The 141,439-nt window shown below is 56.4% G+C and overlaps 2 protein-coding genes across 6 annotated transcripts; both read right to left on the bottom strand.

Annotated features, from left to right (window-relative positions):
- Positions 1-24,552: 24,552 nt before the first annotated feature.
- On the bottom strand, positions 24,553-70,042 carry HTRA1 (HtrA serine peptidase 1). The gene is made up of 9 exons (XM_036265220.1): positions 69,529-70,042; positions 48,003-48,102; positions 47,188-47,392; positions 31,377-31,571; positions 30,464-30,496; positions 29,151-29,265; positions 28,021-28,078; positions 26,678-26,773; positions 24,553-25,187 (listed from the first exon to the last, which is right to left on the bottom strand). Exons 1-9 carry the CDS (start codon positions 69,983-69,985, stop codon positions 25,019-25,021), a joined length of 1,428 nt encoding a protein of 475 aa, XP_036121113.1. The 5' UTR covers positions 69,986-70,042; the 3' UTR covers positions 24,553-25,018.
- Positions 70,043-88,338: 18,296 nt separating this feature from the next.
- Positions 88,339-141,142, bottom strand: PLEKHA1 (pleckstrin homology domain containing A1). Of its 5 annotated transcripts, none has more exons than XM_036265681.1 (13): positions 141,092-141,142; positions 128,625-128,785; positions 122,640-122,696; positions 120,074-120,119; positions 113,121-113,218; positions 108,288-108,413; positions 103,615-103,758; positions 102,476-102,544; positions 96,040-96,104; positions 94,350-94,413; positions 92,778-92,867; positions 91,608-91,678; positions 90,306-90,589 (listed from the first exon to the last, which is right to left on the bottom strand). In XM_036265681.1, the coding sequence occupies exons 2-13, from the start codon at positions 128,763-128,765 to the stop codon at positions 90,394-90,396; spliced, it is 1,167 nt and encodes a 388-aa protein (XP_036121574.1). In that variant the 5' UTR covers positions 128,766-128,785; positions 141,092-141,142; the 3' UTR covers positions 90,306-90,393. The 5 variants fall into 5 exon arrangements, with proteins under 5 accessions (XP_036121571.1, XP_036121572.1, XP_036121576.1 ...); XM_036265682.1 differs by having other exon boundaries at positions 91,638-91,678; XM_036265678.1 differs by lacking the exon at positions 91,608-91,678 and having other exon boundaries at positions 88,339-90,589.
- Positions 141,143-141,439: the final 297 nt, after the last annotated feature.

The raw sequence follows: 141,439 nt of genomic DNA, 5'->3' as shown, positions 1-141,439 counted from the left end.
CCCCTCCTCCTGCTGCTCCCCTTCCTCCTGCTGCTCCCCTTCCTCCTGCTGCTCCCCTTCCTCCTGCTGCTCCCCTTCCTCCCGCTGGTCCCCCTTCCTCCTGCTGCTCCCCCTTCCTCCTGCTGCTCCCCCTCCTCCTGCTGCTCCCCCTCCTCCTGCTGATCCCCCTCCTCCTGCTGGTCCCCCTCCTCCTGCTGCTCCCCCTCCTCCTGCTGGTCCCCCTCCTCCTGCTGCTCCCCTTCCTCCTGCTGGTCCCCTTCCTCCTGCTGCTCCCCCTCCTCCTGCTGGTCCCCCTCCTCCTGCTGGTCCCCTTCCTCCTGCTGCTCCCCTTCCTCCCGCTGCTCCCCTTCCTCCCGCTGGTCCCCTTCCTCCCGCTGCTCCCCTTCCTCCCGCTGGTCCCCCTTCCTCCTGCTGCTCCCCTTCCTCCTGCTGGTCCCCTTCCTCCTGCTGCTCCCCCTCCTCCTGCTGCTCCCCCTCCTCCTGCTGCTCCCCTTCCTCCTGCTGCTCCCCTTCCTCCTGCTGCTCCCCCTCCTCCTGCTGCTCCCCTTCCTCCTGCTGCTCCCCCTCCTCCTGCTGCTCCCCCTCCTCCTGCTGCTCCCCCTCCTCCTGCTGCTCCCCCTCCTCCTGCTGCTCCCCCTCCTCCTGCTGCTCCCCTTCCTCCTGCTGCTCCCCTTCCTCCTGCTGCTCCCCCTCCTCCTGCTGATCCCCCTCCTCCTGCTGGTCCCCCTCCTCCTGCTGGTCCCCTTCCTCCTGCTGCTCCCTTTCCTCCTGCTGCTCCCCTTCCTCCCGCTGGCCCCCCTTCCTCCTGCTGCTCCCCTTCCTCCTGCTGGTCCCCCTCCTCCGGCTGGCAGCCCTGGTGACATTTTTAAGCCTCATCTGAGCTAAAATTTTTATTTTCTTCAGTTCTCCTGTAGAGCTTCTGTCTCTTCTCTCCTCAGGAAACAGGTGGAAGGAGGGGAGCGGCCAGCTCGGCAGAGACATCTGCGTCCCCATGTACACCCTGCAGTGTGTCCTGGGTTGTAGGGTGTCGGGGATGGTGCATTAGCCCCCCCCACTGGGTTAGTAACCATTTGGGGAGAGGAAGAGGGAAGAAACAGCCCATTCAAAGTGCTCCTCAGTTTTGAGACGATTCCCATTTAAAAATGGAGCAAACACATTGTTGGAACCCATGACGCAGGTTGTTAGAAGCCTGTGTCCTACCTCAGCTTCCCACTGGAGACGGGATTCCTTCAGCAGTCTCCTCATCCATGCCCCTCACTTCCCTAGGAGGAAACTTGAGCCCCCAAAGTTACGACTCTTCCCCTAGCTGCCCGGATCTGGGCCCCAGCCCCCTGACTTCCCCAAGCTCCCCGGATCTGGGCCCCAGCCCCCTGACTTCCCCAAGCTCCCCGGATCTGGGCCCCAGCCCCCTGACTTCCCCTAGCTCCCCGGATCTGGGCCTCAGCCCCCTGACTTCCCCTAGCTCCCCGGATCTGGGCCTCAGCCCCCTGACTTCCCCAAGCTCCCCGGATCTGGGCCCCAGCCACCTGACTTCCCCTAGCTCCCCGGATCTGGGCCTCAGCCCCCTGACTTCCCCAAGCTCCCCGGATCTGGGCCCCAGCCCCTTGACTTCCCAACGGCGTCCCCGCCCCGCCGCCTCCCTGCGGACTCCAGTGGTTCATCACCTGCGGGTCCTCGGCGAGGTGAGCACTGCCCCTCACCAGCCATAGGGAGCACTACCAGGTGCGGGAGAGCAGAGCCCGAGTGTCCAGCGGGCTCCCTGGTCCACCGGAGACCACTGGCTTCTATGCCCCGTGGCCAGAGGGAGGAGGCCCGCTGGGGGAGGCCCCCCGGGAGCCGAGTCTGGAACCACAGACTCACACGGGTGGGCTCATTCGGTTCCCAGCTCTTCAGCTGAGCTGCCTGTAAGGGCAGCCGCTGAGGGCTCTCAGACTGGCGGAGGCCCGAGGCCAGGGGCTGTGCCAGGAGGTGCGGAATCCAGGCTGGGTTTAAACTGCGGGGACCCCCACCAGCTCTGGCACAGTAAGTGGGGTTGGCCCGGTTATCGCTCTGTCTGAACTTCCCAGGTCATTTTGATGCGTGCCCAGGTGGGCACCTGAGAGAGAGCAGCTGTGGGCATGGCCAGCCGGCCGCATGCCCCAAGAAGCTGTGGGTCCCCAGCAGCTTCCCTGGGAAGGGCGCAAGGCGGGTTGGGGTGCGAGCGCCCCTGAAGCTCAGGGAGGACTCGTGTCTTGTTCTGGGGGCATGGGGAGCCCTGGCGGCACTCTGAGGAGGGCACTGGTCAGAGACGAATTTCCTAACGACGGATCACAGAACAAGAAGGGACAGTGTCTGGCGGGCATGCAGGGGGCGCACCCTCCTTTACTGAGCACAGCACCCCAACACAGGCACCAGCGTCTGGAGAGCAGGATTCCCTGCCCGACGGCACTCCCGGCCCGGGGGGCAGAACCCGCAGAACCACGGTGCGAACATGCCCTGGGGACCTCAGAAGACGCCTGATTAAGAAAAAAGACTTAGAAAAGAGTAAATAAATAAAATGTGCTTGTTTCCAAGAAAAGAAAAGAAAAAAGACTTAGGTGGAATCAATGACCTTCATGAGCTTAATTCTGGGGAGCAGATAAGAGTTCGATCGATAATGGCCAGAGATCTGAGCAGCGGGGCCGGCAGCACCTGATGATACAAGTTCCCGCCTTCCCACAACACCCCACCCTCCCGTGGCCAGAGGGTCAGCACCCCACCCTTCCGTGGCCAGAGGGTCAGCACCCCACCCTCCCGTGGCCTGGGGGTCAGTACCCCACCCTTCCGTGGCCAGAGGGTCAGCACCCCACCCTCCCGTGGCCAGAGGGTCAGCACCCCACCCTCCCGTGGCCAGAGGGTCAGCACCCCACCCTTCCGTGGCCTGAGGGTCAGCACCCCACCCTCCCGTGGCCAGAGGGTCAGCACCCCACCCTCCCGTGGCCAGAGGGTCGCTGACTATCTTGAGCTTTGTTCGGGGAAGTGCTTCTATTTAACGTGGAGGTGAAATCGCTGGCGGGGCCCAGGCTGTTTGTGCCCGGTGGGTGGTGGGCACTGGGGGCCTCATTCCCTGGATCCCAGACTTCGAGCGGTCAGGGCTCCGCTGGGCCTGGCCCAGGCTGCCAGCGAGACTCTCGCTATTTCCGGGGGTGACGCCCCCAGATCCAGCAAGTGTCTGCTCATACCCTCTTTAGAAAAGTCTGGGTGTGGCGCCGGCCACCGGGGTGCGTCGAGACAAAGGTGCGACCCGAGCTTCTGGCTGTCATTTCCGTTTGGGTTCAAAACAGTCCTTTCGACAAGTCACTGCAACAAATGTAACTTCCCGGCCAGTCCATGTTACAATGGAAACATCTTACTAAAAAGAGCGACACACAACAGGATACACTGCCTTTTACTCTTCGGATTTTGTAGAACACAACTTCCAAGTGAACGTTTTCAAGGGTGATGTTTGTGTCTTCATTGCAAGCATTCGTGCCAACCTGCCCCGCGGTACCCAGAGGGAGAAAGTCCCCATTAACTGTCTTCGTCCCACCAAACCCTGCCCTCCGCCTCTCGTCCACCAGTGTTGATGAGGTCAGTGGCCATCATTCAAAGAGGACTCTCCCTGGGTGGCTTCACAACCCCCCACCCCTACCCCGTGGTTGCCTGATACTGTGTCCATCCTGGTCCCCCCCCCCCACCCATCACTGTCGCTTTGTAGACGGTCTTGCTTGGCCTGCCTCCTGCCCAGGCCAGCAGCAGTGGGGGTGACCCTAGAGTCCGAGCCCCGGGCTTGGTGCCCAGGCCCCCTTGGCCCCCGGCAGCCCAGAGCTCTGGCTGGTGACTCGAAGGGGCCACAGCACTCTTCCTGGCTCGGGGGAGGTTTTCCCGTGGCTGCATTTTTAAGGGACAAAGACAAAAAAATCAATTCGTGTTTTGATGACACCGGGGACTATGTTTATTCAATGTATCAATTATACAAGCAACATTTTAAGGGACAAATACAACCTTCAAGGTACAAAGTAATGGAGTGAATGGTCTCCTGTCATTCTCGGGCCGCCTCTTCCCAAGGAGCCCGCCCAGCAAGGGTCTTCTACCCTCTTCCCCTTGCACAGGGAGCTGCTCTGGGAGCTGAGGGGACGGAGAGGGACGGAGAGGGACGCTGTGTGCCTGGAACCCTCCTGGAGCGAAACCGGGGAACCCGCTGTTCAGGGGGACCCATCGGGACCCCCCTTGCACTTTGCAGCCACTTCCTAGTGACTCAGGGTAAAGCAGGCTTCTTCAGCACTGGGTCACTCAAAGGTTTCGTTTACTTTTCTCTAATTTTCCAGTTCAGTTCACCTTTTCTTCCCGTTCTGGCCAAGAAGTGAAACTGACGACGCAGATTGTCGCGGAGGCGGGACAGCAGGGCGGCCAGCGTTCACCCAGAGGGCACGGGCCCCTTCTCCAGAGCCCCAGCCCTGCACCCCGCCTGGGCAGTGCGGCACCCTAACGATGCGGGACCCCAGAGCGAGCAGGGGCCTCGGGGAACAGTCACGCCCTCGTCTTTGCTCTCCTTCTCCCCACTTCACAGATGAGGGAAGAGCTTTGGAAGACCAACCGCCCGCCCACACTCAAAGGAGCGGCCCTGTGCCTCGGACTTCCCGGGCCGGGCCGGGCCTCCGGGCAGGGCCAGAGAGGCGGGTTCTCCGGCCGCTGTCCCCCGCGGCCCCCTTCAGGACACAGGTGGGACGGTGAGGACACAGGCCACCGCAGGGCAGGGGAGCACCTCAGGGGGTGCTCCGGTGGGATTGTGCAACTCTATTAATGAGTATCCACCGCGCCCCACCTGCTGTCGCCCCGGCGAGGGGGGGGGCAAGGGGCCCATGATCTTAGCGCTTTGTGTGGGGAGGGTGCTGAGGAATCGAAGGGCAGCTTCCTGCTCTTGCTGCCAACACAGATTGCCTAAGTCTGCCAGCCCCACTGCCTCGGTTGCCACCTTGGTGCCAGGCCAGCGCCACAGCCTGCTTTCCGCCCTGGGTCTTGTTCTCTTTCTTCCTTTCCTTTTCTTCCAAAAAAAATATAGGGTTTTTTTGCCTGGCCGGTATGGCTCAGTGGATGGAGCGTCATCCCCTGGACTGAGAGGGGGTTCGATTCCCGGTGAGGGCACATGCCTGGGTTGTGGGCTCGATTCCCAGCAGGGGGCGTGCAGGAGGCAGCCGATCAATGTTTCTCACATCCATGTTTCTATCTCTCTCTCTAAACAAAATTAATAAAGACATATTAAAATATATACGTTTTTATTTATTTATTTTTTTAGAGAGAGAGAAAGGAAGGGAGAGGGAGAGAGAGAGAAACACTGATGAGAGAGAACATCGATTGGCTGCCTCCTGCACGCCCCCCACTGGGGATCGAGCCTGCAATCTGGGTATGTGCCCTGACCGGGAATCGAACCGATGACCTCTTGGTGCAGGGTGGACGCTCAACCACTGAGCCACAGCGGCCGGGCAGCCTCCCTCTTTCTTTCTAGCCTGCTCTCCAGAGGCAAATCGGCAGGCCTCCCTGCTCACCCTCAGGGCCTTCTTTCCCCCCCACCAGCTTGCTCCGTGTCTGGGCCGCCCGCCTCGAAGTCAGATGTGGTCCTGCCAAGAGTCTTGGGCTGCTAGTCCCTGGCCGAGACCTGCCTGCCCCATTGGCACCTGTAGGTCTCCCGCCTGATGACAGCCCTGTTGGCATGTGCCCGGGGCAGGAACCCCTCCCCGGGTGCCTCCTGCACAGACTATTTTCTACGACTGAGTGTCGCCATCGTCTGTCATCTCAAGCTTGTGAACTGACGCTCAGAACTCCAGGGTGCATTCACGTGCCCGCTGTCAGGGCACCTGGCCAGGGCTTGCCGGCCACTCCGTGCCCATCAGACACGGATGTGTCATCTCTGGGGAGCCGGGGACAAGAAGGGACTCGCCATCATCATGTTGGAATATCTCTCTGAACCACTCCCGACGCTGAAACCGACGTGTCTTGAAAGACGGTCACAAAACGAGGTTCCGCTGCTCTTAGTCACCCTTTCTCGCGAGGCACGAGGCACAGAAGTCATGAGAATGGAGGGTGTTAAACTACCCAAAATAAGGAAAGAAGCACCCCGTCACCCTTGGTCCCTGCGCTGCGGGCGCCGCTCCCCGTTTTCCCGAGCCCCGCGGAAATGGGATGGAGCAGGCTGGCCGCGGGCTCCCGGGGACGGGGAGCGCCCTTCTGCTGGGTGTGCTCTGCGTCCTGAGGGCTCCCTGCGCGCCCTCGCCCCCTTCCCCGAAGAACCATGTGCCAGTCAACCATTTGCCTTTCAGAGAGTTTTGTTGCTTCTTCCGTCACGTCCACTGTGACCTGGAGAATGAAGCTGACAGTCCTGCATACGGGCCATCTCGAGTCTGTGCCTAGAGGGGACAAGCCCCCTTTCTCCTGTTCCTGTTCAAAAATATCAGGGAAGGCCTCTGATGGGCTAACTTAGGTCCGACGCTTGCCCCTGCGCCAGTCGGCGAAGGCCACTTGCTGGGGCCTCTCAGGACATGGCAACTCCGGATGAAGCCGTTTCCAGAAGCAAAAAGAAAGCTATTATCAAGGGCACTGAAGACAGAATACTCAAAACAACAGGCACAACAAACCGAGTGTAGCTCTGGGGGTAGGAGTGCCGCCTACGACATGGCTGCCTGAAGACGTGTTTACGTGTAATAAATCCACGTGCAGGAGTTACCGGTGCCCACGGCTGTTACACTGAGAGCAGACTGTGGATGCTGGATAACTATATTTTTCTAGGAAAAGCTGAAGTTGAGTATAAAGCTTAGAAACTGAAGGGTAAGAATTAAAATGCAAACTGTACAGTTTCTAGCTTTCTCACCAGCAAAGGAAGAAAAAAGAAACATAAGGAAAATGTCATTGCCCAGCTGGCGCGGCTCAGTGGTTGAGCGTGTCCCATGGACTGAGAGGTCCGGGTTCCATTCCCGGTCAGGGCACGTGCCCGCGTTGTGGGCTCGATCCCCAGTGGGGGGCGTGCAGGAGGCAGCCGATCCATGTTTCTCTCTCACATGGATGTTTCTCTCTCTCTCTCTTCCTTCCTCTCTCTAAAAAAAATCAATGAGAACTTATTTTTTTTTTAAAAGAGAAGAAAATTTCATCAGGATGGAAAAAATGCAAAACGGAGGGAGAGCACAGAATATAAAAGAAAGTGTTTAAAATAGGTTCACATATATAAGAAATCACAATTGATGCAAATATGTCACACTCACTTTGTAAAAGAAACAGACTACCCATTTGTATTTTTTTTTAATCAAGCTATGTCTTGTCTATAAAAGTCGTGTAAATACTAAATCAAAGTTGTACGGCGATATTCATTTACAGAACAATAGAATGTATACCAGAAACCAGTCACAGGGACGAAGAAGATTGCTTCCTAGTAACCAAAGAAACACCCCACCAAAATTTGGTTACATCGACCAAAATAATCTGGAAACATATTAGGCACGATCTGATGCAGTCGTCAGGAGAAATTAATAAAACCACAGCGTGAGGGACTGAGAGTTTGCTAAGAACATGGAAGCACTGTGTGCAAGGAAGCTATTTATTAGTCACCAAACCCCGATAAAAATCCAACCGCTAATGCAAGTTCGGGGAAATCAGGAAAGGCAGAATTTTTCAGGCTGTGATTATCAACCTCTTTTCTCTTATCAGCCTGCAAATTATTTACCCATGAAGAGCATGACTGGAAATGATCGAATAACCAGGAATAAAAGACACATTGATGGAGCGTGCCAAAGGGTGACAAGCTCCTAAAGACTGGAGCAAAGCAGTCCTTGACTTTTTGTCATGCAAACGGCTTTTTAAAAGTGGCATCAAGTTCCCCGGCCAGTGTGGCTCAGTTGGTTGGAGCATCGTCCGTCCTGTACACCAGAAGTTTGCAGGTTCAATTCCCTATCAGGGTCCATACCTAAGTTTCGGGTTTGATCCCTGGTCAGGGCGCCTACGGGAGGCAACCAATCAATGTTCCTCTCTCACTTGGGTGTTCCCCCCCCCTTCTTCTCTCTAAAATCAATAAAATGTGTCCTCAGGTGGGGTTAAAACAACGGCATCAAGCTTGGGGAACAGGAAGGCCACTGATATTTCCCGTGGTCTCTGCCCCAAAGACCAGCTGCCTGTGGCCTGGTGGCCTGGTGGCCGGTGGCCTGGTCACTGCAGGAGCTCTTTCTAGGACAGGGGTCCCCATCCAGGGCTTTGGCAGGAGCTTGAAGGTGCAGGACCCCGAACAACACTCGAGATCGCGGCAGAACGTCCGCACTGAGAGCAGCCACCGCTGCATGGTGGCCCCTCACTGCCGGGTACCCCACGGCCCTGTTGGGTCAAGGATTTGTGGCCTGACTGTCCGACACTCTCGTCACACCCGTGTCTGACCCGATTTTACGCCAAGTCTCTTACCGCTTCCTGAAGTAAGAGGAGGAAGAAACGTTCAAACCAGTAGAGAATCTTTGTAAGTTTGTGTGAGCCACACTGTCCACAATCGCTGGGAAGCAAAACCTCACGGGACTGAGCTGCTGCCCCGGGGAAGGGCAGTCCGCACCTTCATTTCCACACGACGATAAAAGAGGAGACGTAAGTGGGTTCTAGAGGTCCGTGGTCATGGATGAGGGAGACAGGAGAGCCAGGGGAAACCTCGGGCATTGGATGGAAAGTAAGATGATAGGCACACACAGCCTTCTTTCTCATAGGTGCGTATAGGACAGTTTACAGTCAACAACGAGCCCTGGCCGGTTTGGCTCAGCCGTTAGAGCGTCAGCCCCGGGACCAGAGAGTCCCGGGTTCGGTTTCCGCTAAGGGCACGTACCTTGGTTGCACTTTGTCCCCGGCCCCGGTTGGGGTCGTGTGGGTGGTGCCCACTCAATGCGTCTCTCTCACATGGATGTTTCTCTCTCTCTCCTCCTCCCTCTCTCCCTCCGCTCTGAGGATAACATAAATAAATAAATAAATTTTGTTAAAAAACCATGATAATAGTGACAGTGAGGGGATCTGTGGTCTCCGCCCTGGGCCCTGGTTGTGCCCTGAGGGGTCTGGGAAAGGAAGTCACCCCACAACCCAAAGGTGTGTTATCTTAGGTGCGGAAAGACCTCAGGCTCCTTCTAGATGAAAGTGGAAGATGCCGGCCTCGGGCAGGACTGCCTGCCATCAGCTGCTTTGGCTGAAAAGGTTGCGTTTCCGACCACCCTCGTGGTCACTGTGGGTCTCCCCGAGCTGGGCAGGTCAGCGCGGGTCCTTTTCCTCCACAGTTCAGTGAGCCCGGCCACGCCACCACCAGAACAAAATACTTTCATGTCACAAAACGGTATTTTAAGTGTTCATCCAACTCTACGGACCCTCTTGAGAGGACCTGACCACACATCGAGTTTCCACAGCCCCACACTGAGGGCCACGGTTCTCGGGCCCCACTATCCCACACTCGAGAAGTTCTCCTTCCTAACGTCTGCTTTAGCTCAAGTCCGTTCCTGAGCGGGAAAGAAACTCTTACTCTGCATGACCCACCAACGGGAATTTACCACCTGCTCCGAGCAGGCCCCGGGCCGGCCTGGGGTTCAAATGAGTGAACCGAGGTCCCGCCCCTGAAGGGCTTCGGATGCGGAGACAGGGAAAGGGACAGAACCCTGTGCGTAGGTCCCCACGGAGGCTCTGTGGGCACCTGGGGACGCCCCGGCTGGAGCTGGTGGCACAGAGCAGGGCCCAGTCCCGAAGGTGGTGCTTGAGCCAAGGCGGGCAGGGCGGGCGGGGCTGGGACTGGGTGGGGCTGAGCAGGTGCGGGCGGGGAGGCAGCCACCCGCAGAGCTGCCCCTGGGGCGTGACGCGGAGGGGCGAGCAGATTCTGACCGTGACCCTGTCCAAGGAGAAAGGCGGGGTCGGCCCCCTGGACACTCGGACTCGAAAGGGTAAAGGCCGGTGAGAGGTAGTGACCGTGGCCTTTGGCATCTGCCAAACTTCAAGTGCTCCAAACTCCCTTTCTTACCAATTTCCTCTGAGACAGGGTCCCCGCCCCGTCCCACGGACGTATGGGCTCAAGGGCCCCGGACACCGAAATGCAGGGGGACGCGCATGTTCCTAGATGTAGAGTCCACGCCTTTGTCCAGTTCGCAGAGGGGTCCGAGCTTTGGGATCGATGACCTCACCATCCAGCCATTGTGAGCACAGGCCCAAGGGCAGGGAACAGAGCTGTGGACTTAGGTCCCATGGCCATGGTCACCCCAGGAGGGTGCCACCTCCTCGGGGAGACCGGGCAACGCTAACCTTTCCCAGGCTGCATGTACTGTGCCCAGTCCCTCGGGTAGCCTCCCGTAGCTGAGAAGACAAGCTCTGGTACCATACACCCACTTTACAGGTGAGGACACTGAGGCTTGGGGGAGCTCAGTAATAAACGGGCTATTATCCCAGACGGTGAGTGGGAGCTTGGATGCTACCCCAGACGTAGTGGTCTCGGTCTGTTGGCCCTCCTGTGGTCAGGGCACTTACCAGCCCCTGCAGGGACCAACGAGCACGGGTTATCAAGACTCTCTCGCCACCCAGCCCTTTGCTGTTCACATCGGTTCGGCGCCTCCTACCAGAAACCCAGCGATGTCTGCAGCACAGTCTGATTTTTTTTTAAAAAATGGAAACCCAGACGGATTCCCAAGATCTCACGTGTGGGACCTGGTGCCTGGTGCACACGTCTCCGAACCATCGAGCCTCGTGCTCACAGGCGAGTAGAGGAACCCCGTCTCTGTTCCCGCTGCCCCGCTCCAGCCACTTCATTAGGGCCTGCTCAAGGGTGGACGCCCAGGTCCCCGCCCCTGTCGAGATGGCTTTGCCCAAGCTTGAAATTCAACTTGGTTCAACCACGAGGCCAGTGTACGTACCACCTACAAGGCGGCGGCCCCTAGGCCACAAAGCGAGGGGACATCTCACACACCTTCCCGGGGGGAGACAGGCATACAGGATGCTTTCGAGGTGATCAATACGTTCAGCCACAGATCATTGCTTTCAGTGTTTAGAGGGGTTGGATTAAAGAATGATAACAGCCCAGCCGGTGTGGTTCAGTGCACTGAGCATTGTCCCAGGGACTGAGAGGTCCCGGTTCCACTCCTGGTTGGGGCACATGTCCAGGTTGCTGACTCCATCCCCAGTAGGGGGCGTGCAAGAAGCAGCTGCTTGATGTTTCTCTCTGTTTCTCTCTCTCTCTCTCCCTTCCTCTCTCTAAATAGTCAATGAAGACACATTTTTTTTAAAAAAGAATGATGACAGTGAAGGTCACAGCTGTCACCTCCACGTAATGAGGACCAACATCAGGGCTGGCATGTTATACGCAGTATCCCCGAGCCCAGGACAATCCTAGGAGGTCGCTCTACTGGTCCCTTCTGGAGGCGAAGGAACGTCGAGACAGTGTCGTTGGCACAGGCCGGCAGTGCGGTGGCTGAGAGCTGGGCCATCCTCTCTGTCCCCAGAGCCTGCCTCCCCCCGGCTCCCGCTGTGACCTGTGCTGTGCCGCGAAGTCACTGCCCTGTGTTTCCGTGGCACATACTTGCTCTTCTGAGAAGCACATTCAGAGAAGTCACTTTGAAAGTGCAGGGTCATTCCGGAGGTGGGCACCACGCAGCACGGCTCTGTGATCACGGAAGAGCCACGCTTCCTTCTCCGGGGCAGTTCGAAGCCGCCCACCACCCCGTTTCCCGTTCTCTTCACCACAAGCAGGTCCCGTCTCCAGCCACAGTCCCAGGGCTGGGAGCCCACGGCCCGGGGGTCACCTGACCCTCTGTGTGAAACGAATGTGAGCCACCTCGCCAGCCCCTGGCCTCGGGTGCTGGGCACCGTCCCGTGCCCTCGCCCCGCGGGGAGCCACCCAGGCATTGCCACACAGCTCAGAGTGCCAGCCACCCCAGTGCGGGATGGTCTGAGCTCGTTTCTGTTGCTCCATTAGGTTGTAAAACAACCACATTCCAGACACCCGGGTCATCAAGGGCTTGGATTACGGACAAACAGCTTGTCTTGAGAGCAGCTTTATTGTTATGGAGAACCAATTCCCAGGGCTCCCCAGGCAAAGTCCACCCGCTCTTCCTCCAGGCCTGGGCTCCCGAGAGCCCCCCCCCCCACAGTGCTGTCGGAGGTGCCCTGCTCTGCGTGGCTGTCGGACAGGGGGAATAATAAATTTCTAATTAGCAAAACGGACGTATGCTGATTTGCCATCAAATGCCTCTGCCGCTCCTAATAACTGCTAATCGAGGGCAATCCGAGCTGTCTTATCCAGATCGCTCTGTGCTCCACAGAGACATGAAAGGGAACTCAATCACAAGAATCGGTTGGTCCAACCCAGGTGTTCTCAGGACACAGACTTCCTGCTAGTTAGGTTCATAGAATGGCTAAGATTGTTCACATTGTGAAAAACGTTTGTCCAATAAACAGAAAAGTCACACATGTCCTCAAAGCTTAGGTAGCATCGGAATCGGGGGTCTGGGAGGGGTTCAGGAATCCTAACGGGAGCCCCGGTAATTCTGACGCAGGTGACCTTTGAGGACCGTGCATGAAAGGGATGTACTTGAACTCTGGGTGCAGGGCCAGCCCCTCCCCGGGTAGCTGCCCCTCAGCCATGTCCTGGGCTGCCCAGCACCCCAGGTCCAGTGCCCCTCACCATTCTTTTCAGAGGTGAGGGCTAAACATAAAGGTCATTTTGACCTTGGGAAAGGTGGCTAATCTGTGGAGTTAGCAGTTCAAAGGCAAGGCTAAGCGTTTCAAGTCTTAGAGGCTGGGGCCGCTGCCCGAGCCCCCCCATTCCACCCAGCCCCTCCGCCTCTCTTCCTGTCCTTCCTCATTCAGAGCTAAACTGTTTAAAGAATGTCTCATCTTTCCTGCTGTTCATTTAAACATCGGTTCCATTTCTAGTTTCATTGATAAAAGCTTGCTAAACTTATTTGTGTTTTCCTTCGTCTGATTGTTTTTTCATGGTATAAAAGGGACCTTCGTCACTACCTAATCACTGCTCATCACTTGTGGGTAAGATTTTGAGCTGCGGCCTCTGACACGCCGGGACGTGAGATGCGGTGTCTTCGGCCACAGGCGTGTCTCCTCCACCTCCGCACGGCTTTCCTGGGGACGGTCCCCGCAGAAGCACAGCGAGTTCTCAGACAGGGCTACAGAGCCCGGCCGGTGTGGCTCGGTGGTTGAGCGTCGTCCGGTGCACCAGGAAGTCACCGGTTCGATTCCTGGTCAGGGCACATGCCCGGGTTGCGGGCTTCATCCCCAGTAGGGGGCGTGCAGGAGGCCAATAGATGTTCTCTCATCGATGCTTCTATCTCCCTCTCCCTTCCTCTCTCCAAAAATCAATAAAAACATATTAAAATGTATATGTATGGCAACAGAGTCAAGTGAACCTGGCTGGGGAAATAAGCTCAGAACAGGGAGAAGAGGTCCCAGGAGTTTCTTACCGTCCTGCCCAGTTACCACCCACGGGGCAGTTTAGATACAACAAATGTATTCTCCTCGGTTCCGGTGGGCAGAGTGCGAAATGGATCTTAAAGACTAAGGTCAAGCCCTGGCCAGTTTGGCTCAGCAGTTGGAGCATTGGCCAGTGGACCAAAGAGTTGCGGGTTCGATTCCGGTCAAGGGCACGTACTTCAGTTGCTGTTCCATCCCAGGCCTGGTCGAGGTTGTGTGAGTGGCAACCAGTCGATGTGTCTCTCTCACATCGATGTTTCCCTCTCTCTCTCTCTCTCTCTCTCTCTCTCTCTCTCTCCCTCCTTGCCTCCTATTCTATCTTAAAATCAATGGAAAAAAATTCTTGGGTGAGGATTTAAAAAAAAAGACTAAAATCAAGGTGTGGGCAGGAGCTGTGTTCCTGCCGTGGGATCTGGGGGAGAATCCATTTCTGCGGCTCGTCCAGCAGCTGGCGGCCCCTCCGTCCGTCCCCAGAGCGCACCCATCCAACGGCTGCCTCTATGGCCGCGGCTCCCTCCTCCCTCCTGCCCCTCCCACCTCCCCCTCCCTTGCGACTCCACTGGCCCATCCAGATGGTCCTGAATAACCTCCGCACCCAAGGAGACTCCATCCAATCACACCTGCAACGTCCCTTTTGCCAGGTCAGGGGCCACATTCACAGGTTTGGGGGTTCGGGTGAGGACATGGAGTGGGGGCATATTCAGCCTTCCTCAGACAAGCACGGATCTGGGAACCCGAGACACAGGGCTGGGCCGGGGGGGGCCCTCGGGTGGGGGGGTGGGGGCCGGCTTCCGGCAGCGAAGGCTCTGTCGCCGTGACGGACGGCCTGGTGGGCGAGAGCACACGTGTCTGAGTCACGCAGACCTGAGGCCTCGGCTCCCTGACGTGTAGATCGGTGGGACCCACGCTCGCCCCCCGGCTCTGGGAGGGTCAGGTAAGAGAACACCTGCTGCAGCGCAGAGACAGACGGGACAGGGAAGCAGAGGGGGCGTCCACCTGGACTCGCCACGCAGCATTGCCCTCAGGCTGAAGGGCACAGCCGGGAAAGACCGGTCGCGGGAGACTGTGGCGTCCAAGGGACCAGGACGGTCTCGTCCGGTGCCCTTCTCCTTCCCAGAAGTTACAGGCTCCTCATCCAGGGCTCCAGGTCCCCTGCCAAGTGACTTGGCCACATCCGTCCGGAATAAAAGGAAACAGGCTGTGGTCAAGCCAAGGAAATGCCCTTGGTTCCCATCAGGAAGCCGTTTCCATAGCGACCCTGCAGCTGGCAGCGGCCACGCGGGGCTGTGCCCGAGGTGCTGCCATTGTCCTCACCCACGTCCAGGGAAGCGCCCGCCTCTGGTTTCCTGCAGGGAGTGGGGTCTGTGAGAAAATCAGCTGTGGGGCCCGGTGTTCGGACACCGCCCCTGAGCGTGCAGAGCCCGGGGCTTGGCGACGGGCACCGACCGGGAGGAGGGCGGGAAGCCGGGGCTCTCCCTCTGGGTGCCTCCACCCCGCTCGGGGAGGGGTCAGACCAGAGCAGCGACCAAGGCCGACAGACACCCGTGTCCTGCGGACGCCCGAGGGCGGGTTGGAGGGCAGAGGTGGAGGCTCCGGAAGGGCCGAGACGCCAGTCCGCGACCCGCTCCCGGCGCCCCTGCGCTGCGCTGGTCTCGCCGTGGTCTGGCCACCTCGTGCGTGTGCTCCTCCCGGCCACGCACTGGCCTCAAGTGTCCTCAGCAGATCTCTAGCCCGTCGGGGGGCAGCCAAGGGAGCCTCCGTAAGAGCGAGAACTTCAAGTAGACGCACCTCCCTCGGCTCTTGCCACCCTCAAGGATTTCCCACCGGCTTCCTGTTACCCCCTGCCCCCCGCTTTCCTGGGCCTGCTAGCTCCCCCCGGGGATGCCCCGGAGAAGTTCAGCTCCTCTCACCTCTGATTCCGCAGCTCGGCCATCGCTCCCTTCCTTCTCCCCTAGACCAGGGGTTTCTCCTGAGGCGGAGCCCAGGCAGCCCCCAACAGAGAGCTGCTCGCTAAGTGGAGCCGGCACTGCACGCCCGGGGGGCCGACTTGCACCCTGACCCCTCAGACCCTCGGAGCAAGAGGTCCAGACAGGTGAGTCACCTGCTCCGTGCCCGGGAAGGCGTGAGGGACTCACACGGAGCCTGAGACAGCGGCCGGCGACAGGACAGCGGAGTGGGGGGCCAGCGGGGGGGTCGGATCAGAGGAGGCTGGCCAGCCTGGAGAAGCCCCACTCACCCCCTTGCTTCCCAGAATCCCTTGCTGGGAGGACGAGGGCCCAGCATGAGCTGGAGAGAGGGGACGGCCCGGGCTGGCTCCCCTGAGGTGCCGTCAGCTCTGCTCGGCTGGGTCCGTGGGGTCCGGGATCCCAGGGAAGGGGATCCGCAGACCAGGCGTGTCCCACGAACAAATGCGTGGTGGATCAAACAGATCGCAGCCCGGGCGGCGGGGAGGCGAAACTGGGAGCGTGCTGGGCCAGTGAGGAGAACGATGACCAGTGAAGATAAACACCCAAGTTCAGATCAGAGGGCTGCTCCCGGCCCTCAGGGTGCTCCCTGCTCCTGGCCCTGAACCCTCCCACCTTCCAGAGTGCGGGAGCCCCGAGGGAGCAGGCAGCCCCGTGGACCCGAGGGTGCTACAGACGGCCACTCACTGCTCATTCATTTCTCAATGAATGAACCATGGTCACGGGCGCTGGGCAGTCTGTGCATAAGGTCCCTGCTCAGCAGGGGCTTATATTTCAGCAAAAGAAACAAGCAATGAACAAGCAAACCATAGACGAGGTTGGTGTGTAAGAGAAAGGGCCGCGCCCGGCCAGTGTGGCTCAGTGACTGAGCGTCGACCCTGCACCAAGAGGTCGCCAGTTCGATTACCGGTCAGGACACTTGCCCAGACTGTGGGCCAAATCCTCAGTGGGGGGCGTGCAGGAGGCGGCCAGTCGATGTTCTCTCTCATCGATGTCTCTCTCTCTCCCTCTCCCTTCCTCTCTAAAATCAATAAAGAAAAAAACAATTTTTTTAAAGAGAAGGGGTCACTGTGTCTGGAGCCTCCAAGGGACCCAGGAGAGGTGTGGACTCAGAGTGACCCCCCTCACTTAACAGTCCCGTCCACTCCCGCCCCATCCCTTTCACATCCAAGTCCCCTGACACCTCCCTGGAGTCTCGCGTGGTCAGTTTGCCCCCTAGTGGACACACCCTGTCATTACTGCCACTACGTTGCCTGGGGGGGGCCTCCCTTCTCTGACCCAGCATGAACCGCATGAGCATTCTGGAGCTCAGACGCCCGTGTCTGCTCTGAGATAAAAAGGAGGTTACCCAACAGTCCAGGGGAGGAGAGGGGCCACTAAGCCGGCTTGGGGTGGGGTGGGGGAACCCCTGGAGGGAGGAAGAGACTCGTGAGCCAGGCAGGTGCACCCGGGACGGGAGGACGAGGCCAAGGGGCAAAAGGCACCACCCTGGGCCGGAGGGAGGTGCGGAGATTCCCTGAGTAACAGCTCGGGCCGCCCAAAGCCTCCTCGATCCTGTGTGGACTCTGAGGGGTTCTGCCACGAGCACAGGCCACTGTCACCCTCCCACACGAAGGTGGCCCACCTGGAGCCCCGGCAGAGCCCCAAGGCCCCCCCACAGCACCCCCAGGCCTTGTTAGTCAAGAACACATTTCCTTCCATCAGAACGTGCTTCTACTGCAGAGAAGGGCGGGGTCGGAAAGCATCGCTGGGCAGGTCGTAGGAACTGGGGCTCGGAGCCACGTGGGGGCCACATGGGGGCCACGGGGGCAAGGGGGGGCCAGAAGGAAAGCAGCTGCCACCCTCCCAGCAACTGCAATCGGGTTTTTCATGTTCATTTCAGGGCCAACGCTGCAGGAGTGAACCTGCTGGGACAGTCTCTCCCTTTGGGAAGTTCTCTGAAGGAGAACTGGGCTCCGCAGGCCCGGGGTGCTGGCCCATCCGGCTCCACAGGCCCGGGGTGCTGGCCCGTCCGGCTCCACAGGCCCGGGGTGCTGGCCCGTCCGGCTCCACAGGCCCGGGGTGCTGGCCCGTCCGGGCTCCACAGGCCCGGGGTGCTGGCCCGTCCGGCTCCACAGGCCCGGGGTGCTGGCCCATCCGGGCTCCACAGGCCCGGGGTGCTGGCCCGTCCGGGCTCCACAGGCCCGGGGTGCTGGCCCGTCCGGGCTCTGCAGGCCCGGGGTGCTGGCCCCTCAGAGCTCCGCAGGCCCAGGGTGCTGGCCCGTCCGGGCTCCGCAGGCCCGGGGTGCTGGCCCGTCCGGCTCCACAGGCCCGGGGTGCTGGCCCATCCGGGCTCCACAGGCCCGGGGTGCTGGCCCGTCCGGGCTCCGCAGGCCCGGGGTGCTGGCCCGTCCGGGCTCCACAGGCCCGGGGTGCTGGCCCGTCCGGGCTCCACAGGCCCGGGGTGCTGGCCCGTCCGGGCTCTGCAGGCCCGGGGTGCTGGCCCCTCAGAGCTCCACAGGCCCAGGGTGCTGGCCCGTCCGGGCTCCGCAGGCCCGGGGTGCTGGCCCGTCCGGGCTCCGCAGGCCCGGGGTGCTGGCCCGTCCGGGCTCCGCAGGCCCGGGGTGCTGGCCCGTCCGGCTCCACAGGCCCGGGGTGCTGGCCCCTCAGAGCTCCGCAGGCCCAGGGTGCTGGCCCGTCCGGGCTCCGCAGGCCCAGGGTGCTGGCCCGTCCGGGCTCCGCAGGCCCGGGGTGCTGGCCCGTCCGGGCTCCGCAGGCCTGGGGTGCTGGCCCGTCCGGGCTCCGCACTCCAGGCTGAGGAAGCAGAACAGGCCCTGCTGGAGGCCCCGCTGGGTGAATGGCCTCTGACATCATTTTCTGGGCCAGACAGGTGCTTCCTCAGGCTCTAGGCTTGACTGTGGGTGTGTGTGGAAGTTATTGTTCTTTAATTAACAGACTTTATTTTTTGAGGGCGGTTTTAGGTTCCCAGCAAAACTGAGCAGAAAGCAGAATTCCCACACACACCTTGTCCTCCACACACCCACAGCCCCCCATTATCAACACCCCCACCACCACCAGAGCGGTCCCTCTGGCCCAACTGACAAACCTCCACTGAAGTATGTTTATCATCCTCAGCCCGCAGCCTGCGTCAGCGTCCGTGCTTCCTGCGTACGCCCTGAGGGTCTGGCCAACGTCCATCATGCCAGAATCACAGACAATAGTGCCACTGCCTTAAAAATGCTCTGTGCCCCACCTGTTCATCCTCTCTCCCCCCAGCTCCTGGCGGCCGCTGGTGTTTTATCTCCACACGGTACCTTTCCCAGATCGCTGGACTCGGACCGCATGCGGCCCTTCACGCTGGCTGCTTTCCCTTGGAAACGTGGCTTCGCGTGTCTGCTAGCCCATCTCTGTGATCGCTGGGTCCTGTTCCGTCGAATGGCTGCATCACAGTCGATTTATCACCCACTGAAGGACATCTTGGTTCCGGTCAAGTTTTGGCACCGTTATGAATAACGTCGCTATAGACATCTGTGCATAGGTTTTTTTTGTGTGGACATGAGTTTTCTTTCCAGATGCTTCTAAGTGTTTTTACTCTTTGTGGATTTTCAGCATAAAATAATTGTCACTGAAGCGAAAAGTGCTGCTGACGAATGTGCCCCCTTTCCCACCCAGATCCCGGAGAGGGACCAGCGTGGGCGCCAGACCGCGGAGCCAGCCAGCTCCAGACTTCGCTGACGCATCAGAAAGGTGCACTGTGGACGCGGTTCCCAGACACGGGTTCGCTGGGCAGACAGCCTGGGTGTAACCCCGCACCACGGAACAAGGACAGCGGCTGCTCCGACCTTCGGTTCCTCCCCCGAGGGGGGCTGGCACAGTGACCAAGGCCGTCAGATCCCCGGGGGGGGGCAACCGCACAGCGTGGGCACAGGGGTGAGATTCGAGCAGAACCGGATCTGACCCCAGTGCCGGCTCCGGACAGACGTGCTCCTGAACCCTCATTCACTGTGAGCCACCCGCAGGGACACAGGGCAGCAGCTCAGGCTGTCTCACCCGTCAGGGCAATTCACTGACGAGGGTAAGGACAGGGTAATGACCGGAAAGAGCCGACAAAGCCAGCTGAGGGCTCGTGATCCTCTGACGACGTTGGAGTCCTTGGCGCGTGGCTCACGACCTTCTCCTCCTGGGGGTTTCCCGGGCTCGCTGTCAGGCTCAGGGGCCTTCGAGGGGACGCCCGTGTCACCCCAGGTGCCGTTTCAGTCTTAGTGGTCATTTAGTGACTCAGCAGACTGGAAAAGGCGCAGAGACAGCCGGGCACCTAGCAGTGGGAAATCCGTGAGGAGCCCTCCGGGGACAGGTGTCCCACGGCCTCCCTGCCCTTGATGGCCCTTGGGGGGCAGGCGGGGGAGGCCCATAAACAGAGTGTGAGCTTTCCCGCCTGGCAAAGCCATCCTCACAAACCAGTCACCAAGCCTGAGTTGAGCCAACTTTTCTTTGCTGCTTCAGAGATGAGCCGATGGAAAATCAGCCCAAAGAGGAGATGCAGGTGTTCAGTTACAGATGTCACTGGGCCGCACCCGCCACGGGGGATCACAGCCCCGCAGTTAAGAGAGAGGGCTCTGCAGCCACACACCCGGGTCCAGGGCACCTCCTGGCTGTGTGCCTCCAGGCTGGTCACCTACCTGCTCTGTGCCTCAGTATCCTCACCTGTAAAATGGGGGTTCTACAGTGGCGGGGACCAGGAGGAGGAGCTGGGATGAAACACAACAGCTGACCTGACCCACGGAGCCACGTTTCACGTGTCTATTTCCGTGAAGAATCTGAACCACCTTTTACGTCTTTCAACTAAAAACGTGTTCGTTAGCGTTTCACTCCGTTTGATCTTTGCCGACTCTTGGCTGACACCACACGGAGGCCATGCCTGTTGAAGTTGTGATTAAAAGAAGTGCCTGGCAGCAGGAAGGCCTCTGCTCTGCGCAGCCCTCGCCGGATGGAAGCCCCAGGGGGCCGTGTCCCCCGGGCGGGGAGCCCAGGGATGCGTGAGTCAGCCAGCCGGCCCCATAGGACAGACGGGGTCGGTGGCCCAGCTGGCTCCCACACAGCCAGGCCCAGCGCCCTGCAGAGGCCGAGCCCTTCCGGTGCGTGCTTCCATCACGTGGGTATAGCTGCATTCCCAGAACTGGCCCCCACCTGGCACCCAGGCCCCCTCCTGAGCCGTGGGTGAGCACCTCCCGTAGGCGGAGGTGAGGGGGGCTCAGAAATGTAACCGACACTTGTTTCGAAACGGAAGGGGCTCTCCAAGTGAGCACCCTGATGACCCGCAGGGATCCGAGCGCAGAGGCTCTGTGCGGGGCGGTGGCCCGGCCGTTCCATCAGCAGATGGGCTGAGGCCTTACAACGCGCTCAGCCAGTGCCCAGCCGTCCCTGCCAAGATCAGCCCCGGCGGCCGCTGCCGGAACCCGTCTGCCAGCCTGGCACAGAGCCTGCCCGACGCTGCCACGCTTCTGACCTCACCGGTCACCACCTTCGGGAGAGCAGCTTTCACAGTCACCGTGAACCCGGACTGCCCATCGCCCACACGCCCCTTCCGCACAGCCTCAGCCAGGCTGGCCCCGACGTCAGTGGCGTCTGCTGAAATGGGCCCAGCACCCTGCTGGTCAACCAAACACCACCACCCACAGCTCAGGGCAGAGGGAAGCACGGTACGTGTCTCGTGGACACACGTGTTCACATCACTCCCACCTGTGGGCACCCCGCCCCACTTTTAGGTGGAGAAATGGAGCCTAGAAAGGGTGAGATCCTGTACCCATCTGCCAGGGACCGCACCCCCCAGCCACACCCCTCTGAAGGCCAGCCAGTGCGCTCAGACCAGCACCCCCAGGGCTGTGTGGGGACCCGCACCCCACAGGACAGGGACCCGCACCCCGCAGGATAGGGACCCGCACCCCAGGATGGGAACCCACACCCCGCAGGATGGGAACCCGCACCCCGCAGGATGGGGACCCGCACCCCAGGATGGGAACCCGCACCCCGCAGGATGGGGACCCGCACCCCGCAGGATGGGGACCCGCACCCCGCAGGATGGGAACCCGCACCCCGCAGGATGGGGACCCGCACCCCGCAGGACGGGGACCCGCACCCTGCAGGATGGGGACCCGCACCCCGCAGGATGGGGACCCGCACCCCAGGATGGTGGGAACCTGCACCCCGCAGGACGGGAACCCGCACCCCATAGGACGGGGACCCACACCCCGCAGGATGGGGACCCGCACCCCGCAGGATGGGAACTTGCACCCCGCAGGATGGGGACCAGCATCCTGCATGATGGGAACCTGCACCCCAGGATGGGAACCTGCACCCCACAGGATGGGCCTGCACCCCGCAGGATGGGGACCAGCGTCCTGCAGGATGGGAACCTGCACCCCGGATGGGGACCTGCACCCCAGGATGGGGACCCGCACCCCGCAGGGCTGCGTGGGGATGGTCCAGTGAGGCAGATGGGCTGGCAAAACCCTGCCCCTGTGACTGGTGTTACTTGAAGTTTTGCAAAAACTGGACACAGAGGCCCAGAGCCAAAGGAGCTGAGATTAGCAGAGGCCAGGGTGAGCGGGGGTGGGGGTGGGGGTGGATCGGGCGTGGGGACAGAGAAGTGGCCAGTGCTGAGCCCCCAGCCAGCAGGGCTGCCAAGGGGCCTAGAAGGGCAGAAAGAACCACAAACCGAGCAGGGGGCTGCGTGACCCCCCCTAGAAGAGGAGGTGGACCCAGCTAGGGCAGAGGTGGAGGGACCAGGAGCCCTGGTTCCAAGAAGGTGAAGACGGGCAGGGCGGCACCATGCCCGGGCTCAGACCTCCTGGTGTGAATCACAGCTCCCCCCGCACTAGCTCTGCGACCTGAGCGAGATGCTTCATTTCTGAGCATCAGTTTCTTCACCTGTGAAAGAGGAGGAACATCCTCCTCGGGCCGATCCGAAGAACTGAACCAGCTGATAAAGGCGAAGTGCTCCCCACGTGCCCGTCACAGGGCAGGTACCCAGCAGGCGTTATCGCGGAACAAGGGCCAGGTCCCAACAAAACAGCAGCTGTGCTCGCCCGGTGGCCCTGTGCCACGTAGGGACCCTCACAACCCCAGGGCAAGGGGGACATCATCATCGTTCCGCCACTTACACAAGGGGAAACTGAGGCTCAAAGACAAGAGTTGACATACGTGTTGCTAGTTATGCATCACTTACCAGGTGCCACGTATTCATTCGTTCACGCCCCCCCAGCCTCAGGAAGCAGGCGCTACAATGACCCCATTTCACAGGTGGGAAACCGGAGAGAGGACAGTAGCTGTGAAGGTCACACAGCTAGTGAGATGCAGACAGCAGAGGGGAGCTCAAGTCTCTGCCGCTCCAAAAGCCATGCTCTTAACAAAGCAGGAGGAGGGGGAGGGGGAGGAGGGGAGGGGGAGGGGAGGGAGAGGGGAGGGGGAAGGGAAGAGAGGAAAGGGGAGGGGGAGGGGAGGAGGAGGGGGAGGGGAGAGGGAGTGGGGGAGGAGAGACGTGGGAGGGGAGGGGAGGGGGAGGGAAGGGGTAGGAGGGAAGGAGAGGGAAGGGGAGGGGGAGGGGAGGGGAGGGGAGGAGGAGGGGGGGGGGGAAGTAGGAGAGGGAAGAGGAGGGGGAGGAGGAGGGAAAACATATGACCCAGGAGGTCCTGAGAGAGCCGCAAGGGTGAGTGTGGGTGCTGGGATGAGCAGTCCCCCCAGTACCCACACCCCACAGACCAGGGCCCCCGGGTCAGGGCAGTCATGTAACCAAACACAGAATGTGCCAGCAAGGGTGCAGCTGCTCCTTCTGTGGAGCATGCAGGGAACACTCTGACCCCACCCAGAATCCCGGCCGGAGATGCTGCTGTGTTTACAGAGGACTCGGGCCAGCTGGTCGCCAGGCTGATTCCTGCCAGAGGAGCCAGCTGTAGCCTCCCCAGCCACGACGCGCTGGGGAGACGGCTCGGCCGGGGCTGCTTGCGACCCAACGCCACCCAGCGTGTCCTCCCCACTGGTGGCCTCTCCGCTCCAGGGACCACCCAGAGGAGCAGGCCCACAGGCAGAACAGCTGAGGAGCGAGGCCTGCTGCCGCAGGCCACTCTGAGTCACCCTTCGACGGAGAGGGAGGGAGCGCGGACCCCACGTCAGCAGCAAAAGGACTCACCGCTCCTTCCGGACTCCGCACAGCGGCCGAGCAGACAAAGCGCAGGGCTGCTCCGCTGCCTGAGTCGGTGCTGACCAGGCCTCTGCCTAACGGCTGTTCCCAAGCTTCACTTGGGCCTTGGCCTTTCCCAGCGCCCCCTCCTCTGCTTTGACCTCGGGCCTTAGCCACCTACTGGTCTGGGAGGAGACCTGAACCTCAGTCCAGTCCAAGGCCCCTTGAGACGGTGACCGAAGGGCTGCTTCCCCTCTGCTCTGGGCAAACACCCCCGGTGTGAGCCTCCACGGGCCCTCGGCTGTGCAGCATCCACGCTCGGGTTCTCAACAGGCCCCTCGGGTCCAGCTTCCCCAACTCCTGGAAAGGTGGAGACGGAGGAGCCCAGAGCTGCCTGAGGCTGTGCCTGCTCAAGGACACTTGGAGGGGCCCCTGCTCTACTCCCCGGCTTACAGTCTACTTGTTATACCAGAGCCCAGGACACCTGGAATCAGCATCCGCCTGGGCTTTCTGGGGACTCAGAACAGGACAGTTTGGGGTCGCATCCTGGTCTCCTCAAGGGTCTCCCTTCCAGAAAGAGACCTGGTTTCTCGGCTGAACCCTGGGAGCAGGGCTGCGTCTGGCCTGTTCTGCCTCCACCCTGGACACAGGGCCTGAGCCAGGTGTAGAGCAGGACACAGAGCATCTCTGCTGACCAACCGCTTGGTGTGAGGTCGACAGGTTCCCTGCCGTCTGAAAAGCTCCGGTTGCGAACGCAACCGTCCTCACCGCCAACCGCACAGCCGGCCGCCGAGCACCGCGGCCGACACCAGGAAGGGTGACTCTGAAACCACCGAGCAGCCTCGAGCTCAGCCCTGCGTGGACAGCGCGGCTTCGCGAGGAGCCCACTGACGCTGACACCACAAGCGCCGTCGGGAGAAAGGGAAAGACGCACACCGGAAGGCCGAGTATGAAGACGTACTTTAATAGCTCAGATTCAAAGTCACCTGCTCCCGGTTCTGGGGACATTCCCCAAAGAGGCGACCGGCCCGTGGAAGCCAGCGCTCACCCTCCCGCGGCCTCGGCGTCTCCCCTGGGCGCAAGGCAGACGCGCCAGTGCCCTCCGGCGCCCAGGGGCCTTCCCCGTAGCCATGCGCTATGCTGACTGCTTCCCGGCCTAGGATGCTGAGTCGGCTAAGGGAGGGGACCGAGGTCGCTGTCACAGGAACAGCCCAAGCTGGCGAGGAAAGCGCGGGCACACACACGATACAGGGGCGTGCCTCTACAGAGTACAGCTGTTCTGCCTGCAAACTATCAGGGAGGAGCCTGGCGGCCAGGGCGCGTCTGCTGGACGAGCAGCGTGGCGCTCGGGAGTCGGGTGTCCCAGCTGCCAGCTCAGAGTCACCCGCATCGTCCCCTGAGGAGTCTCTGACGGAAACGTGGAGCCCGGCCCATGCCCCGTCTACGGGTCGATTTCCTCGGGGATCACCGTGATCATGACGTCTTCATTGCCCCTGCGCACGACCATGTTCAGGGCGCTTTCCTTCCTAATGACGTCGCTGACGTCGTTGGCAGAGGCCACCGACTGCCCGTTGATGCTGATTATGACATCGTTTTCCTTGAGCCCGCCGCTGTAACACAAGGGGGGGCAGCTAATGAATGTCCGCCTGTCTCCCTGCCGCAGGGAGGACCCGCCTGGCGCCGACGGAGGCACAGGTTAGGGCGGAGGTGCCCAGAGCTAACGGGGCGGGTGGCGGTGAATGGGTGTGACTTAAAGCACTGATGGGCTGCTTTACTTCCCTTTGGGGTGATTAGGACACATCGTCAGCCGTGTCCCTGGCAGAAGTGCCCGGCAGCACCTGTCCAACCCATGGCGGACGGCCCGCGAGGGGGAGAGGGGGCGCTATAGTCCATCTGCCACAACCAGACCCGCTGCTCTGACAAGGACGGCGAGCGGGTCTATCGTGGGACCTTCTGTCCTGTCCTTGCTGCTGTGACTTGAGCTCTGTCATGTGACAGCATCGGATAAGCCGTCCTGGCCCTGACGGTCTGGCCCAGAGGTCAGCTCCCTCTGTCTGTCAAGGCTCAGAGGGAAACACTCGTCTTTGCAGCCTGGCTTCTCTGTCACAGCCTCTGGCTCTGCTGAGAGGGCCCCGCTGCCGCGCAGACCGTCCTTAATCCGCTGGGAACCGCCGCGCCCCAGAACCCTTCACTCGCGGACACCGGGGTTTGAATTGCACACGGTTTTCATGTGTCATAAAGCACTGCTTTTCTCTAAAATGTTCTCAAACCCTGGCCGGTTTGACTCAGCAGTTAGAGCGTCGGCCTTCGGACCAAAGAGTCTTGGGTTCGATTCTGGTCAAGGGCACGTACCTCAGTTACGGTTCATCTACGGCCCTGGTTGGGGTCTTGCAGGAGGCGGCCAGTCAATGTGTCTCTTTCACATCAGTGTTTCTCTCTCTCTCTCTCTCCCTCCCCACCCCCACTCTACCTGAACATAAATGAAAAAATATCCTCAGGTGAGGATTTTAAAAAAATTAAAACATAAAATGTTTTCAAACATTTAAAAATGCAAAACGTATTCTTAACCGATGGTGATAAAAGCAGCCGCCCCCAGCCCGGCCCCCGGGAAGCTGCTGGCCCTGGTCCACCTGGCCCTCTGGACACTGTCCACGCAGGGAACGGGTCCTGCCTGTCGGCTGAGCTCCTCTGCACCTGACGGCTGTTACCTGGTTGTTTGCCTAGAGGTGTGCACAGGTGTGGCCTGGTGGCCAACAGACACGACCAGAGAAGGCGGGGGTCTGTCCTGAGGCCTAGAACAGGACCACTGCCCGGGTCTCAGGGACCCTGCTCCTTAGACCCTCTCCCCAGCGGGGCTTGTCTGGGACACTCCTAAGGCATCCACACGCTCCCATCTGGACAGCCCAGGTGCAGCAGGGACTTTTGAAGACAGAAACTCCCTGCTGCTGCTGAGTCCTGAGCCAAACCAGGTCGAAGGCCTGGCCGGCAGGCGGACCCCGGACGTCCGATCACTCTGTCCACGATGCTCACAGTCGCCTGCGCTGACAGGACCCCCAGAACCACGAGGATATCAGGAAGAGGGGGCGTCATTCACACTCACGCTTCGGCTGGGGTGTCGGGAATGACTTCGATGATATACGCCCCCGAAAGCACGTCCGGGAAGTCTCGGTGCCGGTCCTTCAGCTCCTTGGCTTTGCTGCCCAGGAGGAAGAGCACCCGTGTGAAGACGGGGCGTCAACGCTGCCGCCGCGGAGACCCGGCTCCCACCCCCCTTCTCCTGCTCCAACGTGAAATCCGCCCTGATTCTGCGCCTCCTGGACTCGGAGCCTTACTGCGTAGCAGCGAGAGAAGCGTCTCGTCATTGTCACTCATTTTACTGGCTGCCTGGCAGCTGCCCCTGCAGGAGTCCGTGGAGAGCGGTGGGCTGGGCTGGGGCCTCAGCTCTGCCGCCTTCTAACTGTGACCTGGTCAGCGGCTTACCCTCTCTGAGCTTAGTTCGCTCAAGTGCAAAACAGGGATGATGACCTGCCTCTATACACGGCCGTGTGGGGATGAGAGATCGTCCAGGGACAGCGCCAGACCCAGCCTGGCGCCGAGACGGTAGGTGATCAACGGGGCCTGCCGTGAGCACCCACTGAATCACCCGGTCCCCACCACACACCCAAATGCCTGCGCCGTTACCTCATCCTGAACAGCAGGAAACGGAGGCGTCCAGAGGCCAAATCGTTCCCCAAATCACAACCAGGGAGAGGCAGAGCTCAGCCGAGAACCCAGGAGGCCGGATTCCAGGGCTTACACCCCTGTCTCCCGCAGTTCGAGACCAGCACTGACCTGCCTGTCAGTCTTAGCGAAGAAGGGAACCAGCGTCCCTCTGTGTCTCTCTCTTGTAACATGGGCTCACAACTAACTGCCAGGTAATCGTAACAATGTATTAATACCTACGTTACTGTGTTTCCCTCTTTGCCCAGTTTACCCACAACAGTTTCAACTACACCCTTAGTCACCAGGATTTGTGCAATTACATCAGATTTTCTCATCAAGGGTGAAGAACACCCTGGCAGCCACATGCCCAGCTCGCTCGGGAAAACAAGCCCATCAGTCAGGCGGGCCTGACCCGGATTCCTGCAGCCACAGCCCAAGGGCAGGCGAGCTAAGGACGGGCAGGGCGCTGGGCAGAGGGCGAGGCCTGGGGCGGGGCCTGGGGCACTCCCGGAATGTGGGTGTCAACACAAGTGCTGCGAGCCAGGCCGGAGGGAGGGTGACCAACGCCCCCTGCTGCGCAGGCCTGCCTTCAGAATGGGACAAGGGCCACTCCTCTCTGAGTGTTACCTAGCTCGAACCCAACACTGAGCTCTGGGGCAGCGGGAAGCTTCTTCTCAATGAACACCTTCCAGAGGTCGGCGTCACTCGGATGGGACACAGACACGGCATCCTGTTACCCACCTGGATGTGAGCGACATCATCCGGATGCCGATGTACTTCTTCTTCGTGATGGCTTTGCCTGGTGGGACATCGAAAGGACAGCAGAGGTCAGCGGCTGGTGACTGTGCTGGGGACGCCCTGCGGCTCAATCCCCATCCGCAAAGTCAGGGCCCGGCGGGCGTACGGAGGCTGTGGTCCAAACTCTTCCGGGGGCTGGGAAGTCCTGTCACTTCAGTTAATGGCTGAAAACCTAGGGGGATCCTCGACTCCCCTTTGTTCCATCCTGGCCTTTGATAAGGGGTCTATCCTTCCTGCAGATCCAGAATGCGGGCCCTTCCCTCCACCCTGGTCTGGACAGCTGGAAGAGTCTCTTAACTGGTCTCCCATTGCCACCCAGCCCTCAGCAGTCACCTCCGCGCCCCGAGAGTGACCTTGCAAAGCAAACAGATGGTGGACTTTTCTGCTCTCCAGTAGCTGAAAGGCAAGCCCAGCCTCACCGTGGCCAGCTGGGACCTGGCTGACGTCTTTCCACACCCGTGTGTGCACTGCATCCAGCCGCTAGACCCACTCTCGGGGCCTGAGCCCGCTCTGCTGCACGGGGCGGAGGCCTGGAGCCCGCTGGTCCTCGGGCAGGACACCCTCCCTGACACCCCTGCCCGCAGGCTCCCTCTCCTGCAGGTCTGTGCGCTCAGGCGGTGTCACGGGCTGCCCCTCCCCCACTCCCTGCCTCATCTCCTGGGAGGCACTTGTCATCTGAAATCATCTTAATTGTTTGTCTGCTGTCAGTCTCCCCCTCCCCTGGGCAGAAGGTAAACGTCACACCTGCAAGGGACCCCCAGCCTGACCCCGAGCAGAGGGCCCATAAACGTCTGAGGAATGAATGATCTCCCTGAATCTCAGCTTTCTCATCATCGAAACGGGCTGCTAGTCCCACCCGACAGGCAAAGGCACTGGCAACACCGTGAGTGGCACAGAGATGATGGGCAGAAATGCCCTGGTCTCGTGTGCCACAGGTCAGAACTGGCAAGCCTGTGACCTAGCCCGGGCACGCAGGCGTCCCCTCCCTCTGAGACACCCCGGGGGGCTCGGTGTCCTGCCCCGGCGCAGGCCCCCGGAGCAGCCAAGCCCAGGCCTGCGGGCTCTCTCTTCACCTTTGGCCTGTCGGTCATGCGACTCCGTCAGGAACTTCTTAATCTTGTCAGATGGGATCGCGAAGGAGATCCCGGCCGTCACTTTCAGAGTGTTGATTCCGATCACTTCGCCATCCTGAAAGGGAGACCGGCATGCCTGGGGCCCAGCAAGGTGCACCCAGGAAAGCGGGAGGCTCGGGTGGAGGGAGTCTGAGCCGGGGTCTGGGGGAGAAAGCACTTGGGCAGCGGCAAGTCCTGCTCAGAAGGGAGACCCGCCCTCGGGGGCCCCTCGGGGGTCCCCACGCTGTGAGCACCGTCTCGAGCAGTTTCAGGGTCACTCTGCTCCTTTCGCAGGGAGCTGCCAAACCTGAGCCCAGAACCCGCTGTCCACACCCTCCTGACCCCCCAAGTCCAGTGATCCCAGGGCTCCTGCTGATACCAGGAGGACTGGGTTACCCACTTCATTTCCAGAAAATGCATTTCGGATGGCAGCCTTCGGGCTGCGGTGGGGCAGGGGGCAGGGACAATGGCCTCGTCCCCTCTGCTTGTCTCAGGCCAGCGTTCAATCAGGGAAGAAGCCCGCTGACGGGGGGACTGTGATTCTAGAGGAGCACGCGGTTCAGTCACCGCCACTCGACGGGACATGGTCGTGGCGCGACAGGCCCGCCACTCGCCATTCGGCCACTGTTCCGAAAGCTACTGTAAATGGATGCTCAGCTCGGCTCGAAAGGGACGCCGGCCAAGAGAGGACATGCACCTCTCTGCACACTTCCCCTGGCGCTGAGAACTCAGCCCCCAACTCCGGGGCACCCTCCGGAGGCACCCCCATCCGGGCCTTGCTAAACATGTCTCCGTTTCGTCACCTACAGGAGGGGTGAGCCCGGTGACCGCTGAGCTGTGCCCCGGCTCTCAGTGTGACTCTGAGGCGCCCCTAAGCGACATCTGTGGAGTGGGGAACCCTCGCTCCCGCCAGGTCCTGAGGGAGGGCTCCTGGCCAAGACAGAGAGGTGGACACGCCAGGCCGGCCGCCCCAGCAGCCTGGAGGGCCCCCTGGAGGACACGCCTTTCTGGGCCAGACCAGAGCGCTGACGCCTCCGAACCAAGGCTCCTGCAGCGGCCGACCTCCACTGACCAGCTCGCGACTTCCAGATACCACGGGTGTGCCCACGGGCATGCCCTCCAGCCCTCCCTCTTCCCCGACAGGAGAGAAGGGTGATTTGCAAGGACACGGGACACTCACAGATTTCACTTCGAAAGGATGAATGTGCTGGGCAAGGTCATGTCCCCCAGAAAAGAAAGAATAGTAAGTAAATAAATAAATGATCAGGCCTTACCAGGTTCACCAGCGGGCCTCCCGAGTTCCCGTACTGAAAGCAAGCACACGGAGAAGGTTACGAGTCCTGTCCCTCCACGCTCCAATCTACATCCCTGCCTGGCAGGTTCCCGAGTGGGTTCTTTCTGTGATTTGTCCCCGTTACCCTATTATTTTGCTGGGGGGTGAAAAGGAAGGACCTTAACCATGTTCGGAAAGTTCTAGAGACGCCATAAATGGGATTTCGTTTTTTGCTCCCGAGCTCAGAGTCCAGCTGTGAACTCCCTGAAACACCCAACACGACCTTCTTTCGGCAGCAGCCCGGCTGCCCACCTGCGGCTGCACCCCAGGGTTTCAGTCTGCACAGCCCCCCATGCACCCCCACTTTGCTGCTGGGGCTGGAAGTCCACGTGGTTTCCATTGCTTTGCGCAGACCACAGGACAGCTTGGGAACGGAGCCTGTTCGAGCAGAGACATGCTGTGCTTCTTATTTATCACACAGATGTCGGGGTGGGGGTGCGCTTTACAAACATGAACCCTGTCGGGAGACAACCGGGAAACATGGTTTACAAAGACGGTGTGGAGCCACCCCCGGCCTCATCAGACACCGAGTGGCATAGGGGTAGCACTCAGGATGCACCCCAAGGCACAGCCAACAGCCGGGTCTGCGGGGCCCGTGCCAGGGTGAGGGTCCCGCCTCCACAGCAGCCCTACTGAGGGCCCCGCGGGGCTCCTCTGGGCTGCAGACCTTGGCAAACCCAAGTCCCTCATGACAGCCCTGCAGTCGCTGCAGGGCTGGGGCCCGGCTGCAGCCTCATCGGCTGGAGGCTTCCCAGGGACCTCCTTGCACAGCACCTGAGGGTTGGACCCGCCCTGGCTCCTAGGCCTGACTTTCCAAAAGCCCGCCCAAGCCCAGGCGGCAGGGCCTGGCTCACGTTGATGATGGCGTCGGTCTGGATGTAGTCCATGTCGGAGTTCCGGAGCCCCAGCTCCTTGCCGCCGCGCTGGGTGGTGCTGACGATCCCGGTGGTGACCGTGTTCTGAAGGGAAAACGGGCTTCCGATGGCGACCACGAACTCCCCCGGCCGCAGCTCCGAGGAGCGGCCGAGCAGCAGCACAGGCAGCTTCCCCTAGAGACACAGGGCTGGCGTCACTGCTCTGGGCCCCGCCACGGACGGCACAGATGCCACGGAAGCCACGCCACAGCGGGCTTGCGGAAACCCGGCAGCCCTCCACCCTCCTGGCCCGGGTCACACTTCCTTCCCACCCCGCTGACCAATGCGCCGCGCAAGCTGCTGCGAGCACGGAAGCCGCCGGCCGAGGAAAACGCAAGAAGGTCCCTGGAGGCCACCTGGGCCGCAGCCCATCTGGGAGCGACCGGCCAGATTCACTCAGAACCTGAGACCAGCAAACAGAGGGAGGCACGTTTCAGACTTGGGGCAAGACTACCTGGGGTGCCCTGAGACTGCAGGGAGGACCCCGAGCTCACGCCCCTGGCTGGAGGGACAGGCTGGAGCTGCCCCCACACCACAGGCACCTCTTCCTGAGTCCGGCACCCCGAGTGCTCAGGCGGGGACGGCGAGCTCAGCTTTGTGGGTCCCGTGCTGAGTCCCTGCCCCTCTGGGTGAGGGTCGGGCAGCAAGGCATCCAGGATTCCCAGACGCCCAGACCCAAGAGACAGGCTCTCCCCTTGTCTGCAAGGGTCCTCCACCGCCACCTCTGCCCCTGGCCGGGGCAGGCCGAGTGAGCCCGACCCAGATGCCCTGTGCAGGCTGGCAGAGTCGAAGGCCCAACAACTCTTCAAACCCAAGCAGAACAAAATGAAGCCAGCTCGCATCACCGGGGCAGAGAGCCGGGCTTCCATTGGGGGGGGGGGGGGGCTGGGCCCTCCCCAGAGCCCAGGAGTCCTTTGTGCCTTTGTTCTGTGAGTCAAATGGGCAACTTCCCCGAGCTCTGTGGGCCAGGCCCAGAAGGCCAGAGCTAGGTCCGCTCCGTGCTCGTCGGAATGTAAGAGTCCTCATGTCCGTCCACCTCACCAGAGAAGAAGGAAGGGGTCCGGGGGGTGGGGGGTTGGGGTCCAGGGGGGTCCAGGGGGGGGTCCAGCAGTGACTTCAGCATGTCCTCTGCCAGGGACAGAGCAGACACCAGCTGATGGACCATTTCACAGATGAAGAAACTGAGGCTCTGAGCCACTGGGTGGCTTGAGTCAGAGAGGGGCCTAAACTTGGGGCTGGCACCCTGGCCCCAGACTCTCTCACCCACACAGCACCTGGCCACAGAGACTCCCTCCCGCTCCCACAAAGGGAACTGCTCAGGAGGTGGCTGGGCCTGCACGGTCAGAGGAAGGAAGGGACAGTGGAGGGGGGATCTAAGGCCTGGAACTGACTAAGACGCGTGAGGAGGAAGGCCCCGCAGACCACAGGTCCTGACAGGCCGGGGAGCACAGGGCCGTGGGGAGCACAGGGCCGTGGGGAGCACAGGGCCGTGGGGAGCACAGAACCCTGGCCGGGCCGCGAGAAGAGCCCGGCCCGAGCTCACCACCACTGCAGGCTCAGCGTTCTCATCTGGAAAATGGGATCATGTCGCCGTCCAGCTCCTCAGCCAGCCGTGAGAACTAAGGGACTTGAGACTGGCACAGAGCCTGGCTCCTTTCAGGCCTCACGTGAGTGGGCCGGGTCGGCATCACGTGAGTACTGACGACTGTTCTTGGTGTTGGGGTCTGTGCAGACGCCATGGAGGAGCCCTCACCAGTTAAACTCCCACAGGCGAGCCCGGGTCACCCGGCCTCCCACCCAGCAGAAGGCTGCCTGAGGCCAGCGTGCAGGGTGCTGCTCCCAGGGCAGGCCTGCACCCCCGACCCCCGCTCATCGTCGCCCGGCACCCAGCAAGCTCAGCACGGCCTGCTGACCCTGCGCCCAGCCAGCGTCCCTGCCATCAGTGACCTCATCCAACAGTTGCAGTACAGCGGGTGGGCGGAAGGAGTCAGGGTCAGTGATGGGGGACCCACCGGGACACTCCTCCTCCTTCAGGGCCAACTTCGGCGCACGTGGTCGAGGTCAAACACAGAAGGGTGGGCTCAGCCCACGACCGCTCTGCCACAGGCTGGGAACATGGGAACGTTACGCGCGCCTCCGCCTCCGCGCGCCTCCGCCCTGCGCGCCTCCGCCTCCGCGCCCGGCTGTCCAGCGCGCAGGCCTCGGGGCGGCCAGGAGGCGGAGGGGCCTACAGGAAGCGCTTTCTCCATGTCCATCTCCCTCCCCGAGTCTGAGCTCAGGCCCAGAGACCGGGGAAGGCCCAGCACGTCGGGGGTGCTGCATGCAGAAGAGGTGAGGGCACGCCCCTCCCTCCCCCCGGCAAGGGCCTGGTGCTGCCCAGCCACACTGGCTGGGTAGGGCCAGCCGTCCAGGGGACGCTTAGAGACCCCGTGGACAAGCGTGGCTCCGGCGCATTGAGGTCATCCACACCCGGGTGACCGCGTGGGCTTGGCCAAGTGACCGTCAGGGGTCCAGCCAGAGACTCCTGAGACCCCTCGCCACTGAACCGAGGAGGAAAGGCAGGTCACGGGGCCACGGGGTCAGCGCCGTGCCAGTGGGCAGCACAGTGCTCACCTCGCGGATTACAGACACTCACGGGGAAACAGCCAGGGGACGCAGGACCAGGGGAGCGGGTGGAACGGGAAGCCTGAACGGAGGAGGAGGAATGAACCTTCCGCCTCCCAGATGACGAAGCGCTTCCATGACCCCGGGGGTTCCAGCGTACCTCCCCCCACTGTACAGATGTGGAAACTGAGGCTCAGAGGAGCGACTTCCCATCTGTCCTGGATCTGAGGAGCAGCTTGGCTGAGCTAGAAACAGGCTTCCCAGCTCGGGAGACCTGCGCCCCCAGGACGTGTTGACCCCGGGTTCTGCTCGCAGGCAGGGATCTCGGCCAGGGAGAGGGGCCCGGCCGGGTTCATGGCTCTCCGTGAAGTCGGGGTGCCTTTCCAAGGCCAGTGTTTGGGAGCCGCTGGCCCACAGTGTCAGGCTCCCGTCTGTCCCGGATCCGAGCAGACTCCCCCCGCCTCCAGCTTCCCCTCGGGCCTCGGCGCCGCCATATGTCCGCCCGCCAAGTTCCTCTCAGTAACCGAGCGTTTTATCCCATCGCTGTCTAGACATACTCTCCACGGAAGGACTTGGGGCGACGAGACGCAGACACGGCTGGAAGCTCGAAGCCACGCCTGGCTGTGACCTGCAGTCGTGAAACACCCGCCACCCATCCTGGTCTAACCCTGTGCCCGTCCACAGGCCGGTACCCACGCCGCCCACGTCAACGCGCCCACGTCAATGTGCCCACGGCTCTGGGCTGCAGACCGTCTGCTCTTCTGAGCGGCCCAGCCACAGGCCCTCTTGGAGCTGCCGGCCTCCTCCCAACAGCACCTCCCATGTCTGCCATCTCGCTGGAGCCTGGTGGCAGCCTAGCAAGGGGCCCTCCACTGGTGGATGACGCGAGGAGGGAGAGGGCACGGATGACGCGAGCGGGGGGGGGGGGGGCTGTGGCTCTCTGAGCCTCACGTCAGCTGCTCCAGCCCCTGGAGGGGTGACATGCGAGGCCGTGTCCGTGCCCCAGAGTGGGGAGCTGGGGAAGCCCCTCCGTGTCAGAGCCAGAGGGAGCCCTCAGGCCCCACCCAGCCAGCCTGCCGCTCAAGACCGGCCCAAGTCCTCAAGGTCACACACACGCTCACAAGGGGGAGCCCGGGCGGCCAGCAGAGACAAGGGTCACGCAGGGCGAAAGGCGCGCCTGGCGCAGTCTGACGGGCGTTCTCACGAGAGCCGCGGGAGTGAGTCTAAGGACACACCGGTGCCAAGTACCCGAGGTGCCAGCGCACTGCCACCCAGGAGGATGCACAGAGCGCCCCGGGAGGACGTCAGAAGTCCGGGGTGTGACGCCAGCCTCACCGTGTCTGTTCTGAAGCAGAACAGTGGCTGCAGGCAGGGTGCTAATCGTGTGGATTCAGTGCCAGGATGCGGAGGAGGCTGGCGCATGTGACTGGAGACAGCTCTCTGCCTGAGACAGTCCCCAGGGACCCCGCCAACAACGGAGAACGTCCTCCACGGGCAGCACCCGGCCCCTCCGAGTGCCCGGCACAGTGAACACAGACGGGCACTCCGCCGGTGACCCAGGCTCACTGTCTGATGGGACGACAGCCACACGAGCCACCAGCCACGCGGCAGTACAGAGACCACGTCCCAATCTCCATCTCCACGGTCGCTCAGCCCGGAATCTCCCAAAGGGCTCACCGTACGTCCACACCAAAACGGACTCGGGTGTACCACTGAGGGTGTTTCAGCTGGAAGGGCAGGGAGGGGCCAGGGCCGGTCACTGCCAAGGCCCAAGGACAACAGGAGAAGAGGCCGGGCCTCGTGGTCACAGGACGGCCGTGCCAGGCGTCACGTGTGGCTGTGGCCGTGCCCAGTGGGAGGAAAGATCTCTGCTTTTGTCCCTTCACGAGGACAGAGAATCCAGAACACCCAGCACGTGCCTCCTCCAGGGTCACTGGCCAGCAGCAGGCGTCGGGGTGCCGTCAGCCACCCAGCGGCGAGGGGATCGTGGCCCCGGGACTGTCGTAGCTGGCTCAGGGCTGCCTGCATTAGGAATGGGGTGGACGGAGGGACCCTAAACCAGCTCGGGGCTCTGGCAGCAGGGAGAGGAACCTTGGGGGAAGTGGCTCGTTTAGAGTGGAGACCCCAAAGGCCCTGGCAGGTATGATTTCATGCGGGTTTTGGGGGGCTGGGGGTGGGAGCAGGAGTCTGCTTCAAAGGAAAGCAGTGGCTCCAGGTTTCCACAGTGTCAGCAGGACACAGGGTCTGAGCAGAGCCCTCGGCAACCCAGCCGCGTGTGGGCGCTCCGCATGCCTGGCTGTCCGTCCCGCGGCCCTCACCGCTGGCTCTCCGTGGGGCCCTCGCCAGGGGACTGAGGGTCCCACAGCTAGGTGGTGGCATTACCCGAGGGTCCTCTGCACCTGAGATTCCAGGTGTTCTTATCACCAGCCCACTCTGCCCACTGCCCCGATGCTCGGAGCAAGCTGGCCAGCAAGAAAGAGCTGCTCTGTGCCCGCACTGGTCCTCAGGGGCAGGTGACGGGAGCAAAGATGTCACACAACAGGGCAATGGGAGGCTTGAAGAAAAATCCGAACAGAGGCCGGGCAGAGGAAGCGGAGTTCCTGCATCTCACGGAGGGGAGCCGGGATCATCCTCAGATAGGCCCGGACCAGGGCTCGAGGCCTACGCGGCACCACCTGCCTTCAGGGCTCCACGTGTGCCTGGGCTCCCACTGATGGGGATCCCAGCCCCGGGCGCCCCAGGGAGGGCTGAGCTGCGTAACGGGGCTGATGGCATGCTCCCGGCTTCCAGGGCAGAACTACGGAGGGCGGTGTGGGACAGAGATGTGGACAAGTGTGCAGGCACACACAGGTACACACGGAGGCACACACACAGAGGCGCACCCTCAGAGGCGCACACTCAGGCGCACACAGAGAGGCGCCCCCTCAGAGGCGCACACTCAGAGGCGCTCACACAGAGGCGCACACTCAGGCGCACACACAGGTGCATACAGAGAGGCGCCCCCACAGAGGCGCTCACACTCAGGCGCACACACAGGCGCACACTCAGGCGCACACAGAGAGACGCCCCCACAGAGGCGCACACTCAGAGGCGCTCACACAGAGGCGCACACTCAGGCGCACACACAGGCGCACACTCAGAGGCGCACACTCAGGCGCACACACAGGTGCACACTCAGAGGTGCACACTCAGAGGCGCACACAGGCGCACACTCAGAGGCGCACACACAGGCGCCCACCCACACCCATGATGATACCCGGCCCTGTGTCCTGGACACACAGTCCTGGCTGCAGGACGTCTCATCTGGTCTCGGCCCTGCATTAACTCACTGCATGACCTTGGGACCTTGGACTTCTGGGTCTTGGTGTCACCACCTTCTAAATAAGGGAGTGGGGCCTGGCAGTGCCCCAGGTCACCCCAGCTCTGACAATGAGGGCTCTTTCCAGAAGACCTGGCTGATTTCCAGAAACACCAGGCAGCAGACAGCAGCTGAACTGGTGAGGATCACAGGCAGCAGCGTCCTCGGAAGGTCTTTCCCATAGCTCCCCTTTGGGGTCACGTGACCCCGAGAACTCCTGCAGCCTCCTGGAAGGCTCCAGATGCTCTCAGCTGGTAGTGTCCGGAGAGGACCAAAGCAGTGTCCTCGACGGGGGCCCCTGGCAGCCCTTGGGCTCACCCCAGACCCACCGTGTCCCTGCAGCTTGGAGGTGAGAGCAATAAACTGAACCAAGGAGACCAAATTAAAAACTGGCCACGTTTCTGCCCTGGCCAGCTGTGCTCCGTGGTTAGCGCGTCGGCCCACGGACCAATGACTCGCAGGTTCAGTTCCAGTCAAGGGCACGCACCTCGGTTGCGGTTCGTCCCCAGCCCTGGTCGGGGTCGTGCGGGAGGCAACTCGTCCATGTGTCCCTTTCACATTGATGTCTCTCTTTCTCTCTCTCCTTCGCTCTCCCTCCCTCTCCTCGCACACAATCTGAAGATAAATAAAAATAATTATCCTCGGGAAAGGATTTGAAAAAAAACTGGGGCAACTCTTTTTTCAGCTTAGCAAGGCAAGTCAACGGCTTCTCTTCTCTTCTCTGTATAAAGTGCTCCTGTTACAAAAATGTTTCTGTTGCTGAATCTGCAGAAACCGCAGCATCCGCCAGCTGCCCGGCGCTCAGGGCCAGCGCTCCAGGCTCGTCCTGTGTGAGGTTTGCTTTGAGGCCAAGGCTGCAGCACGGGCTCTGACGCAGCTGAGTGATTCCATGGGCCTCTGGAAACAGTTACGCTAACCTCTCATTTTCTTGAAAAAATGTGCACTGGGGAAGAGAGCAGGTCTCCCACACCCAGCAGGAGGCAGTGCTGCAGAACTCGGTGCCCAAGGACAAGCAAACCGGCGGCAGAGGCGCCGAGAGGGATGTCAGCACCGAAGGCTTGTCTGAGGGCCCGGGCCCAGCCCACAAGGGCTGGAACGGTGAGCGGAACAGTGGCCTGTGGGCCCAGAGGAAGTGGAGACTTGCAGGAGCTGGGCCACTGGGGGCAGGGCCAGCTACGTCGTTTGTGGGGCTCAGGGCAAAGTAGACACGTGGATCCCTTGTTCATAAAGCACATGCAAAGTGCTGAGAAAGGTACTAAAATACAAAGCTTTTTTTTTTTCCCATGCTTCTCTCACCCAAGCCGTCCTGACTTTTTAAAATTTGCTGTTCAGTGTTGCGTTCCCTGGCGCACACAGACGCTCATGGGGTAAGTGCAGACCCAGGGGCCCCAGGGCTCTGAGCGCTCCACCGTACAGGACGGAGCCACGCCTTGGACCCGACCGGGGCAGCAGAGGCAAGCCAGGCACCGCCCCATGCCAAGGGCCCACTGCCCGGCGCAGAGGAAACACCACCTCAAGGGCACTGCAGCCGCCGTCCTCGCCGGGACGTGCCTAGGCGCCGGCAGAGCTTTGTGACATCACCCCCCCAGCCCTGCACCCCCTGCTGCCCCAGGGGCAATGGGGTGCTCACCCAAACCCAACTCTCCCTGGGGACAGGGGGCTGGGCGGCGGAGAACCCGTCCCGAGGAGAGGGGGGGCCGAGGTTCCTCTCGCCCAGCACACCCTCCACTACCCCATGAGACAGACGCAAGCTCAAAGATAAAGTAGGACTATGACCTCAGAGCATGAAACCACCAAGGAGGGCCCTGAGTACACACGTCACAGGCCCACAAAGCATCCTCTCCAGGGGAGGGAGGGCAGAAGCTTGGGATTCAGATTGGAGAGGGCGGAGTCAGCGGAGCGAGGCGGGCAGGAAGGGTCTGCGTGTGGGCTGAGGTCCCCAACACGTGCAGAGCCCAGAGTGATGGTGGAGCAGGTTCCCAGCTGCCACCCTGCTGTTCCCGAGTAGAGAGGGGGGAGGGGAACAGGCGGGAAGAGCAGGGCAGGTGCAAGGGGTCCAGGGGGAGAGATCAGGGAAGTGGGGGATCTGGAGGGAGAAAGACAAAATCAGAGGGTGGTTACGCAAAAATAAAAAAAGCCTTGGCCTCTTTGGCTCAGCGGTTAGAGCGTCGGCCCGTGGACCAGAGTGTCCCGGGTTCGGATCCGCTAAGGGCACGTACCTCGGTTGAGGTTTGTCCCCGACTCCGGTTGGGGTCGTGTGGGTGGCAACCCGTCGATGTGTGTCTCTCACATCGATGTTTCTCTCTCTCTCTCCCTCCCGCTCTATCTGAAGATAAATGCAAAAATGTCCTCGGGTGAGGATTAAAAAACATCAAAATAAAAATAAAAAAGAAAGAAAGCAAATGAAAAAAAGCACCGACCTCCCCATCGCTTACAGACGCCACCACAATATTTAGTCTTCCTGAGGCTACAGCATGACGGGACGGTGCTTCTCACGCTCCCGTGTCGTGTTGTTCAAACCACAAATGTCAACAGCTGTCAGAGCCCAGTGGGCACTGGGTGTTTACATTCTGCGGCATCCAGAGGAGGAAAGACAGTGTCCCCACCAAGGGTAACCCTTGTCTTCCCCATACGTCAGCCCCTTTGATCCCCGTTTGGATCCACTGATGTCATCTTGGCCACGGCCGCTACACCGTGTTTGGCCAACAAATATTTATAAAAACCAATGAATAGGAAAGAGACTCCATGAAAGAATGAATAAACCAGGTCTTGAAAGGTCCATCAGGATCTTAAAAGTGGGGTTCGCCCAATAATCAGGGTGAGACGAGCCTGGTGGTTCAGTCGGGGTGACAGAGTCGGGAGGGAGCTGGTTCCCAGCCGCAGCGGGGCTGCAGGCTCAGGGCGGAGGGAGGCGGAGGGAGGCGGAGGGAGCCGTTCACACGGACCAGGTCCCCGCGGGGAAGGGCTTGGTCTCCGGGGAAGGGCTTGGTCTCCGCCGGCTCGGCTCAGCGCTCACACGGGCTGCTCCCTGTCTGCTGAGCTCAAGGCGTCCCGGCTCCTCACGACCTGGGACCCCACAGCTGTGTCATACGCAAAGAAGTTGCCCGGGACGTATCACTCCTTTCAAATCTACTTGTAAATTATACATATATATAAACCACCACTAGAGAAAAGTAATTTGAGATGGTCAATGACAAAGGGCATATTAAAAGAAGTTAATATATATTCATGACATAAAATGGGGACAGACAGTCCAGGCCACGGTGGCTCCGTTGGTTGGGCATTGTCCTGTGCACAGAAGGGTCGCTGGTTTGATTCCCGGTCAGGGCACATGCCCTGGTTGCAGGCTCCATCCCGAGCAGGAGGCAGCCAATCAATGTTTTGATATCACATCAGTGTTTCTCTCTCTCTCTCTCTCTCTCCCTTCTTCTCTCTAAAAATCAATTAAAAAACTTTTTTTTTTAAATGGGGACATAGATAATATTCTTACCACAGGCCAGTGGTTTCCATGGGCTGCCTGGTAGCCAAAGCAGAGAGGAAAATACCATGAGTCATCTGTTCTCATTATCAGATTCTGGTGACTTCGTTAACAAAAGTTAACGTTAATCAGCACTTTTATTAGAGGAATCAGTCCTCAGATCACCAGAATGTCTGGATTCTCCCTTGCCGCGGTTTTGGACGCCTGAATCTACCCGGCCAGGAATGACAGGTGACCGGTTCGCTACAAACACTGCACTTGCAGACTCGGGAGGCTGCGTAAGAATTGGAGCTTGTCGCCCTGGCCGGTTTGGCTCAGCGGTTAGAGCGTCGGCCTGCGGTCCTGAGAGACCCGGGTTCGGTTCCCGCTAAGGGCGCGTACCTCGGTTGCAGTTTGTCCCCGGCCCTGGTCGGTTGTGCGGGTGGCAACCACTCGATGTGTCCCTTCACATCGATGTTTCTCTCTCTCTGCTCCTCTCTCTCCCTCCCACTCTACCTGAACAAAAAATGGAAAAATGTCCTCGGGTGAGGATTAAAAAAAAAAAAAAAAAAAAAAAAAAAAAAAAGAACTGGAGCTTGCCAGAGCGTGACGAGGACTCCCAAAGCCCAAGGCCTTGCGAATGCAGACAAGGGAGGCATCTGTAACCCTGTCAACAACAGACTAAAAATATATGCACACAGAGAAACCAGCTCAACAGGAATGCTGGCTTGTGTTCCGGGGGCGCTGACAGACCCCTGGGAAATACGTCTGCACTTGGTCCAAGGTCCAGGTCCTCCAAGCCAGACAGAAAGGCCAACTCCGTAACTCAAGACCCCCCGCATGCCCCCGCCTGGCTCTACCTGTTTTTCCATCTCGGCTCCACGTCACCCCCAGATCGGCTCCCTGTCCACACCGCCTGCAGGGCTCCTCCGGCCCGTGCCTCTGCCTCTCGTTCTGTTTGTCCTTCTTCGTCTCATCAGCGTATTGATTCCATTTCCCTGTCTCCCACACTGGCTTGCAGTCCCGTGGCTTTTGCCTGTCACGAGACACCCTCAGCACCCAACACAGTGCTCGGCCGAGACAGACGCTCAGTTGATGTCGCGAGAACGCGTGGATGAATAAGGGACAAGTGAAAGAACAAACAGACCAGACCTTAGAAGGTCATTAGAATTTAAACCTGGATAGTATTTGCCAAACATCCTGGAATTCACATGGTTACAGAGAAGTGAGCAAACTGAAGGTCTCTCTCCGCTGAACCCAGCAAAGCCAAAGCCACAAAGAAGCACGGCCCCACCCTCCCCAAGAGAAAGAGCGAACAACCCCGACCCCTCTATCCCCGGGGCTTCGCCTCACTTGGGCCTCACAGACGTGTGTACCCCAGCACTCAGCTCCTCTGAGACAGGCGCTATGACTTCACAGTGGGCTGGCAAACTTTTCTAAACTTTGCCGTATGCCTGTGTTTCAATAAAACTTTATTTATAAAAGCAGATGGAGGGCCGGATGCAAATACTCCCTGGACTCTAATACGTTGTTACACTAAGCTGTCAGATGGCCCCATGCACGACCCCTCAGTGAGGACAGGAGACATCTCCAGGGGGCCACCTGCAAACCCAGAGCCAACCAGCGGGCAGCCGCTGTGCCAGGACCGTAGATAACAGTGTTAACCCAGTGCCCGAAGACGGAGTGCCAGAGTGAACAGAGGCATGACCATATTAAGAGAAAAAAACAGCCAAAGAATTTCCTTCAATCAACGACGTTCTTGAACCGGGGCCAGAGAACACAAGGGCCCTGGTTTGGACGGCTTGGAGCTGAGACTCCACATTCCGAAGGGCACAGCCATCAGCTTGAGGAGCAGGTCCTCGTCCACCCCCGGACAGAGGCCCGACAGGAATGAGTGGCCGCCCTTCCTCCGTCTGCGCTGACGCTGCCTAATGAAATATTGATTCCCACTAAAACGGTCGAGATCAATACGGTAATGGAAACCGGGAACACTGACAGGAGCACGGCACCTCCAGCAACCTTGACAGCAGCCCTGCAAGTTCGGGGAGAGAGAAGAAGCCACAGTGGCCAGCGTGGGAGGGGGAGGGACGCAGCAGGACACGGGCAGCTGTGGCCCTGCACACCGGCTCCCGGGCCCTGCGGGGAGGCAGGGGGAGCCCAGCCCAGCAGGCTCTGTGCTGTCTGACTCCCTTCTGGCGGCTGAGTCAGCGCCTTCTGCAGGACTGGCTGCCCGGGGGAGCTGACTGCAGGGCTGGCGTGGGCTCCCCCTCCCTCCCTCGGCCCATCCCCAGGAGACCTCCTCCCTCAGAGAACTCAGGGCAGGCCGTCCGCACACAGGCCTGGACCCCGACACAGGCCTGGAGGGGGCCAGAGCCTGTCTGTGCCCTGGGACCGGCGTGGGAAAGGCGCCGGCCTCCAGCTGGGCCGTGAAGGGCCCAGGCCTCACCCTTCAGCCACTTCAAACAGGTCTGTAGGTGGCAGGGTGGACGCGGGCCTGGGCTGAGGAGAGAAACCACCCACAGCCTCAACCAGGCTGCGTCCGAACACGCCCTTGGCCGCTGGCATCAGGCCAGGTGCCCGCAGGAACCTTCCCGAGGTGTCATCCAAACCCCCGCAGCCGTGGGGGGCAGAAGAGCCCTGGCTGGGAAGTGGGGAGGACGGCGGGGGGCAGGGGCGTCTGCAGCCTGCCAGGTGCACCACCCTCTCATCTGAGATTCAGAGGCATGGGACCCGGTGCCCTCCCGCCCTGCACCCCCGGAGCGGGGTCCCTCGCTCCTTCTGAGAGGAGGGTCTTCACACTCAGACACTGTGGGCTCCAGCCACCTACCACCCAACATGTGTGTCTCTGACTCTAGCAGCAAAGATGAACTTAAATCAGCAAATAAATAAGTCAATTGTAAGTTCGGATAAGAGGAGAAGAGATAAATAAACAGTGAGCTGTGATGGTCTCGGGGTCATGTGCCCCCAGTGACATGGGGTGGGGGGCAGCACAGGAGGCGGTGGCTAAGCAGAGTGGGTGAGGGTGGAGGGAGGGGCACCGGCAGGCCAGCCCTTCGGGGCCCTGCGGGAGTGAAGCTCTGTGAGAACAGCTGAAATGTGTGGGGGTCGCACAGTCTCACAGGACGTGATCTGAAGGTTGCAATCATCGGGGGGGGGGGGCACGCTTTTCTCCTGTGTGTGCTGATCCACAGCTGGAAAACAGCTGTCACACAAGTGACTTTCGCTCTTCTTCAATCCGCCCCCAGTATCTCTGCGTCCTCTTCTGGCCTGAAGCCTCCCTCCCTCCTTCTCTCTCTGCCTCTGGATACAAGTTTTCAATGTTCTGCAACATGGCCGGTGTCATGTTAAACGCATTTGGAAACAGTTTGCATCCGAAGCTGAACTAGTTTGCCCTCAAAGCTGCTTCCTATTAAAATGTTTGCTCGCACACGGTCCTTCCTTCCTGCAGCCCCCCCCCCCCCCGCCGGCCCTGCCCACAGGAAGGGGAATTATAAACCAGGACGGGGGGCGGGGGGACAGCAGGGGACACTCCTCCTCTGGCTTGGCAGGGGCAGCAGACTGGCCAGAGGGGCCTGCTGGCTCCGTGAGCCTTTTTCCGAAAATTCTCCCGGTGCAAAGCTCAGCGGGGAACCAGTGCACATGTGTCTCCTTGGCCGTGAGAAGCCAAGGAGGAGCTTTGGTCGCCAGCCCAGCATGTCTCTGGCAACCTCAGGCCGAGGGGCTTGGCTGCAGATTCGAGGGGAGCTCCAGACAGGGCTCAGAGAGGGCTGGGGCTCGGGCAGTGCCGGGGTCTCGGGCTGCGGGTGGCAGCCGGCTGCCACTCCACGGGCAGGGTCTGCTTGGTCCTGGGTCACGGGCACCAGTGGGGGAGAAGCAGACCCCACAGGACATGGCGGCTGCTGCTCCCAAACGGCGGCTGGTGACAAGCGGCAATGACAATACATGTCCACGGTCATTTCCATGCACGGAAAGTGGCGAGAACACCCTTCAAGTCACGGGGAACCCTGCAAGTGCAATCACCAAGCTGGAGGGGAGAGACGGCCCGATTAGGAGCCGACGACTTAGCCACTGGGCCACGTAGGTGGCGGCTGTCACCCAGTCGCCCAGAGCGCTGGGCCAGGGCCTCGCGTGGCCAGTGCCATCGGGAACTGTGTGCGACGACCCTCAAGCCCAGTTTGGTTGGTTCTGTTCTGCCTCCTGCGAGTTCGCTTGCCCCATTTCTTCTCTTCCGCTGTTCCCACCCGACCCTGCCTGCACACCGTTGAACTGTGGAGCCGCCACCGCGAGGCCTTGGTCCAGCCGGCCTGCTCCTCCGAGATAAGCCCTCGGTCCTCCAGCCACGGCACCAGAAGGAAAGACCTGGAAGAGACCGTTGCTTTCTCCCACTTCCTACGACTGTCAGCAAAAAGCAGCCGTTCGGGCCCTGGCCACTTCGGCTCAGCGGTTAGAGCGTCGGCCTGCGGTCCAGAGAGATCGGAGTTCGGTTCCCGCTGGGGATACGTCCCTCGGTTGCAGTTTGGCCCTGGCCCTGGTTGGGTCGTGTGGGTGGCAACCACTCGATGTGTCCCTTTCACATCGATGTTTCTCTCTCTCTCTCTCCCTCCCACTCTACCTGAACAAAAAATAGAAAAATGTCCTCGGGTGAGGATAGAAAAAAAAGCAGCCGTTCAGTCCATGGAAGCCTCGCGGGTGGGCGTCTGCAATTTCATATCCTTTCGTTTCCGATGCCACTTCGAAAACCCACAGGAGTTCACCTTCCAACCATCCACCCCTTTCTCTCGGGCGAGAAACACATCTCCAGTGGCTGCTGCTGGCAGGAGGAGCCAGGCCAGAACCCCGCAAAGCCGGTCCGTGGGGATCCCCCGTCCCGCTGCACACGCCGGGCACCCCACCTTGGCTCACACTCTGGAGGGATATCCGCGGCCACGCAGGACTGCTCGGTGGGGCCGCTCGCCCAGCGCCCAGCCTGCAGAGAGCCCCGGGCTGTGAAGTCTCGGTGTGGGCCCCAGGGTGTGCTATTCTGGCCGACCTCCTGCCACATCCTGGACACCTTCCGAGCAGTGCTTCTAAACGGGAGCGCCAGCCTGCCCGTGGGCTATTTAAATCCAGCTGTCGCGCCCACAGGACGGGTCCCTCCCTCCCCGAGCAGCCGTGCACTTGGGCGACGGGAGCAGCCGCCTGGCGGACCCGAAGGCGAGCCGGGCTAGGCTACCGCTTCACCAAAGCACAGCGGTGTGGCCGATTCGGTGCAAGTTACAGATGAAGGGAGAGCCTGACCCAGCATCAGAACACGTCAGACAGAGGTTACTGTGATGATGTTGTGACCAAAAACATATTTTGAAAGATTAGTTGTTTCTAGCAAGTCCACAGGAACCTAATAGAAATAACAGGCAATTGCAACCCCGCTAAAGGCCAGTTGACTACGCTGGGCACGGAGCCCGGCTCTGCCCTGGTGAACAGCACAGACCAAACCAGCCTGTGCGCCACCGCCCAGTCTGACCTCACAGCCGTCTCAGGTGGTCTGCAGAGAGCTGGTCTGACCTTTTCCTGGGACAGCATCACGACTGCAAGCGACCCTGCGCCCTCCTTGCGAAGTCTGGAAAATGGCGAGGGCGTGGAGAAGCCGGAGAAGGCGATCTCACTGAGCACGAGAGAACCAAACCCCACCGAAAACCCACCGGCGTGGGGGGTTTGATGTCTAATAAGAACTGGATTTAATGTCGGGCAAAAATGGCAGCAAGGAGGATATTCAAGTAGAAAGCAAACCACTTTTGAACACAGCATTTCCCAAATCCAGTTCACTCTGTTTCAGTCTGGAGAAAGACAGGGAGACAGAAAGGTCCTACACTCAGGTAATGACAGTCTGGAGTCAACACCTCTGGCCGGAGGGCATGCACGACAGTGTACTGACCGCTCTGGGAAGTTCTGCCCGGAAGAGGTCCATTGGCTTGGTTTTAATTCAAGGTTTCCACACCTTGTTCTAACACCTGCAGAAGCCTAATTTGGGAGACCTGGTTTGTCTGCAAACCCAGAATGCAGAGGGACAGACGTTTGCAACCACGGCTGCCTCGGGACGGAAGGGACACCTGATTGTCACAGCTTCCCTGTGACTTCTTTGTAAAAATGTAAAACACTGTTTTTAAAATTCTGGGATCTTAGCGCCTGCTTCTTACAGAAGCCTCCGTGGGCCCCTCCCCCCACCCCACCCTCCCCGCGTCCTTCGGGCCAGGTCCGACTGGTCCTGCCCAGCTTCGGTGCCTCTGGGCCTCCCGGGTTTCACCAGGCCTCAGCCAGGGCACCTGAGCGGCGGCTCTGCAGGTGGAGACACGCACCTCGTGGTCGACTTTGATGAGGGCGATGTCCGCCTTCTCGTCCACATCCTTGATCTTGGCTTCGTAGGTGGCGCCGTTCTTCAGCTCAACTTTGACCCGGTGCTTGTTGGTCACCACGTGGGCATTTGTCACTATCAGCCCATCTTCAGACACGATGAAGCCAGACCCACTGGCCACCGGCACCTCCCTCTTAGAAAAAGGGAGCCTAGAACCCAAAAGAGCGAACAGTGAAGCCCGAGACCCCTGAGCGCCTGCTCTCACCCCCTGATGGGTGGGCTCCCGACTGCATCTGGCAACTGCTGCTGGACTCCTGGGGTTTACTTGGTGCTGGGAGAGGGAGCGTGAGCCCGACGTGCACACGCATCAGGACAATTCCACTTAGAGGGGGTTCTCTGGGAGTCTCTTCAGAGCCAGAGGTTCTCCGAACATCCAGCAGGGTCAGGAATGTAGATTTAAATAGTCAAACAAGAAACATCTTGAGGGAGAAAGTACCCCCCCCCCAACTCCAGAGACTATTTCAGTGGCCAGCAGGTTATGAGGCTCAGAAATAGCCATTTGGCTTTGCTAAGAGCAGCGCAGGGAGCTTCGAAGGGGGAGGGGGGAGGGAAGTTGAGGGGAGGGGAGGAAGGGGAAGGGAGGGGAGAGGGAGGGGAGGGGAGGGGGAGGGGAGGGGAGAGGAGGACAGGGGAGGGGGGAGGACAGTTGAGGGGAGAGGAAGGAGGAGGGGAGGGGAGGGGAGGGGAGGGGAGGGGAGGGGAGGGGAGGGGAGGGGAGGGGAGGGGAGGGGGAGGAGAGGGGGAGGGGTCCGTCTTTACTTGCGGAAGAGTTCGATGTGAACCACGGCCGGGGCGATCTTCTCCACCACGTCGGCGATGAAGTTGTATTTATGGCGCAAACTGTTGGGGTCTTCCTGCCCTGAGAACAGAATAAGGGGAGATGCTGGAAACACCCCTCTCTGAGCTGTGGTGGCCCGGCCCGGGGGGGGGGGTCAGAGGGAGTCAGAGGTGTCTGGACCCCTGAAGGGGGCTGCGGACAAGACCCCAGACCTGGGCTCCGCGCAAAGATGCTCGGGCCCTGGGGGACACCCCGTCCGGGCTGACAGCCACAACCATGGAAGGCGACCCCTGCACTGGGCTTTCTGCCCCCCACCGTTCACCAGGAAAATGTGGAGCTGGAGGCCCCGCAGATACTGGCCCTCCGACCAGCTATCCCAGTGGTCACCAAGGGCATCCCCTCCCCAGCTCCCCGCGCCACGGAGAAGCAGATGCCCATCGGGTGGTCTCGATTTCAAAGGTATGAAAAGCATTAAGGCGAAGGCACAGACCCCACAGCGACCACATGGCCCAGAGGGGCCACGGTCGGTCCCCAGAGCAGTGCCCACCACGCGGAACCATTCATGCCAACCCCAGACACCCCTGGCTGAACGGCACAAGGGGACTGTTGGGGGGAAGGGAGAGAAGTCGGGTGACCACAGTTTTCTATATAAAACACACTCTGTATCAGTGAACCCCCTATAGTGGGCATTTCTGAAGCTTTCGGATGAAGCGACCCCACACCCCCACGTGGGGCTCCCGACAACGCAGCAAGTTCATTTCCAGCCAACAGATGCGAACACCCAGGGCACCCGAGACAGACTCAGGGTCCCAGGACACCGTGGGGCTGGCACAGGCCGTGTGGCCTCGAAGTGCACCCTGAGCCTGTTACTCTGCCCCAAACCCTGCCTCCTGCTGCCCTCCCCCTCCCCGCCAGGCTCTCTGCCCAGGCCACAGGGCTCCGGGCTGGCCTGCACCCTCCTCTCTCCCCGGCTCCGCCTGGCCCTTGGCGGCTGGACGCTGCACAGAGCTGGCTGCGGGGACAGGACACTCTGCGGGCCACTGGCGCTCGGCCGTCTGGCCCTCCGCATAAACTGGCAGGAAGCTCTCAGAACCTGCCCGGCAATCTCACAGAGGGATGCTATGCTCATTGCTCAGAAAACATTAAATTGGGACTTGTACTTCGTCCTTTTTAAGAATTTTTTTATTCGTTTTTTTTTAGAGAGAGAGAAGGGGGGAGAGAGAAACATCGATGTGAGAGAGAAACATCGATCGGCTGCCTCCCGCAGGACCCCACTGGGGATCGATCCTGCAACCCAGGCACGTGCCCTGACCAGGAATCCAACCAGGACCTCTCAGTCCCTGGGACGACGCTCAGCCCACGGAGCCACACCGGCCGAGCCGCACGGTCTTTTTATTGCATTTAGGCAGTAACTCGTTTGCAGCACACCGCACGTGAGTGCTGACCCACGATGCACCGGAGAATAAAGGAAAAGAAACGGAGCCTTCACTGCGGATGGTCGGGCCCTGGCCGGTCTGGCTCAGCGGTGAGAGCATTGGCCCGCGGACCAGTCGTGGTTTCGATTACGGTCAAGGGCACGTATCTCGGTTGGGGTTCGGTCCCCGGCCCCAGGTGGGGTCGCGCAGGAGGCAACCAGTCGATGCGTCTCTCTCACACTGATGTTTCTCTCTCTCCCCCTCCCACTTTATCTGAAGGTCAATGGAAAAAATATCCTCAAGTGAGGATTTTTAAAAAAGGAAGTGGTCTCTCCCCTCACCGTTCACACGTCTGTCACAGCTCACTCAGCAGGTTTCACGACCCGAGCCTGAAGGTCAAAGCACAGCCCCGGCCTGCAACACGGCCCCACTTACCAAAGGGCCTGTGCGCTGACACGCTCACGCACACGCACACGCTCTCGCATAAGCCCATGCCCACACTCACACTCGTACACATGCTCACATCACACTCACAGACTCACACACACTCACGAGCATGCACACATACACACATGCACATGCATACTCACACATACACTCACACACACTTACACTCACACACATGCTCATACACAGATACCTATACTTACACACATACACTCATAAACGCACCTGCACTCGTATACACACACATATACTCACACACATACGCACAGCCTCCCCCCCCTGCAGGGGGAGCCACATGGTCTCCCAGAGCCGCCCACCCACAGGTTCCCAGGGGCACCACAGCATCTGCAGAGATTGTTCCCTCGGTCCCCGCACAGCTCTGCGCCCCCACCAGGGACCTCGGTAACCCGACTCGGTACCCCTGAGCACCGGGCCTTCTCGGGGACCAGCCTGCCTCCCCCGAGCGTCTGTCGTGGGGTGAGAGGCCTGTGAACAGAGGGCCCCTGGTCCCGCCACCGGGCGGAGCCGCCTGTCCTCGGCTTGCACGCGGTGCTCCTTGGCCCAGCGCGATGTGCTCAGGTGCGGGAACGTAGCGGCACCTTCCAGGCGAGACAAACTCCTTCAGCAAATTCATTTCATTGTTTTTGCCTCAGTTTCAACATTTTTGTTTTCCCTTCTCCTGGTGGAATGGGAAATCAGACATTGTTCCCAGACTGTAGTGGGGGAACCACGGCTCACAGACTTTAAATGACTCTCCACAGACACTGAATCTTGTTAACAGACAGTACAAGCCCGGGAAGATCTGAGCAGATCCACCATTTCGTTTCCTTAACACAGGCCCCGAGGTGTCTGCTGCCGCCCAGATTTCCAGGTAGCCGTGGTTAATTGGCGCGTCTCCCCAAGTTCCCCAGCGGAGACATAAATAAGAGAGACATTCCTCCCCCCCAGAACCGGGGAACAGGCCCAGACACGGCGTAAACAAGCCCACTGGGCGTCCCCAGCTCCGCGCGGGGAAAGGCCAAGGCAGGCCTAACTCCAACCAGTCCGGCAGCCCCCGGGAAGCCTGGGTCCGAGACCCTCACGAGCAGGACACGACTGGAGTCTTGCCACGAAGGAACATGAACTCACTTCCCCTTGCTGACTTCCACACAGGCATGGGCGTATCTGTCCACATCAAGGGTGAACATAAACATGGGTTTTCCATCTAACACGAGAACTAGCAGCTGTTTCGCACGAACTAGAGAGGGCGGCGCCAAGGTCGGTCCGTCCTGGGGCAGCAAGTGAGGGAGCAGGGAGGACAGTGGCCTGGACGCGAGGAGGCCCGGGTTCCATCCTCCGTCTGCCAGGAGGCCTCCGTTTCCCCATCTGTGAAATGGGCCACTGCCTTCAGAATGAGCCGCACAGTCTACCCCGGCTCCAACATGCTGCGATCTAATCCCTGGCTCTCCCGCTTCCCCCCACGTGTTGAGCAGGGTAAGAGCCTGCAGAACTTGAGACTGGGCACAGGACTCTCCCAGTTCTGCAGGTGAACAAGCACAGAGCAGCGGCTGTGGGAGCAGAGACCACACTGCAAAGCCCAACGGACGGGCCTTCTCGTGCTCCGAGGAGGAAGCACCCAGTGACCTCCATCCCCATCACCTGCACCACCAGGTCCATGGGCAAGTCAGACAGCAGACACGGCGGAACGCGAGGAGCAGCGACTAAGTGTTCCCCGGTGGACAGACTGTCAAACCGAAGAGGAAGGTCTCGTCTTCTCTAAACCCAAGTTCAGAATGAGGACGAAGTGTCTGGGGCACCTGGCTCAGTGTTGGTCCTACTCCGGGACTCGAAGAGATTGTCCCTCCCGCCACAGGGAGCTGCTGCTGCCTCGTGGTCCTCAGATACCCTGGCTGACCTCACTGCTCTGAGCTCCACTGCCGGTCGACCATCTTCCTTCCAGAGCGCTGACCGAGGGGAAGGGTTCCCGGGGATGGTCCCTGTCTGGCTCTACCGCCACACGCTCTCTGAGTGGTGCAGACAGATGGAGGGCTGGGGCGTCCAGGCCACTCAGCCTGGGAAGGGTGGGCAAGACCACATGCTCTGGTCTCAGAACATAAACTTACCTGCCGTGTGACCCTGGGTATGTCACCTAAGTGCACCACATAAAATGGGATGATAGTAACACCTTCCTCTGTGTTTTGGATGCTGATTCTATGAGCTACTGTGTAAGAAGAGCTTGGCCAGGTCGCGCCGCACGGTTTACCCAGTAGGCAGCTCTGGACAGGTGCGAGCACCACGGACCTCAGTGGTCCAGCAGGGAAGTACGGGGCCAGGTAAAGGTGTCAGAGAAGCACTCCCTCCCTCGTGGCAAATTCATGCAGATCTTGGAGGCTCCTCCTAACAGGATCGTTGTGGCTCCCAATGCAGAGGAGACCAAGGGGAAGCTGTGTGGTCGGCCAATTTTTCTGGTCTGACGTGCACCTCTTTCCCCCGGCTGACAAGGGTACCGCACAGCAGGGCAGAAGGCGGACGGGGAGCTAGGTGAGCAGAACAGTCGGAGCTGAAGTCAGGTGCACTTCCAACCTGCCAGGGATGCACCAGAAGACAGTATCACTCCTTCTAGGGAGTGAGGGCCTTGTTTACTTAGGCCAGAACTGATGTGGCGGAGGTCATGAGCACCCTCCACAGGGTCGAGGCCTGGCCCTTCGCACAGCCCCATGATCATGCAGAAGGCCGGAATCGGCCAGCGTCCCTGGGCCTGCCTCTACAGAAACCTGGCAACTCAGAACTCAAAAAAGTGAAAGTAAGGCACTGTCCACATTCCTGATTCACGAAAAACAGAGATAAGAAAGAAATGACCAATATTGGGAATCAAAGAGGGAGCATCACTACAGAGCCTATAGACACTGAAGGTTTGACAAGGAAATTTCACGAATACATTTATGCACATAAATTCCACAGCTTAGATAAAATGGACAGATCTCTCAAAAGACAGTATTTACCAAGGCTCACTCAGAAAGATCAAGAAATCCTGAATAATCCTGTATCTGTTCAAGAAACTGTATTTGTACAATTTCCCACAAAGAAGATTTCAGGCCCATATGGCTTCATTGAGGAATTCTACCAAACATTTAAAAAGACAAAAAACAATACTAACACTTCACAAACTTTCCCCAGAAACAGAAAAGGGGAAACAGCACCCTACTTATAGGAACTCAGCATTACCTTAATACAAAAGCCAGACAAAAGACGCAGCATCCATCACAAACGCAGAGCAAATATCTTTACATTTTTTAGCAAATAGTATTCAGCAATATAAGAAAAAGAATGATATATAACAGCCAGATGGGGTCTGTCCCAAGAAAGGACAAGAATAAGGTTGGTTTGACATTTAAACACCAACGTAATTCACGCTACCATGCAGGGTGCGGCAAAAGTAGGTTTACAGTTGTGAACGCGCAACACACAGGGTTTGCTCTGGTATCATTATTGATTCATTGTTGTATTGTTTCCCACACAAACAACTGTAAACCGACTCATGCCCTACCCTACACTAAAAAAGAAAATCTAAATGATCATCTCAACAGATGGAAAAAAAAAAAATCCGACCAAATCGAATGCCCATTCGTGATGAAAAGTCGGCAGACTAGAAAAGGAAGACAGTTTTCTCGAGGTGATAAAGGGATCGGTAAACACCTGGAACTACCATCTCCAGTGGGGAGAGACCGAATCCTTCCCCTCTGAAGACGGAACAAGGCAAGCGTGCCCGCTCCTACCGACACTTCCAAGTGCGACAGGAAGATTAGCTGGGAAGAGAGACCAAAGGCAGAGAGATTGGGAAGGAGGAGATGAAACAGGCTGTATTTGCCGGCACCATAAGGGTCCATGTTTAGGAGTCTGTACTACTTAGAATAAATGAGAGTATCAGTGCCAAGGAAAAACAGGCCAACATATACAATCAACTGTATTTCTCCGTATTAGCAATAAGAAACGAAAAACTGAAATTTAAAAAGTGCCAATTATAAGAGCATCCAAAGTTAAATTCTGAGGGAAATATTGATCGAAATAGGTGCACGACTTGTCCAGTCAAAGCTACAAAACGCTGCTGACGTAAATGCAAGACCTACACAGTGGAGAGAGCCTGTGTTCCCGGGTCGGAGGTCTCCCTGTGGCTAAGCTATCGATTCCCCCAGAATCGGTCTACAGAGGCAATACGCCCAGTGAAATCTCTGCAGGAACTTTCACAGAAACGGATAGGCTGTGTGGCCAGCAAAGAGCCTAGGACGTCCAGAATAATTCTCAGGAAAGCAAACTTGAACGACAACCACTTGATCCTATTTGGAACGGAAAACAGTCTGAGTAGGAGCTAGGACGGGCAGAAAAATGACGCACAGCGTTGTAAAGACAGACTTCCACCCCCCCATCAATGTCCCTCATTACTGGGATCAAACACAACAAATGACCATTAACCACGGCCAACATTCCCATGATTTTACGAGCTGCTGAACTGGCAGGCGTCCAGCCAATGATCACGAACGACGCACTCTCCTCTTTATAAACATCTGGTCCCGCACACAGCTCCCCAAGTGGGGGCGGGGGGCCCCTCCGAACCATGGCCCTGGAGTCCTACCACAACACTCCTTAACAACTCCGACCACACCTTAGAGGGGGAAGACAGCCCCACACACAGTGCTGGTCAACTCCCATGACGACCATTGGCATGAGGGTCACAGACACCCCGCTACGGAGTGTGTACTGAGAGGGCTGGGACTCAAAGCTGTAGCAAGAAATGGGACGTGTGCTCTAACACATGGAGATGCGCGTTTCTTACATCCTGAAGGCAAACACGTCAGGTAGAGACTGGCTGTGGGGCCGGAAGAAGAGAGAAGCCGGTTTTGGGGGTCCTGATGCCTTGGTTCCCAAACTCTGTGCCGAGGCACCCCGGGGTACCACAGCCAGCTTACAGGACGCAGAAATACTTGCTGTCTTGGCCCCTTGAGAACCGGCTCTAGCAAGTTCATTCCGTCTCAGCATCAGATCTCATGACAGTCCTGCCAGTGACCCCATACCTTTGTGGATTTGGATTTCAGGGGGTCGCTGTGATAAAAGTGAGCAACACACACACGTCAGTGTTGACGTGGAAACGGGTTCCGGACCTGAGAGGCGGCACGGCTCCGAACAGGTGCACATCCCGTTCTATGGAACTGTGGTTGCTCAACAATGAGATCACAACGTGTGGGGAAATATTTCTCCGGTGCCTGTGGGAGGCGTGTGCTGGGGGCGCGTACACATCCCCCTGCTGGGCCCAGCTGCCTGACACGCGGAGCCTTCGGGTCTGTCCTCGGCCTCTCGGGAATCAGGGGCTCTGACTCCCCGCCTGGCTCTCCCAGGGCTGGCTCACCCCCTCCAGGCCTCCCGGCTCCACCCACCCCGTGCACACACGCCCACTTCCTTCCTGTCTGGAATGACACCAAGAACAACTGCACCCGGGTACTGGGCACCTGCTACCATCAGCATGAGGCCTGGCACTGAGTAAGTGTCCCCTCTCTCGTTCCTTCCCTGGCCGGCCTGCGGGTGGGTCTCACCCGCTGCACAGAGGGAGTGGGGCTCCCCACGCAGAGGCCTGCGGGGCTAACCCGTCCTTCCCGCTGCAAAGCTGGGCTCTTTGCTGTCTCTGTGGCCTCCCTTCGGGGTCCCAGCCCTTTCCCCGGGTCTCCAGCCCCTGCAGCCCACGCGGCCGTGGGAACAGCTTCCCCATTCCCGGCCTGAGAACACAGGGTCAGCACTCAGGATGGACAACCCAGCCTTCGATTCCAGCAACAACAATCGCCAACCCAGTGCCTCACCGAGCGGATAAGCAGGGCTCATTTGGAAATCAGAACACAGTGCATTCGAGGGAGAAGAAGTGAGCCCTTCTTTATTCAGAGGGAACAGCATGTTCCCAAAATTCAAATCAGCTTCGCGAGCAGATCGGTCAGATCGGCGGCATTTCAATGCTCTGCCCTCATTCGCGGAGCCCGGCGCACGCGACAATGGGGGGCCCGTGTCCCACACTTAAGAATTCCAAGAGGTCGCAGCCTAGGGCCCAGCAGGCCTGCACAGGGCCGCATACCCACGCCGCCGGCCCTGCCTGCGCTCCAAACCCGTTGGATCTAAAACCCACAGTGCGGGCGAAGTACGGAGGTCGCACTTGGTCAGCAGCCCAGGGAGATGCGGCCGAGCCCAGAGCCAAGGGCAGCCTCCCGGGACCCACAGAGCAGCACGTGCAGGGACACAGGCGCCCACCTCCCGTGGAGCCAGGCACGCTGCACACTGGGGAGCAAGCTGAGCGAGCTCAGGGAAGCCCCTGCTGGAGACCCCTCAAGTTTAAACAAGGAGGCTTGGCCGGAGGCTCCCAGGGCCCCTCCCGCTCTCACGGAGAAAGGGAAGGAGTCGCCTGAGACCGGTCACTCCATTTCCTCGACTTCCGGTGCCACAGGCACTGGGACTTGCAGCCAGAACGTGACCCAGTCCCAGCAGCCGGGAGGATTCAAGGAAAAGGTGGAACGTCAGGAAGCTCAGCCACCAAGGCCTCTGGGTTCAGCCAGGGACTGTGGCAGGTCCGACCAGGACAGCTCACCGCCCCGCCCTTCCCTTCCGCTCCCTAATGCTTCCCGCCAGCCCTTCTCGTCCCTCTGTGGCCTGGCCTGGGCACACGGGACAGAAGGAAGAAAGTGCTGTCAACGGTACAGGACACAGCCGCCCAGAGCTGGCCATGGAGGCCCGTGGGGAGCATCCTCCTCTTCCACTCGAAGGGACTGGAGACCCCTGACCACGCATGACCCAGACAAGTGCATCCCCCGAAGATCCCACCTGGACCCGCTGCTGAACTCGAAGCCCCGCCCAAAGCCCTGGGGACCCTCTGGCCACCAGCAGACAGGCAGCCGGCCAGGCTCCCACCAGCCCAGAAGCAGTAAATGAAGCAGCAGCCACAGCACAGCCGAGTGAGGGGTCATGAAAAGTTGAGTCTTGGGGAAGGTCCAGTTACTTAAGGGGTCTCCTTCAGCCCCAACACCCCCATAGGAGTTCCCCATAGGAGGTCCGGACTCTGGAGCCGCCTCCTCCAAGAACCAGGCTCCAGCCCCAAGCCCAGGGACACCCCAGCATTTATGGCCATAGGGGTGTATGCTGGGTTCTGTCCTCTTCCTCTTCAGATAGTCCAAGGGTCACTTCTGAACACAGCTAAAGTAACGACAAAGAGGTTACTTGCTGAGTAAATAAATCCAGGGGACCTCAGGAGAAAATGACTCTCCAGGCACATCACCTGCAGGCGCCCAGGGGCCTGGCCTCACCTGTCTGTTCCAGTCACAATTTGACACGGTTCCAGAGAGGCCGGGAGAGGTGGACCCGGCCGGGCTGCACCCAGAGCTCATCCTTCCAGTGCCCCCCATCTTCCCAGCAACTACTACTGCCCTGAGCCCAAGTTCCCACACTTCTGACAGATTGGGGGTGCGGCGCCGAAGACAGACAGGAGACGCCGCAGGCCAGCGGCTGGGATGGGGCGAAGAGAACACCTGGGAGACGGAGCCTCAGGTGGATGACCCGCCACCCACTTGCCACATCAGGGCTTTAGACGTGAGAATCGGCGCCCAGGCTCCGCAGCCCTGGCCGAGCCCGAGGCCCCAGAGGACTGGGTCCCAGGTGCGCAGAGACTGGGCCGGGAGGCAGGCGGTTACCTCGCCTGACACCGCACAGCGGATCAGTGCTGGTCCACTCAGGGGGGCCGGGGGTGACTCTCACTAAGAAAGGCTCTTTGTGAGGCTGCCTGAGGAGTCCAGTGACCGGGACGGGAGGAGGGCAGACCGGCGGAAGGGAGAAGAGAGGCAGACAAGCCGCGTTGCCGGAAGCCAGGAGGGCAGAGAAACACGGCTTCCTCCGCATCCAGAGAACCTGGATTGTTTCCTCCCTGAGCCGCGGGAGAGAGATCCGTTTAAACAAGTTCCTGGTGGGTCCTGAGGCCTGCAGGGCCAAGGAGGCGGGGCCTCCTGCTGGCACAAGCGGCTGCCTGGGGGGGAGTGGGGGGCACAGCCCAGCAGAGATGCCCGCAGGCCTCGCTGTCTGTGTTTTCAGTCCGAGTGACTGCATTCTGTCTGTCCCACCCCATCAAATGCCCAGGAAACTCGTCAGCCGCGGCTCCGACCCAGGGGCTGGCCCAGCGCTGGTCTGGGGCAGAGGCAGCAGAAACAGAAGGGAGACTTGGCACGTTCCAGACAGGCAGACCCCCTTCTAACTGGGGATGCGGCGGCAGATGCCAGGGCCCGGGGCTGGGCACAGGGGGGCTGTGCTTCTCTGAACCCGCAGAGGATACGCCCGGAAGGAGCGAGGCGGCGGCCAAGGCAGCCGACGGGGTCTACCAGCCACCTGAGGACGGTCCGCACATCTAAGGAAGAAGGAGGCAGAAAGACACAGCGCGGGAGCCAAACTTCCCACGGCCAGAGGCTCGGGGACCGATTCTTGTTCAAATAAACTGAATTCGCAGGTACCAACTGTTGTTGTTTTTTTAAGGCTCAAAATTGAATGGGACTACTATACTCTGTCTTTTCTCAGAAATAAAGAAATAACAGTCGGGAGCGTTACGTGTGACCTATTTCTCTCCTCCGCATGGACACAGGAGGAGGAGGCGGAGCCTGGCGCCGGCGCCTGGCCTGGAGCCCCGGCCCACACTGGCACCTCCAAGCCCTGGCAGCCCCTCTTTCCGGCGCTGCCTCCCAGACGCTCGGGTGGGGAAAGCTCGGGACGCCAGACCTCAGCCGCGGGCCGGCCCCCATCTCCGGGTGTCCTGAGCGCGAACTGCAGGGGCTGGGCCGAGGCTGCAGCAGAAGGTGCCGGAGCACACCGGGCAGGTGAGGTGAAGAGGCAGCAAGACTGACCGGACGAGTCTAAGGCTGACCGGACGAGTCTAAGGCGGCCTCACACGGTCAGCAACAAGCCTCCGGGGCCCCGCCAGCCGCTGCATCGCCCAGTCCTGCAGCTCACTCTGCCCAGAAGGTGCCTGGGGGGCGGGGGGCCATGGGGGAGAGAAGGGGAACATCTGTAATACTTTCAACAATAAAGATTAAAAATATATAAAATAAAAAATAAAGGTGCCTGTCACTGACCATCACTTCCCAGTCTCATGAGCAGCCCGTGAGCACAGCAGGCGGGGGCCGGGCTTGGGCAGTACTGGGTGCAGGGGCCCGCTCTGCTGGCCTGTTTGTGCACCAGGGAAAAGAGCTTCCAATCGATTACACCGCGCGGTTTTTTTCACAAGTCTCCTGAATGCCGGCATGTGTCTATTATTACCTTCAGGAAAACGGCTGACTGCCCAGTTCACAAAAACACTATTCACTTTCCTCCTGATAAGCATCTGGCTTGGGTCTTGACCTGCCCGGATTTCTCGGCTGGGTATTATGTCTGGCGAGGCCGCGTTCAGGCTCCAGGATGATCAGCCGGGCTGGGGAGCGAGGGTTCTGTTTAGGAAGGAGTCTGGGGCCTGCTCCCTGGCCGGCATCAGTCCCCACCCTCCCAGGGCCCCTGTGGGGGAGGGACAGCCAGAGCGTTGAGGGAAAGGGGACGAGAAGGTGGAGGGACGGGATGGGAAGGTGAAACAGACCCTCCACCCAGAAAGAACACAGTTCTCCCCGAGAAGTAAGTACCCTGTGCCCATCTGCCGACAAGCACCAGACCTGAGACGGGGAAAACGAGGGACACTTGTAAACTGAGGCAAGTCAGAAAGAATCTGGCTCAAGGAAGAAGTCAAAAGTGAGCCCTGATGTCCGGCCAGTGTGGCTCAGTGGCTGAGCGTCAACCCCTGCAGGTTGCCAGTTCGATTCCCGGTCAGGGCACGTGCCCAGGTTGTGGCCCCGATTCCCAGTGGGGGGCGTGCAGGAGGCGGCCAGTCGATGTTCTCTCTCATGGATGTTTCTATCTCTCTCTCCCTCTCCCTTCCTCTCTCCGTAAAAGCAATAAAGGAAGCCCTGGCCGGTTTGGCTCAGCGGTTGGAATATCGGCCTGTGGACCAGAGAGTCCTGGGTTCGGTTCCCACTAGGGGCACGTACCAAAAAAAAGAAGAAAGAAAAGTGAGCCCTGAGACCTCAGACAGGCCACTCCCCTCTCTGGCCTCTGACCTCATCAGTAAGGTGAGGGCAGGCCAGGCCATTTCCGACATCCTTTCCAGCTCTCCAAAGGGCTGTATGAGCTCATAAGTCTGAAAAGTGCATTTCCTGGGCCTCTCTGCGCGGCGGGTAGTTCCCACCAGCACAGAACGTCCTATTCTCGGCTGCCTCCCTGCACTGTGGCTCCGGGGTCTTCACGCAGAACAGGTCGGCGCTGCCCCCGCAGCTGAGACTCCGGAGTGAGCCGTCGGGGAGCGGAGACGAAGGAGGAGCCTGGCCTTCCTGTGTCCGCAGCGAGACTGTTCGGTCAGAAAGGGACGTACTGACAGGCGCCACCACGCAGGAGCCTTGAGGACACTAGTCGAGCGACCGAAGCCAGTTACAAAGGACCACGAGTTATTTGATTCTGGAATCGTCTGGACACAGGGATGTCCAGCCGAGACAGACAGCAGATTAGCCGCTGCCTGGGGCCGGGCAGAGGGGAGGGGTGGGGTGGCTGCCAGGGGCAGAGTGGGTCTCTTTGAGGGCGATGGACATGCCCTAGAATCGGAGAGACGGCAGCGGCACGAGCCTGGGACCACGCGGTTGGAGCGGCAGGCTGTCACGGGACAGTCTACGGGGTGTGGCTTATAGCTCCACGAAACGGAACCGGGACAATGAACGTCATCTGTCCCCTTTCACTTGTTAACGTGGCTACTAGACATGGGATTATATCTATATGGCTCATGTATTTCTGTCTGGGTGCACAAAACACTTGAATAAACATGTTCTTCACAGTCGGGCCTCCGCATGCCAGGCAGAGGGCCCTGGCCGGGGTCCAGGGGCTCTGGTCCTCGGGCCCTCGCATCCCCTCGGCGGTCCCGGCTCCAAGCCAGCCGCACGGTCCCTTCCCGGTGAGACGGTCTGTGGTCACGAGCCCACCCCCAGGTACAACCAGCGTTAAGACATGCTCACTCCGCCCCAAACACCACTTACCCCAGGAGCCATCAAGCCGAGAGCAGAGTAACTTAAAAGTCGGACCAGGTCATTCACTGACCGAGCAGGACGGGTTGGTAGTGTCCTGTTCCACTGGCCTGAAGGGTTTCCCTGGAGGGAACCTCTTTCCGGCTGCCCTCACGTTCAGTAACCCAGGAGGGTGGTCGTTCATAGCTGATGACAATGAATATGGGCCCTTGGCTCCTGGAAAACTGGTAAAATACACCCAGAGCCGCAGCGAATCCATACCCTCCGTCAGTCACCGCATGGGTGCCTACGCGTGGGAACGAGCCCGGACAGAAATGACCACGATGCTCGGGACAGGAGCGAGGCTGCTGCCGGAACAATTGGAATCGCAGGTCTTTTCTCTCTGTTTTAGATGTAATTAGACTCTATGTATAACGTTGAAAAACAGACAGAAGCCGATATGTCATCAAAGGTATAAATGCACGCCCCAGGATGTCCGAACAGAATGGTGAAGAAATGATGTAAAAGAACCTTTAGGCTGAGAGAGGAAAAACTCAGTGTCCTCCTCCCCGGGACAGTCTGACCACAGCTGGGACGACACGAAACATCTCGGCCCTGAGGTGTCCGGTGTGCCTGCCACGCTGTTTATGACGACTTCCTTCCCCTTCAGCGACAGCCCCGCGACTATGGCCCGAGGACAGTAATGTGTCTCAGACCCCTGGAGAGGAGAAATCGGTCCTTACATGGTGGCTTTCAGGTTGTCTCCAAGCCAAGGAGCTCACGGTGGTGGGGGGGAGGGTTCCTTGGCTTCATCTGATAACGGGAGACTAAGTAAAAGCACCACCGCCCTGGCCGGCTAGCTCAGCGGTTAGAGCGTCAGCCTGAGGACCTGAGAGGCCCGGGTTCGGTTCTCGATGAGGGCACGTACCTCGGTTGCAGTTTGTCCCCAGCCCCGGTTAGGGTCGTGCGGGTGGCCACCACTTGATGTGTCTCTCTCACGTTGATGTTCCTCTCTCTCTTCCTCCCTCTCTCCCTCCTGCTCTATCTGAGGATAAATGCAAACAGGTCCTCGGGTGAGGATAAAAACAAGCACCACTGTTCCTCAGCCTCATGGGAAAATCATGAGGGTGGACCCTGGCTTCTTCCGTTGAGTGCCTCAGTTTCCCCATCTGTATGGTGAAGGGTTGGCTATAGAAGCTGCAAGGGCCTTCGACCCTCAGGAGTCTGTCCTTTCTACGAGCCAGGGGTGGCTCCGGCCAGCCACCGGGGTGCCACAGGAAAGGTGTCCTTGTCCACGAGAAGGGGGAGCTGATTTGGTCAGAGATGGTGTGGGAGGTGGAGTTTTCTGAGGATGGGGGACTGTACGACTGTCCAATGTGGGTGCCCAAGGGGACGGCCTGGCCAAGTGTTAGAGACCCCCGCACAGAAGGACATCATTGCACAGGGGTCCTTTGCCAATGGTCCCAGGTCCCGCCCCTCCTATCGCCCCTCCTAGACCTCTGCTGGGCTTTTCCCCGTGAGGACGGGACCATCCCGGGCTACATGTCTCAGCGCCGAAAGTGTCGAATTGATGGAGAAATGTCCAGCTGGGAGCGAAGCAGCCTCAACTCAGGCCACTTCTTGAGCAGCGGGCCTTCCACGGAAACGCAGCTGAGAGCCCAGAGCGGACTGCGGGCCCCGGTTTGGCAGCGTGAGCTCCGGCAACGCGCGCACAGGCAGACGTGGGCGCCGCAGGACCGCGGGCACTGGTGTCCGGGCAGAGACGTCTGCCTGGGAGCTGACGGCAGTGACTCTGCCCTAAATCAGAGGGTCCGTGCTCGAGGACAGTTCTGTCGCCTGGGCCAAGAGCTACGCGGTCTCGGTGGGACCAGGGACGTGCCCGGAGGAGACCCGTGTCCTGGTGCCTGGGCGGCCGGGCGCTGGTCCGACCAGGAGTCCTGGGAGAGTCTGGAACTGCCCAGGGGAGCCTGGCCCCTCAAATGCTCCTGGTGACAAAGCCCGTCCACACCCATCTGACCCTCACCATGTCCTTCTGAGTCTTCTGGGCAGCACCACTACCCCCATGTTACAGACGAGGAAACTGAGGCTGGAGAGAGAAACTCATCTGAAAGGTCCAAGGGGGCCTAGGACCCAGGGTCTCTAACAACATGAGCCACAGAGGGGACCATCCAGGCTTCGTAACGGAGCTGGGAGACCTCAGCACCCCTCCGGGGACTGGCAGACCACGCAGGCAGGTCACTGAGGGTATGTTTGACCCAAAGAGCACTGAGAAGCCGCCGGACCTGGTCGATGTTAACAGAACGCCGCACCCGACGGCAGGACATGGCGCTGCTCACACAGAACGCTCACCCCCGGGCCACATGCTCGACCAGAAACCGCACCGAGACTTCTCAGACCACAGTGGGGCTGAACTGGAAGTCAGTAACAGGAAGACAGCTGGAAAGCCACCAAATTCGGGAGACGAAACTGCGTGCCTCCAAGTAACACCCGGGTCAAAGAGGTCTCGGGGACGGTTCGAGGAGGAGACAGACCTGGTTCAGTCCTGGCCGGCCCCTCCTGCTGGGCAGCCTTGGACAGTGCACCACCTTCTTGGGGCTGCATCAGTTCCTCAGCGGGGAAATGGGGATCCTGCCCCACCTCCAGGAGTGGGGACGAGGAAAGAACAGGCCTGTCACACAGTCAGCTCAGTGCCCGCCTCCCGAGAGCGCCCAGGGGTGCGGCTCTTCACGCCTCTGTCCCCCAGTGCTGTCCGGAGAGCACCGGCCCTGCCCCCGGCCAGCTCAGCCGGTGCCAGAGAAAGGCCCGCGTGACTGTGGAGCCCCCCCCACGGCAGCTGGCGCCGAGGCCTGGGCAACCTCTCCACGTCCCTTCATCCCACTGAGCGGTGCCTGTCACTTGGCTCACTGGCACCAAAGCGCGGGCTCTCCCGGCCACAGGTGTGAGATGACTCAGCTGCTGGACGAAGTCTGTCCTGAGACCGTGCCCAGGGTGCGCGGGGCAGACCACGCCAAGCCTGCCGCCTCCTCCAGACGGGGTTGCACAAGGCTGTGACTCACCACGCCGAGGCTTGCTCAGATCTGCAAATCACCGGAACCCCAGCCACAACAACAAGCCCTCCAGGACGGCCAGGTGGCCCGGGAGACGGGGCTGTCGCCGGGTGGGGCCCAGCGGCGGCACACGGAGCTGCGGAGGCGTCTTTACGCTTATCTGACCCTTTGCCCCAGGAGGCAGGCTCGCGGAGCCTCCGTGGATCATCCCACTGCTTGTCTCCCTAAAGCGTGATGACGGGTCCTGGCGAAGAATCTCCGAAGCACGGACGCCACACAGCATCACCCGGCAGGTCTCGGGCTCCTTGCGCTGTCTCCGGGGCGTCACAAACTCCAGGGAAGGGGACTGAGGTGACACGTGTGGAAGCCCAGGCGCTGCAGACCCGGAGGCCTTCGTTCAAGGGAAGCCACAGGGTCCCCACCTGACGAGGGCACCCCTGGGCTTTCAGAAGGCGACAGGCCAGGTGGTGTCCGGGCCCCTCTGCCCAGAGAACCTTTTCTAACTCACGTACTGACAAATTCCAAGTCGGCACCAGGACACACAGCCGCACCCTCTCCCTCTGTGGCGCACCCTCACCCTGTCCCGGGGGACAAGGCCAGCACACACCGGCTCCCCTGGGCTGGCTCCTCGTTAGAGGTCTCAGTGACGACAATGACAGTTATTATTCTGACAGGTGCGCTCCGGTAACGCAGCCGGCATGTTCCCGGCTCATGTAATTAGAGGCGTCTTCCCCCAGCAAATCCACCAGGTGGGTATGGGGGTGCTATTATCATCATCACTGCTGGGCCGTGAGGAAACAGGGGTGCAGAGAGGGAGTCACAGTCAGACAGCGCCACTCTGACTCCAGACGCCCAGTCCGCAGGCTCCGCACCCTGCTCCGAACTCCAGGTGATGGGCCACCGAGCCCCACTCACCTGGCTCCCCATCTCTGGACACTTCCAAGTGCACAGCAGGTGCTCAGTTAATGCTCTAGATGGACGCACGTCACCCAGCCACACCGACTTCCCCGACACTTTGGGGAGCCTTTTGGAAAAGCAATTGAAATGGCTACACCTCTGTTTCTCTTTGACATTAATTTTCCCTCCCTCCCTCCCTCCTTCCTTCTCTCTTTCCTTCCTTCCAGCAGGGAAGGAGGGAAGGAGCATGCGACGGTGGAGACATCGCCTCACGGACCAGCAGCCAGCACGAAGCTGAGCGACACACACACGTCAACCAGGCCCCAGATGGGCCACATGCTTTCAATGACAACCTTGGCTCTAACCACAGTCATTTCTAAAAGAGAAATTAACTTTTAAAGACGCCAGCGCAGCCTCAGAGCAGAGACGAAGTGACCGCAATTCTTCAGAGATGGTTTTCTTACAAGCGCCACCGACCAGGCCAGCTGGAAGGGACGCAGCGACCATCGGGTCCAACCCTCCCTGCTGAGGCCGAGAGGTCGGGGGCAGGTCACCTGGTCAGGTAACAGCCTGGGAAGGGCCAGAGCCCGTGGCCAGCCGGCTGGCCCCTCCACCCCAGCCGGTCTTCCAAGGAACCCTCAACTCCTGCCAAGTGTGATTTCTTCTTCAAATTAAGCCTGACCAGAGCTATTTATTCACTGAAAATATAAGCTCATGGAAAGTCTGATTTCCCAATCCAAGGCACGAAGCTGCCTGCAGGATCACACGGCTCCAAATGGCTCCAGAACCCTGTCCCGCAGTCCTGAGGCCGTCGGGCATCTGACCACCGTCAGCTCACGGTCCCACCGTGCTCTCTCTGAAGGCAGTTGTGTTCCGTCTGATGCGTCCTATTGACAGCTCTCTGGCGAGAATGAAGCTACTCCAACACTTGGCTACCTTCCTAATGCCACCAAACCTGAACCTTTTAACAAAAGCAACACAGAATAAAAGAAGGGAACTGACTGAAGTGAGTGATGCCCCATAAACTTCACAGGACACGGGAGCCTGTTCCCCTGAACGCATGGCCACCTCCCCCTGTGGGGCCTCCCCCCATCAGGACCAGGAGGCAGAGCGAGGAGTCCCTGGGCCCCCACACCCCCGGGCTCATCCGGGCTGCCACTTGGGACCAGGTGGGCTCCCCAGAGTGTGCAATGGGAGGGCAGATGGGTTTGGCTTCTGACGTCTGGGACTCTTTCTCAGGCCTCTTTCCTGGCTCCGTGTCCCTTTCTCGGTGAAGTTCTGCAACGCCGCACACCCGGGCGGGTCCGTTGCAAAGTCTGGGAACTCTCTCGCCTCGAGCAGTTGGGGCCTGGGGCTCCCGTTGGGGGACCATCTGGGTTACGGCCCCGTGTCCTCTTGCTCTTCTCCAGCAGGGACCGTGATGGTGGCTCAGGCACCCGCCTCCGCCCCTCGTGCCTGTGTGAGCCGGGCCGTGTCCCCAGCGTCATCTCAAAGCCATCTGGCCCACTGTTCGCTCCAGCTGTTGGCGGCTTAGCTGTGCTTGGCTCAGAACCTCCGCACAGCACGGTGATGGGGGCTGGGCTCTGCACCAGATGCATAGGTTCAAGTCCTGCGTAAGGTGCTGCCCCGGCCTCTGCCCCCCAGCTGTGGCTCGGGAGGGCTCCCGTACCCCACCCCCGCAGGACAGCAGGCGAGGAGGGTCACACGGGGTCATGGCGCCTGGCACGCAGGGGCACCATGCCTGTGTCAGCCCTCATTAGTGGACCATTGTTACTGCAATTCCTTGCGTTTCCGCCGTCTCCTGACCAGCAGGGAGCTTTTGCATTGAACTAATCGAACAGCTAACGGTGGAAAAGGACTGGCCTTCGCTCTCTGTGGAGTCGGACACCTCCCCACCCGAATCCCCCGGCCACATGGCTTCTGGAACACACGCTGGCCTTCAGTCCAGAGCCGCGATAAGAGATGTTCCCTGAAGCCGTTGTCCAGCAGCTCACAGATAAATGTGCTCTCTTTTGAAAGGTGACACATTCCACCACCCGGAGACGCACGGGCCTCCCTGATGCCGCGCCTGCCCAGGGACCTCTGTCCGCTGGCAGGTCCTGTGTCCCTGGCCTTACTCTCCGCTCCATCGGGCTGCTCCAGGCCTCTAGTCCAAGGGCACCTCCTCCCAGAGGCCTCCCACGCACCCCCCCCCCAACTAAAACAGCACTCCAGCCAACCCTCTCAGCAATTCACCTCGTTTAACAATGACACCAAGTGACCTGCTCGTGGGCAGGGCCACACACAGATGAATGAAGTCTTGGCTCCCAGGCTCCTTCACCTCCGGAAGGTGAAGGGCAGAGAGTTAGAGGGGGCGAGGGGGTGGAGAAAGCAAAGCCTTCCATTAAGGAAAGACTGGTTGGCTGTGTCTCTCAAGCACCTCGTTGCTCCATTCATTCTTTCATTCATTCACTCATTCAGTCAGTCGTCCATTCATTTACCATCTACCCACAGAGCCACCAGGCGCCCCCTCTGGGCCAGGCCGCAAACACACACTGCAGAGCGTGACAAATATCCGCGGAAAGAGAGGAGGCGATGAGAACAGCCCTGCGCCCTCTGTCTGTCCCTCTTTCCAATGCCGCAGGCACCTTCTGTGGCTGGCCACGTGCCTGCTGTCCCGGATGCCAGCCGCGGGCCTGACGGCCAATGGAGAGGACCTGTTTTCCTCCCCAGGCGACCGTTATGGCTGCCAACTCCAAAGCTGCTAAGGGACTCCACCTCTCTGGCAATAAGCGAGGCGCTTGAAGGGTGCCAGTTACTCAGGACCCCGTGCAGCGAGCCGGCAGGCAGTAACAGCTGGCTTATTGTTGACGAAAACATGCAATATGCTGTTTTAAGTCATCAGCTCACACCCAGACTCCTGCAGTAGCCTCAGCTCCGCACCCTGGTGTGTTCTGCACCCTACTGCCTGGCGAGTCCCATGCCAGGCTTTTCTGTGAGGCTCCGGTTCCAGAGCCTCTGAGCACACAGCCGCCCGGCCCCCCGCCTGGGGCCCTGGGACTCTGCGCCACAGCCCGGGTCCTCCCGCGGCCTCCGCAGTGTCCAGAGTGGCTCCACCGCCTCCCAAACAAGGCCTTGCTCAGGCTGCTCCCCCTCCGGCTGGGATGCACTTCCCAGCCTTCTGGACACTTCCTCCATGCTGCCACCTCTCCTCCTCAGCGCTGGGGCGGAGCACCGGCCTGGCTCTGAACACAGCTGTCTGCGTTCAAATCCTGGCACGCGGCCTTAGGCAAGTGACTCATCCTCAGTTCTTCTGTCTGCAAAATGGGGATGAGCGCACGGACTTCCTCCTCATGAGGCTGTTAAGACCAAGGAGGTCCCAGTGTGATGCCCCTGGCACAGGACTAGGGCACAGGGCGGGTACCCATATGTGCGTTTTCATGCCCATCCCGTCTCTGCTGGTCACTCCTCCCGGGAAAGCGCTCCTCGGCCCCTAACTGGGCTGTTTCTGAGGGCGGGTACCAGGCTCCCTGCTCCCTGCTGGTGGAACACACTCTCCGAGTTCCCCTGCACACTCAGGCACTTCCCTCCGTGTGAGCCAGAGGGTGCCAGGTCCACGTTATCATATTCCCACAGAGAACATCGAGACCAGCCCCCGCTGGGCTCCCCTCAGCCCTCTCCAGGCCCAGTGAGGAGGCAGTGGAGCTGCAGCAGGACACTGTCAGGCCCCGCTGTCCCCTCCCCGCAGACTGGACCGGCCCCAGCTGAACCTGCATTATCTTTCCACGTGGGCTCCCTGCCTGCAGCTCCCTCGCAAGGTCCCGCGAGAGAGGGTTCTCCACCCTTGGCCCATCACCACCACTAGGGCCCGGCTTGTGGATTCAGAAAAGATGTGTAAAACAGGGGCCCCCCCGTCTCTCACCCGCCCCCCACACATCTCCACCTCTTCGGACTTGGCGATCCAAATTCAGAAAGAGCCACTTTCATTTTCGTCGGGTTGGCTCAGAACAGGGGAAGCCAAGCAGGCAGGGACGCGGACAGCGGCTGCGGTGCCGCCAGGGAGATCATCTGGGGGAATCTGGGTGAGGGATGGGCCATGGTTCCTTCCAAGTAAAAATTTAAATAGAGGTGTCACCAGCAGGATCGGTAATTAAGTGACTGTGGTTAATTTTAAAGGCGGGGGGAGGCTCCAAGGCTGAGAAGTGGAATGGAAAGCAGCAGAAATGAGCCCTTGTGGTCCCGGCTCCGGCTTGCTGGAGGAAAAGCACCTACCTTTCCCGTCCCAAGTCCCAAACTCCCCCTCCCGTATGCCCACATTCCTGTCTTGTTTGCCCCCGGGGCCCTGGTGTTGTGTGGTTCTCCGCGGGGCACCCAGCAACCGGCCACCAGGCGGAGGCCTGTTACCCCGACTGCAGGACAGAGCGCGCTGGGGCACCCACTGGGTGCGGAGCCTACCTGGGGCTGGGCACAAGGGAGCTCGGAACGCTGCCCCCCTAGAGGCCAGTGCCCGTCTCTGCCAGCGAGTGGGTGCCCTGAACGCCCGCAACGCCTCCCTGCCCCCGGGTTTGCTTGTCTGTCCCGCGGAGGCAGTTTGGGGCCGGATGGGAAGACCCGGGATCCCCGGGGCGCCCCGCGGCGGGGCGAGGGGAGGGCACCGCCCGCAGGTACCTTGGCCGCAGGCGCCGCGCTGCAGGACGATGACCGGCGGCTTGTGCAGCCTCTCGGAGCGGCGGCTGGCGGCGCGCAGCTGGCACAGGTTGGCGTAAGTGTTGGCATCGCTGCCGCACACCGGCTCGCTGCTGGCACACACGCAGAGGCCGGCCTGCGCGCGCCGCCGCACGGTGGCCGAGGCGGGCACCCCGAAGGGCACCACGCACTGCAGCCCCTCGCCGCACGGGCCCTCCTGCAGGCCGCACTCAGCACCCTCGGGCGCGCCGCACACCTCGCAGCAGCCGCACGCGTCGCGGACGCGGCCGCCCTCGCAGTGTCCGGGCGGCGGGGCGCAGCGCGCCGGCTCACAGCGCTCCGGGCACCCGGCGGCCAGCGGCGCCGCCGCGAGCGCCCCGAGGGCCGGGCCCAGCAGCAGCAGCAGCAGCGGGAGGGACGCGCCGGGCGGGAGCTGCATGGCGGCTCGACGGCGGCTGGGCGCAGGCTGAGCGGCGGGGCGAGCGCGCGGGGACGGGGAGAGGAGCGAGCGCGCGGCCGCGGCCCAGCCCATTGGCCTCGCGGCGGTGACGAGCCCGGGACGGGCACGGCGCCCGGGAAGGGGGCCGGCTGGAGGGCGGGCGGCTGGACGCGGACCGCCCGCGGCGGGGGCCAGGCAGGCGCGCCCGGGCACGGCGGGGCTCGTGGGCGCGGCCGGGGCGGGGCGCGGCCCTCTCCCGCGGGGCTCCCCTTTCCGGTCTACGGGTCCCACTTACTCTCCTTTTGCGGGGTCGCTCATCGCGACTCGCCGCCTTAAAACGGAAAGACGACTCTGCAAAGAGCCACCTGCGGTGGCCCCGCGCGAGCCCCCGAGTCCCCGCGAGTCCCCGGCTGCGGGGCGGGGGAGGGGCGGCCTGGGCCCCACGGGCCGGGTCCTGCGCTCCGAGGAGGGCGAGCGCTTCTCTGGAATTGACCGGCGCGCCCCGCACACGCGCCCGTGGCCGTGGGCCCTGTGCAGCCGAACAGGGGCGACGCCCACGGGCCGGCAGACTTCCGTTCAGACCCACAGTGAGGTGCAGAAAAGCATACAGAGGATTAGAATATAGTGACTGCGTGGGACTCCCTTTCCGAGGGACGGGAGGGATGGTGCTTGTCCCAGCAAGAATCGCCCGGAAGGGGCCGGGAGCAGCTGGTGACGGCCGCCGGGGCCACCGGAGTCCTGGGTGGCAGAGGGGCTGGGGCTGTGTGGGTTTTCACCAGGTGCACGAGTATTTCCGAACTTTGTTGCTTTTCAATAAAAGACTCGCCTCCGCTCTCCCGCTTCAGTATTTGGTGCGTCTTTTGGGACAGACAGGAGTCACTTCGAGGGGCAGAGGTGTCCCTGAAGGGGGTCCCCATACTGCCCCAGGTCGTCAGGCGGTGGCCTCCAGGCCACATGGAGCAGATGGGCTAAGCTTGAGCCCAAGAACGAGGAGGAGGCAGCTCACACGTGTCCTGACCCCCGCCACACACGCATTGGTGCCCCAGGGCAGCCGGGCAGGGAGTCTGAGTCTGACCTTGGGGTGGCCTAGACACGGGAGGGGCGAGGGAGGCCTAGGGGCTGTGCAGCGTCCGTCCTTCCCTTGGGCACACACCCTTCCCCAGCAGATACAGCAGTTCACATGTAAAATTCAAATATTCGTAACTGCCCTCGATACCCCTCCCCAGTGTGATCCATGTTAGCGTCCAGGCTCCCTGGGACCACGAGCAGGAAGGCTGGAGGTCCAGCCACCCCGGGGCATAAGATGTTGGGGTCCCCAGCCCTCAGGGCAATATTTCCTAAAGCCAGACCTCACCTTGGCGAGAAGGGGTCCCTTGACCGGGAAGTCACGCAGCCCTGGATACTGGGGAAGGGATATAACACCTCTGTTGATTAGGGTGCCTGAGTGTGGGCTGGTTGTGATCACTCAAAAAGGGGGTGGGGTGGGGGAGGGGAATAACTAGCAAAGTCGATCAGTAAATAAAATAACTCCCCCCGCAGTCCAGCAGACAGATGGAATAAGCGGAGAGGGGACGGGATGGGGAACACATTGGTAACTCAGTTTTTCTGTCCAGGGCTCGTACAGGCGGGAAAACAACAGAAAGGATGCCGACTTCCCCAGCATCACACACTGAAGTGATGGAACCGGGACACCTTCCCAACGGGCTCCGCCTGATGTCCTCATCCTCCACCGCCCGCCCCAGAGCCAGACTGCAGAGAGCAAGCTGCTTAAAAACAAAATGTGCCCACAGCTTCCCGTTTGCGGGGTGGCTCTCCGAGCTCCTCCCCGTGAGAGAGTCGGTCCCTGAGGGGCCCGCGGAGCCCCTCACCCGCCGCCTGCCCGTCCTCTCGCCCCACGCACTGCGCCACTGGCGCTGAACACCTTGCGTTTTCTGGAACAGATATCCTGTTTGGTCTCCGCCTTTGTCCGCGCCCTTCCCTTCCCCTGAAATGCCCTTCCTCCCTCCAGTTGGGGCAGCGTGGGGCAGGCGGGGGCCACTCATCTGATGGGCTTGGATTCAAAACCTCATTTCTTGGCCTTAATCCTGTGACTTTGGGCACATTGTTGGGAACCTCGGGGACCTTTGCCAGGAGAGTGGCAGGGATGACGCACCTGCCTGGAGTGGCCCCCGGAGGGCCTTTGCGGCACGGAAACCACCCCCACCATAGGGCTCGGCCTGGAAGAGGGGTGTACAGTGCCATGACCAGTGCACGCGAGCCACGGGGGCCACATGGCTGTTCTGCCAGGGAAGGAAGGTGGCACCCCTGCCGTCAGAAGCCCTGGGGGTCCCCAGGAGTCAGCAGCGGGAGGGGTGGAAGGCCAGCAGCATCCCCGAAGCAGACGTCACAATGCCCAAGGTTCTAGAAAGACCATGATCACATTGGGATCCTCTCCGGGGGCAGTGCCCCTCACCCCCGCTCTGTGGTGACACAGAGACAGGCAGCTCGTCCGTGGACTCCGAGCTGGAGAAAGTCAAGTCCCACGGAAGAATTCCAGGCCCCGAGAAGTCTGCACAGGGGGGCGTGTGTGCCTGTGCCCATGTGAGCACGCACGCGAACACAGGACAGCAGTTGGAACCAGGTGTCACCGGCCTGTCGCTGGTCCCCTTGGTCCTGACAGCACATCCGGAGGTAGTGCTTTTGATCTGAAAGGGTTTCTCTCTCTCTTATTTCTTTTCCCTCTGATGCCAGTGATAAAGACGGTTTCTTGGGAAATGCATTTTTGACCCAGCGTGGAACTACGCACTCGCCAGGTCTTGGCACAGATTCCAAGAGGATTTTTCCAGAGAAAACGGGCCGTCTGACGCCACACAGGTGAGTCCCTGCCACCCTCGGGGCCGTGTGCAGCATGTAAGCTTTAATGTTGAACGAGGTCAAGTTCATTCGTGACTAAGGAACAGGGAGACACAATGGCTGCCAGAAACGAGCCTCCGATCCCGAGCGGGCAGCCCTGTCTGTGCCCCCAGAGGGGGAGCTGCCGCCTGGTCCCCTTCCTCCCGAGCCCAAGGACGAGAACCGTGGGGCTCACTGCCCTTCCTCAGCCACAGGCCCGAACACCTAAGGAGCTGCACTGAGTCTGGGCCCCCACAACTCGCCACCCCCACCCGGTCCCTTTCAGGACCTCTGGGTCCCAGCACAGGGAAGTCTGACTGTGACCGGGCGCCCAGTGCTCATCTGTCAGGGGGACGTAAGCTGTGCGGCGTGGCCAGAGGCCGCCGGAGGGGCCAGGCCGTGACGGGCTCCGGCTGCTCCTGAGGACACTGGGCCTCACACACGGATGAGAAGCCCCAGAAGGCTTTTTTTTTTAACCCTCACTAGAGGACATTTTTCCATTTTTTGTTCAAACAGAGTGGGAGGGAGAGAGAGGAAGAGAGAGAGAAACATCAACATGAAAGGGACACATCAAGTGGCTGCCACCAGCACGACCAACCAGGGCCGGGGACAAACCGCAACCGAGGTACGTGCCCTTAGCGGGAACCGAACCCGGGTCTCTCCGGACCACAGGCCGACGCTCTAACCTCTGAGCCAAACCGGCCAGTGCAGCCCCAGCAGGCTTTTAAGGGCAGATTCATCTACACTACAGATGGTAGACTGGAAAAAAAGGATGGATTCAGCAACATACACTTTACTTACTTACTTATTTACTAAATCCTCACCTGAGGATATTTTTCCATTTAGCATTAGAGAGAGTGGGAGGGAGGGAGCGTGGGAGGGAGGGAGCGTGGGAGGGAGGGAGCGTGGGAGGGAGGGAGCGTGGGAGGGAGGGAGCGTGGGAGGGAGGGAGCGTGGGAGGGAGAAAGAGACTCCTTGACTGGTTGCCTCTTGCATGACCCCAAGGCGCATGCCCTTGACCGGAACTGAACCTGCGACTCGTTGGTCCGCGGCCGACGCTGTAACTCTGAGCCAAACCAGCCAGGGCACATACATTTTTAACAGAGCTACATTCTAGATTTCAGTGTGAGGAGCACCCCGAATTCAACTGACAATGCAGTTAATGTAACCCAATAGGATAAGAAGTAAAAACACACAAAACCTTTCCACCGGCTTTGTGACAGGTGTTCACCCCAGCGTGACTTCCTCGGTGCGAACCCTTCTCCAGAAGCCTGCAGGCGGCGAGGGCGCTGGAGGCATTTCTGAGAACTTCTGAAGCACTTTAAAAATACCGGCATTTCTAAGATCAAATCACAAACATTCGTGTCTGTTCATTCAGGGAGGACCTTAAAATCCAGTCCCAGGCCTGGCTGCCCCTCTGTCTCCTGTCGGGTTTCTCAAGAGCTATGACTCAGACCTTCCATCAGTTTAGAGTAACTTTCCCCCAAATCAAATGCAGAAAACCAACCGTCTGTGTTTGCATTGACTGGCTCCTTCCAACACATATGCTTCAGAAAATTAGAACTGCAGGCGCGTGACCAGACGTTAGACACATTCCCATAGAACCACAGGCCGACACCGACCTAGGCTGAGCGACAGCTGGTCAGGTTTGTTATTTGGGGGCGTGGAATGCTCACAGGGTCACCTGCCGAACATGCAGCCACTGAGCCAGGTTGTTTGACTTCGAAATTATGAGCTGGGAGTTTTTTATTTTTATTTTTTTAATTTTTATCTCTTATTCTTCACCTGAGGATACTTCTCTATTTATCATCAGATAGAGTGGGAGGGAGGGAGAGAGAGAGACAGAGAGAAACATCCATGTGATAGAGCCACATCGCTTGGTTGCCTCCTGCACGACCCGACCGGAGCCGGGGATGAATCGCAACATGCCCTTGACTGGAATCGAACCCACGACTCTTCGATCCACAAACCAATGCTCTAACCACTGAGCCAAACGGGCCAGGGCTGAGCCAGGATTTTAAATATGCCTGCAAAAGACATTTTCTATGCAACGGAGGAGGGTTCCGATCTGTGAGCTGTTCTGCTGTCTCATGGGCACGAGAACCTGCACGGAGGGCCCAGCACGACAAACGTTCACAGCCCCGGCCAGTGTGGCTCAGCGGTTGGGGCGTCAGGCTGTGGACCCAAGGGTTGTGGGTTCAATTCCCAGTCAAAGGCACGGACCTGGGTTGCAGGCCCCGGTCAGGTGTTTGGGAGACAACCAGGAGATATGATTCTCACATCCATGTTTCTCTCTCTCTCTCCCCTCCCTCCCTTCCTTCCTTCCATCAGAAAAAGGATTAACAAAATAAATTTCAAAAAATAAAGCAAACTAAAAAAAAAAAATTATGAAGTGTATTTGGCAGCAGGCTCTCCAAAATGCGTGGAGGTCACAATTTAAACCAACCTGACCCAGAAGGTCCAGCTCCTTTCTCCGCAAACTTGCGTTGTGTTGTGATCTTCTTACGTCTGCTTGCCAAGGGTTATTTTGGTCCCTGAACTGATGGGAGAACCACGTGAAATAAGCTGTGAGAACATCTTAATACAACTGATGATGCAGAGTTCCTCCCGACCACTCTAACCCCTCAGGAGTCACATGGCTGAGGCCCCTGCCCCACCAGGGTAGCGCCGCCCAGCCCACAGCTCGAGGGGCTGCCCTGGGGGCCTTCCATCCCCGGTGCCACCCTGCCGCCCAGTGAACCTTCCTCTGTCCGGCAAACAGTCGCTACATTGGAAATACATGTTGAGACCCTTACTCACCGGCTGCAGTGATTATCTACCCTGAGCGACTTGAACCGGAGAATGGCCGAGTTCCCCTTGCTCCTGCCTGGACTTCCCGGGGCCAGAGCTCCTGGGGGTGGGCCCCCTCCAGAGCTGCAGTGGACACACCTGGGGGGCCAGCTGGACCTCCCGGGGCCAGAGCTCCTGGGGGTGGGCCCCCTCCGGAGCTGCAGTGGACACACCTGGGGGGCCAGCTGGACCTCCCGGGGCCAGAGCTCCTGGGGGTGGGCCCCCTCCCGAGCTGCAGTGGGCACACCTGGGGGGCCGGCTGGACCTCCTGGGGCCAGAGCTCCTGGGGGTGGGCCCCCTCCCCAGCTGCAGTGGGCACACCTGGGGGGCCGGCTGGACCTCCCGGGGCCAGAGCTCCTGGGGGTGGGCCCCCTCCGGAGCTGCAGTGGACACACCTGGGGGGCCGGCTGGACCTCCCGGGGCTCAACAGGTCTGAGGAAAGGCCTGTGTAGTCGAAATTCTCCCAGTCTCAGGTGCTGCTGTGGCTGCTGGTCGGAGACCCCACCTCGGGCAGCAAGGCCCTAAGTCAGTGTCCCCCCTTCTCCCGTCCTTTCTCTGTTCACATCATATCTCACAGACACTGGGAGTTGGGGCCAGTGGGTGGGAAGGGCAGACAGTGCATTCACTGAACATGGAGGGACTCGGGCTTCACTAGGGTTTGCATCGGGAAAGGGATGTGGTCACATTTGTGCTGGAAGGACGACCAGGGTAGAAGCAGAGGGACGGGCGAGCAGGTGCCGGCGGGAGAGGGCGTGGGAAATGGAGCTCAGCCCCGACTGTGATTGTAGCAGCCGCAACCGAGGGCAACAAAGCAGCAGCTCGCCCTCTGCCTGTCCGGGCTCCCTCGCCTCCGATCGGCAGGCCCTCCGAGGGCAGAGCTGGGGGCATCTCACTACCCAGAGCAGACTGGGGGCCCAGGCCAGGCGCCCTGGCATCACCCTCCTCCTCCAGGCAAGAGAATGTGCCCTGCAGGGGCGCCGGGGGCATGATCCACGACAAAGGTGCTGTCCCCTCGCCAGGCCGGTTGGCCGGTTGGCTGCCTGGTTCTTCGCAAGAGATGCCAGAGGACCCTAATGTCCATCAGAATCACCTGAGAGCTTTCTAAACATGCTGATACCCAGAAATTTGATAAACCTGGACTAAATTCAGTAAATTACTGTATTGTCAGTGTGATTTGCTGATTTGGATCATTTTACTGTCGTTGCATAAGAGAAAGTTGGTGGGGTTTTAAGAAAATAGCCACTGCCCGGCCGGTGTGCTCAGTGGTTGAGTGTCAACCCTGCAGCCAGAGGTCACCGGTTCGATTCCCCATCAGGGCACATGCCCAGGTTGTGGGCCAGATCCCCAGTGGGGGGCGTGCAGTAGGTGGCCAATCGCTGTCCTCTCTCATCGATGTTTCTCTCTCTCTCTCCCCCCCTCTCCCTTCCTCTCTCTCTAAAATCAATAAATAAAAAAACTAAGAAAATAGAAACCGATGTATTTAGAGGTAGAAAGGACTTCAAGTTTCAACTTCTTAAATGTTTCAGAGATCAAGAACGATTAAGCAAGTATGGTTGAGATTTGGGGAATCTGGGTTAAGGGTAAATGAGAGTTTTGTGCTGGTTTTGCAACTTTTCTCTCAATCTAAAATGATTTCAAAATTTTATAAAAAAATCTTTTCAGAGGAGAAATTGCGCCGGCAGCTGTGGCTCAGTGGGTTGAGCTGTCCTGGGTCCCGAAAGGTCGTGAACTGTCCGGGGGTGCGGGAGGCAAGCAAGATGTTTCTCATGTTGATGTTTTCTTTGTCTCTCTCTCTTCCTCTCTTCCTCCCTTCTACTCTATCTAAAAATCAATGGAAAAATATCCTCAGGTGAGGATTAAAAGAAAAGATCACGTGATGAGCAGAGATGACAAAGATGTCGAGAAATGGGGACCCCCACACACGGCTGGAGGGAATGGAAGATGGTACAGCTGCTTTGAAAAAGCCTGGCCAGCCCTGGCCGGTTGGCTCAGCGGTTAGAGCGTCGGCCCAGGGACCAGAGTCCCGGGTTCAGTTCCCGCTAAGGGCACGTACCTCGGCTGCAGTTTGTCCCCGGCCCCAGCTGGGGTCGTGTGGGTGGCAACCAGTCGATGTGTCTCTCACATCGATGTTTCTCTCTCTCTTCCTCCGTCTCTCCCTCCCGCTCTATCTGAAAATAAATGCAAAAATGTCCTCAGTGAGTTAGACAGTTACCACGTGGACAGCAGCTCCACTCCAGGTGCATACTCCCCAGAAGCAAATGCTCGTACCCACACAGACACATAGTCCAAGGTTCAGAGCCGCACTGTTCATTACAGCTGAAAGTTGGGAATCACCCACATGTCCCGCCAATGTGTGTATCTAGAGAGTGGAATATTATGCAGCTGTGAAAAGGGGTGAAGTGGTGACAAATGCTCCAGCATGGTGAACCCCGAAACCGTCCCCCTCAGCGAAAGAAGCCAGACTGCACACTACATGAGAGTAGACCGAGGGCTGCTCAGGGCTGGGGGTGAGGGAATAGCGAGGTCATTGCTAAAAGGTAGGGGCTTATTTTTGAGATGAATTGTCTTAAAATTGATGGTGGTGATGGTTGCACAATCTGGGAGCACACTGAACACCATCGAATCTGCACTTTTACAGAGTGAATTGTATGGTTCTTGAATTACATCTCAACGAAGCTGCTCTCAAACCCCCCTGCAGGGGGCGTGACTGAGCGCCTGCGTCAGTTTGCAGAGGGCCCAGGGGCTCGGTGAGCAGAGGACTGAGCCCCATAGGCAGGCTGTGGCCAGGTTCTGATGCCTCACGAACCCACGTTTCAACCTGTTACTCCGGAGGCAGGTGACGCCTCAGAGATCCAGACAGCGGCACGGGAATTCCCTCTGTGTAACTCACAGCCCTTGTCTAGCCCCAGTCATGTTCCGATGGCCTCCACACTGCCATCCCCGGGGCCAGGGAGGTGCCTGGAACCCGGAGCCTGCCGTGCCCGTGGTGCCAGCCACTGCCAGCCCGCAGGCACTGGCCCCTGTGGGTGGAGGCAGACAGAAACTTCCAGAAGCCAGGACAGCATTGAAGTGAACGCGTTTATCTTGATTTCCATTCACTTCCTTCCCTTGAGTCGGTTCCGTTTTTGATGTGGCCTCCAGCTGTCGCTCTCCCGGAGGGCAATGGGGAGGCAGCAGGACGTCAGCCCTGATGAATCACAGCCCAGGTACTTTTCCACCAGGCCTCAGCCACCGCCCCTTCTCCATCCCTCATTAGAGCCCCGTCACCTCGAACTGCAGACATCGTGTTTCTCTCCCCGACGGGGCTCACTTCTGGGGTGCCGTTTCTGGGTCCTCAAGCCTAGCCCAGTGCCTGGAACCCCATGATTAAATCAACTCGCTTGCCCTGGCCGGAGGGTCAAAGAGTTGCCGGCTGGATTCCGGTCAAGGTTGGGGTCGTGGGGGAGGCAGCCAGTTGATGCATCTCTCTCACATCGATGTGTCTGTCTGTCTGTCTGTCTGTTCCCCTCCCACTCTATCTGAATATGAATGGAAACATTTCCACAGGTGAAGATTAAAAAACAAAATGAACTTGCTCGTCCTTTACAAAAGAATAATCCTCACTTTTACAAATCAGCCTGAAAGCCAGCGCCAGCCTCGGTCACCAGGACCTGCAGCTGGGAGGGGAGGGAGGAAGGACACAGCCCAGCCTCGGTGCTCAACCCAGAGGACCCGGAGATCTCCCTCGTGGCCCCACTTCCCTAGCCTGAGAGTCGAGAGGAAGCAAAGTAACAGCCCGGGGGACGTGTGCACGACCCAGGGGGCAGGGTGCACAACCCGGTGGGGGGGGGGGAGTGCACAACCCGGGGGGGGGGAGTGTGCACAACTCGGGGGGGGGCAGTGTGCACAACCCGGGGGGTGGGACATGTGCACAACCCGGGGGGCAGGGTGCACAACCCAGGGGGGGGGGAGTGTGCACAACCCGGGGGGCAGGGTGCACAACCCAGGGGGGGGGAGTGTGCACAACCCGGGGGGGGGAGTGTGCACAACCCAGGGGGCAGGGTGCACAACCCGGGGGGGGGAGTGTGCACAACCCGGGGGGCAGGGTGCACAACCCGGGGGGGGGAGTGTGCACAACCCTGGGGTGTGTGTGCACAACCCGGGGGATGTGTGCACAACCCGGGGGGGGGGGAGTGTGCACAACCCGGGGGGGGGAGTGTGCACAACCCCAGGACATGTGCACAACCCGGGGGATGTGTGTACACTTAAACAAGAAATGCAGGAGATGAGAGTGCTGTTTGCTCCCGGTGGTCAGGAAAGGGAGCATCAGATTCAACCTGGACGGAACCAAACCCCAGTGCTAACAACACAGCTCAGGAGAGGGGCTGGGGCTCCCCACCCCCTCTCCTCCTATCTACAAGCTGCCCGTCCCCTCCCACCCCCTTTGTCTCCTCTCTACAAATCCTGTGCTGACAGAGGGGCAGGGACCCGAGTGTCAGCTCCCGGGGGACAGACACCGTCCTTACCGCCCGCCCCAGCACCTGGCCAGGGAGCCCGCAGGGTCCAGAGCCCCCACAATGTACATGGACAAGACATGGGAGGAAGTGCTGGCTGGGCGCGTCTATCTCAAGTGAGATGCAGGATGTGTGAATTAAAACGCTCTGTACCTGCTCATCTGAATTTAAAAGAAACTCTTACACTACAGGTATTTCCTGAGCTTCAGTGACGTGTGTCACTGACGTCTGGGGAGCAGCTGCACATGGTGTGACTAACATCACCCAGACAGGCTGCTCGATTCACTCGGGTCCGGGGTGAAGGGCAGAGCCGCAGCTGCCTGAGTGGACACTGAGCGTAGCGGGACGGGCCTCCGTGGTCGCAGACACTGAGCGTAGCGGGACGGGCCTCCGTGGTCACAGACACTGAGCACAACGGGGACGGGCCTCCGTGGTCGCAGACACTGAGCACAACGGGGACGGGCCTCCGTGGTCGCAGACACTGAGCATAACAGGACGGGCCTCCGTGGTCACAGACACTGAGCGTAACGGGGACGGGCCTCCGTGGTCGCAGACACTGAGCTTTAGTACCTGCCCGCGACCTGGCACTTTGTCAGACAGGCATCCACCTACGTGGACAGAGGTGACTGTGTCTGCCTCCCTCACTTCTTAAACTCCATTCTGCTGCTGAGTCAAGGGGCCCGCCCGCCTGGGTGCACGTCAGCCCCGTGAGGACCGCCGGCGTGTGGCGAGGTGCGGGCATGTCCGCAGGAAGGGCCCCCCTGGCAGCAGATGAGATGGGCCGCCCCGCTGCCAGGGGTTGGGTCCTGTGGGGGAACATGGTCACCGCGGGGGCGGAGGGGTCAGGGTCGCGGCCTCTGCTGGGCGCGAGGGTAGGACGGTGACCCCTGCCTCGGGCCCTGCGGCGGCCAGGACACCGGTTGTTGCTCCGTCTGGTTTCACAGCACTTCTGGGCCTGGAGCTGAACCGCCACGTGGCCACGAGGCCACCTCGGGTGCGACTGAGAGTCTGTGGCCCGTTCCTGAGGTGACTGGATGCGGATCAGAACCCGTCCTGAGGGCTCACTGCTCCGGGAGGGGGTGCCTGAGCCCAGGCGCTGGATGAGGCCAGTTTGAATTTCAAAAGAGAGAGAAAAGGTCACATGAATAATGAAGCTTCTATGTGGTTACAAATCCAGCGAAACTGCTCATCCATCAGGAGCCCTTGAAAACTGCTGACTGAGCCTAAGGAGGCATTTCTGCCGCTGGGGACACCGCTGGGCACCGCGTGGCACTTTCGGTGCCCAAGCCCAAGGCCAGGAATCGATTAGGAGCCGGGCGCCAGTGTCGGCACGAACCCCCGGCAGCCAGGCTGCTCTTCTTGGGGGCCCTGCTACCCCGAGCGGGAGGGGAGCCGCCCCCATGGCAGGGACCCAAACCCGACAGGCGCGTGAGGGCCCGCAGGAACCGTGGGAGACAGCTGCCGTTCTAAGAACACTGGAGAACCATCCGAGGTTTCCACTCAGGGGATCACAATCTGTTGTTTTGTATCTGAAAACAGGTTGTGGGCAGATGGGAGACTTTTCTTAGAAATTGTTAATTACCCATATTGACAAAAGGAAGGGGAAATAAAAACCTTTCCCGGGGGCACAGAGACCAAAGCACTCTCAGGGGAAGTCAGGGAGGGCTTCCCAGAGGAGGGGGCAGAGCACACTGAGTCAGGAGGCCACAGGGAATCGCCAGGCTGGACAGAGAGGGAGGCGAAGGTGTGTGAGCCCGAGGGGTTCCTTTCCACCGAAGCACACTCCCGGGATCGTTCTTGGCCCTAAGGTGGACGTGGAAAGCCACTGAGAGGTTTCCACTTTCTACAAACACCGCTGTCCGGGGCGGTGGTCCACGGCCTGAGTGTCCCTTGCTCAGGAAAGGTGGCCGGCCTCTCCCACGGCCAGGAGGCTGGGTCCATGTTTACTAGGAGTGAGCACCTTTCCCGGGTCCCCAAACGATGCAGTCTCCCCAGAGACTATCAGTAACCCTCACCCCAACCCGAGTTCCGTCGGCCAGAGCAGGTTGGCGTGGGGCCCCGAGTGCAGCCCACAGAAGAGGGCGTGGGGACCAGGCTGCTCTGATGGGGGAGAGGTGAGTCCGCTGCGGCCACGCGCACCCAGGGCGGTGCGTCGGCAGGTCAGCGGGCACCAGTCACCGAGGGCTCCTTCGGCCGGATCCGGCCCCATCCCCAGAGACGCTGGGGGCCTGGGCATCTGCGTTTCCTGCAGCGCTCAGTGCTGCCGCCCGGGGCCTGGCACCTCACCCGCAGCCATGGCTTTGGGCCTCAGCTCCTTTCCCTCAGGGCAGGTTCGGGGGTGCGGGGGAGAGGGGGGCGAGTCACTGAAATCAATGGAACAGACGTCAACGTAAGAAACGTCCAAACCAGTAGAGAATTTTTATGAGGGTTTTCAGGAACCAAACTGACAACTTTTGGAGCCTGACAACTCAAAATCTCAGCGGCTGAGAACATGTTGCAGAGAACGGCTGTTTCACAGCGGATCTTATCATTAGAGTCAGAGGGGAGACGGGGGGGGGGGGGCGCTCTGTGAAACCCACTGGTGGGAGACCGAGGGGGTGGAGGAAGCACCGAGGGGGGGGAGCACCCAGGGGGCGGAGGAAGCAGGGGGTGGGGGGAGGAAGCACCGGGAACTCTCTGGGGTTGGATACAAAGTAAAACGAGAGGCAGCCCTTCCCCACGCGGTACAGGACAGTCCGCAGTAACAGTAGCGCACGTGGAGACGGTATGTGGGGAACAAGATGACAATGGGGGGTTCTCTGGTCTGTGCCCTGAGCTCTGGAGCTCTGGATCGAGACTGTGCCCTGAGGGGTCTGGAAAAGGAGGAATTACCCCGACATTCCTAAGGTCTGTTATCTTAGATGCAAAACACGACAGACAGGCTCAGTTAAGGTCAAGCCTGACCTTTGTCAGGGACGCTACAGGCCTGGGACGTGACCACCCACCATGAGCCACTCACAGTTCAGAAATTCTATGTTCAGACCACCCTGTGCGGTTCCTCTCGGGCTCTGAGTTTGTGAGGTGCCACGTGGCCCCCTTCCCGCCCCCACGCTGACCGCACACGAGCCTGAGAGGCCCGTGACCCGCCGGCAGCCGTGAGCAGAGGCGGAGGCCACTGGCCTTCTCGCCCGATGTCTGAATGCTGCCTCCTGTCCTGCGCACTCTTGGGCCTCACTGAGCAGCGGAGAGCTAGGCTGGGCTGTCCTCACTTCCCGACACTTTCCAAGTGTTGAAGGTGGGGGCTCTTGAAGGGACCGCAGTGGAGGGAGGCGGCTGTTTTGTCTGTTGTTAATCCTCACCCACGATCTTTCCCGCTGACATTCAGGTTCAGGGGAAGGGAGCGAGGGACAGAACAGCTTGAACGAAAAAAGTTTTCCAAGTCCCCCCAATGAAACTAGTATAATACCACAAAATCTATAGACTGGAACCCACAGAAAAGAAAAATACAGGCTATTATCACATTTATGCAAAAATCCCAAATAAAATCACAGCAAACAGAATCAAGCAGCATTTAAAAAAGAACGTGCTGAGCCGCTGGGGCTCAGTGGCTGAGCGCTGACCCACGTACCGAGAGGTCGCCAGTTCGACTCCTGGTCGGGACGTGTGCCCGGCTGCGGGCTTGAGCCCCAGTAGGGGCCGTGCAGGAGGCAGCCCATCGATGTTTCTCTCTCTCTGAAAATCAACAAAAACATATTTTTATTTATTTTTTAAATCTTTTTAAAATCTTTATTGTTGAAAGTATTACAAATGCCCCCCCTTTATTGACCCCCTCTTCCACGCTCCCATTCCCATCCTGCTTGCCCCAAAATATGTTTTCATTGATTTTTTGGAGCAAAAGAGAGAGAGATAAAAACATGGATGTGATAGAGAAACACTGATCAGCTGCCTCCTGTACGTCCCCTTCTGGGGATCGAGCCTGAAACCCAGGCATGTGCCCTGACTGGGAATTGAACTGGGGCCTCTCAGTCCCTGGGGTGATGCTCAATCCACTGAGCCACACCGAGTGGGCACTTAGAGTTCATTTTTATGTGTGGTCTAAGGTAAGGACCAAACTTCATTCTTTTAGACGTGGAATTCCAGTTTTCCCAACACCATTTTTATTTATTTTTTATTTTTTTTTAATTTAATTAATTTATTTTTCTTACAGATGTTTCTCCTTTCCCCCCCACTGATTCCCAACAAAAACATATTTTTAAAAAATAAAAAAACAATACAACTTGAGCAAGTGGTATTTATTCCAGAAATGGAATGATCGTTAAATATTAGAAAGTAGAGTAATATTATTCACCAAATTAATCTAAGGAGGGAAAGATTTTCTCAGATACTCAGACATCGGACAAAATTCAGCCACCATTTTTCATTAAGAAAAAAAACCACACTCAATAAAATATGAATAGTTGGAAACTTCCTTAATCTGAAAGTATTTCTGTTTCAGCCACAAGGCCAGCACCATGCTTCATGAGACCCACTAGGTCTTTCCACTCAGGGCGGGAACTCGAGTAGGCCCCCGGTGTTGCCCAGGTCACAGTTCCCTGATCTGTTTCTTCTCCACGACCCTCAACAATTTCACACCTTCTGCTCTACTCCAGGAACTTCTGATCCGTCCCTGCCATCCCAGCACAGCTGAGGACTGTCCCCCGACTTGCTGAGCCTGAGGCGATGAGATCTGCAGAGACCCCTTCCCTCCCAAGTGCCCACGCTGCCGGCCCCGCACCCGCGGCAGGCGAAGGTCCGTGCTCCTGTCCAAGGCCGAGCCCCCTGCTTGGGCTCTGGATCCCGGCTCAGCTCACCTGTGCAAGGACGCGGTTCCCTCCCCTCTCCCCACCTCCGACATCCGTCCTTCTGCAGTTTGGTCACCCCATCACCACAACGCCACGACTTCCACCTTCAAGCATAGAGGCAGGAGGAGGAAGAGGGTGTGTGACCACGGGCCAAAGCAGTGAGCGGGACGCACAGGAGGGTCACAGAGGAACAGGTGTCCCTGGAACCAAAGGCCCCCGTTTGGAAACAATGGCAAGTCAGGTGCCACAGGGAACAGACCAGGTTCCCAGGTGAAGGTATAAAGCCGGGCAGAAACAGCCTTGGGGGACTACGTTCCTGAATCATGGAAAGGCCTGGACACCCCGTACACGCTGCCAAAAAAAAGTGTGACTCGTGTAAGAAGCATGAACCACTGAGGGAACAATTTGAATTTCTAGGTGACAACCTGGACCCTTCAAAGTCTAAATGTACTGTGTGAGTTTGTTTCCTTAGGAGTGTTTGTCTCCCGGGACCTGCGGAGGCGCCTGGGCCCCGGGCCCCTCTCGGCCTCGCAGACACGGAGGTCCTGGGTGCAGGATCCACGCCGCCGCCCTTCCCCACGCCACGGCCTGGCGCGTTCCTGCCGGGTCCTCGCCACCTTCTCAGGCTCCTGGGTGCCGCGTGTGCCCGGGAGCGGCCCACTTGACCTGAGACATCATCAGGTCAAAGCTTCCTTACAGGGACATGTCACCCTCACCCTCCGCGGGTGCCCAGAACCAGCCCCCACAACGTCCCCAAGGCAGGAATCAGGCCCCTGAAGCCATTTTCTTTGAGCCCTTCCCTCGGTGACCTTACCCACTTGTGCCATGACAGAGCCGACACCTCTCAGGGAGGTTCTGACCACAACGTTTCTGTTACTGATTCTCAAACATTAAGTTTAAATGTATACAGAAAGAAATGATCGTCTGAAACAGATGCCGTTCTGGACACCGCCACACCGATGCCCCAGAGGACGCCGCTCGTTAGTGCCCGGAGTCAGCGCAGTACCCACGCAGAGCTGTTTTCAAGACGTCCCAGAGGCGGCGACACAACGGTCAGAGCCCAAACTCTGGGAGCAAAACCAGGGTTTTAAACCTAACGAGATTGGGGCCAGTGACAAGTTCATTTCCAAGCCTACAGAGCAGAGAGGTGGGAGGGAGGATGAAAGGCAGTGGGTTCTGCAGGGTTTTGCTCAGTGGTAGAGCGTCGGCCCGCAGACCAGTGAGCCGCGGGTTCGATTCCGGTCAAGGGCACGTGCCTTGGTTGTGGTTCGGTCCCCAGCCCTGGTTGGGGTCATGCGGGAAGCAACCAATCAATGTGTCTCTCACATCAGTGTTTCTCTCTCCCTCCCACTCTGTCTGAAGATGAATGGAAAAACATCCTCAGGTAAGGATTTAAAAAAAAAAAAAAAAGGCAGGCGTCCGTGTGATGACGGAACTGCTCGGTGTCCTGATGGGGTCAGTGTCAACGTCCTGGTTATTTTACTACAGGTTTTCAATGTTATCATTGGGAAAACTGACTACGGAGCTCAGGGGTCACTGTTGAATTGAATCTGCAATTATCTCCCAAAAGAGCCGGATTAAAGAGGTCATTTGCATATCGTCTCTAATCTTCTGAGTATGATAAAATGAAAGGCTCCAAATTGTCTTTTTTAAATTTTTCTTCTATTTTTAAAAAATAATTTTTCTTTACTGATTTTAGAGAGAGAGGGAGGGAAAGGGAGATAGAAACATCGACTGGCCGCCTCCTGCACGCCCCCCACTGGGGACTGGCCCACAGCCTGGGCATGTGCCCTGACCAGGAACTGAACCGGTGACCTCTGGTGCCTGGGTCTCAACCACTGAGCCACACCAGCCTGGCCAAATGGTCTTATTTTACACTGAGCAACCACACAACCAGAAGGTGGCGCCATCAACACATGCCTAAGGGCACCCTTCTCTCTAAATGGGTCATTATGACGGATCCTAGGTTTGTTTCATCAAACAAAACTAACGGCTAACCCACTTCAGCAACACTTGCGATACGTGTCCCATGTGAGGCGTCGGGGAAAATACAGTTTCAAAAATCGTTACAAAGGACCGTGCAGATCTGCCGGCACAGCAAGCAGCACGCGGCAGGCGTGTGCCGTCGAGCCCTGCGTGGGCTGGTGGCCCTTCGCAGACAGAGTCCCACCACCTGGCTCGGCCGCGACGTCGCTGATTCACGCGCTTCCCGCCCGCGGCACTGGCAGGGGTCCGCGCGCCACGCAGGGGCGCTCCTGAGCGGCGACCAGAAGTTCAAGAAACGCTGGGGAAAGCATCTCTTTTTCATAAAAGCAACAAAGTTCAGAACTTTCTCGTTTTTTAAAAAATGTTTTTATTGATTTTTTTTTAGAGAGGAAGGGAGGAAGGGGGAGAGAGAAACAATGATGGGAGCAAGAAACCCCCATCGGCTGCCTCCCGTATGCACCCCTACTGGGGATCAAACCTGCACCCTGGGCATGTACCCTGAGGGGGAACCGAACCGGTGACCTTTCGGTGTACTGGATGATGCTCAGCAGAGCCACACCGGCCTGGGCAGCACTTTCTCATTTTTAAAAAAATAAAAACATGTAAAATACTTTTCTCGGGTTGCATCAGTTAATAAAATCATCAACACAGAGGGGCGTTGGCAGAGGCCGTGTCCACAGCAGACGGGACTGCCGGGCAGACAGCGGGTTTCCAGCTCAGCCTCTGGCACTGGGCGGGGTGTCGTGAGTGCCTGTCAGCAGCCACTGGGGACCCCCGCCGTCTGCACTCAGCCCCTGCCTCGTCAGCACAACCACCAACCCCGCCCGGCAAGCGGCCATTCAAACCAGCTCTGAAGCCAACACGTGCAACTTTGCTTTTGAGAACATGTTTTACTTCAGCAAAATAAGCAAGCTTTTTTCCCACATAGATTCAAGTTTTGTTTTGTTTTTATCCTCACCCGGGGACATTTTTGCTTTATCTTCAGATAGAGCGGGAGGGAGAGAGGAAGAGAGAGAGAGAAACATTGATATGAGAGACACAAAGACTGGCTGCCACCCACACAACCCCAACCAGGGTCGGGGACAAACTGCAGCGGAGGTACGTGCCCTTAGCGGGAATCAAACCCGGGACTCTCTGGTCTGCGGGCTGACGCTCTAACCACTGAGCCAAACCGGCCTGGGATAGATTCGTTTTTTCCTTGTGCAATTTCATGTCAAGCTATGTCTTTCAAAGGTTACCAAGGAATCTGTCCTTAAGTATATGAACTCAAGTCAACTGACCAAAACACACCTGCACCAGCTGTTTACCTGTTCGCATGAGAACACAGATGGACCAAGTAAGAAACACGCTGGGATGAATTTTGAGTTTATTCTCGAGTCAGTACAGTGTTCACCCGGACATAGAAAGGTGACATGTAAAAGTAAACACTGGGAAGCACGCGTGTATCCCATTCTGAAAGAAGGCATGTTATATGTACAGAAAAAAAACGCAGCAAACATTAAGGTTTTCAAATTTCTGACAATTCAGATGTGACATATTTACAAGAAAAGTATACGTTTTAAAATAATTAAATAATTTTCATAGGATTATAAAAGTATTGAGATAAATACCAGAAGACCCCAGAAATCACAAGAACGTTGTCCTATGCTAGAGAATACAAAGGCAGTTCCATAAAAGTCTCGAAATGGAGACAGTCCTTCGCACTATGCAGCTATAGCGTCACCAAACAGGACAGGTCAGACGCGCCCTGCAGGGTCAGCAGAGAGAGCAGCCTCGGGCTCCTGAGCGTCACAGACCGTCCGCCAAGACTTCCTTGGTGTGCACGGACTCAAAGAGCCACGACCACGCACAGAAAAGGGACAGATCCTAAAACCTTGTCATTCTATCTTTTCCAAGTGTAGCTGCAAAAAAGGAAAACTCCAAGTATAACTTTAAAAACATTAGCTTATGAATGAAAGGTGGAGTGGTGCGTTCTCTGTGCATTTGTGCATCACACCGCCGCCATGGCAACTGTACTGTGACAGACAGGAACCTCTGGACCTCACAGCTGCAGCAGGAGAGAAAGTCGTCCTCAGACGAGAACTCATCTTAGACAATGAAAGGGAGAAACAGGACAGGTATGAACTCAAAACAAAACAATACTATAAAATGGCAAAACATCATAAAAATAGCAGCACATGAGATTCAAGACTATCTTCTTAAAGCAAAAGTTCAAGACTGAACCGCAAAGCTGGTCCCGCCCAAACCAGTCTCCCAGCCGCACCTCCAGCCAAGGACTCTGCGCGGTGCCTGTGCCTGTGCAGCCCGTGTTCCGTGCACACGGATTCATGTCTGAAAACACACTGCTGCACAGGCCGTACACCACCAGCATCCTGCATCTCAACAGAGAACGATACCTCATCTAACACATTCAGCTGTGCCATGGAAATCTACCTCCACCCCAGTGCTTACAGCCAACCACAGAGGACGTCTGAGCACGCGCGGGATGAAAACACAGGCACTTGAACGGGTTGTTAGAGCCACATCTCGTGCCTGGGGCAGGTGTCTCTGCAAATAAACTCGGAGTCTCTCACTGACCCAAGGACAGAAATAAAAACTTTGTACAAAACTTCCATAAAAAAATCGGGTCTCCCAGAAACGTCACACCAAATAACCCTCACCGAGTAAAGCGGACAACTGCAAGCCCTCGTTACCTTCCCCAAACAAGTGTCTGCGATACAGCTGTTTCCAGTCTCCTCCCCACTTCTCACCCTAGGACGACCCACAGCCCTCGTACGGTCCAACAGCATCCTTTATGAAAGCTCAGCGCCACCTCGAGGCCCAGGCACCAGGTGGTCACCCCGGCACACGCCTTGTGCTGAGTCCCCCAGCACCGGACAGCACGATGTGAGCGCAGTCTGGCGGCATTTCATTCTATCACGTTCACCGGTAAGAGAGGGTAAATAGCAACCATCTAACAGGAAGTCATAGTAGCATTTTAAAAACAACCAAGATAATTAATAAGCATTTTCAATGTTTTAAATTGATGAGCATTTCAATGGTCAAATGCACGAGGAAAAGACACCACACCCCGTGCCCATCACTAGATGAGGACACAGCGCTCGGATGCAACACGGAGCCACGTGGCGTCTCCCTTCCTCCTTCTTTGAAGAGATCCCTTTGGTGCGGCCCCTCCCCAGACCCTCGGTTCACCAGCACGAAGAGGACGTCGACGAGGCATAGGACACGGGCCGTGAAGCCATTTCACCCTTTGTCATCTTTGGCTGGAGCCTCAGGAGAGGAAATTGAGGGGCTGAGTGGCGGGGGCGTCCCAGGCCTCCGTGTCACACGTCACTGACCGGCAGGCTCGCGTCGTCCAAGTCCACGGGGCCGCTGTCTGGCTCCGGAGGGCTGAGCAGCGCTCGGCCAGTCACTTTGGAAGCTGGTTCTCTTGGAGAGACAGTCTGCACCTGGAAGCTCCCTGGCTTGACCTTGGCAAGAGATTCGTAAAATCCTCGCTTCTCCACGGTGAGGCTGGAGACCAGAGAGCGGCTGCGAGCGGCTGCGGGATGCGGGGCGCCGGCAGGGCGGAGCACGGACTGGGGCTCGGGGCCGGCGGGATGCTCCTGCAAAGAGGGTGCGGTCAGACACGGCCCGCGACACCGCGGGTTAGTACCTCAGTGAGATTGCACCCTGAAACACACAGCGCCGAGCAGAGAAGCGTGAGCCATGCAGCAAGCAAGCCCCCCGAGCGATGCGTGTTCAGAGTGAGTTAGAGCGAGGCGGCCACGGCCACCTCCACGAAGGAGCCAGCCGTCACCGAGCCGGCGTGGGGGCAGTCAGCGGATGGACCGTGTCCAGTGCACCTGAGCTGTGCTGCCGGGGCGGCCAGCTCTACAGCTCCGTCCAAAAACACGTTTTTAACCAACACCAGGAACTACGTGTCGTGCGCGCCCTGAGTTTCACTGCGACCACTAGCAGTCTCTCCATTGTTTTTTGAATTGCATGTTTAGTTTTGAATGTCATACATGCATATGGCTTGAGATTATAAAGTGACAGGTTACACATTTAATCATTTATGAGAACTGTGATGAAACAGTGATCAGTCATGATGTCACTTTCAATATGCTTCTAACTATGTCAAATCGTAATAAATCTTTAAATATGACCGTTCCAATGCGTCACATGTAGTTCTGAGCAGTGCTCACTGACGACACAGCGGCTTGGAAATGGCGCACGGAGGGGCAGCACGACAGGCCCCAGGGGGCTACGCCTCACCGAGGGCCAAGCGTCCCGCGGCCACAGCGGGCTCGCCCAGCACTGCATGCAGGAGTCTGGGGTTAGACAGGGCACGTCAGGTGGGGGGTGTAAAAGGTCAGGTGCGTGAGCTACAGAAACGGGAACTTGTGCAATCCCGTCATTTGCCTTTTAGAAGACAGCTCAACAGGACTTTTTCAGTTAGTAAAGTGCTATTTTTCATTATCATTTTCTAGCTCCGTCTCCGACCGGAGACGGCGTGGGGCAGCCCGTTAGTGCCCGCAGCTACGGCAGCGCACACAGTCTGGGCAAGGCCACGTTCCGGGGGTGTAAGTGGGGTGAGCCGGGCCCTCTGGGAGAAGGCACGTCTGCGTGAGAGCCACGTACGCGCCGCATCCACCAGTCCGGGGCGCACACCTCTGTATGCAAGGGTTCGACAGCCTTCTGGCCTGCCGCATCTGGAACACAGTGCAAAGCTAAGATTAGAGTCACCGACGGGGGAGGGAGGAGAAAGGGTGCTGAGAGGCTGCGAGTCACAGCTGGACAGTCCACCGGGACCACCACAAGCACAGCGCGCAGGACACAGGCCCTTCTCCGACGCCCCCGCTCCCAACACAGTGTTTTGCAGACAGTCTCACACCCGACTGGTCACGTGAAACACAGGCGGTTACTGAGTTAACACCAGGAAAGGAGGCTGAGACCCCAACAGGACGTAAGGAGAAGGACTCGTAAGGCACAAGACGGATCTGTATACTGATCTGCAGTTACGAGCAGCAGGAAACATTAAGACAATGTTACCACCAGGAAGATACTGAAGCACAGAACATCCAGGCTCTACGAGGACTCTAGGCAATGAGGCCACACCGCCTACACTCGCAGACCAAAGTGCGGTATTTCGAGACTCGTTTTCATTCCTTAGAACTTGTGCTTTCACAGAGACCAGTGACCAAAGTGCTTTGAAGGCAAATCTCACTCCTGCAATGCACCTGAACATGGTCAATTAGGAATTAAAACCTTTTCCTATTTCTGAGAAAGTCTAACTGCTTCAATCTGACTGTCTCACTACCACCAAGAAGATGAAAGCTGTAGGCGACAGTGGCCTTTAAATGAACGTACGAGAATGAGACCGCCTTGCGGCACAGTCCAGCCAAAGGGCCTGAACTGAGGGGCAGGAAGCAGAGGACGGGGCTGGTCACCAGCCGCTGAAGCGGAAGGTGCTCCTTTCTCGGCAGGCCAGGCTCCGCCCGGAGAACGGGTCTGGCCAGAGCCCATGGCCTCCCGACAGCTAAGAACCGCTGAGACGAAGCAGGGAGACAGACGCCTGTGTGCAGCTGCCTGATGGTGCATCCAGACGACCCAGCGCAGAGAAAGTCACGTGCACACGACACGAGGTAGCATTATGTCAGAGATGCGTCGTCTGTTTGCAAGTCGCACTGGTGGGAAAGTCACCATGCAAATAATTCTCGATGCAGAAGGAACCAGAGGGGTCAGGAGAGGAGGAAATAACCTGACAGGATGGGGAACCCAAGTGAGCACCTCGCAAGAAGGGGGACCTACAGCGGAGGCTGACCGGCCGGGCCCCCGCTGGGCGACGATGGCACCGGAGACGGCTCGGATCCAGCTGTGCATGTCCTCGGGGCTGTCCGCCTGCGGGAAGGAAGCCTCGTCAGTCAGTCTCCCAACACCATCACCTGCATCTACAAACCCAATGTGTACCCTCTGGTGATAAATAGTGTCAACAGCAAAATCATTGCAAGGCAACAATTTCAAAACCTTCTAGAAATGGCTTCAAAGCAGGCTTTGCTTGTGGAGAAACGTTACTTGTGGAGAAACAACTTCTATAGCACCATAATCCTCAAGGAAGCATGGGGCACAGTCCAGAGCCCGCTCCCCGGCAGGACCTTGGCTTCCGATGTGAACCACAAACCTTACTGTGACTTTGATCCAGGTAAACAGGCCCTCAGAGGGGTGCAGACACACTGCCCTCAACTACTAGATTCTGGAATCCAGATTCCAAAATTTTAAAGATACAAGATAATACTTTTGAACACAAATACTTTTTAAAAATTCTAAGGCAAAAATAAAGCATATACCTTCTTCATTTACTGCAAAGAGGAGGACATGTCTAGAAATCAATTTGGCAAAATAAAGAGGTTTAAGGAAGTTCATGGTCTAACAGTTACTCCCGATCGAGAAACATCCTGAAGGAAAACTTCAGGCAGATGTAGAAACGTTCCCCAGTGTCTCTCACAGCGAACGAACGTCAGGAAGCTGCGCGGAGCGAGCAGGGCGCGGTCCGCCTGCGGACCCTCACGATCGCACGACTTCCCGCGATGCAGACGAAGGGCCTGCCTGGGGTCTGGCTCAGCGGTCGGAGCCGTCAGCCCTTCTCTTCCCATTTCCCTATAAATCTCCGCCATGAGCATGTCAGTTTCATGAAGCAAAAACAATCGTTCTTTTAAAAACAATTCTAACTTAATTAATGTGGTCAGTAAAAGCAGTTTAAGACTTAAACACAGGATGCCGACCCACCCTCAGTGAGACTCTACTGTCTGCTTTTGTTATGGGCTGATGAGCCCTTTTATAAACCACAAAAATGATATAATCAAAAACCCAAAATATGTGCAAAACTAATCCAAGTTGAAAATATATCCTTAGCCTTTATTTTATTTAATTACAAATTATTTTTTCTTTATTGATGTTAGAGAGAGAAAGAGACAGAAACATTGATGAGAGAGAGCATTGATTGGCCACCTCCTGCATGCCCCCGACTGGGGATCGGGCCCACAACCTGGGCACGTCTTGACCAGAAATCGAACCAGCGACCTCTTGGTGCATGGGTCGACGCTCAACCACGGAGCCACACCGGCCGGGCCACATCCTGAGCCTTTAAGTTAGAGTAGCACCCCCCTTTCCCCCCAAATATAACCTAATTCTATTCGACTAACTCATGGTAACAAATAGCTTTATTTGCTGAACATACGAACCTACCAATAACCTTAGATAGAACACTTTTTGAATTACAGTTGTCTTATTTTTTGCTTATTTTCGTAAGCTACCAGTTTACTTCACCTCTAACATTATTAATTCCCCATGAAGAGGACCTACCATCTCCAAAGTACCACCCACCTGCACATAGAAAGTCCGAGACGATGTCACAATTTCAAAGAGATTGTCCCTCATCATTATATCACTGTTAACAAAAAATGTCCAAGTTACTTACACAGCAGTTGTTTGAAAGTTTGTTTTCACTTATGCACCCATAACAAACATGCATCAGTAAGAGTAAATATTAGAGGTAAAATACTGATTTAACAAAACCAAGTTATCAACTTTGTCAACTTATTTTTGCGTTGAGTTTTACATAGTTATATGTACATGTTAGACAAGGTAGATAAAACTACTCTAAAAGTCAAAGTTTTTAAAAAGAAATCAGTCTGCTCAGAGGAACACTGCAGTTACCACATGCTCTCAGAGCCCTCGTCTGCACCAACCTCGAAATGCTGAGACTATACACAATCTGTTCAACAGGACAGCTGTTCATGTTAAAGTTTTTCTCACGAGCTGGCCAGTTTGGCTCAGCGGTTAGAGCGTCGGCCTGTGGTCCAGAGAGACCCGGGTTTGGTTCCCGCTAAGGGCGCGTACCTCGGTTGCCGTTTGTCCCTGGCCCTGGCTGGGTTGTGCAGGTGGCAACCAGTCAATGTGTCCCTTTCACATCAATGTTTCTCTCTCTCTCTCTCTTCCTCTCCCTCCCTCCCACTCTATCTGAGAAAAAAATAAAAAAATGTTCTCGGGTGAGGATAAAAAAAAGTTTTTCTCTCCATTAGTAACTGTAAGAATTGTTTCCTAATTTTTAGCTTTCAAACAAAAAAACTCAATACTTTATTTATTTCAAATATTTTTTAATTGATTTTTTTTTTAGAGAGAGAGAGAAACATTGATCAGCTGCCTCCTGCACGCCCCCCACTGGGAATCGAGCCCACAACCCAGGCATGTGCCCTGACCAGGAATCGAACCAGGACCTCTCAGTCCATGGAATGACACTCCATCCACTGGCCCACACTGGCCGGGCAAAATCTCAATACTTTAATGTAAGGGATTTAAAGTTTCAGCATATCCCCGACCATCAGAGGTTAAAAGTAAGAGTAGAATACAGAGCAATAACGCCCTACTCAAGCACACGGGCCGCACCGACAGGCGCACACACACACACACACACGAGCTGCACATGCACACAAACGCACGGGCTGCACCGACAGGCACACACACACACACACAATACACGGGCCGCACCGGCGCGCGCGCACACACACGTGTGGGCCACACCGACAGGCACACACGCACACACGGGCTGCACATGCACACACACACACAAGCCGCACATGCACGCACGGGCCACACCGACTGACACACACACACACACACGGGCTGCACATGCACGCACACACGCACGCACAAGCTGCACTGACAGGCGCACACACACACTCACAAACACACACACGGGCCACACCGGCATGCGCGCTCACACACACACGCGGGCCACACCCACAGGCGCGCGTGCGCGCACACACACACACACACTGGCGCGCGTGTGCACGCACACACGCGGGCCGCACCAACAGGTGCACACATGCGCAGGCTGCTCATGCACACACACACGCACTCACGGGCCACACTGACAGGTGCACGCACACACACACGCACGGGCCGCACATGCACACGCACGCACGCATGGGCCGCACTGACAGGCGCGCGCACACACACGCACACACGGGCCGCACCGGCGCGCACACACACACTGGTCAGAGTTGGTGCTCACCTCTGCTTGCACTCCTGGACCTTGTGCACCTCCTTCAGTGGTATGACGCGGAGAGGCTCCTTTTCCTGGCCAAAAACAAACAGACACACAAGGTATATTCTTAAAATCCTCTCAAAGTCAGTTGTCTTTTTTTGAGATTTATGTAAAAATTATGCTTTTCTTTCTTAATGTTGTCACTGATTTCAGAGAGAAGGAGGAAGAGGCAGAGATAGAAACATCGATGAGAGAGCAACTTCGATTGGCTGCTCTTGCATGCCCCCTATTGGGGACCAAACCCGAAACCCGGGCACGTGCCCTGACCAGGAATTGAACCATGACCTCCTGGTGCACAGGACGACACTCAACCACTGAGCCACACTGGCCGGGCTGTGCTTCTTTCTTGCAGCAAATCTAAGACAGAATTCGACCTTCTGGAACTATCCAGCATCAGAACAGCTCAAATACCACACCTTGCACACCCTGTGGTCTGAAACAAGGAAAGTGGTACACAACCCACATTCACAGTTTCTGGCTCAATGACAATGTAGCCAATTGAAGGCCGTCAGCCACGAGACCCCAATCAGCGCCCACGAACCACAGCGGCGCGCTCCTCTCCAGGACACCATGTCGATATGGGAGGCACCAGAGCAGTGCACACCCAAATACTTTAGGTAAATGCGTATTTTAAGACTAACACTTTTTTAATCCTCATCTGAGTATATTTTTCTATTTATCTTCAGATAGATTGGGAGGGAGAGAGAGGAAGAGAAAAGGACAGAGAGAGAAACATCCATGTGAGAGAGACATCGACTGGCTGCCTCCCGCATGACCCCGATCCGGGCCAGGGACGCACCGCAACCGAGGTACGTGCCCTTGACTGGGATCGGACCTGCGACTCTTTGGTCCTCGGGTTGAGGCGCTAACTGCTGAGCCAAGCCAGCCAGGGCTTAAGACTAACACTTTTCTACGAATACAGCGTTTTGTTTTGTTTTTCTTTTTTTTTTTATCCTCACCTGAAGACATTTTTCCATATTTTTATTCAGATAGAGTGGGAGGGAGAGAGAGGAAGAGAGAAACATCGATGTGACAGGGACACACCGAGTGGCTGCCACCGGCAAGACCCAACCAGGGCCGGGGACAAACTGCAACCGAAGCACATGCCCTTAGCGGGAACTGAACTTCGGTCTCTCTGGAAAACAGGCTGACGCTCTAACCGCTGAGCCAAACCGCCTAGGGCTTAAGACTAACACTTTTCTACGAACACAGCGTTTTAACAAGATCAATGCACCCAACACACACCAGGTCCGGCCCAGCTGCAGATTGAGATGTGTCCTCTCACCTCCCACCCCCCACGCACGCACCGCTCATCACCCGAGGAAACAGGGTTAGACCTGCTAAGTACCCGATCCCAGGCTACAAAACTAGATGGAAGATACAAACATAAGACATAACCAGTTCCTAACAGCATAACATTGTACTCTACATTCCATGAAGCACTGTACACTGTGTTTACTGAACAGGACAGCATGTGACTGAGGAAAAAAGTAAACCAAAGCTGAAGGCTTTTGCAAAATCACAAATCTTTCTTTAAACTTTTACAAAACAGTTCATTTTAAAATAATTTCAGACTTAAAATTCTGTGTACCTTGCATCCTGTTTACCAAGATGTTACCATTTCCCATTGGCTAAATCACTGTGTTTGTGCACTTATGTGAACATGATACACTGCATTGTTCCCCTAATGCTTGAAGGCAGCTCGTGGCTGTGATGCACCTATACCACTGAAGACTTGAGTGCCATTCCCCGAAACAAGAATGTTCTCCTACAGCCAAGTACAATTGGGAAAACCAAACACCCCACTTCTTGGTGCTGCATACACCCCATTTTCTGATTTCATTCCTTGCCCCAGCTGCACCCCTCATGGCAGAAGAAATCCTACATGTTTTCTGATCCAGGGTGTCGTCATGTCTCAGCCTTGACTGGGGAAGAATTCCTCAGCCTTCCTTGACCTTGACAGTTTGAAGAAGCCAGGCAGACGCCCTTCGCTGGGTCTGCCTGACGCAGGCCGTGCTGAGACAGGCTGCACGGTTCGGGCAGGAAGCCACAGACGTGAGGGTGTGCTCTTCACAGTGCACCCTTCTCGGCGCAGGGCAGTGGTCTGCCACGTCAGTGTGCTAGCCCCGACGCCTGCGAGGATGTGCTCCCCAGCAGCTGTCAATGACTCCCCCCGCGACGTCATTAGATCCCGTGTGGGGAGCTACTTGGAGCCTAACACCCCATTTCCTAGCACGATTTTGCCCTCTCGTTGATCAAACATTCAAGATTCCCACCTAAAACCATTTCCCAAAGGATGATTTTTCTAACCCCATCAATTCATCTGCATACATTAGCTGGCACTTTAAGAAAATGCTTTTCTGTCTCCATTTATTTACTGATGACTCATCGAACTCTGAGTTATGACCCGTTATTGCCATTTATTTTCTTGCTCAAACAGTCTGAGTTTCAAGTTGGCTTCTGTGCCCTGACACATCCCGTCATTTCTCAGGGCCACGTCCTTATTTTCTGTCAGAACCAGATGTTCTGGATGGGCTCAGCTTGCACGATCCCTGCCCCCGCTCGAGGCCAGCAGGTCCCAGGGGGCCTCTGTCAGAGGGCACTTGGGGGGAGGACTCGCCCGTCTGTTCACTCAGCCGTGGATTTCTCATGACAGAGGTGAAGTCATGTTGGTGTTTTTCTAATCAGTGCTTCTCTAATTACAAGTGATATTAAAATATCTTTATGTTTAAGGACCATTTTAACTTCTTTGTAAATAAACTATCTATTCATGTCCTCTGCTCATTTCCTACCAGACATTTTCCCTTTGCCTTTCTCTCTTTTTAAACTTTGAATCAACCACAAACTTAGACAAAAGCTGCAAACTTGGCACAAAGAACCGATTTCCCTAAACCATTTCCGAGAGAGGTGCTGACCTGCTCCTACTCCTGAGTATTCAGTGTGTTTCCCACAAGACCTCCTCATCATCGTCACTACACAAACACCAAAATTGGAAGTGTACCCAAATGTTTTTAGTAACGCACAAGAACTCAGCTTAGGGTCACAGGCTGCACTTACTGCCTTGTCTCTGTGCTTCCCTGACTCCCAGTCCTGACCCCGCTGGAGACTGGAGCGGAGCTTCTGCAGGACGGCCCTCCCGCGGGTGTCTGGGACAACGCAGTGACACGCATCCCCGCACGCGTCACTCGGTCACCTGACCAGAGGGTGCCGCCCGCTTCTTCGTGTGAAGCCCCTGCTCCTTCGTGCGGTGTGGCTAAGCCAGCCCCATCGTCCGCGCAGTGCGAGCACACACTCGCTCAGCTGTTCTGTTGGTGGGCAATCATGCGTCACCGTCATCACTCCTTTTAATGACCAAACTGCCCCAAATAACATGTCCCTATCAGTCTATGGGCACATCCCTGCTTTTCAGGGTTGAGACATTGCTCCTGTCCCGGCTCTGAAACCTGCCAGTTCTTCAGGGAGCCTGGCTTCTCTCGGTGGACAGGAGCGCTCCCAGGGCACAGAGCGGGGACCACGTCAATGCACACAGGCACGTGTAGACACACACCCCTTTCATCCACATCCCCTGCACGTCTGTCTGTCCATGTGAACAGTGCTCAGCAGCATTCCCAACTCCAACCTAACAGACATTCTCTCTTCCGTACCCATCACTCCTTCAGCAGGGGGAATGCTGGTCTCTTGTCACCGCAGGAATTTCCTGTGTTATCAGCAGGCGCAGGGGAGCGTTCTCCGCCCCTGCCGCCTGCTCTCTGCTCCCTGCTGCCCCGACCTGCCGGGACGGCCCCCGTTCTGCCCACACCTGCCTGCTCGGGCCCTTCTGCTCCCGCCTGCTACCACGGATGCCTACGTGGATTCTTCCCACCTAAAGAATTTAGGTCTGAATTGCTCAGGATTGATGGGAGAGAAAGAGGGAAAAATGATGAGGAAGGGCCCCTGCCCCTAAGTTTGAGATTCTTTATATACTAGGGGTGTTAATGTTTTATCTCTGACACGTGCTACAAATGCTTTCTCCAGTTTTCAGTTGTACACAGCTTTCTTTTTCTTTACTGATTGTGAGAGACAGGAAGGGCAAGGGAGAGAGAGAAACACCGATGAGAGAACATCAACTGGCCGCCTCCTGCACGCCCCCCCCGAGGATCTGGCCCACAGCCTGGGCCTGCGCCCTGACCAGGAATCGAACCAGTGACCTCCTGGTCCATGGGTCGGTGCTCAACCACTGAGCCACACCAGCCAGGCGGACATAAATCTTTTACACTTACTAAAAAACACTTTTAAATCTTATCTTTTAGAGACACATACTAAAATATTTACGGGCGAAACGACCACGTCTGGGACTTGCTGCGAAGCCTGGAGGAAGCGGTGACCCTGAGGACACAGAACGAGCACCGTGCTGACGACGCGGGGGCCTGGGGGCGGACACGCAGGGACGGCTCTGCGTCCCGCACGCTCAACTTGCCCTGACCAAGAGGTTCTGTTAAAAAGCCCTTTTATTAAAAATGTTTTAATTTGCTTTTAGAGAGAGAGGAAGGGAGAGGAAGAGAAAGATAGACACCCTCATTGGCCCATGTGCGCTGACCAGGAATTGAACCGGCGACCTCTTGGTGCAGGGTCGACGCTCAACCACTGAGCCACACCAGCGGGGCCCTTATATACTTAAAACATCAGTTTTCATCAGATACCATTCTTGAGAATCTGAAAATAGATAAGCGAACAAACTGCTTACAGTCTGAAGCCCCTGAAGCCCCCGAGTCAGACTCCAGCTCTCGGGCACCCCATCCTGACCAGGAGCCGTCACCACGCCACTGCCCGCTGCAGCCAGGCTCGGGCCAAGGAGCACGGTGACAGCCGTTCTCAGGACACGTCGCGGGCCCTGGGACTTTCCTGCCAGCACCCTCTGGAGGGGCAGGTGCGATCGCGAACCTTACCCAGGATGCTGTGCGCACGGGATGGCACACCAGGGCGCCTGCCTGACCGCCCTGGCCCGCAGCCACCCGGGCACCCCCGACGCCCGAGGCTGCAGAGAAGCGGAGCGGTGCTCACGCTCTTTCCGTGTGTCCTGACCGGCACGCCCTGAAGACACACGTCCCTGCCCCCAGGAGCTCAGCTCCTGTCCCAGCCTCGCAGCTCGACGCCCGCATGCAGGTTTCCAGGTTCAGTGAGTGTTTAACACCCTCCACTGTTTAACACCGGGCACTGAGCTCCCGAAGGCCGGGCATCGCTGGCTGCTCCCTCCCGGCCCCGAGGACAGCGCCAGCCACAGCGAGTGTGATGAGCGGAGCACGGACGACTGCCCAGGAGCCGACGGCCAGCCGAGCCCTGTGCAGCCGGAGACACGGGCTGTGCTCTCTGAGCCGAGCGACAGCACTTCCGGCCGAGGCCCTGATCTGAGTGGACAAAGGCCCTGCTGCGACAGGGCTCTTGCTGGGCCACGTCACCTTCACTCACAAGAACTGCTGCTTATTCAGCAAGTACTGGGAGCCGCGTCCACAGCTCAGAGGCACCAAGGACCTCCCAGCGGTCAGCTCCTGGTGGAGACAGGAGCGCACAGACCCAGGAGCGGAGCGGGCAGCAGGGACCGGGAGGCGTGCAGTCAAAGCCTCCCAGAGGAACAGACCCGAGGGGAACCAGCTCTCCTCCTCCTCTCTGGTGCTGGGCCACCCGCACAGCGCCACAGGCCGTGCGCAACGACTGATGTCAGTCGACAGACGGCAGATACAATCCATTTTCGTTTAAAATCAAACAAAGCCAGGCTCCCCCGTCACACCACCGCCCTCATCTCAGCACTCGGCAGCCGCGCATGGCCCACGGAGCTCAGGCCGCTCCGAGGGAGGCCCCCGGCAGCGCGTGCTGCCTGCATTCTGTCCCTCAGAGGCCCCGAAAACAAGAGGAGGCAGGTCAGCTGTGTCAAGTGCAGACGTGTCATCACGTGACACGAATGTTTACATGAGGACGACGCTCACACCAGCGAGAGAGGGGACTTCAGTCTGATTCCGCCTCCGACAGAACCGAACGAGGTGCATGAAGAGGCCTCGCAGCGAACCCGACGGGAAGCCCTGGACAGAGCAGGGAGGAAGGACGGGAGCGCGGGGCTGCACGCGGCCTGCAGACACTCTGCCTCCCCTCCTCCAGGGCCCTTCACGGACACCAGGGACTGAGGGCTCTGACATTTTAATTCTTTCCAGGTGGGATCCTTTGAAGATAGGACCTTTTCATTTAAGGTGGATTTAACAAAGATACCGTTAACCAAAAGCATCGCAGCAAAGTCTGAGTTGTATGTGCCTCTCAAACCAGAGTTTAACTATTCTAGAAGTAGAAGCGGGGACAAGAAGTCACATGTATGTATAAACACCACCCTGGAGCGCGTCTCGGACTCGGAGAGGAGGCTCTGTGGCGAGCGACGTACCAGCTCGGACTTAAAGTAGCCGATCGTGTCCTCGTCCAGCTGAAAGTACCTCCTCTTCCAGTTCCTCATCTGCGAGACAAACACAGACGTGAGGCTCTGTCCCCGGAGGGCCGCACGCTGCGGCCGCTGCATCACCCGGACCTGACCCCACTGCGGCCCCTGCAGAGGGCACAGCGCCCTCCCCAGCGAGGGGTCCTGAGACCGCGCGTCTTTGCTGCCTGGGCTTTGACCCCCAATCCAGCCCTGGTGGCCGGTTGTTAGCTTCTATCACATGAGTGGATAACAGAGATGCATATTTTTAATGCTCTAAAAGTAAAAAAAAAAAAAAAAAAAAAGCACTTCCCCATCCTTCCCACCTCCAACCCAACAACATAAGCTCTCTCCAGGGCCTGAGAGCGAGGACAGGAAGGTCACTGAACCCCATCGAGTCTCCCCACCAGCAGGCGCTCTGCACCGACAGCGAACCTGCTCCGCACCACGACCTCTGTCAGTGAGCGTCTGTGCGAGCACCTGGGTGTCTCCAGGTGGCTGTGGACTCGAGAGTCAAGGGCCGTCTCGGGAGGAGGCCCGGCACGGGGTCAGGCTCAGGGTGCTGACTGCAGACAGGGAGTGGAGCCCTGCCCCCACCTTCACACGGGAAGCAGGACGTGTCAGAGACACTGGGCAGTGTGCCCCGCACAGGCCTGGACGTGAGGGGCCTGGGCTCGCCCAGGACTAGGCACCCTCTACTTCACCCCTCCCCAAGGAGCCTCTGGAGGGCAGGTGTCACGACTCTCCTTCCAAAGGAACGGAGAGGCTGAAAGGCGAAGTAGCCCAAGGTCACAGAGCTTTCAAGTGAGGTCAGCCCAACATCCAGTGGGGTGGTGTTGAGATGACGTCCACACCGCACCCCCGGCCCTCTTCCCTGCTCTTCCCCTACCCACTCCCAAGGGCAGGGGGACCCACAGAAAAACCTTCTGAAATAAAGTTAGGAAAGCTCATCTGAAATGAAGGTCAGGGACACTGAGAACTGATCTGCCCAGCTGCTCACAGACCCAGGAAAGAACAGCACCGCGCTCCGAGCATCCCACTCCAGACGCCTCGCCGGCGCCCTCTGGCCCCTGAGGCTCGCGGGGCGCACTGCGCACTCTGGTACTCACCACCGCCCCCTGCTTGACGCAGTAGCCCGCCTTGATGACCGCACTGTCGGAGGAGGGTTTGGGGGCAAGGTGAGGCAGGTGGCTTTGGGACCGTTTCACATGGTTTCTGTCAGCACCTTCGCCACAGTCACTAACTTCTTCTTTCTAAAATGAAGCAAAAAAAAGTGTCCTGAGGGTTCGGCACCGAAGCACGCGGGGGCGGAGAGCAGAGGTGCGGGCAGCAGCATCGCAGGCGGCACGGCGGGCACGGCCATCAGGGCTGTCACGTGGGCGGCCGTCGCCCGTGCTGTGCGCCTGAGACAGCAGAGGTGCTGGGTGTCGACGGGAACTGAAACACTGAACAGGGAAAGCTCACCGCAGGCCGTGCAGTCACCCCAGGGAAACCTCAGCCTCCACCACCGATTGACCACAGATTTCTGTTCCCTTGTTCTGCAAAAGTCCCACCAGCTGTGCCTTTGAGGGTCGGGGGGCTTCACTGTTCCTGTTGATGTCATCATATAGATTCACAGGAAGTGATGCTAAACACCAACAGGAAGGCCTGCACACCCTCCAAACCGGTGCCCCCAACGGGGAACGGTGAGCACAGCCATCCGCAAACGAACACTGGGTGCTGCATGGCCACGCGCAGTCCAGCAGGTGGACAAGCAGTCTGTCTGTCTATGTGCACCACGCTATGCGTTTTCACACCCTCCCTGCCCGCTGCCAACCTACAGCAGTGTCCGTCACCACAGGCCCTGAGGCCACCTTCTGAGCCCTCCCCCCACCCCTTGGCAACCACTCCTCCGCCCCCATCTCACTTTTCTAACATTTAGAGAACATAATACAAGTGAAATCAATGGGAGCTTTTGAAAGTGGCTTTTTAAAAAAATTTGTCTTTATGGACGTTAGAGGAAGGGAGAGGTACAGAGAGATAGAAACATCGATGAGAACATTGACTGGCTGCCTCCTGCATGCCCCCCACTGGGGATTGGCCCACAACCTGGACACGTGCCCTGACTGGGAATCACACCAGCGACCTCTTGGTGCAGGGCCAACGCCCAACCACTGAGCCACACCGGCCAGAAGAAAGTGCCTTTTTAACTCAGCCGAGCTCTCTGGAGCTCCGTCAGGCTGCTCCCCATATCAAATGCCCGTCCCTTCTTGTCACCGAGAGGTTCTCACGGCTGGGCGGCAGCACACTGGCCATCCACCCGTTAAAGAGCATCTGAGCCATTTCCTGTTGGGGCGATGAGGGTGAAGCTGCTAGGAACATTCACGCGCAGACCCGTGTGCGAGCGTAAGTCTGCTTCTCTGGGATGCACGCCTCAGAGGGTCGCTGCTGGCTCACGTAGACACTGCAAGTTTACTCATAAAAGTCTGCCAGGCTCTCTCTAGGGCGCTGCCCTCGCGGCCGGCAGGGAGGGCACGTGCTCCGTCTCCTCGTCCTCGTCAGCACCGGCCTTTCCGTCACCTTCCAGGGGCGTCGTCCGACAGGCGTGCGTGGTCTCTCTCCGTGGTCTTCCCCTGCACCTCCCCTTTCTGGGCTCCGCCCATGAAGTCGCCCACTCTCTGACCGCACTGTCTCACTGTGAGGCTGCTAGTTCCCCATCCCGTCCGGGTGCTTGCTGGGCGTGTGGTCTGCAAACTCCTTCCCCCAATGGGAGCCTCCCTTCACCCAGCGTCGTGCATTTTGATGAGGTCAAGCTCACCAATTCCCTCCTGCGTGCTGTGCTCTCGACGACGCCTCCAGCAGCTCTGTGGCTGGTCCCCGAGCCTGCGCAGCCCCTCCTGCACCCCTTCTGACAGTGCTGCAGTGTAGGTGCTGTCTTTACCCGAAAGCCCGATGCTTGTAAAGAACGATCTAGCTGCCCTCGGGTTTTCACCCCAAGCACAGCTCCCTGCTTATTTACGGCACACAACCGCGATCACGCAGAATACCACGTACCAGCCAAACACACATTTTCCAGCTCTCCTAGATTTCAAGAGAAAAACAAAGTGCTCAAACCCTAACTTGAGGAATTCCAACCTGTCCTACATTTGGACAGGTCGACAGCACTAATTGTATCCTTCACTTTGTATTCCCAGCACTTAACCACTGGCCCAATAGTTACTAATCATGCAAATGAGATTTGGCATTTTCTTGGTAATATATAGTCTAAATGCTTTTTTTTTAAATGCTCACCCGAGGATATTTTCTATTTATCTTCAGATAGAGTGGGAAGGAGAGAAGAAGAGAAAGGGGGAGAGAGGGAGAAATATCAACTGGTTTCCTCCTGCATAACCCCGACCAGGGCTGGGGACAAACCGCCACCGAGGTCCCTGCCCTTGGCCAGAATCAGACCTGAGACTCACTGGTCCGCGGGCCGGCACTCTAACCGCTGAGCCACACTGGCCAGGGCTAGATTATTTTACTGAACTTGGAGAAAAATGTAACCTCACTGGAGCAGAGAATTTCCGCGCACTGATACACCCTCTGCCCAGCACAGAGAAAGTACTCTGTAATCATTAATGTAGTTCGAATTCTTTCTCTAATCTCTGCCCCCTGGAAAAGGCCTGAAAATCACGGTGGAAAACAGAACTGAATTTTAAAGGTTCATGAAGCGCCAAGGCCTTTAAGCTGAGAGGCACACCGGTCACGAAGGGCCAGGCAACGGCAACTCCAACGGCCGGTTTCTCAGCCGCCGGCGCCTGTCCCTGCCACAGGACCCCCTCAGCAGCAACACAGGACATGAAGCTCCCGCAAAAGGTTTAATTTTTTGTAACTTTTATAAGTTTGTATTTTCTATAATACTCAAATAAGAATTTAGCACATCAGTATTTTTCGGATAGAACTGAGTCAAAACTCCGGTCCTCTGTTCAGCTCATCGAGGCCAGACCTAAAGAAGTACAGACGTTCACAGACACCTCGATCTGGCCATTTTACTTCTAGGAGCTTCCTACAACCCTGTCATTTCTTCAGTGACAAGAGCATCTCTGTTCCGTGATTTCGTATTTGATCCAGTTCCTGACACGGAGCTCCTGACCCCCTGAAGTTCCCGGTGAGAACAGTGTCTGCTCTGAGGGGACTGTGGGGGCCCCTGCATGGGGGCTCCTGCATGGGGACTGGCCACCTAAAAGACCGAGCCGGATGAGGAGCTTGGGACTCCCAGTTCCACCCCATGCTCCGGAGAGGGAAGAGGGGCTGCAAACAGAGTTATGACGGGGGGTTCAGAGAGCATCAGCCTGATGAACCGGGGGTGCAGGGGGAGATGCCCAGCGAGGGCACAGAAGCTCCGCACTCCCTCCCACACCTGCCCTGCAGCTGTCCCTCTGGGTGCTCCGCTGACCTTCATCACCCTTTCATAGCAGACCCGTGAACAGTCAGTGAGCTGTCCCCCTACTTCTGTGTGAGCTGCTTTAGCAAGTGGATGAAACCCAAGGAGGGCACCGTGGGGTCTCCGAGTACAGCCCATGGGTCGGAAGCAGGTAACCGCCACCTGGACCTGCGATTGGCATCAAGAGGGCAAAGGCGGGGGGCAGTCTTGCGGGACTGAGTCCTGAACCTACGGGGCCCAGGACACCGGCCGGCGCCCGGCTGCTGAGTGTGGGGGAGGAGCGCTCGGCGTGGCGCAGGGTGCTGCCGGCAGGGAGACGTAGACAGCAGCACGCGGGGGAGAGCGGTTCCCTGCTCACACTGCTCACTGGGGAGAGAGAACAGAAGAGACAGCTCTGTCCAACAGGTCTGTGCACTGCGGTCGTTCACGTGAAAACGTCAGCACAGGCGGCTGGTTACCGAGAAAGGGTGGAGCCAAGGGAGCAGACGCTCCCGAGTGAATAGGAGCCACACCTTCTCTCTCAGCCCCCCCCCATCTGATGATAAACAGAAAAACATCCTCAGGTGAGGAGTTAAAAAAAAAAAAGGAAGCAAGCCTGCTCCTTCCTGAAAACCAAGAAAAAGTGCAGAGGCTTCCGAAGGCTCTCGGTGGTGGTTGCCAGGGCCCACCCGCCCTCCACATCCCCGGGGGGCAGTATTTCCCTTCACCCCAGTAGTCTTGCCGCTGTGCGTCAATTCCTGCGTGGGTCCTCTGAGATGCCTTTCTCGAGACACCAGCAACAAAACACTACACGGTCATTAGAAATGATGAAGAATAATTTCTGATGGCTTGAAATACATTTGAGATGTGAGTGGAAAAAGCCGTTAACAAAGGACAGCTGGCCCTTGGACAACACGGAGGTTAGGGATGCCCCAAAACTCAGTCGTCCCTCAGTATCTGCAGGGGACTGGGTCACGGCACCCCCCAGATACCAGAGTCCACAGGTGCTCAAGTGCCTTCCGTGAATGGCACAGGTCCACGCAGACAGCCACCCTCTGCACCCCAGGCTCCCAACACGATGGAAAACAGAACAGGGATTGACTAACATCTGCGTGTAAACAGAGCCATGCAGTTCAAACCCGTGTTGTCCAAGTCTGATTGTATCTCCATTACTGGGGGCAAAAGTACAGGGAAGAAAGGCTGAGAAAAACATGGAAGTGAAGTGTTGTTTATCTGGGACTTCTAATTTGTTACAACAAACACGCTCTGAAATGAAGAAACCCACGCGTGGCTGTGCTCACTGACTGCTGGTTCAGAAGAGGTGCTGCTGTGGGCTTGGTGACAACACGAAGCCGATGCGCAGCTGCAAAGTCACCTCCCGGAGAAGAATGAAGCGGTCACCTGAGTGGGAGTGACGATGGGCACACCGCCAACGATGTCCGTTCGGTAGGACACCTGCTTCTTCCCGCATTCACCGTGGCGACTCGGGTTTTCAGAATGAGGCTGTGCGTCTGACTGCTTTGGTACCTAGAACGTGAGTAGATGAAGGTGATGCGGCAGCATGACTCGGGTGGCCTCTCCCCCAGAACTCCCGCCGCCGCAGTCCACCATGTGGCAGTGTGTGCCGCGGCCGAGCCGCCGTGCTCCTTCCCCTCAGTGCCCTGTGCCAGCCGGCGCCGTACTCGCTCGGGCAGGTGCTCTCCCTACACATTCTCCGTCCTCCCCCCAGCCCCTGCACGGGGCAGCGCTCATGGAGCAGCGAGAATGACAGCAGGCTCGGAGCATGGGGGACACACCGCACTCTGCCCAAGTTTGTGCAACTCTGGTCCACTCCGCCACGGCACCGTGCCCCGCGCCCCGCGCCCCTCGCACGGCTGCAGCCCCTCGCGGCACTCTGCTTCCGGGCCGTGCCCTCCGGGGCCGGGACAGGCCCGCGCCCCACTGCCACCTGTGGGCAGCCTGCTGCCGCCACGCACTGAGCCTCCAGCAGGCGCTGAGACCGACTCAGTGGACGGATCTAAAGTCAGCAGGAAAATAATAAAATACTTGACAGGAATTAAGTAAGAAATGTTCAAAATAACTTAAAACTCATTAGGAATTTGCCCTGGCAGGTTCGGCTCAGCAGTTAGAGCTCTGGCCCACGGACCAGAGTCGTGGGCTTGATTCTAGTCAAGGGCATATACCTCGGTTGTGGTTCAGTCCCAGACTCTGGTTGGGTCGTGCGGGGAGGCAATCTGTTGAAGTCTCTCTCTCTCTTCCTCTCCCTCCCTCCCTCCCTCCCACTCTATCTAAAGACAAATAAAAAAATATCCTCAGGTGAGGATTTAAGAAAAACAATTTATTAGGAATTTTAGAAAGGAATTCTGACGCCTGTGTCAGTGATAAATCACTCACAGGGACAAACAAGACTCTCAATGCATGAACTCCACGTGAGCCCCGCCGGCGTGGAGCCCACGGCACCACAGCTGTCCAGCGCACGCGCCGTCTGCCTGGCCCGCCTGATCCGGGAGCGGGTGCGTGGTTAGGCCCTATTTCTGTCGGTGGTAGTTTCACGTGGTCTGTACTGAACTGCAAAGGTTTAAGTTTGAACAATATGTAATAAAATGTGCCAGCCCTAGTTAGGATGCTGAACACGACATCCGATTCTCCAGTGACTCAAGGGCCCCGAGGACCCTGCACTCCGGAAACATGGGGACAGACGCCCACAGGCACGGAGCGCGTGAGCAACACGGATCCAGGGCGAAGCAGCTGGTCTGCACAGCGACCTGCTCACAGGTCCTGGCGCAGGGCAGGGGCTCTCACACGCCTCAGACCTGAGCCCCTCGCGGAGACTCCTGGGAGTGCGTGCTCCGCAGTGGGTGTGGGGTGTCACCCAGGCTCCACACCCAGAAATTCGGACTCAGTGAGTCCAGTGCGCTTCCGGCAGGGACCACGCTGAGCACACCGCCCGCTCCGAAGCCTGTGCTTTCTCACGAGGCTGCTCCCACCAGGGCAGGGGAGAAGCGCGCACACAACAGCGTCTGCGGACACCGCTCCACAAAGCAGCTTTTCGTAAAATGCTGGGCAAACGCGCGCCACGTGTGTGAGGACTCGGCTGTCCTCAACCCAGTCCACAGACATACAACCCCCTCTTCTTCCCGGGCCCAGCCCGACCCTCCCTCTCTCACCCGTACTTACAGGACAATGCCAGTCACGGCAGAAATGAGAGAGAGGAAGGGAAGGGAAGAGAGAGCTCCTGAAGGGGGCCCCGGAATTCTCCTAGGGTCTCCAATAGGCTGCCTGCCTTTCAAACCAACTGTACTGGACGAGATGCACACACGTGCCCCGGAGCGAAAGGGTCCGCGGCCAGCCTCCCAGAACCCCCAGGAAGCCGCAGCACTTTCTACTGAGCAGCATCGTGTGCCTGAACTGTTTGACTGAGGACACGTGACGAGTCACCCCGCTGAAACAGAGAGAGACTGAGGGCACTGACACGAGGGGAGGACCCTCGCTGTGCTTGCGGGCGTGCTGCTGAGGGGCCACGGGAGCAGCTGCTCCCCTCTCAGAAGCCGGGAGCCCCCCCCACCCCCAGAGCACGCTGCCATCTGCACTGCTTTCCTCTCGTCCGCACAGAGCAGCGTGTTGGGACCCTTGCCTGTGAGGCTGAGCCGCCGCTTCTGACCTGTCCTCATAACAGACGACATGCGGGTCCAGCTGACCCCCCAGAGTCCAAGGACTCAGAACGCAGTTCACAATCCAAGTCAGCTGAACTACAATCATCTCTCCCCTAAGAGCAAGAAGACACAAGCAAATCACCCAGGAATATAATAACTCCCTGAAAAATTCTAATACTAGCCCTGGCCGGTTTGGCTCAGCGGTTAGAGCGTCGGCCTGCGGTCCGGAGAGACCCGGGTTCGGTTCCCGCTAAGGGCACGTACTTCGGTTGCAGTTTGTCCCCGGCCCTGGTTGGTCGTGCGGATGGCAGCCATTCGATGTGTCCCTTCACGTCGATGTTTCTCACTCTCTCCCCCTTCCTCTCTCTCCCTCCCACTCTATCTGTACAAAAAATGGAAAAATATCCTCGGGTGAGGATAAAAAAAAAAAAAATAATAATAATAATAATAATAATAATAATAAAATTCTAACACTAGTCTAAACTCAGCCATTAAAATAAACATTTTCAGCCCTGGCAGGTTTGGCTCAGCGGTTGGAGCATTGGCCTGTGGTCCAGAGAGACCTGGGTTCGGTTCCCGCTAAGGGCATGTACCTCGGTTGCAGTTTGTCCCCGGCCCTGGTTGGTCGTGCGGGTGGCAGCCACTCGATGTGTCCCTTCACATCGATGTTTCTCTCTCTCTCTCTCTGTTCCTCTCTCTCCCTCCCGCTCTGTCTGTACAAAAAATGGAAAAATGTCCTCGGGTGAGGATAAAATTAAATAAATAAATAAATAAACATTTTCAGGACTGGAAAAAAAAGCCAGCTGCCCGTTTAACGAGAATGAGAAAGCGTGTCACCAGGCGGACAGCGAGGGTCCGACAGGCAGGGTCTCGGGCCTCGCGCCCTCCCTTCCACCGCCACAGGCCAGACCCCTCACCACTTTCGCTCCCCGGAAAGCGAGGAGACCTGGTTGCTTGTTAGTGAAATCTAAGCACTGAGCTCGTTCCGTCATTACTAGACACTGTCTTCTAAGGGAACTTTCAAAGGGGGGACTATTTATCAGCAGAGTTGAAAACGGCGAAAACCATTTATAAATTCACACTGCTGAATCCGTGAAAACTGCATTCCTGAAGCGCACAGACCGACACCCACCTGTGCCACATGGGCTGTCATGTGGCACAGCATCCCGGTGCCAGACAGAGACACTGGCCCCGTCTGAGGACAGCGCACTGCGCCGGCCTGTCCCCACTGCGATGGAAGTGGGCTCTCAGGGCCTGTTTTCAAGAGTAAGTTGTTCGGGATCAGTAGAACCCTGCATGTGGGTGAAAACACAGGCTCCCTCAGGAACCCCCCACCCTGGCCCTCCCGCGCAGGCCTACTGTGTTCCCCACCAGCATGTCGGGGAGACCAGTCAAAACTACAAGCAGGAATCGAACCTGCTCCCTCCTTACCACCATCAGTCCCAGCTGTTCCGGAAAAGTCCATTTTCACTCATTGGGGGAGGGAGAGAAGGAAGCCAGGGGCACTGTGCTTGGGGGGAGACCCGCAGTAGACAGATCGGTCATGGCCCCACACTGCCCAGCTGAGACCTGAGAAAGTCACTCTGTGCTTCCACAGGATTCGGGCCACACCTTCAGGGAAGGCAGGCACCCCGCACCCCGCGACTATCACTACGCACTGATGCTCATCGGAGAACCACAGAGAGAAGCCCAGGGAAGGCAGGCACCCTGCACCCCGCGACTATCACTACGCACTGATGTTCATCGGAGAACCACAGAGAGAAGCCCAGGGAAGGCAGGCACCCCGCACCCCGCGACTATCACTACGCACTGATGCTCATCGGAGAACCACAGAGAGAAGCCCAGGGAAGGCAGGCAACCCGTACCCCGCGACTATCACTACGCACTGATGTTCATCGGAGAACCACAGAGAGCCCAGGGAAGGCAGGCACCCCGCACCCCGCGACTATCACTACGCACTGATGCTCATCGGAGAACCACAGAGAGAAGCCCAGGGAAGGCAGGCAACCCGTACCCCGCGACTATCACTACGCACTGATGTTCATCGGAGAACCAGAGAGAAGCTGGAAGCAGAAGAGGCGACATGAATAAGGAGTGTGCGGGCAGCCAGCTCTGGACGCACAAGTCAGAGACCCAGACACACTCCCCAAGGCCACGTGGGCACCTGGCTGCCACAGCCCTTGAGGTCAGTCCCTAACCCAGCACCTCAGGGCCATGCCTTCACCTCGCCCCCCTCCCCTCCCCTCCCCTTCCCAGGCCTGGTGGGTGGCAGGAACCCAGGCTCTAGGAGAACAAAACACCCTCCAGGTACAACTCAGCACTGCGTTTCCCTAGAAACATCGTTATAAGCAACGGCTGAAATCGACAGCAATACAGAAGGGTTTAGAAAAACATTTTGGGGCTGGTTTTAAGGGCTACAGTCACCATGTACAAGAAGATGCATTCACATTATCAACACCGGGGTCTTAAATAAACCCTGAGTATGCAATGTATTGGTAATTCGGTTATTATGCAGTGGGCATATTTTCAAAATGTGAAGAATGCTTCTAGACATCAAAACGTTTAAAATACAAATACTTACTGTAATTTTTATAGCTTTGTTCAACACATTGACCCATTCTACCAGGTCCTGCTGATCATTAGCTTGTAGGAAGTATTTCCTCATCCCTGCGTTCATAACTGTTGAGAGAAAAGAATAAACTACAACACGTGAAATTTTGCACTTGTTACCTCTAAGTTTGTGTCTGTAGCAGCTGAAAAACCATGCCAGGTTCAATACTGCAACTCTCCCAGATCTGACAAAATGTTACACCATAGATAGCACTGCTGTTATCATCCAATAACACAGGTAAAATTTTTAATTTTAATGGCCATGTCTTTCATTAAACAAAAAGAATATATTTGGCCCATCCCCTAATGAAGGACATTTAGGCTATTTCCAATTTTTGAACCTATATAAAATATTCCAATGAAACATCATATACATATTTTCTCCATACTTGGACAAGCATTTCTATAGGATAAATTTCTGAACACAGACTCGGATCAAAGGGAATTCATAGTAAAACATTTCACAGATACCGGCCGATCGTCTTCCCAAAGGCTGAACCCCCCACACGCCCATCAAGTGTGGGGAAGGGCGCCGCGGCCCACCGGGCACCGGCAGGGTCTGCCAGCACCTGTGCTCCTCAGGCCCTCCTGCTCTCCGCTCCCGGGGTTGTGACGCCCACAAGGAGTCAGCAGACAGTGCTTCCTAGACATCCTCAGCTCAGGCTCTGCAGCGGCAGCAGGGGTGCGGCTGGCAGGTGGGAGAGGGGAGGGGAGGGCTCTCCCAGCAGCGGAAGCACACAACCAGCTAGCCTGCTCCCTACCCTGGCCCCGCCCTCCCACAGGTCGATCACCAGCTCCAAGGCGGCCCCTCCTCCAAGGCTCTGGCTCTTACCTCTCCCATCATGCCCCTCCAGCCCCAGGGTGGAGGCCCCTTCAGCAATTTCTAACTTGCAGGTCACTCCAGCACCCCCTTGGGCTCTTCCAGATTCCTCACATCTGAAAACCAGCTCCGTGCAGCAAATCCCCAGGGTCTGAGATACTGGTGTGGTCTTTCCCTGCCCAGCCCTGGCTGCTCCTGCGCGCAGACTACCTAGCTGGTGAGTAATTACACCTCGTTAAACCTGATTTCTCTGACTACTGACACAAGTTACTTTTCCGTGTTTACTGGCCATGTGTGTTTGTTCCATAAGCTTTGTGTATTTTCTTTACCTGTATTTCCCCTGAATAGTTTGTTCATTTGTTGGTTATTGATTTATAAAAGCTTTTATACTGATCCTTTTTTATTTCAAGAAGACTTTCTCCAATCTATTTTTCTTTTCACTGTTCATGGTATCTTTTATAAAACGGAAATGTTCTATCAATCTTTCCCTTTCTTTTTAAATCACTCTAGCTTTCATATCATATTTTGAAAATCTCAAGATTATAATAAACATCTTTATTTTTCCGGCACCTGTATATTTTCTTTATATGTAAATTTATATCTACCCCTTTACTGACTGAAGCAAAGACCATCTCTCTGTGTATACAGCTGTCTACAAACTAACACTCTACTCCTAGATTAAAGCTCATTAATTACGTATCATGTGCATAAAACAAACATTATTTTAGGAGCTAAAGCATCTGAATGGTTACTGCTGTAATTTTTGAAATAGCAGAATAACTCCCCAAAGTCTCCATCAAAATTTTATTTTATTTATTTTTTATAAGTTTTTTTTCTTTATTGACTTTTAGAGAGAAAGGAAGGGAGAGGTAGAGAGAGAGAAACATCGATGAGAGAGAACATCGATCGGCCGCCTCCCACATGCCCCCCACTGGGGATCGGGCCCACAACCTGGGCATGTGCCCTGACCGGGAATTGAACTGGCGACGTCTTGGTGCAGGGTCGACACTCAGCCACTGAGCCACACCAGTCAGGCTCCATCAAAATTTTAAACGGTGCAGTAGCACTCAGCTGAGTATGGCTAAAGAAAGGTGGAAATGAAAGAAAAAGGTATTTCTCAAATGTACAGATTTTGACATTGAAACTGAGATCAAGACACTAAACCAGAGCTTCCTGGAATTGAGATGAAGTCTCAGAAAGGAAATCAAGTCACTTTTTGTGAGTGCTATAAAACAACTGGTCTGGAAACTGGAGACTGGAGAAATTATAAATGCCACAGATATAAGTGAAGATCAACTGATAACTCACGAGGACAATGTCCACCTTTAGCTCACGTCTCCAGTTTCTAGCCATCAGTATCGCACACTTTCACAACCTTGTTCTAACTTAGGCTGCAGCTGAGCTCTCCTCATAAGGGCCCCTTCCTCCCGAAACTGCCCTGGGCATCTGCCGAGCCCCCGAGCTGGCGCCTTGAAGCACCGCACCTGCCACGAAGTGAGTGCCTGAGACGCCCACTTCAGTGAGTGACGCTTGTGGAAGAGCTTCTTGTGAGGGGAGGAGGAGACAAGCATGTCTGAAAAGACTCGGCACACCTTGCAGTCTGAAGTTCAGGTGCTGCGAGTGTGACTTCACGGCAGAAGGCGGCAGTGATGTGGCCGGAAACCAGAGCCGGGTCGGTCAGACCGCACGGCCCTGCTCCTACTAGCAGTGTCACCGGGTAATGACTCAACCCCTCTGAGCCCCTCTCACCTATGAAATGGAATGCCCACCCTGCCTTGAGGGGTGGAGGTGATAGAACAGATCTCCATCACCGTCACTAGGAGATTTCCAAGTAGAAGAAAGCATCTTGAAAAATGTAAAGCAAATTCCTGAAAAGTGGCATATTAGCAATGTTGAGGGAGGTGCACCAGGAAAGAAAGAAAACTTAGAATGACAACAACAAAGTGCATGAACCCTCAAAGATGTCTTGCTTTCAAAGCAAGGGTTTTGCCCTGGCCAGGCTGCTCAGCTGGTGTGGCGTCGGCTGTGCACCCAAAGGTAGCCAGTTCGCTTCCTAGCCAGGACGTGCGGGAGGGGGCGTGCAGGGGGCAGCCAATCGATGTTTTGCTCTCATATTGATGTTTCTCTTTCTTCATCTCCCTTCTTCTCTCTCAGTAAAACAAACAAACAAACAAAATCTTAAAACAATAAAAAGCAAAACAAGGGTTTCATGGTGCAAACAGCACCACAGGAGCACAGCAAGGCAGGCCCCGGGCACAGCGCCAGCTGACTGCAGACCACCCTCGCCGCGCCACCCAGCGCCAGCTGCTCTGCCCCGTGGGCGAGTGCTCCGGCCATTCCTCCCGTCACTCCTGTCAGCCTCCTCTGCCGTCCTCTCCCTGTCATCAGACAGCGGACTTCCTAACAGAACACTCTTCTCATTTCCCTCCTATAATCAATCTTTGCCTTTGCTCTACTTTTAGGGTTTTCCCCCCTTTCCCCTGAGTTTTGCGTTGTCTCGTGTGCCTTTTACTAGTCGATAGCTGGCCTCCCTCCAATGTCCTCTAGTCCTGGGCTGTCCACGTTCAGCACAGGCGCTCAGACGCCTTGGGAGCTCCCTGGCACATGGTGGGCTTCGCTGTACAACCCTCTGCTGGCAGGAACGCCCAGCCCACGGCTCTCTCTCTCGGGCATCCAGCATCACATCCCCGACGCCTGCTGCCCACGCTGGGGGCGGACGCGGGAAGGGTGCACGCAGTGTGCAGTCCCGTTTCCAGGGGCACGCCTCCTCCCCCCCTCTGGGACCAGTGTCCCCAAGCACAGAATGTCTGAAAATATACAGACGCCATTTCTTGCCAGGATGGGGAAAGGGTGGCTGCCAGCTGGAGGCAGGGACCACAGGGCTAAGTCCCTTTTGCTGGTGCCGCCTGCTGCTGCTTCCCCAGGCCGTCTCTGGAGCTGGAGGCTGGAGAGGCTGGTTTCACTGTTCTCGTCTCCTCTGCTACATTGTTTCCCTCCCTCCGCCCACTTTCCATCTCGCACACTGCAAGCTACACGTCTGCTGGTGTCATCCAAGGTTGGCTGTTTCTTGTTCTATTTTGGGAATGTGAGAGGAAAGGGTGGGAAGTCTTCATGCCATCATTCTGAATGGACGTTGTGGTTCCATTTCAGGAGCCAGGGCCCCCTCTCTGGAGACCCGCGTTTCATGAACCTGCTCTCTACCCTCTAGTAGCAGAGGACTGAAAGCAGACCGATAAAGAATCTCTGATGCCAACTGAAGTTACCATTTAAACACCAGTCAGCCATGCAGTCTAGACTCTGCTCCTTCACACCCAGGCCGGACGCACCCCAAGACCGCCCAGGGCACGTGCTGCGCACCTAGAACCCCCGCCTCTCCTCACGAGGCTGGTGTGTCTGCCTCCCTGGAGACGGAATGCATATCCGCAGTGTGTGACTGCACCGGTCTCCTCGCTCACGGTGCAGAAGAGACCAGGGAACTCGGACATCAATCCTCCCCAGAAAGTATCTGTACTTTCTTAGTGTAAAACAGCCCCTCCTGATGTCAGCTGGCCACTCCTCGTTTTTGTCCCTTCCATCACTAACGCCCACTAACCTACTCTGAGACCACATCCATCTCCCAGCTTCAACTATCACCCACAACTGGAACAGACTCCAAATTTCTCCATTCTCCATTTCCAAGCTCCACCCAGCCCTCAACCAGTCACCAGAACATTTCCGTCTGGCTGTTTCCACCATTTCAACCTTCTTACCAGACATTTCACCCTATCGAATCCCTCTCCTTGATTCATCTCTTTCCTTGTTACAAACCTGCCCAAACCTCTCTTCCAATCAATTCCCACACATCAGTCACCAGGTCCCTGCCCATCTCCTCATGTTTTCTACCCTTCCTACCCCCACCCTGAGTCAGGCCCTTACATAATGATAGTCGTTCGAAAGCCACTTAACTAATCTACCTGTATCGAAATTATCTTATTCACACGAAGAATTAAAATACAAAAACCTGCCCTGGCCGTTTTGGCTCAGTGGTTAGAGTGTCGGCCTGCGGTCCGGAGAGACCCGGGTTCGGTTCCTGCTAAGGGCATGCACCTTGGCTGCAGTTTGTCCCCGGCCCTGGTTGGGTTGTGCGGGTGGAGGCCACTCGGTGTGTCCCTTTCACATCGATGTTTCTCTCTCTCTCTCTCTTCCTCTCTCTCCCTCCTGCTCTATCTGAATAAAAGGTGGAAAAATGTCCTCAGGTGAAGATAAAAAATAATTTTTAAATACAAAAACCTTCCTTCGCTTTGTGCCTGCTTTGTAGACACGAATTTCTTACTAGGCGTTTAAAACAAAAAAAAAGTCCCTTGTCAGCAACCTATCAGGCCCTGACCTCTGCCTGGGTATTTATGCAGATCTCTCCCATTCCCACCAGCGTCACTGAGGGCTCGGTGCCCCGCACACGCAGCTCCTCTCCCCTGCACGCTTGGTTCCCCTGCACACGCGGCTCAGCTCCCCGCACACGCAGCTCCTCTCCCCTGCACACTTGGTTCCCCCGCACACTCGGCTCCTCTCCCCTGCACACGCGGCTCAGCTCCCCGCACACGCAGCTCTTCTCCCCTGCACGCTTGGTTCCCCCACACACTCGGCTCCTCTCCCCCGCACACACGGCTCTTCTCCCCTGCACGCTTGGTTCCCCCGCACACTCGACTCCTCTCCCCCGCACACTCGGCTCCTCTCCCCCGCACACGCAGCTCTTCTCCCCTGCACGCTTGGTTCCCCCGCACACTCGGCTCGGCTCCCCGCACACGCAGCTCCTCTCCCCTGCACGCTTGGTTCCCCTGCACACTCGGCTCCTCTCCCCCGCACACGCGGCTCAGCTCCCCGCACACGCAGCTCCTCTCCCCTGCACGCTTGGTTCCCCCGCACACTCGGCTCGGCTCCCCACACACGCAGCTCCTCTCCCCTGCACGCTTGGTTCCCCCGCACACGCGGCTCAGCTCCCCGCACACGCAGCTCTTCTCCCCTGCACGCGTGGTTCCCCCGCACACTCGGCTCGGCTCCCCACACACGCAGCTCCTCTCCCCTGCACGCTTGGTTCCCCCGCACACGCGGCTCAGCTCCCCACACACGCAGCTCCTCTCCCCTGCACGCTTGGTTCCCCCGCACACTCGGCTCGGCTCCCCACACACGCAGCTCCTCTCCCCTGCACGCTTGGTTCCCCCGCACACTCGGCTCGGCTCCCCACACACGCAGCTCCTCTCCCCTGCACGCTTGGTTCCCCTGCACACTCGGCTCCTCTCCCCCGCACACGCGGCTCAGCTCCCCGCACACGCAGCTCCTCTCCCCTGCACGCTTGGTTCCCCTGCACACTCGGCTCGGCTCCCCCCAAAGCCGGCTCCTCTCCCCTGCACGCTCGGCTCCCCCGCACACTCGGCTCAGCTCTCCGCACACCTGTCCAGGAGGTCCTCCCACCTCTTCTCCGCAATGCTAAAGGGTGACCAGGGTTGTGGCTCCTGACTCCCAAGACGCCAATAAGAACAGGCAGCTCTTCCTCTGTGCTCCTTTAACAGACTGCACAGCCTCATCTACTCAGCACGCAGTCACCTGGTGGTGTGCCTGCCTGTGAGGCAGCCAGCCTGGGGGGTCCAAGCCTGCTCCGATCACTCTCAGCCCAGTGCCAAGCAGAGCGCACATGTATTAGACACTCACTAGATGTCTGATACCAAGTTAATCAGATACCCTCATACCCCACACTGTCACCTGGGCATTACCCACAAGCTGAAAACCAAATCCCTTTCATTAGTTGAGTATTGAACCTAGAATGATACGAGGTAGAAAGTAAAAAATGTCCTGAAGTCTCACTGGAGCTGATCACTATAAAGACCCAGACAACGACTACATACGGGCAGAGGGAAGGGGCTGGGACGGGGACGAGACCCAGGAGAGGCTCCAGGGGTAAGGGAGCAGCACTTTTATTTCTTCACCTGGACGGCAGTTTCAAGGGAATCCACCTTACAATATTCATTAGCCCTTCGGTTGGGGCCGTGTGGTTTCTGGCGAAGGTTCTCTCTCCAGTAGGGGTCGCCCTATCAGCCTAGGTAACGCACGGGTAAAGCAGGGCTACTCACCAAAACAGAACTCAGCCTTTGGCCTCAGCTTAGTGGCATCGCTGACCTAGTGGAAGAGAGAGACGCGTCACTCACTTCTTCACACTGTCACCAGCCGTCAGTGCTGGTGGCCTCCCCTGGGCCCACAGCCACGCACATCTCGACACAGATCTGAATGCAAATGTATGCAGCTGAAAAAGAACTGCAGGTTAAGTACAGGACATGGTCCACCCGCAGCCACTGCGGCAGACGGTTCTTCCATGTTCTCTTTGAACTTGTTTTTTCCAAAGGAAAGTGAAGAAATGGAAGGTGAATGATTACGGTTCATGTCATACACATACTTTTAGTTTAACAAATTTTTCAAAATACCTCTACAAAACTACAAAAATTCCCAAATTGTATATTCTAAAATAGCTGTGAACTGTAAGAGAAAATGATGCTAGGCAAGGGGGAGAATATATACTTTGAAAAGTCCAAAGATCCAGAAGGCATCTACTTCAAAGAGACAGTCAAAACTAAACCGACCATCTCGCATACACTGGGGTGCCCTGGGCAGCGGGCCACTTCACTGCAGGGGCACGTGACCCCTTCCAGCGGGTGCGGTGACCAGCGGCGCGGCTTGCTGCCGTCCCTGTAGACAAGCGGTTCTCAGGAAGTCCGCCCGCTGCTGCCCAGGGTCAGGACCTGTGATTGCAGTGTCTGTCTGTACCTTCCAAAGAACTCAGCCTGGGGTTCCTGACCAATCTCAACTGTAAATCCACAGCTCGGGCCACACGAACATTCGCCCCAGGAACCCATCCCGGGGAAAGAGGCGGCTCTCAGACAAGCCTGGGCGGGAGAAAGCGGCACCGCCACACGGGCGCACTGCGAAGGGAAGCAGCGGCCAGGCGGCCTGCTTGCTTAGTCCATGGTTTATTTTTAAAAAGAGCTCCCATTTTTCCACCTGGAACCAACAAAATAATACCGAATGTAAACTGTAACTGAAATAAAAAATAAAAATTATAAAAAGTAATCCGTGATTAAAATCGTGTACCAAAAAAGTGCCAATATAAAGAAACAATCAAAAGCACTCTTTACGTTGGAAAAAAAATAAAAAGAGCTGCCATTTTTAAGAGCAGCAGCTGTAAGGATGCCAGCGACGGGCAGCGGGCAGCCTCCTCCTCCGCTGCCGGTCCCAGCGAGGGCGGCGCCCAGGCCCGGCCCGGGGCAGCACACCGTGTTCACACCCGTGTACCTTACACCAAAGGCTTCACGCAAACTGGGGATCTATCCTTTTTTGTGTATTTTTCAAACTGGGAACCTACAACTTACTTTACCATGGAATTCTATGCTTCCGAATAATAGTCTCTCTAGACTGCGAGCTGCAAGCTACCCTAGAGCATTTATTAACTGTCTCAATTTACAAGAACACTTGAGTAAACTGAAACAATGTTTGTCTCATACATTTACATTACATGGCTTTAACTTAAAATGGTTCCCTTTTAATATGTAATCTTTATAGTCCAAGGTCTAATTCTTTTGTCAATGAGAATAAATAGCTCTATTGTTATACTGATAACAAAGTATTTTATTTGTAAAAATATCTTTTAAACAGAGACTCTTGTAAATTGGTCTCCTGTTGAAGACTCCTGCTAACAAATCCCAATATATGCATAACAGTATGTTAATGCAGGTTTCTTACTCATACCATGTTGCTACTCTTCATATTTCATATATTAACTCATCAATGGAAGTATTACTTTGTGTAAAACACATAAAAACCACCTGACAATACCAAATCTAAATGTTTGAAAAGAAAAATGGTATTGCAAAAATACCGGAAAAATCAACAAACAAGAAAATATAAATTAGTGGAGAGAAAATGAAATGAGTGTATGGGGGGGGGGAAGAGGGGGGCATTCTTTTATCATAAATAGATAGTTCATACTTTCTTGTTGATTTTTTTTTTTTTATCCTCACCCGAGGATATTTTTCCATTTTTTATACAGATAGAATGGGAGGGAGAGAGAGGAAGGGAGAGAGAGAGAGAAACATCAACGTGAAGGGACACATCGAGTGGCTGCCACCCGCGCGAGGGACAAACTGCAACCGAAGTACGTGCCCTTAGCGGGAACCGAACCCGGGTCTCTCCGGACCGCAGGCCGACGCTCTAACCGCTGAGCCAAACTGGCCAGGGCGATAGTTCATACTTTCTTTAGAATAAATCATAAAGAAACAAAAAAGTAAAGGTAATGAAATTAAAAACTGGAAACAGTTTAAATAAATATAACACAGACTTAAGAAAAATCTTCCATTTCCCAGAGACAGAACCTAATTGTTAACTGATTTCTCCCCTTCTGATGTTCATATACGTCACCACTGACATTAGTGGTAACGCCTGTAACGTATCATATCCTGTTAATTCCATATTCTTCCTACTTTTATCAAAGAACATCCTAAACACAGTAATCAGGTACTGTTTTCAGCCTGACAGGAACCTGAACAGCATCATTAAATGACAGAGAAAGGAAATCGCTCCTTTTATTCACACTCCCATTCCAACAGATTTTAATCCGAACATTAATGTAATTCAAGGCAGAAAGATTACCTTTGAAATGTAGGTAAGTTTAATGGCTCCAACACGTGATGACCCAGAAGGAAGATTCTGGAAACAAAAGGTTACTATAGAGTTAATATCCAACATTATAATCTTGTATTATAATTTTCTACACATGTACAAAGTTAATATATTGGAGTTTTTAACATCGCATTTTTAAATCAGATTTTTCAGTTCAGTCACCAGGTCTGAAATCAAGTTGACAATAAACTGAAGTGCACTCTGTTCCACCAAAAGAGAGTCTAGACTAAAAAGCTATTTTTATCACTGTAGCTAAACTTATTTTCTTTTTCATGAACTTAAAGATCCATAAACAAGATCAGATTTTGTTCCTGAAAGCAATAGGAAAAATATTTAGAGACATAATCGTAAGAAATTTCAAAACTATACATATTAGTTTGTTCTATTACAAATTTTTAATCAAATATATCTGTTTAAAAAACTTAATTTCCCCCTATTTAAAAACTTTATATTGATAACATTTTTAAAAAATTATTGATACTCTTTATTTAAAAAAAAAAGATTTTTATTGATTTTAGAGAGAAAGGGAAAAGGAGAGAGAGACAGAGAGAGAAACTGATTGGTTGCCTCTTGCACACACCCCAACGGGGGATTGAACCCGAAACCTGGGCATGTGCCCTGACCAGGAATTGAACCAGTGACCTATCGGTGCACAGGACAACACTCAACCAACTGAGTGAGCCACTCTGGCTGGGGCTAATTGATACTCCCTAAACCATACCAGGGAACGTACATATTGACACTTTCACACAAAATATCTTTTTTTTTTTTTTTTATCCTCACCCGAGGACATTTTTTGATATTTTGTTCAGATAGAGTGGGAGGGAGAGAGAGAGAGAGAAACATCGACGTGAAAGGGACACATCGAGTGGTCGCCACCCACACGACCCAACAAGGGCCGGGGACAAACCGCAACCGAAGTACATGCCCTTAGCCGGAACCAAACCCGGGTCTCTCTGGACCGCAGGCCCACACTCTAACCGCTGAGCCAAACTGGCCAGGGCTCACACAAAATGTCTGTATCCCTCCTTTAGCGAAGCTAGAATGTGGTTTGTGTCTTAAAGGAAAGCTCTCTCGTGCTCCCGCTCCCAGGACGGCCTCCGGAGGGTGGGCGGCACGTAGAGGGGAGCGAGGCACAAGCACAGGAGAGAGCCGAGCGGGGAGCAGAGCTCCAGCAGCAGAGGCCCCGCAGGCGCCCGCCCTGGACGGCCGCAGGGCCCAGGCAACGGGGAACCGACCCAGGACTCCTTACAGAGGACCCCGCGGAAAAGCAAAGGACCCAGGAGTGCATCCTGTCAAGAATTTGAAACCATGACAGAGGTTTGTGAGCAGTTCCGTAATCAAAATTGTGCTTAATGCATCCTGTAAAATAATAAACTGGATGAATTACAGAGCAGGAAGATAGAGTCAGAAAACCAGATAAAGAAATCTGGGGGGAAAAAATTAAAATGTAAAATAAAAGACTGATAGATGTCAAAAGTAAAATTAAAACAATCTGGATTTTGAAAGTCTCCTCTGCTGTAGATTAAGCAAGATCGACTGTTGAATGGACTTTATAATACTGTACATTAAAAAATACATCTTTGGGCTTGTTCTCATGAATGATCAGGAAGTACATTTCTCCGACTTCTACAAGCTTACTGGAAACAGTTAATGATATGGAAGCTAAAACGTTTAAAAGACCTGAGAGTCTCCAACATGAGCTTGTTACTGTGGACAGCGACAGGTATTTTCAAAACTTTCACTCCTTTGTAAAGTAAAACCGCATTATGTTCTGCTTTAAACTACATACAATGTACATGCTTCCAAATGTAAACCACTACTAAACATGGATATAAAGTTATAATTGTTAAAGTGTAACTTTAAATGGTGTTCTTAGCCCTGCCAGTGTGGCTCAAACGTTAGAGCACCAGCCTTTGGACCAGAGGGTCGTGGGTTCGATTGCCAGTCAAGGGCACATACCTGGGTTGCAGGTTCGATCCCAGGCCCCAGTCAGGGTACACGCAGGAGGCAGCCAATCAATGTGTCTCTCTCACATCAATTTTTTTTTTCTCTCTCTCTATTCCTTCCCCCCTCCTTCCACGCTCTCCAAAAAAAATCAATGGAAAAAATATCCTCTGGCAAGGGTTAAAAAAAAAATGGTTGTGTGCTTATACAAAATGTTTTACATTTAGACAGAGGTTTGTTTGTTTTTTAATTTTGGGTAAGAAAATGAAACACTTAAAATGTAGTCAAGACCTCCTAATGACTACCAAAGTAATTTTTTTCAAACACTGCTACCCTTCCCTTCAAAACTGTTAATTTTCCTTCAAGCCCTCGGTAAGTCCCTTTTTCAGGATGGATGCAGCTCTCAGCCTTTGTGTGCGGAAGGACGTGAGAATCCACGTCGTGGCTGCAGGACACACAGGGTTGTGGATTAAACAGCGCACAGGACAAGGAAACATAGTAGCTGGGAAACACAGGACATTCGAAATACCTAGTTCCTGTGGACCAGGGTGACTGCTGCCAAGTTCAACCAGAAAAAAAGTGGGTTTCCAAATGTGTTATTTGACAATGAACAAGAAATTATAAACTAACATGACATTTAAGATAAAAAGGGAAACAAGCCATTTGTTCTTATAAGTTCCTGTGGCCTTTCTGCCAAAATACCTTTTCAAGTTTCTTCGAATTCACTTCCTAACACAGCTACTCAATTACTGCCTTCTCCACCACTATCCACACCCTCAGCACAGCACAGGATGCCCCAGGCTGATCCCCAGTAATACAGAATGGACTTTCTAAATCGATGGCCAGTGATAAAGGAAACAGGAAGAGCGGCTCCCTAAGAATAGGTGAGCCAAACTAATTCTCTTTCATCATCAGGGTCATGATGATCATTATAATTTGTTATAGCACTGTAACCATGAGCAACTAGACTGAATCATATGAAATTGCCATTTTTAGTACATGAAAATATTGGTGTATTGGCAATTTCATATGGTTCCATCTAATATAACACTCTTGGCGAGACATTTTACTGAATTTTTCATGAACGTACATCTTTATTAACACATATAAAAGTGACACAAATCTGCTACTGATGGCTAATACAATGGTTGGCAGAATCAAGATTGTACAAGATTCTCATGAGTTGGAATGAAGAGATAAAATTATTGAGAACAAATCAAATCAAAGGACACATAAAATTCTACACTTTGCCCGGCCGGTGTGGCTCAGTGGTTGAGCGTCACCCATGCACGAAGAGGTCACCGGTTCAATTCCCGGACAGGACACATGCCCAGGTTGTCGGGCTGAACCCCAGTGGGGGGCATGCAGAAGGCGGTCAATCGATGTTCTCTCTCATTGATGTTTCTATCTCTCCCTCCTTCTCCCTTCCTCTCTCTCTAAAATCAATATAGAAAAAAATGTCTTTCTTTTTAAACCAATGTTCTAATTACACACAGAAACCTGGCTGCAGTAGAATGCGTGTGCAAGAGACTTGGTTGAGTGCAAACTCGCACACCGCCCTCCACAGCCGCAGGGACATCCTCTCCCCAGACGCGCCCCGGCTCTCGCCGGCTCCCTGCCCAGCTGTTCTGAGCCCGGAACAGCCCCTTCTCCACCTCTCATCCAGAATCACGTCCTCAGTTCGAGGTCAATTTCAAATGCTACCACCTCCTTGAGGACGCTGCCTCCCTCTGCTAACCATGGCCACACCCTCTGCATTCCAGCTGTGTCCCTCCCATGCAATCAGCACACTATTCTGTACTCACCGTCTTTAGCGCCAGTGAAGTGGAAAGTACTGCTAAAGGGAGGAATTCTGAGGAGGACATGTTATACGTGAAGACTGAAGTTCAGTCGAGAATTTTAAAGTAAGCCCAGCCGGTGTGGCTCAGCGGATGGAGTGTCATCCATGGACCGAGGGGTCCTGGTTCGCTTCCTGGTCAGGGCACATGCCCGGTTTGGGGGCTTGATCCCCAGTAGGGGGCAAGCAGGAAGCAGCCACTGATACTTATTTTTTTAAAAAAGAGTTTTAAAGTGAAATTCAGGAGAAACCACACATAAGCCAATCAGATCTTGTGAAGAGAGACGAACGAGGGAGAGAACAGGCAGCCATGCACACAGCTTGGCAGGTGAAGAGGACCCGACACAGCGGAGTGGGGGGGGGGGGCTTGTGCCACAGATAAAGATGGGGTCACAAAAGGGAGGAATCTGATTTATGTTAAAAAATAAAAAGGTGGCCCTGGCCAGTTTGCTCAGTGGTTAGAGCGGAGGCTTGAGGACCAGAGTCGTGGGTTCAACTGTGGTCAAGGGCACGTATCTCGGTTACAGGTCAGTCCCTGGCCCTGGTTGGGGTTGTGAGGGAGGCAGCCAATCAATGTGTCTCTCTCACATCTGATGTTTTCTCTCTCTCCCTCCCATTCTATCTGAAGATAAATGGAAAAATATCCTCGGGTGAAGATTTAAAAAAAAAAGGTAAAGATGAACTTTTGATTTCTGCTGACCTGTTCCTTCTCCCAATGACTCTGGTCAGGTAAATAAAGGTATTAATCATGTAGTTACATAGCCAGGTGACTACCTCCCTAGGAAGCTGGTCACACCCAGAGATAAGCAAGTAAAACCAGGTATCAGTAAGCTCTTAAGAATAAGAACAGAGAAAAGACAGTTCCTAGCAAAAAATAAGTCAGCACTCAAATAATGTAAATTGAATTAAAATACAAATTATCCTCCAAAATTTGAAAGGCTGCTTGTGGATAAAGGTCTAGACTTACTTTAGGAAAAGCAAAGGGCAAAGGTCGGATTAACTAGATTATGGCTCACAAAACAAACAGTAATTAAAGCTGCCTCAAATGTCATATAGACCTTTTAGTAACATGTAGTTCAAACAGCAAGGTGAAGACCAGGGATAAATGGGTTTCTCACATTAAGGAGAATGAATGAATACCAAGGCCCCTGACAAGTGAAATCCCACATGAACCAACAAGCACATGCGCACACGTGTATTTTATCTAACGTGAGATCGGCGCAGGGCAGCAGAGCACGCCTGAGCTTGTCCCTGGACCTGGCTCCCGCTCCGTGCAGCAGAGCGGGCCCCCCTCCCGCCCCTGCTCTTCCCGCCCGCACAAGCCCACTGGGCCGGGACAGCTTGGACGTCTGCCAGGGACTCATCTCTTGCTCTGCACATGCTTCCTGGCAACATACGTCTCAATCTGAATAAAGAATCACAGGAGGAGAAAATGTAAAAGTGCTCAGCAGATGATCTCTAATCCAAGGTCTCTCACAGATCTTGAACCGCACTCTTGCTCCTTTTTAATGTTTTTATTTAGAGAGAGTAAGGAAGGGAGAAACATTGATGAGAGTGATACACCAATCGGCTGCCTCCTGCACGCTGCCTACTGGGGATGAAGCCTGAAATCCGGGCATGTGCCCTGACCAGGTATCAACTGGGGACCTCTCAGTCCAGGGGACTGCGCTCCACCCACTGAACCACACGGCCGGGCAGGATTCTCATTTTTAATTCACAACGTCCACCCCTAGTGACTTGCAGGCAACAAGTAAACACAGTGGCCTTCGGCTCATGGAGGCATCATGAGACTGACCCGTTCTCACGCACGAGAGGACACACACGGGACTTGTTCCCGCAGCTCATTTCCAACGGGTGACAGTCTCTGTCTTCGAGCAGCATCTTAAATCCAAATGACTATGAAGCTTCTGACAGAGATGGTGTTTCTCTCCCAAGGGAGGAAAAGCATGTATGATGTATACATTTTTACCAAATACATTTGGTTTCATCTCTGAATTCAAACAAGACAGCAGGCGTGGGGGTGCGGGCAGCGGGAGGGCCGCCAGCAGAAATGAGTCTGAATACACACTGTTCGGGAAGACAAGTCCTAACGTCAGCAGTAGGCCAAATACTCTAACCAGTAAAACCCTTGTATGCTTCTGAAGAAAGGTAACCCTTTGGGTTTTACATACCTGTGGATTATCCATGTACCAAACAAAACTGTCTTCTCTGGTATCCAGTATGAAGTACCTTCGAAGAAATTTACCACTATTTTCATTTTCTTCAATGTCCAGAAAACCACAAATGCGATTCTGACGATCCACATAAGGCATTTCTGAGCTTGCACATCACACTGAAACACAAGCGTCACAGTTAGTACCTCTCTGGGGACTTTGATGACAGAACGTGCTCCGGGGTCTGTTTAACAGGGAGCCACTTGCCAACGCGAGGCGGCAGCCGGCCAATGTGAACAGGGCAAAAATCACTTTTCAAATCAAGCTTATTGCCTCGCCGGTCGGAGAGTTGGCCTGCGGACCAGAGAGGCCCGGGTTTGGTTCCCGCTAGGGGTACGTACCAAACATAAATAAATAAACAAAATCAAGCTCATTGTGAGTGGTTCCTAAGGGCGACTGAGAGGAGCCGGTCACCTCCCTTGAAGTGCACTTACTACTTCCCCAAGCAAACCCAAGTGAACCGGAAAATTAGCTGTCCAGACTTTAACTTCCTCACTTACAAATCAAGACAGTCTACCTTTCAGACTGCTGCAGAATATTTTTAAATTCACCTTCACTGGCCACTTCCGACAGGCCAGGCTCTGTGGTTCTTTTCCAAGCACTTTCTCATCTCCTCCTCCAAACGCCCCTATGAGCAGGCAGCGTGCTTCCCCCGGACACCGCGAAGGGGCGGCGCCTTCCAACACCGGAGAACTAGCAGGTAATGGGTCGGAGCATGAACCGGATTCTCAGACCCTAAAGCTTACATCTTAACCTCAACACCACCCGTTCTCTCTAAAACCTTTTCAATTTTTAACACTAAAACAAATCAAAACGAAGTCAGCTGACATCATGAAGAGAGAGACAAGCAGATGCTATGTGCCTCCTGATGGAAGATGCAAACATCACCAATGAAGTGAACATACTACAACAAAACAGTGTTTACCTGAGTCTGCTCAGGTCACAGAACGCCCTACAGCCAACCACCAGCTCAAGGAAATGAAGAACACAGAGGAACACAGTAAATGGAGCCAGAGGACTCAGGCAGCAAAGCCAGACTGCGGGATACAGCGGGACACACTGTCTAGTCCCCTCAGCAAATCGATTCCCACAGGGAAATAAGAGAGAGGGGTCAGAGATTCAGAGTTCGGAGGCACGTCATACTGTGTTTCTGAAGTACCGGAATTTTTATTGTACTGATTAAAGTTAAAAAACACAACTCGGTTAAAAGGCAGTGTTTACAGTCACTTTTCTCCAGGAACGAGGTCTGTGATTCCGTCCGGAGGGGACGCCACGTGCAGACTGCTCCTACCCTGGCACCTGACCGCCAGCACCCGCCTCCTCCCGCAGGCTGAACTTACTCATGTACCAGCTCTTCGTTTAAAGGCTCAAGGAAAGTTTAGCTCACAGTGCAAACCCTACTAGTATACCCCGATGCACTACACATATAAATCACCACGCTGTATGCAGCCAAGGAAATGTGGAACATGCCAAATTTTTAAACAAAACTGCCCACTAAATTTGTATGTGTGAGTTATTATAAATCTGGCATTTAGAGAAAAAAATTTCTTTTTCTTAAAATATGTTTTTATCATTTTTTTTTTTTTGAGAGAGAAACATCGATGTGAAAGAAATACACTGATCAGCTACCTCCTACACACCCCCACCAGGGATGGAGCCCGCGACCCAGGCATGTGCCCTGACCCAGTGGAACCAGACCTCTCAGTCCATGGGAGGACAGTCAATCCATTGAGCCACACTGGCGAGGCAAGAGAAGGTTTTTTAAATTTTTTAAATGTAATCAAACCTAGAAAACTTAACTACACTAACACATATCCCAGGTACAAACTCTCAAGTTGTGTGGTGTGGCCTTCGGACAGACACAAAGCACAGGAATCAGAATCGAGAACCGGGAATAAGCTCACACATCTGAGGCCGACTGGTTTCCCCCAGGTGCCAACACCATGAGCCGGGGAAGCCGCTTCTCCTACCAGCGGGGCTCATGTGCTGGAGATGGGACCTGAACCTCTGCCTCATGCCACAGGCAAAACACAACTCAAAATGGGTTAACAATCCAAACATAAGTTGAAACTATACCACATTAGGAAGTACAGGGGTTTATCCTCACGACCCTGGATTTGGAGGTGGATTCTTAAATACGACAGCACAGCGCAAACAACAAAAGGAAAAAAAGAAAAGATGATTTGGACTTCATAAAAATTTAAAAATTTTGTATCAAAGGACATAAAAAAATAAAACCACCACCCACAGAATGGAAGGAAATATTGCAAATTATATATCTGACAGAGGTCTAGTATCCAAATATATCTCTTAGAACTGAACAAAAAAAAGTTAAAATAGGCAAAGAACATAAACAAATGGCCAACCAGAACACACACAGACGCTTGTGCTGTGTGTCGTTAGGGAAATGTAAATCACTGCCACAATGATACCACTTCACACCCCCCAGATGGATACAACTGCGCAAGTTTGGGAACCACGTGGCGAGAACGGCACCCTCCTATGCCTGGTGGGAATGTAAAATGGTAAAGGCTGTGTGCCAGTTTGGTGGCTCTTCAAAAGTTAGAAACAGAATCAGCTAACTCGGTATTTCTACTCCTAGGTGTGTGCCCAAAGAACTGAACAGACTCGAATACTTATATGTGACTCTTCACAGCAGCACCATTCACTACAGCCAAGAAGCAGAAACAATTCCTACGTGCAACAACAGGTGAAGGGATCAACAAAAATGTGGCCTGTCCACACGGTGGAAGATTTTCCAGACACTGAAAGGAATAAAGTTAGGCTACCATCCAACCAATCAAAATTCCAGCAGGATATTTTATTAAAAAATATATTTAAAAAATGACAAGCTGATTCATACACACACACGCACACACAGCCAAATCTACTTCCCACAGAACAGACTTGCACTAGCAACAGAGACAGTGCAGGGCTGGAGAAAAGACAGATAAAATAAATTGATGGAACAGAACAGCACCCAGAAACAGACCCATACATATGCTGTCAATTGATTTCACAGAGATGCCAAGACAATTCCATGGGGAAGGAGAGCCTTTCAGCAAATAGCACTGAAACAATTAGCTCACCTGTGGAAATAAATGAACTCGAAACAGATCAGAGCCCTAAGGTAGAAGCTGGGACAGTATACCTTCTTTACAAACATACAGGAGGAAATCTTCATGACCTCATGCAGTAGACAAGGATTTCTCAAATAATACACAAAGCACCTGAACCATATGATGGTTAATATATTGGATTTGATTAAAATTAAGAAGTACTCTTTGAAAGAAACTATTAAGAAGTCAGACAAGCCCCGGTCGGTTTGGCTCAGTGGTTGGAGCGTCGGTCTGCAGACACATTAGATTCACAGGTTTGACTCCAGCTAAGGGCACGAACCTCGGATGCGGTTCGCCCCGGCCCTGATCCGGGCCGTGTGGGAGGCATCCAGTTGATGTCCCTCTCACAGCAATGTCTCACCCCTCCCTCCCTAACTCCCTGAAGACAGACAGAGAAATACCCTCAGGTGAGGATTAAAAAAGAAGAAGTCAAAAGACAAGCCACAGAATGAGAGAAAATACTCAGTACACATATACCAAATGACATACAAGGACAGGCAAATAATTATTATAATTCAATGTAAGACAAACAACTAACTAGAAAAATGGGCAAAACTATATGAAGACAAGCCCAGCCAGTGTGGCTCAGTGGTTGAGCATCGACCCTGCACTAAGAGGTCACCAGTTCGATTCCCTGTCAGGGCACATGCCCAGGTTGTGGGCCCGACCCCCAGTGGGGGACAGGAGGCAGCCAATTGATGTTCTGTCTCGTCAATGTTTCTACCTCTCTCCCCCTCTCCCTTCCTCTCTCTCTAAAATCAATTAAGAAAAAGAAAAAATATTTAAAATGTGTGTGTGTGTATATATATACATATAAAATGAAGATAAGCCAACAAATATATATATGTATGTATGTATAAAATAAGCACATAAAAAGATGGTCATCATAAGTCAGGAAGGTATCTAAAAAAAAAACCCGTATGATGCCTAGATACCTACCAGAATGGCTAAAACAAACCAAAACAACACCAAGAAACAGAGAAACAAACAAAAGGGACACCACATGGCAGCAAGCACGAGCAGAAGGCACACACTGCTGGCGGGAGCACAGAGTGGACAACAGCCCGGTCGGTGTGGCTCTGCAGTCAGAGCGTCAGCTTGTGGACCAAGGGCCCAGGGTTCAATTCCCGGTCAAGGGCATGTACCTGGGTTGCAGGTTCGATCCCTAGCCCCAGTCAGGGTCATGGGGGAGGCAACCGATTGATGTGTTTCTCTCACATGTCTGTCTGTCTGTCTGTCTCTCACCTTCCCTCCCTTCCTCCCACTCTATCTAAGGAATCAATAGAAAAATATCTCGGGTGAAGATTTAAAAATAAAAAAAAGTAACAAAACAATTATCTGCTATTAGGAACCAAGATTTTCACAGTAACAGAAAAGATGTACAAATACAAAAGGAAAAATTCTATAAATGCATCTGAATTAGAGATACTCTAAACTCATAATCTTTGAAAATAGAATATAAAATCATCCCTTTGCAATCCCACTACAATCACTGATTTAAACAAAAATCTTTTTTTTAAATCCTCACCTGAGGATATGTATTTTTATTGTTTTTAGAGAGAGGAAGAGGGAGGGAGAAACATCCACTGGTTGCCTCCTGCACACAACCGACCAGGGATCGAACCCAAAACCTAGGCAATGTGCCCTGACTGGGAATCAAACCTGCAATCTTTTGGTGCAAAGGACGATGCTCCAACCACATGAGCCACCCAGCCAGGGCTTAAGGAAAAATCTTTAATGAACACAAAAACTACTAGACAACAGGCTGTCAGAGGACAAAATATTGTCTCAAATATCACCCCACAGTTCGTGTATCTTTATAATGAAGAAATCTCACAGCCCCAGCTTTAGCAAATGATTCCGTATCTAATACAGCCCGAAGCCTGGTACTAGTGGGTACCACTGCTCCCAAAAAGACCACATGTCCCACGAGTCCAGTGACGTGAACTGTCCAGAACAGGCAAATCCAGACAGACAGATCCGTAGCTGCTAGGGGCGTGCTGAGCAATGAGGACTTGCCTGGGGATGGGAGGGTATGTGGTTTCTTTCCACAGTAATAAAAATACTCTAAAACTGATTGTTGTAACAGTTACACAACTCTGTGAATATACTAAAAACCAATGGCGTGTACACTTTCAATGGGTGAATTATATCCCAATAAAGCTGTTTAAAAAAGAAAAGAAATTACAACCATCTTTCACTCTAGAGCATGTCAGCAAACTCAGAAGCATTTCGTCTCCCAGACCGGGAGGCTAGTGTCACAAGGTGGCCCCACAGATCCCTTGGCTATAGATACTCAGTCCCAAGAGCTCGTGTGTTCCCATAGCTCTAAACACTGCTGCTTCCACACTGCTGATCCCAGACCTGGGGCTGCTGACCCAGACTCAGCAGCCAACTGCCCGCGGCGCAGCTCTACTTACTCACCCGACAGACATGGCACATCTAACAGCCCGAGCCCAGATACCCCTCGGAACTGGTTCCTGTCTTCCCATCTTGGTCAACAGCCACTCCCTTCTCCCAGCTGTTCAGGCAAAATATCTTGGGAGTCACCTTTACTGAGTTCTCTTTCTCCCCCAATCCACGTCCAATCCCTCAGCAAATCCTGCTCCCCCGCTTCGAAGTACATCCAGAATCCCACCATCGCACCGCTTCATCGCGGGTCACACCACCACCCGTCGCGGATTCCTGCGAGGCCTTCCGTCTGGGCAGCCAGAGCCACCCCACTCCAATGTCCCAGTGCCGACCCCATGACTGATACACAGGACTACTCGCCAAGCACTGCGCTGAACGTTAGCTTATTTAATCCTTAGAACAACAACTTTACAGATGAGAAAACAAAGACACAGAAGACTTTAAAAGTACTGCCCCAGGCCACATGGTCAGGAGTGCAACGCCAGGGTTCACCCAAGGGGAGTCCGGCTGCTCTGCGCTCGTATGTGACCACTCGGCTCAAAACTTCAACTTTGGCCGCTCATCAGAACGGCCTGGGAGCTCCTGGAGCTGGGATGCCCAGGCTGGGCCCCCAGACCACAGGCAGACACCCTGACATGAGATCTAGGCATCTGCTCGATCCAACTCACTCAAGGTAAAAACCAAGGACACACATGCGTCACCTGCACCCCCCTTCCCCTTCCTCGCCAGCTGGCCACTGCCCTCCCCTACTCCACACAGCTCCCCACTGGAGGCCTTTCAACGCGAATGTCCTTTTCTCCACGGGACCGTCCCTCGCACCTGTCTAAACCCGCAAGTGTCCCGACTGGCCTGCACTGCCCCCCACACTCCTCGGGGCGCTAAGGAGCGATGCCACCCCCTGTCTGCCTGTCAGGTCCTCCCCGGCAGCGCAGGCTCCACGGCAGCCGGGGCTTCTCCTGCTACTACGGTTTCCCAGAGCCTCGCACGGTGGCTGGCACGTGGAAGGCACTCTGTAACTATTTGTTGAAAAAAGCAATAAGAAACCCATAATTACTGCAACCAATCTGAATGTTTAATTTTCCAATACACAGCTGCTTTTTCCTCAACAGACCAGAAATCATTTTAGCAGATTTATCTGACGGGTTTGTGTAGATGGTGGAAGGAAAAGGGTTCAAATATCGCATTTCTGTTTGGATCCAGAGTTTCAGTCAAGTGAGCACGAGACAAGGACAGACAAGACCGCCTGACGCTGCCCAGCAGTCCCCCGGCTCCGGCACTGCTCGTGCCCAGCGTGCAGCGAGGTCACACGATCGGTGACACCAGATTCCACGCTGACACTTCACCGGTCAGGAACCAGGAAGTAAGCCAGGAAAAGAAAAGCAAAACAAAAGCCAGAAAGGAAAAAGAAAGAAAAATCAAGTTCCGCACAGTGAGACCTCGCTAGGCCCACAGGGCTGCACTGTTCTTTGTGACCAGATGTTGAGTGAGACCACCCTATCACCCTCAAACTGCTGGCAAACACAAAGCTGAGCAGGTGTGGGCATCGGGGATCAAACATCTGTAGAATCCAGCATCGACACCCCCACACACTCAGGGCTTGGGCACCCTAACCACCGTCTGTCCATCACCCCACACCACACAAGCAGTGGCAGAAGAGACACCCCCACAATCAGGGCTCGGGCACCCTACCCACCGTCTGTCCATCACCCCACACCACACAAGCAGTGGCAGAAGAGACACCCCCACAATCAGGGCTCGGGCACCCTAACCACTGTCTGTCCATCACCCCACACCACACAAGCAGTGGCAGAAGAGACACCCCCACACTCAGGGCTCGGGCACCCTAACCACCGTCTGTCCATCACCCCACACCACACAAGCAGTGGCAGAAGAGATACCCCCACAATCAGGGCTCGGGCACCCTAACCACTGTCTGTCCATCACCCCACACCACACAAGCAGTGGCAGAAGAGACACCCCCACACTCAGGGCTCGGGCACCCTACCCACCGTCTGTCCATCACCCCACACCACACAAGCAGTGGCACGAGAGGAAGGCATCAGAAGTCTTCCAGACCTTGAGGGAGAGCAGGGGGGAAGGAAAGCAGTGGCGGGGACACCCCAAGAGAAGCCTTCGCCGAGACAAGAAGTGCTGCAAGACAGACTGGCACCTCGCTTAAGTTCCATGTCAGCTTACGAAATGGCAGGCACAGAAAGAGGGCAGTTAGCCCTGGCCAGTTTTCTCAGTGGTTAGAGAGTTAGCCCATGGACTGGAGAGACCCCGGTTCGGTTCCCACTAGGGGCATGTACCTTGGTTGCCGTTTGTCCCTGGCCCAGGTTGGGGTCATGTGGGTGGCAACCAGTTGATGTGTCTCTCTCATATCAATATTTCTCTCTCTCTCTCTCTCCCCCTCTCGCACTATCTGAAGCCAAATGCAAAAATGTCCTCCGATGAGGATTTGGGGGGAGGGGCAGTTAGGCAGCATGCAGGGCACCATTTGGCATCACAAGACGTGAGTTTCCAGTGGGTGAAGTGAACACCACAGAATGTAGCTGGACATGGGCTACCTTCTTGGTGTAAAATATCTGGCTGCAAAAGCTCCCACACACACTCAGGGACGGGGGTGCTGATGGGACATGACCCTGAGGGCAGGTACCAGACATTATATTCAGGAACTCTGTGCAGAGAAGGGTCTCCCTACAAAACCTCACCAAAATTCTAGTTTGGACTCCTTTCAGGGGACATCAGTGGCTCGCCACTGTTAATTAAAAGAGCACTTTAAGCTCAGCTGGTGTGGCTCAGTGGGTCGAGTGTTGTCTGTGCATCTGGAGGTCACTGGTTTGAGTCGGTCAGGGCACATGCCCAGGTTACCGCTCGATCACCAGTAGGGGGTCTGCAGGAGGCAGCTGATGGGTGTTTCCATCTCTCTCTCCCTCTTCCTCCCTCTCTCTGAAATCTCAATAAAAACATATTTTTTAAAATATTTTTTCTTGCCCTGGCTGGTTTGGTAGAGCGTCAGCCTGCGGACCAAAGACTCCTGGGTTCATTACGGCCAAGGGCACATGCCTTGGTTGCGGTTCATCCCAGGCCCCGATTGGGGTTGTGCGGGAGGCAACGAGTCGATGTGTCTCTCTCACATCAATGTTTTTCTCTTTCTCTCCCCTCCTCCCACTCAGTCTGAAGATAAATGTAAAAATATCCTCGGGCGAGGATTAAAGAAAATAATGGTAGTAAATAAACATTTTTTCTTTATTGATTTGAGAGAGAGAGGAAGGGAGAGGGAGAAAAACATAGATAAGAGAGAACATCAACTGGCCTCCTCCTGCATGCCCCCCACCAGGGACTGGACCCACAACCTGGGCATATGCCCTGACTGGAAATCGAATCCTGATGCAGGGTCAATGCTCAAACACTGAGCCACACTGAGCCACACCAGCAGGCAACAGCAACATATTTTTTTTAAAAAGGCGCTTCAACACTACCAGGTAAGAAATACTTGTCCTCTCACTTTCCCTTCTGACTGTCCCTGGTTGGTGCAAGAGATCCCGGAAGAGGGAAGAGAAAGCAGTGTTCTGGGGACACCTCATCCCCCCACCCCGTGCTGCCAAGGTCAGCCCAGCACTGACTGGGTCAGGGAGAAGAGGGGCTTTAAAGTGAATAGGAGACAGAAGGTTCAGACTGAAATAGACTGAACTGGAGCTTTTAATAGCTGCAGATGTAGACAAGCTATCGTTTGCCCATGATGTCATGAAGCAGAGAGGGGGAAGAGGAATGTCCTACAAATCATAGTGAAAAGCAGTGAATGTGGGGAAAAAACCGACCTCTTGTTTGTTCTCAACAAGCTCAGAATGCTCAATAACTGATGACATACGGACCAGGATTACTGCGCTTAACAATGAGGGAACACCTGACTTGGAAATCCCCAGGGTTCACTGTGCGGGAAGATGCTACGTCAGCAGTCCTCTGAGACACTTCCAATTCTAAGTGCCTGTGATCGTCCTTTCTTCAGGAGGTGGGTAAGCTGAAGACAGAATCCAGAGTTCAATGGTTAAACTCATAAAAGTCTAAGCCACATAAAGGGACAAAACCACAACTTTTGGAGAATAAAATGATCAGATCGACAAATCTGATAAGGATTCCATGTAGAAAAAAAGATTTAAGACTTAAAAATGTAAAAATATTTAAGACTCTCAGACTTACTTGTATATTTTAAAATATCCTAAATGGCTGATTTTCTTTTACATTCGACAGAAATTCCAGTTCAAAACAGCTTACGCTATAAAATCCCCAAAACACTATCTTTCTGAATCAAAGCAATTCATCTAATCAAAAGGCTTACCAAAATAAACAGCAAATACGTTTGCTGAAACATCTTCTAGGAATTAAGCTCACATATTCTTTATCACACAGGAGCTACTAGAAAAAAAGTATTACCTAAGAGTTCAAATGGCTTAACGTTACTCATTAAGCATAACGGAGTCCTATTGCCCTAACAACTATCAACGGGAATTGTTGAGTTTTAAATAAAAACACCCCGTTTTGTTTCTAAATATAATTAAATATTATAGACAAGCATCAAAGCTACCAAAAGTTTCTGCCTGAAGAACTCATTTCTGATACCACATCAATAAACTTCCAAATGCTGTGTACTTACAAATGGCCACAAGAATGAAAACTAAATTTTAATATTTTTCTCCTACTGAAGCCATTTTATTGTTATCACTGGAGATCTGAAGTGAGAGGAGAATCACCTTGAAAAAGTATCATTCGATTTCAATACCACCAAGAGCAAATGCTAGAGCCTGTGAAAAGGCAGTGTCAGCACATCACCTCTGCTCACAGCTGCAGCACTTGCTGCTGTAACACTGGAAATTTTCTGTCCAATAAAAGCAGAGTGTAACTGCTGTCACCTGTGAATAATCACTACATTGTATTCAGAAAACTATTTACCTTTCCCACTCTTAAATGACAGAATTATTTAAATAGGAACAAGAATAACTATTTAACATCATGCAACAGTGCAGTGGCAAAGTCTGACTTAAATTATTCTAATAAATTACTTCACAGATGTCATTCTGAGTTACAAATTACCATGGCGTCAAAATAATTGTGGGTGTTGCAGTGTGACTTACAAGAACTCTCAGGCTTCAGTAAAAGTCATGTTTTTAAAGCTGCGTTAAAAGTTTCCAAAGTTAGAAGCTCCTATAAAAATATAGGACGTTTCCATCTTTCCTGTGTTTCCCCAGGAGTCTTCAATGTCATATCCTACACATTAACAACACGAGGGTATTACCCATGGTTACTTTTCAAACAAAACAACTCTGTGCTATTCTTAATGTCCGCACACACTTCTAAAAAGGTCCTTCCGGCTTATGAACTCATGGCAGTTCCCTCCCAATTGTATACTTATCCTGTTCCACTGTCTCTCCTCCACCGGACAAACTCAGATCTACACGCCACCTTTCCGTTTTGCTACAGGGCTGAAACTGCAAAGTGAAAACATCCAAACCTCAAAGCAACAATAAAAATATTAACTAACAAGGTAACATTAGATACCAAGCAGTTTCAAGACCTACGGCTTCTTAACCTCCAGTTACCCACTGCTTACCAAGAAGGACCGGCTCCGGCCTCTCCCTACCCACGTCCTCTCCCAGCGAAACCTGCCCGTGGACGGACACGCTCAGGGGGGCGAGCACCGAAGGCAGGTGCACTCTTCGCTCAGGTTCTGCTGACCTTGACCACACTCCCTTAAGTGTACCCGAATTCTGACATGTCACTTCCCTCGGGAAGACGCGGCCACAGCAAGTATGAACACTCCACTTGGGGAAACACGTTCCGCCACAGTGTCAGTCCCTGCGAACACCGGGCTGTGCAAAGCGACGGGCACTCAGAATGAACGGCACTAGTCCTGAAAGAGTCCAAGTTCTTCGGCGGGTGAAAAATCACCGTTTTCCAAAATGACTCCTTAAACTTTTTTTCGGAATCCTAGGAAGCCCGCCCCAATTCGACCCTCGAGCGTCTCCCGGGCAGGACCCGGGCAGCGCGCGGGACCCGAGCGTGCGGGGAACGAGGGCGGCGGCTCGGCGGGTCCCCGCACCAGACACCCTGGAAGTTAGACTCCGCAGGTGGACAGTAACTCGCACCCGCGCCGCCCGCGGCCAGTGGCCCCGCAGGACAGCGGGGACGGCGCGGGAGGGTGGACAGGGGCGGAACCGGCCGCGCGTCGCACCGCGGCCTCCGGGGGGACCTCCAGGGGCACCTGCGCGGCGCGCGCCGTCGGGAGGCGCCAGCGCGGGGCACAGCCCCTGGGGTCCCCCGGAGGCGCTCGGCGCCCGAGGACCGAGCCCGCTCCGCGATGGCGACACTTCCCCGCGGTCGGTGCGGGCGGGTCCAAGAAAGCCCAGAACCGGACCACGGCCGCCCGGACGGCCCCACGCGGCGCCGCTGGCCTGGAGCCGCAGCCCCGCTGCCCGCCCACCTGCGTGACCTTGGGCGAGTCACGTCCCCCGCCGCGCGCCGCTCAGGTGCGAAGGCAGAGCCCCCGCCCCGCCGGCCCGGAGCGAAGGCGCCGCCACGGCCGGGGACGCGCCCGGCGGCGAAGACGGGGCGCAGCGCTGGCGTCGGGCCCGGCCACCGGCGTCGCGGGCGGGGACCCCGGCGGCCCTGCAGGCGGAGCCCCGAAAGGCTCGTCGGGCCCGCGGCCCCCGCCCGCCGCCAGGCCGGCCAAACAATGCGGCGGCCGCGAGCCGAGGACCCCGCCCCCCGCCGCCCGCCGCCCGACCCCGCCGCGCAGGTGAGCCGCCCGGCCTCGCCCAGGTGCGGCGCGCGGGGCGCACACGTGCCCACAGGGCCGGGCGCCGCGGGACCCCCGGCCCGCCCGCCGCCCGCACTCACCAGCCCGCCGGCCCCTGGCGGACGCGCGGCCGCCTCCCAGCTCCCGCAGCCGGCGCGGCGCTCCGAGCCCGGCCCCGCCCACCCCGCCGCGCTCCTCACGCAGAACGGCCCGCGGCCCGCGGCCCGGAACTAGCGCAGCGCCTCGGCCGCGGCTCCCACAGGCGGCTGCCGAGCGGCGCCCACGACGGCCCGCCTCGCACTGCGCACGCGTGCCCGCGCCGCCCCGGCCCCCAGACGGCGGCCGAGATTCCCGAGCGGCCCGCCCCGCCCCCAGACTACAAGTCCCGGCAGGCACCGCGCGGCCCCGGCGGCTCGGCCGGCTGCGTATCCGGAGTCTTCCCGGTTTCA

Source organism: Molossus molossus, unplaced genomic scaffold, assembly GCF_014108415.1.
Source record: "Molossus molossus isolate mMolMol1 unplaced genomic scaffold, mMolMol1.p scaffold_m16_p_17, whole genome shotgun sequence".
Classification (NCBI taxonomy): domain Eukaryota; kingdom Metazoa; phylum Chordata; class Mammalia; order Chiroptera; family Molossidae; genus Molossus; species Molossus molossus.
This window is presented reverse-complemented; position numbering and strand designations above follow the sequence as displayed.

Bases quoted from the DNA above. Each gene is read 5' to 3' on its own strand.
- PLEKHA1 (XM_036265678.1), bottom strand. From the start codon at position 128,765: ATGCCTTATGTGGATCGTCAGAATCGCATTTGTGGTTTTCTGGACATT. The intron at 122,697-128,624 runs GTATGTAAAACC...TTTTGTTTCCAG, and splicing joins GGTACATGGATAATCCACAG to AATCTTCCTTCTGGGTCATC. The intron at 102,545-103,614 runs GTGAGTACCAGA...TTTGTCTCGCAG, and splicing joins GCGTCAAGCAGGGGGCGGTG to ATGAGGAACTGGAAGAGGAG.
- HTRA1 (XM_036265220.1), bottom strand. From the start codon at position 69,985: ATGCAGCTCCCGCCCGGCGCGTCCCTCCCGCTGCTGCTGCTGCTGCTG. The intron at 48,103-69,528 runs GTACCTGCGGGC...TTCTGTTCTCAG, and splicing joins GCGCGGCGCCTGCGGCCAAG to GGCAGGAAGACCCCAACAGT. The intron at 25,188-26,677 runs GTGAGTGTGAAT...CTTGTGTTACAG, and splicing joins CCCGACACCCCAGCCGAAGC to CGGCGGGCTCAAGGAAAACG.